This window comes from Balaenoptera borealis, assembly GCF_965194805.1.
Source record: "Balaenoptera borealis genome assembly, chromosome: 7".
In the NCBI taxonomy this organism is placed as follows: Eukaryota; Metazoa; Chordata; class Mammalia; order Artiodactyla; family Balaenopteridae; genus Balaenoptera; species Balaenoptera borealis.
In genome coordinates, this window is record NC_138864.1 from 54,275,503 (window position 1) to 54,419,681 (window position 144,179).

A 144,179-nucleotide genomic window follows, 5' to 3' on the forward strand; every position below is an offset into this window, starting at 1 on the left:
ACAAACTCACCAGTCAGTTTATCCAGCATCCAATGCTCTGGAGCTGCTATGTGCTTCAGGTGCTTCTTGGGACCATGAGCCATGGCTGCGCCAGGCATGAAAAGAGCCACACATACATTTAAAAAAAAATAAATGTATTTATTTATTTTATATTTTATTTTTGGCTGTGTTGGGTCTTCGTTGCTGGGTGCGGGCTTTCTCTAGTTGCGGCGAGCGGGGGCTACTCCTCATTGCGGTGCTCGGGCTACTCACTGCGGTGGCCTCTCTTGTTGCGGAGCACAGGCTCTAGGCACGCGGGCTTCACTAGTTGTGGCACGCAGGCTCAGTAGGTGTGGTGCATGGGCTTAGCTGCTCTGTGGCGTGTGGGATCTTCCCCAACCAGGGCTTGAACCCGTGTCCCCCGCATTGGCAGGGGGATTTTTACCCACTGCGCCACCTGGGAAGTCCCCACACATACCTTCTTAATCCTCATAACAATGACATGAGATAGGGTTGAATATCCCCATTTTATACACAAGAGAACTAAGGGGGAGGTTATGGGACTTGTCCAATTTTACACAGCTGAGAGTTAAGCTTTGAATCCTGTCCACTGATTCAGAGCAAGCCTGCTGCATGTCTGTGGTGTGCTGCTGTCACTGAGCTCATGACCTCACCTGCTACAGATGAAGAACAAGGGTGTGCAAAGGGAGTGGGAAGAGAGGTGTCTTCTAAAGGCTGAAACTGATCACCATGGGGGAGGATTTCAAAATTCATTTGTAAGAAGACAAATCTCAAGTTAGAGTTTTAGAGAAACATTATTGTATTGTCAAGGCTATCTGGGGTCAAATCCAAGCTTTACCATTTTCTAGCTGCCTAGCCTGGGACAGATTATTTCTGCTGTCACTGTCTCCGGGTCTTCATGTGTAAATAGAGATAATAATAGTCCCTACTCCATAGAACTACAGGGAAGATTAAATGAGTTAATGGACATAAAGCACTTACAACAGTGGCTGAAATTTTATGTCATTGAGAGGATGTTGAAATAATGGGGGAAATAATGTGAGTCAGATGAGCTTGGGTTTAAATCCTGACTCAGCTACTTAGCAACCATGTGACCTGGACCAAAATGTTAGACTCTGTGTACCTAATGTATGACTTGTGTTAATAAACAGGTTTTAAGAATATGACCTGTTTTAGCACTACAGCATTACCCCTTCCCCTACAATCATTTCTTCCTATTTTGATAGGTCTGATTGATAACAAGTGACTTATTAAAATCAGGTTGATGCTGCTTTGAGTATAGCAGCTCAGATTCCTCTACCTTAAAGATAAGTAGGCCTCAGTATATTATCTCAAATTAATGTCTGGCCAAAGGATTTTCACAAGTGAAACATTTAGTACTGAACGGAGGGGAAAATGTTAGTAAAGGTGATAACAGTTATCCACTAGGTATTTCATCCTCTGAATTTCTCAGCAAAGGAATCTGGATACTGAGTAGGAGGCAAACATATGTGCCTAGTTGCTGTTGCTGCTTGTAATAAATACCTTTAAGCAGAAGTGCTGCTGTTACTGCTACAGTTTTGGGCAGTCCCCCGAGTGTCTCAATACTTTCTTCTTCCAAAATCATTCCTCCTCCCTATCTTAAATAGATTTTTTTAGAGTATATGGTTTCTTTAGAGCCCTGTTTTGGGCCAGATGCTACATAAGAGTGAAATCTGACAAATGAATTCACTCAAGGGTGTTAGTGACCGGTATAACTGCAGTTTACAGTGAGTGACCAGAAAGAACTGCAACTTACAAAATTAGATACATGCATTTCTAACAAGAGTCTGGGTAGGTAGAGATGTTAGAGTGGGAGACTCTTTAAGGCTCCTCCTGTCTCACGTGGTCTGCTTTCCATCAAAAAGCTTCCATTGGCCCCGGTGGACTAGACTTCAGTTTATGCACCAGTTTACACCCCAAGCAAGCTAAGAGCAAGGTAGGACTCCAGTGGGGCTGTAGAGATTCACTTCCTTTGGTTTTATCTCTTCATTTGGGGCAGGGTCTTTTCCCTGGACACAAGCCAAGCACATTCAGTCACACCAAAATATCTTTTAACCTGAATAATATGAACAGTTATAGCTATAATTTTATCTTACAATTATTTATTTTTTTTCTGTTACCTAAGGTTAAGCCTGCCCCGTGGTGAAGTTGTTATTTTGTAAAAATTTTTTATTATGAGAGACCCAAACTCCAAATAACTCAGGCCAGAAGACAAACTGCTGTCCTGAAATTGCTCAAGCTATGGCCCAAATGTCCACCTACCTTTAAACTTTATGGAGATGGGCTAAAAATATTTCCACTTTGGTAAGCGCCAGGGGTTCAGATGAGGACTTACGGGAATCATGATTTGCTGGACTGCCATTCTGCTTTCTGAGATAAAATGGTGATGAATTTTTAAGCCGAAGACTTTTTACAATGCAACTGACAGGCCAAAAGCAATTTTCAGTTTTTCACAAGGATCCAGGGAGTAGAACTCCCTACCACACCAATAAGCATTTCTTGGCAGCCGCTAGCTAGATGTGCCTAGAGCTCTTGGCAGAAGCTATAATAAACTTGTCCTTCTTCCTTCTATCACACCAGCCATTCACAGTTGATTTATAGTGCTTTCTGAGAAAGGCAATTCTCAGTCCTCAGGGACATCAAAGTGAAAAGCACACCAAATGAAGTGTTTAATTTCATCAACCCAAGAATTAAGTAAAAAGTCTTTTTCTCTGTAGGGTTTATAATAACAAAGTAGCCTTCTGTTAGAGAGACTTGATTACATGAGCCCTTATAAAATAAACTTCTGGCATAGATTATGTGTCATTTAAAATTGTAGCGGAGAATAACATTAGAAGGTAAACCTGTTCAATTCATTCCTTATAAGACCACATGCATTTTTTTTTTACCATAACAAATAGATCCTATAATATATCAATATGATAGAAGTTTATTTCTTTTCATTTTTTAAATGAACAGACTCTTTTTTAGAGTAATTTTAAGTTTATAGAAAAATTGATTAGGAAGTACAGAGTTCCTACACACTTCCTCCACTGCCTCCTCCCCGCCCCAGAGTTTCTCCTATTATTAACATCTTGCATTAGTGTAGTTCACTTGTTGCACCTGAGCCTATACTGATCCATTATTATTGACTAAAGTACTTAGTTTACAATAGGGTTCACTCTCTGTGTTGTCCATCCTCTGGGTTTAAACAAATGTATAATGTATGTCGTATCCACCATTCCAGTATCATACAGAATAGTTTCACTGTCCCAAAGATCCCTGTTCATCTGTTTATTCCCTTCCTCCCCCTGACCCCTGGCAACCACTGAACTTTTTCTATCTCCATAGTTTTATCTTTTCCAGAATGTCATATAGTTGGCATTGTACAGTATGTAGCCTCTTCTCACTGGTTTCTTTCACTTAGCAATATGCATTTGTAGGAGAGCAAAATTGGCCCTCCCAAAATGTCTCTTTGGCTTGTGGTTTATTTCGAACGGAAAACAATCAAGGCCCGAAAGACTCAGGAAGAAACTTTGACCTCTCTCTTAGCTGCCTAAAGCATTTAAAGGCCCTGTTCCCGGAACAGAGCTGTCAGCAGGGATATATGGAAAGAACACGGGCCAGGTGTGGTGGGGGAAACTTGGCAGGGCCTGGAGATCAGAGTCCGCTCTGTGTCGCATTGCCTTTGAGTGGCCCAGAAAACATTTGTTTACCAAACATTTGCTTTTCCACCTTCATGTGAATTGCCTTCCTCTGCTTTGAAGTCCCAAACTACTACATGAAACATCCTCTTTTGTCTTTAGCCGAAGAGGGCATTTAAGGTGAGGGTTTCAGCCATTTTGGTGGGTTACTCAGTTTTCCTGGGTCTCTCCCATGTACACATGTTATTAAACTCTTGTATGATTCTCTCCTATTAATCTGTCTCATGTCAATTTAATTCTTAGACCAGCCAGAAGAACCTAGAAGAGTAGAGGAAAATTTCTTCCTCCTTAAGGTTCATCCAAGTCTTTGCGTGACTTAACAGTTTATTTATTCTTATTGCTAAATAATATTTCATTGCATGGATTACAACAATTTGTTTATCCATTCACTTACTAAAGGACATCTTTGTTGCTTCTGGCAGTTATGAATCAATTTGTTATAAAAATTTGTATGCAGATTTTTGTGTGAACATAAGTTTTTAACCCAGTTGGGTAAATAACAAGGAGCATGAGTGCTTGTTCATACATAAAGGTATGTTTAGTTTTATAAGGAACTGCAAAACTGTCCTCCAAAGTGACTGTAACATTTTACATTCCTAGCAACAATGAACGAGAATTCCTGTTGCTTCACACATTTGCTAGCATTTGGTGTTGCCAATGTTTTGGATTTTAGCCTTTCTAATAGGTATAGAATGATATCTCACTGTTGTTTTAATTTGTCCACATGCATTTTGAAATGTCTCAAAACATACTGCTCCCTCCTGATCTGGGGTTCTTAACCTGGAGTTGAGAGATGGGATTTAGGCCCTTTGTGAAATGGTGTGTAAAACTGTGTGTGATTTTTCTGCAACATGGGACTTACTTTTATTTTTAGACTTTATAAGAGATTTCTCAACCACAAAGATGAAGAGCCATCATTTTAGAGTATTTTATCATTTTTTAAAAAATGTAAATCACTGTTACAATATTATCAGATTCCATGCTTTTTAAATATATTTATTTATTTATTTTTGTCTATGTTGGGTCTTTGTTGCTGCACGCGGGCTTTCTCTAGTTGCAGTGAGTGGGGGCTACTCTTCATTGCGGTGCACAGGCTTCTCACTGAGGTGGCTTCTCCTGTTGCATAGCACGGGCTCTAGGCACGCGGGCTTCAGTAGTTGTGGCTCGCGGCTCTAGAGTTCAGACTCAGTAGTTGTGGCGCACTGGCTTAGTTGGCATGTGGGATCTTCCCCGAACAGGGCTGGAACTCGTGTCCCCTGCATTGGCAGGCGGATTCTTAACAACTGTACCACCAGGAAAGTCCTATGCTTTTTAAAAGGTTAGACTACAGGCAATTATGTTCATGATCATCCAACACATTTGTAGAACATCTTTAATGTGACAAGCATAGTATCAGGCACCACAGAGTCAAAGCTCAAAAACACATGATCTCTGGGACTTCCCTGGTGGTCCAGTGGTTAAGACTCTACGCTCCCAATGCAGGGGGCCCGGGTTTGATCCCTGGTCAAGGAACTAGATCCTGCATGCATGCTGCAACTAAAAGATCCCTCATGCTGCAAGGAAGATCCCGCGTGCCACATCTAAGACTGGGCACAGCGAAATAAATAAATATTAAAAAACAAAACAAAACAAAAAACATGATCTCTGTTCTTAAGAAATTCAGGCTGGTGCAACTCATATTATCAGGCAGTAATCATAAAGGAAGACTCAAAGACTGCTGTGTCACATTCACAATTACCTCTGGATGCTCAGTCCAGCTTGTGCCAGTAGATGTCATTGTCGTGTAGGCCAGCTAACTGATCAGCTACCCCAAAGACAAGGAATTCAGAAATGTCTTTTTTTCCCCTTGATGCATGATGCACATATGTGTTAAAAAGACATCATGTAGATTTTTTTTTCTCTTATTGACAAAGACGTAGAGCCACCATAAGTATAAAATTGTGGTTATTTTGAAAGTTAAAGGAGATTTTGAAGCCTAAGTAAAAAATATTTCTGCAAAAAGAATATACATAACCAGTAATATTATAAGTCTATAATATATAATGTAGCTTGCAACTTGAGACTATTAGGCTTTCAACATGATCTTGAGGTTTATTAAAGCTTCCATTTAAACAAGCAACAATTACCATTACTTATATTTAATACCATCTTGCTTTTCTCCTGTAAAACCCAAAGACAAATTGAATACAGTGAATACAGTAGCAGTGAAAGATTTAAGTTTTAGTGTTTATGACATATGTTGTTTCAGAGAGTATTATTCTGTTCGGAAATAAGAATTTTGTACAAGGAAAAGCTGTACAAAGTATAGCTTTTTAAAGTGCTCATTCATTCATTAAATAAAGTATGCTAATGCCCAAGAATTTTCAAGCCTTGTACTAGTATTGCAAATACAAAAATAAATAAATTATATGCCCTGTCCATAAGGAGATTATATTCTAGTGAGAGAGAATTTGGATTTTCTTTTCTTTTTTGTTTTTTTGAAACAAAAATTAGGGTAGCAATTGCATAGATGAAGACTCAGTTGGAATTAACATGTGTTTTTTGGCTAGTCCCAAGCCAGGAAGAGACCAATGAGGTACACTAATATACAACTGTGCCAAGGCTTAGAGTGTTTTCTTTAATACTAAGGGGCTGGGGTTCTGGATTCAGTTACTGAACCAATGAGTATGTCTACCTTACTGCTTGTCATCCATATCCTAAAGAGGCTTTGTTGATGCACACTATTTTTCATATAGGGAGTCATTTTGAAGAGGCTCTTTTGTTCATCAAGTAAGTGGGTGAAAATTGTACTGAGAGTGTTGACATAAGAAACTCATTATGTTTTTAAAAATATTTATTTATTTATTTGGTTGTGCTGGGTCTTAGTTGTGGCATGCAAACTCTTAGTTGCGGCATGCATGTGGGATCTAGTTTCCCGACCAGGGATCGAATCCGGGCCCCCTGCATTGGGAGCATGGAGTCTTAAGCACTGCACCACCAGGGAAGTCCCAGGAAACTCATTTGATGAGGCCAGCATTATCCTGATACTGAAACCAGACAAAACCATTATAAGAAAAGAAAACCTGCATAAACATAGACCCCCAAATTCCCAACAGAGTATTGTCAAATCAAATCCAACAATATATAAAAAGAATAATACATCATGATCAAGGGAGTTCATCCCAGGATGGCAAGCTGGCATAATATTGAAACGAAATCAATGTAATTCACCATATCAATAGACTAAAGAAGAAAAATTATATGATCACTTCAATGGATGCAGAAAAAGCATTAAACAAAATTCAATATCCATTCATGATATAAACTCTAAGCATATTAGAAATAGAAAGAAACTTCCTCAACTTAATAAAGGACATCTATGAAAAGCTTAGAGCTAACATTATACTTAATGGTGAAAGACCAAATGCTTTCCCCTATGATCAGGAACAAGGGAGGATTGTATACTCTTACCATTGCTATTCACCATCTTACTGGAGGTTGTAGCCAGTGCAATAAAGAAAGAAAAAAATGCAAAGAGATTGAAGAGGAAGAAATAAAACTGTTTGTATTTACAGGTGACATGACTGTCTATATAAGAAATCTCAAAGAATAGACAAAATAGCTACTGTAACTAATACATGAATTTAGCAAGTTTGCAGGATACATGCTTAATACACAAAAATAATTTATATATATATATATATATGCAAAAGTTGGAAGGTGAAATAAAAAATATCACTGCACAATAGGACTAAAACCATTAAATACTTACGTATAAACCTAACAAAATATGTGTAAGTTTTGTATGCTGAGAACTATAAAATATATATCTCTAAAGAAAGAAGTATCTGAGTTCATGGATTGGAAGACTCAATATTGTTAAAATTCCTATTATTCCCTAATTGTTATAGATTCAATGTGATCCTAATGAAAATTCCAGCAGATTTTTTTCTTTTCTAGAAACTGGCAAGCATATCCTAGACTTAAATAGGAAAGCAAAAAGTATAGTCAAAACAATTCTGCAGAAGAATGGCTAAATGAATGGTGAAACAATTTTGAAAAAAAGATAAAAGTTGGAAGAATCACACTACTACCTGATTTCAAAACTTGCAAGCCAGAGTAATCAAGACAGGGTGGTATTGGCAAAAGGACAGACACAAAACAATGAAACAGACTAGAGCAAGTGTTGTCAAACTACAACCTAAAAGCCTAATCTGGCCTGCTGTCTGTTTTGTAAATTAAGTTTTGTTGATACAAAAAAATAGCCAGGCTTATTTATTTACATATTGTCTATTACAGCTGCTACTATGCTGTAATGACAGAGTTGATTAGTTACAGCAGAGACTGTAGGGCCTTTGAGCCTAAAATCTTTCTTATCCTTCCCTTTACAGGAAAAGTTGGCCAACTCCTAGAATAGAATCCAGGCATAAAAGAACTCATATATGGTCAATTGATTTTTGGCAAACATGCTGAGGAGAACGTGCAAACATGCAACGGAGAAAGGATAGACTTTCAATATGTGCTGTTGCAACAATAGATGCTGGACGTATATGTTGCAAAATGTGAACCTTGACTTATACCTCACACTGTATTAAAAATTTAACTCAAAATAGATCATAGACCTAAGTGTAAAACCTAAAGTATAACATTTCTAGAAGACAATAGGTGAAAATCTTTGTGAACGTGGGTTAGGCAAAAGTTTTGTAAAGAGCATCCAAAAAATGCAAACCAGAAAAGAAAATGTTGATAAATTGGGCTTGATCAAAATTAAAAACAACCAGTCTTCAAAAACCAGTGTTAAGGACTCGCCTGGTGGCACAGTGGTTAAGAATCCACCTGCCAATGCAGGAGACACGGGTTTGAGTCCTGTTCCGGGAAGATTCCACATGCCACGGAGCAACTAAGCCCATGCGCCACAACTACTGAAGCCCGCGCATCTAGAGCCCGTGCTCTGCAACAAGAGAAGCCGCCGCACTGAGAAGCCCACGCACCGCAACAAAGGGTAGCCCCCGCTCACTGCAGCTAGAGAAAAGTCCACGCAACAATGAAGACCCAATGCAGCCAAAAATAAAAATGAACAAAACAGAAAAAAAACAAAGAAACAATGTTGAGAGAATGAAAGAGAAGCCACAGACTGGAAATAAATATTTACAAAACACTATCTAATAAAAGACTGATTTCATTAATGTGTAAAGAACCCTGACAGCTCAATAATTGACAAACAGACAATCTCATTAAAAAAAAAATGGACAAAACATTTGAAAAGACATTTCATACAACAAGAGATACAGAGGGCTAATAAACACTGAAAAGATCATTAGCCATTAGGGAAATGCAAATTAAAACCACAATGAGATATCATTACAGGTCTCTTAGTGTCAGCGGGGATGCTGCGCCGCTGGAACTCTCATACGTTGCGGGTAAGATGAAAAACGGTGCAGCCACTTTGAAAAAACAGCGTGGCAGTTTTTTATGAAGTTAAACATGTACTTACTACATGACCTAACTCATCTTCTAGGTTTTTACCCAAAAGAATTAAAAATATATGTTTACAAAAGACTTGTACATAAATGTTTATAGAAGCCTTATTCATAACTACCAAAAAAAAATGCAAACAACACAGATGTTCATTACATGAGAAGGGATGAGTAAACTACAGAACATCCACGATGTGTGCACACGTACTGTGATACATTCCATACGGTGGAATTCCATACTATGGAATACTACTCAGCAACACAAGGGACAGATCTCAAATGCGTTATGCTAACCGAAAGAAGCCAAACTTATAAGGCCACATGCTATTTGTTTTAATCTATGTGACACTCTGGAAAAGTTAAAACCGTAGGCACAGCTGTAGGCTGGGGAGTGATCACAAAGGGGCACCAGGGAACTTTTTGGGGTGGTAGAAATGTACCCTATCTTAAATTGTGGTGGTTGTTATGTGACTGGATGTATTTGTCAGAATTCATAAAATCATACATCTAAAAAGGTGAATTTTGGGTATTTCCTGGTGGTCCAGTGGTTAGGACTCTGTTCTTTCAGCCGTGGGGAGTGGCCAAAAAAAAAAAAAAAGTGAATTTTACTCTCCGTAAATCATATTCCAATAAATATGACTTTTCAAAATGGCCATCAAGTAAAAGAACAATTTTGAGTGAAAGTCAAAAAGCTGACTGTCTTGTGCTGGGAGGAAATCCAGGATTCAAGCTAGAAATTTAACACCAATTCTTTTTTATTTATTTATTTATTTATTTATATATTTATTTATTTTTGGCTGTGTTGGGTCTTCGTTGCTGCACAAGGGCTTTCTCTAGTTGCGGCAAGCGGGGGCTACTCTTTGTTGCGGTGCACGGGATTCTCACTGCAGTGGCTTCTCTTGCTGTGGAGCACGGGCTCTAGGCGTGCGGGCTTCAGTAGTTGTGGCACGTGGGCTCAGTAGTTGTGGCTTGCAGGCTCTAGAGTGCAGCAAGCTAGAAATTTAATTTAGAAGAAATCCAGAAACCCATATAAACATTTCCATAGTCAAACTTTTGGATCTGTGAGGTCTCAGGACATATACCTTACAAATATCAAGGGGCTCTGGTATATACTATAAAGTACAAGAACCTGATAAGAATCTATTTTTCACATAAGAGACTTATGAGCATACAAGGGAGGAGGTTGGTAACTCTCCCTCGAGGCTCAGGACAAGCCTAGTAGAGATAATGATGTCACCTCTTAAGTAGCTTCTTGAAGGATGAGCCAAGGATAAAATTGAAGAGAAAACCATTCTAGACAGAAAGAACAATCTAATGAACTAAGACTTGAGGGGGTAAGGTGTATTCTAGGAAAGATAGGTATTATATTTTTGAAAGATTGAAGAACAGTTTTTCATTGTATTGCGCTTTTAAAGTTTTCTCTTGCTTAATTTGTTCCCTTCACTTATTCCACATATTCCTGAGCACCTACTTTGTGCCAGATACTAGGCAACCTTTAAGGAGTTAAAGATAAATAAGCTGAGATTTCTGTTCTCTAGGAGCTCATGGGCACACACACACAACTTACTAGTATAAGATTTTTAAATAGGGATATGTGCATGCATGTGCAAGTTGCTCAGAGAATAGAGGGTCTAACTCAGCATGGTGGCTGTGAGCAACTGGCAGTGAAAGAGTAAACAACCAAAAGAATATGCAAGCTGAGAGTTGAAGTTTGAGCAAGGTTTGTCAAACAGACAGAATGAATATCTTGCAAGGCAGAGGGAATAGCATGTGCAAAAACACAGCAGCTGAAGAGAACATGGTACTTGGAGAAAATGGCAAGTCATTTAGTAAGGCTAGAGAGCAAGGGACAGGGTGCATTTGAATGTCTAGCTGAAGAGCTGATATGGTTAGAAACGTGGACAAGGGTCATTGCCAAGCTAAGGCATTTGAACGTCTTCTGTAGACAGTTGAGAGCTACTGATTTTTTTTTTTAATTTATTTATTATATTTATGGCTGTGTTGGGTCTTCGTTTCTGTGCGAGGGCTTTCTCTAGTTGTGGCAAGCGGGGGCCACTCTTCATCGCGGTGCGCGGGTCTCTCACTATCGCGGCCTCTCTTGTTGAGGAGCACAGGCTCCAGACGCGCAGGCTCAGTAATTGTGGCTCATGGGCCCAGCTGCTCCGCGGCCTGTGGGATCCTCCCAGACCAGGGCTCGAACCCGTGTCCCCTGCATTGGCAGGCAGACTCTCAACCACTGCGCCACCAGGGAAGCCCCTACTGAAATATTTCACCCAGAGTAATGAAATGATCAGATTTGAGTGTTAAAATGCCACTTTGCAGTATTTTGCAATATAATTTGAATAAAGAAGAAACTAGAGATAAAGAAACCAGTTTGACAATTGCTGCAGAAATTAATTGAGGGATGCTGAGGACTTGGCCTAAGGCATCTGAGAGATAAAACTGATGGACTTGGCAATCACTTGAAAGTGTGTGGGAAGAGAAGTGGTGAGGGAGAAAAGGGAATTGAGTATATCTACCAGTGTTCTGGTTTGAGTAGCTGAATGCTGAAGCCATTAACTGGGTTGTTATAGAAGAAGGAGCAAGTTATAAACATAATTGTCTAATGAGAATCATTTTTTCACATAGGAGAGCTATGTGAGTTGAATACACATAATTAAATAAATTAAATTTAAGTACAAATTTAAACTAGAGAAAGATGTCAATAAAAAAAATTCTGGATCCTATTCCCCTATTCCCAGCCAAGGACATTTTTCTTTGCCCCTTCTCATTCAAATACTGAAGCAGAATGGAATTTAAGACCTTACAAATCATGTCCAATTTATTCCTGAACTATTTTACTAGTGATACAATGGTTACCTTAGAAATGAGATAAATAGAAAGTTGTTTCCTTTTGTGCTTTGGATAATTGTCTTCTTGCCTAGGAAAAGTTCTGATCTCTGGCTCTCTGTGAAAGGGTACCACCTTTTGTTTTGTTAGTTCACTTCATTCTGCTTTGAGATTTCCACTGAAATCTCAAAACATGTTCCAAGTTCCTTTGAAATGCCTACGTCTTCAATATCTTGTACAATTATAACAATAGTTACTGAGTGTCTACTATGTATCAGGCACCATGCCAGTTGCATTAGAGATATTATTTCTTTTAATTCTCAATATTCTTATAAGGTACAAATTAATTATTTTAAAGATGAAAAAGAAGCTCCATGAGTTTAACAATCTTTTCACTAACTGGTTAGTGAAAAGAGCCAGTATTTGCACTCTGGTTTACCTGGCTCCAAATCCTTTGAAATTTCCATTATGTCACACTGATTAGGTCTATATATAGAAAAGCAAAACTTTTTAATGGAAAATTTTAAACATAAACAAAAGGATAGGGGATAGTATAATGAACTTCCATTTACTTTTCACCCAGCTTCTCCAATTATTAATTTATAGCCAATCTTGTTTCATCTTTACTCGTCTACTTTTTCTTCACTCCCTCTCTCTACCACTGAATTGTTTTGTAGCAAATCCCAGGAATCATATCATTTCATCTGTAAATATTTTTGTATGTAGCTTTAAAAGAGAAATATTCTGAAACAACAACAATGAAAACTAACCACAATACCATTATTACACCAAAAGAAGTAGGCAATAAATTCCTTAACATCATCAAATATACAGTCAGTGTTCATATTTCGCTGATTGTCTTATATATTGCTTTTTAACAGTTGGTTGTTTGAATTAGGATGATTGGAGCTAAATTTTACTTGAGGCACATTGTTTAAACTAGCCAAAATACCACCTCATTTCGGCCAGTCTATCATCACATCCACATACATAGGAGCTAGGAGGAACTTCATGGCAAATTGTAAGTGAACTACTGAATCGGTGAGTGACCTGTGGGTCGCTCTCTCTCTCTCTTCTTTATATTGAGATATAATTGACATATAGCATTATATTAGTTTCAAGTGTACAATATAATGGTTTTATATTTGTATATATTGCAAAGTGATCGCCACAATAAGTCTAGTTAACACCCATCACTACATATGGTTAAAATTTTTTTTCTTGTGGTGAGAACTTTTGATACCTACTTTCTTAGCAACTTTCAAATATACAATATAGTATTATCAACAATAGTCACCATGCTGTATATTACATTCCCAGGACTTGCTTATTTTATAAGTGGAAGTTTGTACCTTTTGACCCCCTTTACCTGTTTCTGATATCGACCAAGATAGACATGATTGGAAGTCAATCCCATTGGTGATCTGTGTGAAATGAATCATCACTTTGGCACCTTAACCAATGTAAAAAGTTTCACAATGTTTGACTGCCTAGGACAAATCAGAGTATCTTGTATTCCTTTGCTAACTGCCTCAGAAACAAGATGAAGAGTTAAATTAGTATAGAATTTGAATGTATATCTTCTATCAGATTAAAATGTCACACAATAAAAAATTTAAGAGCTGTACAGATTTAGTTTCTACACATCTAGTAATGCCCAGGTATCAGGATTTGCTTCACAGTGTTCAAGTTTTTGGATTAGGTGATGTTTGTCTCCAGTGCCCTCCCTTTCTTTGTCTTTCTTCCCCAACTGCCTTGTGGGTCTATGTTTCCTGTGTCTTCCTAGAGACCCCTAATAAAGCACTTACTTAGGCCTGGTTGGAACCCAATTTCACCTGGTGTCTAAAATTACCCATCTTTTACCTCATCCTCCAATCAAAACCCCTTTCCTCAAGGACAAGCAAATGTAGTAGAAAGACTGTGGGCTTTGGAATCAGGCAGACATGGAGTGGAATCCCATCTCCACCACACGGTGACCTTGGCCAAGTTGGTTAACTTCTCTAAGCATTGGTTTTAAGATTAACCACTGGGTTATTGGCAGGCACAAAACATTTTTGCACCCTATAACTTTCAGGTAGCGTCTTCAACCAAGCTCTCTTTTGTGTGATGAATCAAGAAGATTAGTCCAGGTCCCAGGCCCTGGACAGGGGCTCAGTGTTTACAAAGACTAGTGGTAGAGACTCAGAGGTGGCCAGAGAGAGAACATGCTGTCAACCAGGCTTTCTGTGTTTTGTTTTATTTTGTTTTTAACAGAGACCAAACTCATATGCCAACTGCCCACAACTACTTCCCCAAATCACCAAGACAGAGTGGGCAAAACTGCCCTCCCTAACTTTACACACCCCTTTTAGGCTATATATTGCCTTTTCATGACTGGCAGTCCTTTTCTGGGTCCCTCGGGATGTTCTCTGATTTGGAGGAAGGGGGAGAGCAGGGAGGGGAGCACACGGTATTATTTGCTTCATTCCACCACCCATGAGTAAGGGCCCTGCCTAGAACTATTCATACCAGGAACTAGAGGAGAACAACCTTCTAAATAGCCACAGTTATTGGTGTTTCATAGCATGGCCAAGGGCAAGCAGAGGTTGATCCAGGACTGCCTGGGTGGAGTTGCTTATTGTACAATTCAGCAGATTGTCCTGGGGCCCTTCCTGTCACACTAGAGATGAGTCTTCTTCCAGCAGCCACTAAGTGAGATAGCCAAGTTCTCTAGGGTCTGAGAGGCAGATTTTAGAATGGTGCTCTGGGGACCCCTGGGGTCCTGATGATGATAGAGAAAGGGGTAGGAGGGCAGAAGGGGCTTGAGGCATTCCACTTTTGTTCTGTACATTATGCTTTATTCAGTATTATTTGTTGAGTCTGCAGGAAAAATCATTTGGAAAAAGAACAAAGAACTTTGCTGCTTCTTCTACTACTGATGCTACTATACACACACACACACAAAAGGGCAAACCAATCTCTTGGATATTTTGCTCAAGCAGAAGTTAATGAAGGATAATGGGGAGAGGGAGCAGGCATGCCCCTGAACTTGTCTGTTCTATGAGACTCTATTGCTAGTAGTAGGTGTTCCCAGTGAAATTAAGAAAATATATGTGTTCATGTTCATGTGTGGTTGGTAGAATATTTTGGATGAGTGTTTCTTAACTCTGCTTGCACATTGTCATCACCTGGGGGGATTTTAAAAAAAATAATAGTGCCTGGTTTTACCCCATAGAGTCTGAAGATCCTTGTTTGTTAACCCAGTTCTGGTGTCTAATAATTAAAAACATATATCCTTTATGTAGCTTTAAAGCGCTTATGTACTATAGAAATATGCATATATGTAAAATAAATGTGTGTTATATATAAAAATTTTATAAGGAAACCTGGTATAATTATAGAGTTAAATTATTAAGAATGACTACCAGTAATGACATTTTTGGATATTTTCTCAATTTTATGTTCTTTTCTCCTCATGAAGACGCAAGATAAATGGCCATAGGATTTCCTAGCATTGTGTCACATTGCCAGTCTGGTATTATATACTATATAGACCGTTTTCAGCTAGTGTAATAACTTGACCCAATCAGACTAAAGGCAAAGGTGTATATTCCTTGGTTGGAAGATTTGCTCTCTCCTGTTGTAGATGAAAAATGAATGATTATTTGTTGCTGGCACCCATTTTATCACGAGGAGAGAACCAGCCTCAGTAAACAGCCAGTGGGGTAGATGGCAGAGCAGAGGGAGGGACAGGGCCCAAGCCTTTGATGAAATCATTGAGACACTGAATCACTCAAGCCAGAGACTTGATCTTCCTCTGTACCTCCTGGTATGTGAGGTTATGCAAATTTCCTTACTTAAGCAACTTCAAATCAGAGCTTCTTTTACTTTGGCCATGCTTAACTGTAACACTTAATGTTACATAAATTCCTAAAGCTCAATAAAATGAAAATAACTGCATTTGAAATAAGTAATATTTTTATTTATTGGAGTTTTTCCTCTTCCAAGTAACTGACAACTTTATCTTTCATTAATGAGATAATACATATATAAATACAAATCTATTTCTATGCTTTAAAATCACAGAAAGTGCTCAATAAAAGCATGACCCTATTCTTAATGTTTTCATGATATACTGTGGGCAGAAAAGACAGTTCTCTTTCAAAAGATTTGATGTGATTGGTTAATAGTTGTCAGCGAGAAACAAACTCTGGTACATTACTAACTTAGGAAACGCTTGAGATTCTTAGACAAGATAAATTCCTTCTAAGGAAGCTGATCCACATAATCTTAACAATTGCAGTTTGTTAGAGCCTCCATTCTGTTTATAAGTCGAGGTAGGAGCAGAAGTGAAGCAAGTTACTTCACCTCCTTCATGTTTTATGTTGTTATTGTAAGTAATGGCAACTATTGTAAGGATATTAAAAATAAAAAACAAAACTCTCAACAAATTAGCTCCTCCTTCTGGCATCACAGAATTGGAATATAATATATATATGTATGTATGTATATATGTATTTATTTTACCCAGTTCATTTCTTCCTTGTAGAAACATGCCATTCATTATGACTCTAAGCAAACAGAATTTTTTGTCTGTGATTCTGATATATTTCCATGTAAGACTTCTGTGTGAAAGGTCATTTTATTGTGGCTTAATCATTTGGTTCTCCTTCAGAAAATGTATGTTACCTGATGACAGAGGCCATCTAAGTCTTTAAGTCATTTTGAAGGGGGGGACAGTAACAAGTTTTGAGTTTTTCTGTTTCCTCTAAACCAGAGATCATGGTGAATAGTAATAATAGCATTTGTTGCTATTTATTCTGTGTCAGGCATTGTGCATGGTTTACAGGGACTAACTCATTTTATTCAATCATGAATTCATTCAACAGACATTTGCAGAACACTTAACATTTGCCAGTCTGGTATTATATACTATATAGACCGTTTTCAGCTAGAATATTCATCAGGGTGGAAGAGAGCAGCAGTTTGACTTTGAATCCTAGTGCGAGAGCCCTATTGCCCTGGAAGTAAGAAAGAGATAGAGAAGATACAAATCAGGTTTTTCTGTTTTAATTCCCTGAGTTTCTCCTCCCAGTATGATAGACTATGTTTTTCAAAGTTTGTTCCTTGATATTTCCACGAGAGAATGAAAATAGATGTTATTCTAAAAGTTCCACAACTAAGAATTTTGCGGGGAAACGTGGGGACTCAACCATTAAACACAATGCTTTACTACAGGAGTTCTCAGTACCTTTAGTAGGCTTTGGGGCTCTCCAAGGAGGTGCCACATTTTGTATTATTTCCCAAACGTATTTGATCATAATCTCCCCCCAACTTGCACCCCGCACAGGAGGTACAGTGTTAGGGCTCCATGCACACACTTCAGGAGAGACTTATCCAAGCTATTTTTGCTTTTACAAGTTTTTTCATTTCCTCCTTTTACTTCAAATCTCTCTAGTGCTCTAAAAGCTCTGGGTTTTATTCTCCACAACTGCAAACTCCCCACCTCCCTGACAATCTTACGTGTCTTCAGCATGTCTAGTTTTCACACCTCACAGAGACTTCTAGTCAAGTTGGGTATGTCTATAAAAGACACTTAGCCTCTCATATCCCTTCATCCCTGGATGATATAGTGTCCTCGATCCACAACGACTGGGGAAGGAGGGAAGAAGAGGACATAGGGAGAAAGGTTATAACCAGAAAGGGTAAAAAATGTAAATTTCAGTACACAGATGAAACTTGGTGCAGCCCTGCTGAAAAACTGCCAACTCCTGACTGAAACGAAAATGTATAAAAATTAAAGTCATGGATTATGTTTATCCTGGATGCAAAGTGAAAGGGAAAACTTGGAAACCGCCTGCTTAATCTCATCATGTTTCAAAGTCAAGTCCAATAATTCTTGTTGGAGGAGGTGTGGAGAGGGAGGAAATGGTCTTTGGAGCTTGGATCATGTAATTCGGCATTTGTGTTAGCCAAATAACTTAACCATTTCCCAACCTGGATTTCTTTCACGTGAAGTGTGTACCTGCACGTTGTTGTGAGTTGCTGCACTGATGAAGTCCACTTGAAAAACAATAGTGTTTGTAAAAACCTATAATGGAAAAGAATCTGAAAAAGAATATATATATGTACGTATAACTGAATCACTTCGCTGTACACCTGAAACTAACACAGTATTGTAAACCAACCACCGTTCAATAAAAAAAGGAAAACAATAGTGTAAGTAATAAAAAGAAGGAGACCTCTTAACTCTGTGTTCCTTTCCCTCCTCCAAGTAAATATTCCCATCAGACCTCATCATTCTCTGGAAAAGGGAAAAAGAGTAATAGCTAGCATCAAGTGGGGAGAGGGGGGACTCAGGAAGTTCTGTAATTCATAGTTTTCTCTTTGAAGAGAAAATGTTTGTATTAACCAGGGTCCTGGTAGGAAACTGAATTCTCCACTCAAAATAGTTCAGTGGAAGAGGTTTTACTAAAGGGACTATTTACAGAGATGAGGGCAAGGTCCAGGGAGCCAGCAAAGATGTTAAGGTACCCAGGGACTGTCGACAGTGGGAAGCTATTACCGCTAGTAGGTCTGAGGGGGCAAAGAGAGTAAAGGTGTTACCAGCTGGAGGAAGGGCCATCCCATAGAAGCTGGACTTGTGGACGCAGCACATCAAAGCAGGAAGGAAGCAGGAAAGAAATCTCTTTCTCTCATTCAGTTCTCCCTTCTCCTACAGGTATCTCCTACTAGCCAAACTCAGATAGAAGCAGAGAGCAAAAGAGCCCAGGAGATGCAATGTGAGTAAGTGAGAGCCTCTCTGGAACCAGAGCACACAAGGCTCTGGGGAGAAAATGGAGAATAATTAGGCCTCTCTTTCCACAATCTACCTTCTGGGTAAAAACTTTGAGCAAAACTCCAGTATGTCAAATAAAAGAACATTTTAGTTTCAGCTCAGAGTCCAATCCACTCACCTTACAGATGAGAAAACTGAGATCCACAGAGCTTGGTTAAAGTCACACAAGGTCGCTGTGAGGTGTCAGCCCAATGCTGCCTTCTAGTTCCACAATGCGTCTTTTCCACGCGGCTAATCTTCATCTTTTAGACCCTCTGGGTCTATTCATTATCTTACTTCTCCCTCAAAATTCAGTTTCTCAGTTCTCCTGTGTCTTCTAGAGAAGGAAAAGAGAGATGAAGATTTCATCTCTGGGCAGACATATGCCACCAACAGTAGACTGTTCATCTGAATAAGGTGCGAGTTGCGTAGAAATGAAAATGTGATTATATGAAAGCTCAACTACAGCCCTTTGGGCAAGCTGGGTGGACCAGAAAGACCTGGCTCACCAGGAGAGGTCAACTTGTCCTTCCAAATGCACCACAGCTGTGTTCTGGGGCGATGTGAATGGGTAATTAAGGTGGCCAAAATGCTGGGTCTGTTATTAGGTTCACTGCAGGGAATTCAGGTCACTTAGGTTTCAATACTTCAGGGTCAGCCTTAGGGAAAATTGGGAAATGGTTGACCTTTGCCTTCAGTTGCCTTATGCTCACTCCTTCCCAGGTTTCTTCCTCCCCTTCACTCCCGGTCACCAAGAGCTAGTTCCCGCCTTAGGCAGGAGCTGGTCTTCCTATCCCCTTGAACGTGCCCAGAGTTTCAGACTGTCTTGGCCCTCTCCTCAGTCAAGGCCTACTGTCCTTTAGGGTTTCCTTTTCAGTGAGACTTCAGCAGATCTGCTAAACAAAGGTGTGTCTAACTGTTCGAGGTTGTTAAGTAGCCTGTTAATGTGTTACCCTTGCCAAATACTCTCCCCACATTCCTCTCCACTGTCTGTACATTGACAGCACCTCAGTCTGATAAATAGACCCTATGGAGGAATATTCATACACTCCAGTCAACCTGTGACAGGCAGCAGGGGGGAAGGTCATCTAGCACTACCTCTTGATTGAGGTGCAGAGGAAGATAATTTGCAGCCTCTTTTTCTGGAACAGAAAAGAGCTTCTCATCAGGCCCTATGGCCAGCTCTGGAAAAAACTGCCGGGTGGGATTTGAGGCCAAGTAAACTTTTCTTTGGCCTTCAGAGAACCTCATGTTCCCAGAGGTTTACCCACATTTTTAGAGAAGCTGTGCTATGAGTCATTCAAAGAAAGATGTTTCTAGGAGATGTTTATTTCACAATACCGTCAAACACCTGTCGCAGTTCACTTTTCCCTTGCTTACGAGGATTAGTATTATCTGTATCAGTATTAATAATCATCCTATTTTATGGCCGACAGGTTAAATTACTTCCTTGTGGAAACTGTCACCAACTATTTTCAAGCTGTAAAGTTTGGAAACGCAGCTGGTTTTCACTCTTTATACTCAACTCCTTTCCTCTTTCCCTGCCCCTGCTGGCATATTCTTCTCCCAGTAGTGTTCTGCCTGCAATGTCAGTGAAAATATACTGGAGCTAAACCAGCAGGTCTGACCAGAAATCACCTAGTCCAGAAAAATCTCTCACCACCATCTTCAGGCCATGTAATTGGAGGCAACTAACACATGTAGTCTCAGATTCACAGTAGGGACTTAATGAATGATTGTTGATCTTGCAACTAGTAGACAAATAGGTCCTGGAGGTCCTGGAGATGCACAGTATGGTGAATATAGACAATAATATTGTATTATAATCATCCAACTTGCTAAGTCTAGATCTTAATTTTTCCAACCACAAAAAAGAAATGATAATTACGTGACATGATAGAAGTGCTAACTATAGCTATGATGGTAATCATATTATAGTATAAAAATGTATCAGATCAACATGTTATACACCTTAAATTTACGTTATATGTCAAATATATTTCAATTAAAAAAAGGCTGTTGATTCTGAATCAAAATGTGACTTAGCAGTGATTTGCAATGAAACAGACATGCAGAGATCCTTTAAAATTGCTGAACATGGAAAGGTCTGCATTAGTCATCTGGAAAATGCAAATTAAAACCACAATGAGATACCATCACCTATCCACTAGAATAGCTAGAATTTAAAGGGCTGGTAATACAAATATTGACAAGGATGTGGAGCAACTGGAACTCTCATATTCCACTGATAGCTACGTAAATGATACAATTACTTAGGAAAATGATTTGACAGTATCATGTAAAGGAGAGCATAAGCTGACCCTATAACCAGAAATTCCCCTCCTGGATATACACCACAAAAGTACACACACATGTACACTGAGAGCAATGTAGTACAAGAATGCTTACAGCAGCATTATTTGTAATAGTCTTTCTCTGACAACTACCCAAATGTCCATCAGCTGTAGTATTGTCAGATACATTGTAACACATTCATATAGTAGAATACCATATAGCAACGAGAATGAATAAACTATAAGTACAAGAAACATGGATGGAATCCACAAACAATATGTAGAGAAAAAAACGACTTGAGTATATATTCTGTATGATTCCACTTACATCAAATTTCATAAGTATAGCTACATTAAAGCAATAGGAGTCAAAACAGAGGTTATCTTTGGGAAGGAAGGAGCAAGTGGTGATTGGCAGCAGGCCCAAGGGAGCTTCTGAATTGTTGTCAATTTTTATTTTTCTTGACATGGATCAGTGGTTGCAGTGTTCACCTGTGACAATCCACTGAGGTCATCGCATTTTTGTCTTCTCTATTTTTCTATATGTATGTTATACCTCTGTTAAAACAAAATTACAATTGCAGAGCTGGCAGGACTGGTCCAAGTCAAAATAGCCTGCCCCTCCTTGACCCCTTCAGCATATCTTATTTCCTTCAAGTGTCCCCCTGATTCTTCTCAACTCCCCATAGCATCTTACTGCCCATGGTCTCCAGAGGGAAAGAGCTCCCTAGTTACTGTCCCAGGCTCAAATGTCTACATTTCTTGCATCCGTCCTCCCCATTGTCTTTCCTAAAGCCCTGCTCTGTCTTAGAGATATGATCAATTAATCTCTGCTGATTTTTTTTTTTTTTTTGGCCGAGCTCTGAGGCTTTCGGGATCTTAGTTCCCTGACCAGGGATGGAACCCAACCATTGACAGTGAGCGTGCAGAGTCCTAACCACTGGACGGCCAGGGAATTCCTGATCTCTGCTAATTTTTTGATGACCAATGTGACTTCTTTTCTTCCTGGTGTATTTCAAATTTGAAAAAAATCTTCGAGAATGACTTTAAAGATTAGTACCATGGTTCAGCCCATAGAGGTAGTGGTTTTTTGGGGAATGACACCATTTAAAGGACACAGGGGAGCTGAGTCTGGACATGTGTCCCATGCCTGTGCTGGGGACTTGCCTCAGGTAAACAGAGAAGTCTACAGAAGGTGTTCCTTGGTTCTGCTGACATAATGGGTATCAAGAAAGACCAGCTTAATGGAGGACTGAGTCATTTCAACATGGCGGTGGAGGAAATGGGTGACGGGCTTGTCCTTACTGAACATTGGTGACGATGTTGAATTTGCTCACTGGAACTTTTTTTTTTTTTTTTGCATAAATATCAGGGTGTGGTGATGGTGACTAAGTAGATGAGAACAAAATTGAAAAATAGTATTATTCATACATTGGACTCTCTTAACCCAAGAGTAACAAACCAAAGTGAATGGGTTGGCAAAACTCTTTGCGGGTGTGCCTCTTCCTGCCTCTCTCTCTCTCTCTCTCTTTTTTAAAGATTACTGCTTTTTAAAAAAAAAGTACTTATTTTTTAAATTTATTTTATTTTTGGCTGTGTTGGGTCTTCGTTGCTGCGCAGGCTTTCTCTAGTTGCGGCGAACGGGGGCTACTCTTCATTGCGGTGCGCGGGCTTCTCATTGCGGTGGCTTCTCTTGTTATGGCACACGGCCTTAGTTCCTCTGCTGCATGTGGTATCTCCCTGGAACAGGGCTTGAACCTGTGTGCCCTGCATTGGCAGGCAGATTCTTAACCACTGCGCCACCAGGGAAGTCCCACATATGCAGTTTTGTACCCATTTTTCATCTTTTTCCTATGTCATAAAATATTTTTCAAAAACATGATTTATAAAACCTGCAGAACAAGACTCTCCCAACAATAATTCTTCTAGAAAACACTGGTTAATAAAATGCCTTAGAAGATATATGTGGATATCTTTCATTTCTAATGACTTGAGGGTAGCTGGTAGTCATTAGGCTTTCCACCCCTATCTATATGGCTTTTTATAAATATGAACAAGATTGGCTCTGCTGTTAAAAGTTAAGAGAAAAAAAGATTTTTTCCCTTAAAATATTTGTTATAAAGATATTGAACTTTTAATTTTAACTTATGAATTTTTTTTTTAAGATGTAGAGAATGTTGTCTTCTTTCTAGGATGTTATTCCTAGAAAAACCTGGAACCAACCTTGAAGGATAAAATTCACTTTGCAAAATGCAATTGATGCAGCTTCTTTCACTTGGTGCATGATTCTGGGAGTCTACTTATTGTTTTATATAGGCATGAAAGGTACAACAATTTACTTAGAATATCTTAGGTGATGCAGATGGGAATCTTATAGGACTCTGGAAACAATTGCAGTTGGATCTCACAGATGTTGAACACAAACACTGGAAACTGGTGTGATTCAGTGCAGCTGTAGGAAATGGATTATTTCATTGTCCCCTCAACAGCAGGATTTCATTGATCCCCATCTTTATTACGGTGACTCATTCTACTCTGTCTCTACTTCTACTGCTCCTTTGTGACCAATTACTTCATCCTCTACTTTTTATCTCTGTTCACTGCCTAATGGCTTCAGTTTCCTCATAACTTGCCCCTCTTGGGGCTTCTCAGGGCTTCCTTCTAGTGCCTGACTTTTTAGCTTCTGCACCCACCGCGTGAGTGATTTTCTCTTCCCATTTCCTGTTCACATTCTTGAAAGAGAATGGGTTTAGGTAATTACCACCATCCCTGTTTGGATGGAGTGTTCACATCATTAGGCCTGGCTTCCCTTGGCCTATATGGTTCTAGGAAGGGGGTTGTACGGCACAGATCATGGTTGTTGCCTCTGCTGGCGCCACTGGCTGGAGTGGCTCTCTTAGAAGGGGAATCTGGCACAGCAAGACAGAATGACCTCTTAGGCACACTCTTTTTGTTTTAATTTTTTTAAAAAAAATATGTTTTAACATACTTGCCACTAAAGTAACATATTCTTCATGTTGTTTTCAAGATAAAATTCTCCAGACTCTGTCATTTAAAATAGTCATGGTACATAGAAACAAAGAATAGATTGGTGGTTGCCAAGGGTTGCAGGTGGGGGGAAATGGGGAGATGTTGGTACAAATTTCCGGTTATAAAATGAATAAGTTCTGGGGATGTAATGTACGGCGTGCTGACTGCAGTTAACAATACTGTATTGTATACTTGAAAGTTGCTAAGAGAGTAGATCCTAGACATTCTCACAACAATAGCCAAATAAAAAAGAAAGAAAGAAAGAAAAAAGGAAAAAAGTTAACCATGTGAAGTGATGGATGTATTAACTAATCTTACTGTGGTAATTATTTCACAGTCTGTATATCAAATGGTCAAATTGTACACCTTAAACTTACACAATGCTATATGTCAATTTTATCTCAATAAACCTGGAAGAAAATAGTCATGTTACCTAGCTGTTTTACGGTTAATTTAATAGAAATATATTTGAGTTAAATTTTTCTTAGGTTTCTGAAATTTAATATCATAGGGAAAATGTTCACGCTTTAAAATGTTCAATTTATTTGCAAGAAGGTAAATGCATTTTAATAGTTAATGTAGAATTATGCGTACAGATATTGGAGACTGGCAAAGTTGGGTAGTTAAGGTCTGGAGTATGCTGACTTTCATAAAGTAGGTTAAAAGCATTTCCCTTTTGAAACAGTGTTCTCAGGCATTTTCCTGGTGCTTTGCTGCTCAGATACAAATGGTTATGTGTAACTGTTAACTGCAGGCTGTTATTGTTGGAAATTATTTTTATATGCACAAATTGTGATCGAAAGGAGAGTGGACCGCGAACATAAATTTGTGTTTTGGTTTTACTCTGACTTAGAGGGAAGATGACTCAAATTGCCTTCTATATCATCTCACCACTTCAAAACAGGAAGTGGTCAGGCAATAAATTGCTTTCTGTCTTCTTGCAGAAAGGAAACAAATATACGAATATAAATAGGCAGCCTTCAGTCTCTCGCCACTCAATCCATCCTATGTACAGTCTTGATTTAGCATTAGTAAAATGTTATGATGTCATTCCCCTGGTCTCAACCCTGAGTGTATGTTAGATTCACTTGGGAAGCTTGTGAAATAAACCCTATATCCATCCCCCAATTTTCTGATTTATTTGACGTGGGTATGCTTTCGGCATTTATATTTTTGAAAGTCATCCCAAGTAACTCTAAGGAACAGACAGGAAGCTACTTGGCAAGCAGACAGAACCTGAACATTTGAGTTTGCTTTTACGGCACTCTATTATCCATCTCCAACCTAGCTTGCCAGGGTCTGGCCAGCTCAAACGGCTCCCCATGTCCTCTGTACATTGCTTATACTTCCCCTCTTCTGTTTCTTTTCCAGGCATACCAAGAGTTTCCTTCTCACATGTTTTTTTTCGGATTCAAATTTCTGCCCATTTTTCAAGACTTGGCCCAGTTTTTACCTCTCCCATGATGCCTTCCCTGACCATCCTTGACTGGAGGGCTTGCTCCCTCTTCTGAACTCACACAGCAGTTATTGCCTAGAAAATCATCTGAACGATGAATCAATCATGTACTGCTTTGTGTTATCTCTTCTACTGTTGTGATAAATGATTAAACTTTGCTTTACTTTTCACCTGTTACCCAGGGACCCATACTGTGAGCTTCTGGCATGCCTTTGTATCCTTGACAAGCTGAGTGCCTTGTGTAGCGCAGGAAGTCAATAAGTATTTGCCCCTTTCTCCCATTTACAAAGGTGTGGTTTGGCCCTTCATGTCTGCTGGGGTCTTGCCCTGGTCCTAGTGGACCTTCTTGCCAACAGACTCTCTGGCTCTTTAAATCAGGCCAACACATCAGCGGCCCACATGGCTAATTGTCAGTAAAACTGATTGTGTGTGTACTCCTCTGCTCACCCTTGCTCTCTCCCTATTTTCTGATCAGCTGGCCTTTTGGCTTTCTTTCCCTCTCTGACCCCTCACTCTCCTACTCCCTATTCTGTCAGGACTTGATGGCAGAATTCAGTTTCTTGGGTTTTGACTGCTTGCATTCTTTGAGATGTTAGAGTACAACACACTCTCTGGATCTTCCTATTTCTATTCCTTCAGGTAAACACTTCCCCTGGCCAGGCTCTGGCCCAGCTGACCTCAGTTATCCTGCAATCCTCCACCAGTACCCTGGTCTGATCTGTCAAGATTCTCATCAAACAGAACAGGCACTCTCTACACTGTCTTTAAGATTGTCCACGTGATTAAAAGCTTCTATGGGTCCTTCATTGCCTGTAGAATAAAGTCTAAACCTGAGCTGTCCAATATGGGAGTTATTAAAATTCAAATAAAAAATTGAGTTCCTCCACTATGCCATATTTCAAGCGCTGGATAGCCACTTGTGGCTAGTGGCTATCATATTGGACAACGCAAATATAGAACATTTTCATCCTTGAAGAAAGCGGTGTTGGACAGTGCTCATCTACATACCTTAGTGCAGTTCATATGGCCTTTATAATCTCATCTCAGTGTTTTGCTCTAGCTTAATTTTTGGCTGCTACATACCTTTCAGCCCCACCCACTTTCTCAGTGTTCTGCAGCCAATCAGTGCCCTTTCACACTTCACGCCTTTGAACTTGCTGTTCCCGCTTCCTGAAATGCCGTTTGACTTCCTTCTCTGGCAAACTCCTATCTACCTTTTAAGATCCAACTCAAATATCACCTTCCTTGTGAAGTTCCCTGACTCTCCTAAACACAATAATTTCTTCTTCTGTGTTCCTCTGGCTCATTGAACCTAGCTCTGTTGCCCTTATCACCATATTTTGTTATTATTTACTTATAAATCTGTCTATACTCTTGGATGGGGGATCCTGATTGTTCTATAGATCTACCCTAATGATTAGCTGAAGTTGTTTGCTTGATGCCCTTTCAATATCAAGTAATATATTTTCTTACTTTTTGCTTGTTATTTATGTGTGTGCCATGTTTGAAAAGATCTTGGTGCTTTAGGAGAAGTCCTTCCCCTTTCTTATAAAACTAAAGTGGCTTCCTGTCTTCCAGGTTGAAGGTTCATTTTTCTTCTAATCAATTCTGATTGGACTTGCGAGGGACGTGGTAGGAGGAATCGACAAGGTCGAAACAGAGGAACTATATGTAGGAAATAGTTCAGATGTGCTCAGGTTCCAGTCGTTACATAAAATATTTAGTGTGTATTTGGGAGAAGAGTAGGGAGGGAAGATGAAGAAAAACAAAACAAAACAAAACAGCTCATGGAACGGATATTGTGGAATTGTTTGACTTTTTCCAGACTAAGGCCAAAAGCAATGATATAAGGTGAGAAGAGTTTTTATTACCATTTTGCAAAACGTACATTTTTTTCTCCCCTCCGAGGATTTGATAAAATTTTGAGAAATTCTGGTGACTCGAATTACTGGGAAGTAAATCCTCCTGACCAAGAAATTAAGATATCAATTAGTTTCTCTTCTGTGATTACGGTTAACAGCATTTCGAAAGGCTTATTTTCTTCTGGGAGGGCTGTAAATCCTAATGCCTGAGTCCAAGAGACCTTCTCTGATCACTATCGCCTAGTTGTTGCCGCAATCTTAACAATCAATCATCTCCCCTTGGGTGCCCCGACCACGCCTATTGCTCAGACCACGCCCACCAAGTCGCTCTCCCTCCCACCTCATGGCTCCGCCCCAGGCCTAGCAGAGGAAGATTCTCATTGGTGGAGAAGTTGCTCTGGTCCCGCCCCGGCGAGCGGCGATAGGCCGAGCTGGCGTGGGGCGGTGGCGGTTGGCTGCCTGGGGACGGGTCCCTGGTCTTGCCCGTCAGGGTAGCTGGCGGCAGTGGCGGCTCTCGGGACTGGGTTGTCAGTCCGTGAGCGGAGGGGGAAGATGGCTCGCGGGGACCCGTTCTGCTAGGAAGAAGGGGGGCAGGTGGTGCTGCTTACTCGGGAGAAAGCAGAGCAGCCGCCGTCGCTGTCGCTGCGAGCCAGACAAGTCGAGGTTCTGGAGGTGGAGCCTGGAGAGCCGTTCTGGTGAGTCCGGCCGAGCGAACCGCGCCGGGCCCCCAGGGCGGCCGGCGACCGATAACTTTTTTGTCAGGGAGGAGCCGGGGCGAGGCGGCGGCGGGGAGGGCACCGGGACTTTGTCCCCGGGGCGGCGGCTTCGTTGGAGGTAACGGCTCCCGCGCGAGGCGCCGTGGTTGGGCGTGAGACGGTGCTGGGCGCCTGGGGCGTCCGGAGGTCTGGGGAGCGGGACCGGATGGTGGGCTGCGGCCGGCGGCTTCTCGCCCAGAAGTTGGGCGCAGCCCGCCTGCTGCCTGGGCGGCGGTGGCAGCTTTGTGCGCGCGGACTCGGGTCTTTCTCCTTCCCCGGCCAGGAGCCCTCCGACCTCCGGGCGTGACCGGAGTGCAGCCGCCTCGGCCCGACCCGCCGCCCCTCGGCGGGGTTGGCCTAGGGTGGCACCCCGCCACCCCCGCCGCGGCTGATGCTCCGGCCTGACCTCTCCTACCCCTCCCACCCCTCCTACTCCTGCTTGCCACTTCAGCGAGGCTGCCGCTATCCGTTCAGTCTAATGGCCAAAACGGTCACTGTCGTCCCCCTCGTCTTTGAAAGCTGCATTCGCCTCGGTTCCCCACCCGCCCCAAGTCGGACAGATTCACAAAGCAGGCACGATTCCTTCCTTGGTTATTTACACCGGAGATCTCTTCTGCAGCCCTTGCCCTCTTCTTACTAAGAGTTAGTCCTCTCCTTAGGATGATTCTAACATACTCGAGAATCGTCAGGGTTTTGTCTGAAAATTGTTGCATTGAAAGACCCGCCGAAGTTTGCACGCTTTGGCAAAACTGCGTATCCGCCCTTCGGTGTGCACATGTGTGCGTTGTACCCTCAGAGTTTAGACAGTCCTGATAATTTTTAATTTTGCCCTGGTGTTTTCGTACTCTGCAGAATCGGTTCTCTGATAAATACACTATCACACGCCTGGCAGCCGCTCGGCTCTTCAGGTAGGGGGAGTTTATTCCGCTGGCAGCTTCTACTTATCTCAGAGACCGTACTACCGGCAGGAGGGCCAGGCTGTCCTTTGGCAAATTGTTTGTCCTTTGGGTCACCCGGTAGTTTTGGGGGCAGGTATGACACCTCTTTGGTTCGTGTATCATTTTACAGTTTGAAATTTTCAGCTTTTAAAATCTTATCTGCATAAAGTCATAAATATTGGTCTAACCTTGAGTCAATGTGATAGTCCTGGGAGGCTTGTTTTCCATAAGAACATTCTCCTAACATCCATAGGTCACCGCCCCGCCCCCGGCCCCCAATTTCTAAGCATTTTTTTCTTTAGGTTAATACATTTTAAGTCCAAAGCACCATATTTTTGAAGTGCAGGCAAGAAAGAAAGAAAAAAAATATCTGTAGGATATGCTTGATTGGCCAATAGTAGCTTCAAAGTCAGTTATTCTAATAATTCATTTCAACAAAGTGGCAAGGGAGAAAATCATCACCTATTTTAGAAAATAAACTCTGGATTTGGTGTATTTAGCCTTTTTTGATTTACTATACTTGTAACCATAGAGGGATTATAAACCCTCTTAGTTATCAGCATTAACAGGATATGGATAGCCAGATGAGGCATTGGCTAGGTCAGTGTGTTATCCCTGCTATGCTTCCTTTCTTTGTTGTATTCCTATTTTATGAAATCTGCTCTTGGTTGCATTTTTAGAGTGGTGTTGTTTTGACAGTCAGAGTTTAAATATATCTCGTAGTCAACTATTTTACTCAGGAGCCTGTTGCCTGATATTTATTTTATAATGAATATTAAGAAATCTTTAAAAAATGTTAGTATCAAGACCATTTTGGGGGGTATCAAGTTTACATTTTGTAAATAATGGAAATTATGTCAAACGTAAAATTTGCACTATCCCAGGCTGAATAGGTGCTAGGGATACAGAAATGAATGTCATAACTCTTGTCATCAAGGAATTTACTGTGTAATATGCAAGACAGATAAGTAAAGTAACAATTATAATACCCTCTGATAAGTGTGAGTAGAGATATGCCTAGTATAGTAAGGGAGCAGAGTAGGAGATGGCTAACTCAGCTTGGATGTATATAAAGTCGGGGGCACACAGTAGAGTTTTAAACTATGACATAATTTTGCCAAGTGCAGGACGTAAGTGAATAACTTTCCAAGAAGAGAATATAAATATAGTCAGTGAGAAAGCAAGGAGGCATGAGAAACCCTGGTAGTTTAGAGAAGTCATTTGTCAGTGACAAGTCCGAAGTCAGTAACGTTGACGTGACTTGAATGCAGGGGTCAGACGGGGAAAATGGTGGAAGATGAGAACAGCGAGGGTGGTAGAGGGCCAGACCAGGGCCTTGTATCCTTGGCTAAGGGGGTTGCGTTGAAAGTGATGGGTGAGAAACTGCTTAATGGATCTGTGTTTTGGATTCTCACTCTGGCAGAGTGAGGTAGAATCTGATAGATGCTGTCACCTCGGGAAAGAAAGGAGGAGGAATCAAGACTGAGGATTTGATTTGGTTCCATTGATTGGAAATGAGGAACACATAGATGGAGGGAAGATGATACATTCTATTTTGGATACTTTTGGATTTGAGGAAGCTGTGGAATGTTCAGGTGAAGCTGTAGATAGATGTTTGGATCTAGGATGTGAAACTTGTAAGGGAAATCAGGAATAGAGGGAAGAGCGGAGGTTGAATTGAAGAAGCTGCGTTGACTTGGGTATGTTGGAATGACTCAGATTGGGAGTCTTTAGCATAATGAAAGCAGCAGTCAGAGAACAGACAAATAAAAAGCAGATAGGTGGAAGAATAGTGTGAAAGAGAGAAGAGTAGTAGTTAGAAAGGTGGGAAGAACTTCAAGAGGGATGCCAAGGGAGGAGAAATTTTCAAATAGAGGGGGAATGGGTCAACAATTTCAAATTCTTTGAAGAGGTGTCAAATAAGGAGAGACTTCAGGGACCAGTGAATTTGTCAGGAGTCCGTAGGTGACTTTGACAAGTACAGATTTAGCTGAGTGGTGGTTCAGAAACTCGTCTTCAGAAGACTGAGAAAGAATGGATGATGATAAAGTAGACATGCTTGCCTGAGGCATTTTAAGAAAACTGAGGAAGGGAGAGAATGACAGCTATAGAGCAGTGGTTCTCAATCTTACCTACACATTTACAATCTTCTGGGGGAGCTTTTAAGAATCCCGATTTCAAGGGGGAACTCTTGTACCAATTTGGGGAGTGGGACAGGACCCAGACATCAGTATTTATTTCAATAGCTTTATTGAAGTATAATTGGCAAATAATAAACTATACATAGTTAAAGTGTGCAGTTCAATGTTTAACATGTGTTTATACTCATTAAACCGTCACCACAATCAAAATCACCTCCAAAAGTTTCCTAGTGCCCCTTTGTAATCTCTCTCTCTCATCCCCTGAAACCACTGATATACTTTTTGTTACTATAGATTAGTTGCATAGATATTTTAAAGCTCCCTAGGTAATTCTGTAGGCATAGTTGAAACTGCTGCAGAGGGATATGGGTTGAAGAGATATTGTGCTTGTTTTTTTTATATGCATAAGGAAAGTGAGAAGTAAGAGATTAGGAAAGTTATCTATTGGAACTAAGTCCCTGAGGACATAGAAGTAGATGGAATTTAGAGCTTTGACTGGTAAGAAAGGAAGACAATTCTGGAAGCAACATCTCTAACAAAGAATATGATATTAAAGATAGTATTTTTTGTTGTTGTTGTTATCAGCATCAAAGTTGTCATCATGTAATATCAAGATTAGTTCTCTGAAATACTCAAAAACAATTAACATCTTAATATTATGAAAATGAATGCCGCTCAGAAAAACCCCTTAAATGCAGCCTGAGACCCCTGGCCACCACCATGTAATGCTTTGTCATTTTTTTGGAGGGGAGCAGATGGAATTAACAGTTTGACTATTGCTTATTGTTAAGAGCCAAGTACTGCTAGAATCTTTTTGGCCCTCTCAGAGTTAGGCTGTATATCTGCACTGTGGAAAGAGAACATTTAACATTTACAAATCTCCTGTTTAAAGTATTTTTGTTCAGAAGAAATCCTGCTTGCTTGCCCTTTGGATATATGCCTTTTAAATACATTGGAGAAGAAAATCCTTCTTCTGCGTCCCAAATGAGACAGAGAAGAGTTGTGATTAGAAGTTGTCAAAGGCCCACACTTTGGGACTTCCCTGGTGGCACAGTGGATAAGACTCCACACTCGCAATGCAGGGGGCCCGGGTTTGATCCCTGGTCAGAGAACTGGATCCCACATACATGCCGCAACTCAGAGTTCTCATGCCACAACTAAGGAGCCCACGTGCTGCAACTAAGGAGCTGGTGAGCCTCAGCTAAGGAGCCCACCTGCCACAACTAAGACCCGGTGCAACCAAATAAATAAATATTTAAAAAAAAAAAAAAGGCTCACACTTTGTATCCTGAGAAAGGTAATTCTACCCCCCCATCCTACCCCACTCCCCCATTTCACTTTTTCTTTTTCTTTTTTTTTAAATTTCCGGCTCAGGTTTTGGATGTAGGTGAAAGCTGAGCCCCACTGGTTCTGAGGTCCAGGGTTTGTTCTTCACTCTTGTTTCTTACCTTTGGCAGGGGGCTGAAAGCAAATGGTTAACATCTAAATATTATTTGACATTGCACTTGAGCATAAATAAAGGTGGGGTGAAAAATTTTGTCTGATTGTTTCCTAGAGTTCTGAAAATTTCTTTCATTGTGATGAAAGTATAAAAGTATGATCAGACCTAGAGAGGGTAGGCATCCCTAGTTTTGGTGCAGCCTAAAAGAGTGGGACTATCAATGTTAACATGATTTTGAATACTATTGTTACTATAGTCAAAGCAATATTGTAAACATTCTGTATTTTCTTAATTACTATTGTAATACATAATAATTGTAGGAAATTTGGAAAATTCAGGAAAGCATAAATGATAAATAACATAATACCTTCACCCATTGATAATCATTATTAATACTTTGGTGAATATCCTTATACGTCTTTTTAAATGGGATTTACTCTTTTTTTTTTTTTAACAAAAAACCCCCCCATATTGTAACTACCCTTTTTCTGTTGTTGTTCATGCTGTTCTGTTGCTAGCTTACTTTTACATAATTGAATGAATACTTACCCGAGTCAATAAAACATTATTTTTTTACAACAGAACATCATTTTAAATGTGTGGCTAATATTCCAGCATATGGATTTACCATTATTTATTTAACCAGCATTTCAATTGTTAAAAATTTAAGCTCTTTCCAATAATTTTGAACGAATCATGCAGCAGTTAGCTTCTTGATGGATTAATCATTGCCCATATCTTTATTTACTTAAGACAAATTCTGAAATCAAAAGGTATCATATTTTAATTATTTTTGATAGATATTAATAGAATGCCTTCCAGAAAGTTTTAATTAATATTCATTTTTGTTAATTGTGCTTGAGAATGTCAGCAACCTCTCCATATTAAAAATCTGCCATTTTGATATGAAGAGTTATATCTTCTTTTTTTTTTAAAGAAATTCACGTTCTTTTATTTATTTGTTTATGACTGTGTTGAGTCTTCGTTTCTGTGTGAGGGCTTTCTCTAGTTGCGGCAAGTGGGGACCACTCTTCATCGCGGTGCGCGGGCCTCTCACCATCGCGGCCTCTCTTGTTGCGGAGCACAGGCTCCAGACGCGCAGGCTCAGTAATTGTGGCTCACGGGCCCAGTTGCTCCGTGGCATGTGGGATCTTCCCAGACCAGGGCTCGAACCCGTGTCCCCTGCATTGGCAGGCAGACTCTCAACCACTGCGCCACCAGGGAAGCCCCAGAGTTGTATCTTCTATAAATTTTTTTGTTTCATTGGTTATTAGTTACTTTAAATATTTGTATTTTTTTGTGAATTATCTACTACTGTACTTTGTTTATTATGATATAAAGATATGATATGGAGACTTTTAAAAACTGAGTTATGAGAGCTCTTTGTATATAAAACTATTAGACATTGGTCAAATTACAATGCAAATAATTTCTCCAGTTTGTCATTTGCATCCTAATTTTGTTTTTGGTGTGAATTTTTTCTTTTTAAACAGATTTTTAACATTTAGTGTAGTTAAATCTATCAAATTTTTCTTTTATGGTATCTGCCTGCTTAGGAAAGCCTTGTTACATTCCCAAATTATGTAAGTAATTACCTCTATTTTCTTATATTACTTTCAGAGTTTTAAAAAACATTTACATCTTTAATCTATTTGGAATGTATTTTGAGGTAGAGTGGCAAGTCAATTATTTTAATACTATTTACTGACTAATTATCTTTCCCCAGAGGTTTTAAATGCTTTCTTTTTTATATACCAATTCATGATTTTTTTTCCAGGTTTTCTATTCTGCTTCATTGGGCTATATTTTTTGCTCCAGTAACTCCAAACAGTTCTAATTATTATAACTTTTTAATGTATCTTACTATAAGGTTGTGTGAATTCCTATTATCTTTTTCAAAACATTTTCAGTGTTTCTCATATATTTTTTTCAGATTGCCTCTAATTCAGTTTATTTAGACCCTGAAAGAACCCAATTGGAATTTCTAAACTAATGTTTTAGAGATAGCTGTGATATCTTTACAATATTTTAATCATTCCTTCAAGTCATCTTTTATGACTCAGTGTTTTGTAGTTTTCTTCATGTGGTTCTGCCTATTTTTAAAGTTGATTTTTGGTATTTTAAAACTTGTTGCTATTGTGAGTGGAATATTTTTTCATTGTATTTTAAAGAGGATTGCATCTTCCTGGTGGAACATAGAAAAGTTGGTGACTTGTGTATACTGTTTTCTAACTGGTTATTTTACAAAATTCTTAATTCTAATAGTTTTTATTGGATTTTGTAATAAGGCAGTTACAGCCTTTGTAAATGATGATAATTTTGTTTTCTTGCCAATATTTAACCCTTTCTTGTTTAAAAAATTACACTGATCGGAATGTCTAGAAGATTGTTAAATTATAGTAGTGAATAGTGAGCATCTTTGGCTCATTTCTCATTTGAATGAATGCCCTTAGGGTTTCATAGTTGTGTATTCTTTTTCACAATTTTTTTTAGTATGTTAAGGAAATAGTCTTCTATTCCCCTTTTTTGGAGTTGAGGTTAAATTGGAAAAATATATTAAATTTGATCACATACTGAGATAATTATATGGTTTTTCTTCTTTTACCTATTGGTTGATGAATTATATTAGAAGATTTCCTAGTGGATTTCACCAATTTTGTCTCTTTGGAATAAAGGCAACTTGATAATAGCATACCTCTTTAAAGCTACATTTGGTTGCTCTGTAAGATCTCTAGTGTTCTTTTTGTATTACCTTTTTGAGGTTTTGGTTTCTGAATATGCTAGCTTTGTAAAATAGAGAGAGAGAGAGAGAGAGAGAGAAGTGTTCCATCTTTTTTATAAGCTCTGGCAATCTCTTCTTTGATGTTCTGAAATAGTTTAGCTATAAAAATGTCTAGGTCTTTTTGGATTAAATACAACTTGTTGAGATTTTAATATCTGCTACTTTCTTAAGTACTTTGCATAATTAATTTCATTTATCTGTGCACAACTTTGCAAGATAAGTATTATCCTTATTCTACAGATAAACTGAGACTCAGAGAGATTAAGATACTTGTTCAAGAGCAACAGCTAGTTAGTGGTAGAGAGAGTTTAAACTCAATTCCTATCTGATGCCATGATTCATGATTTTTAATCAGTACCCTAATTTTTTCCTTATCAGGACTCTTTCCTTATTCTCTATTACTGAGAAGTAAACTTAATTATTTTATTTGAGTGTCTTATTAAGTGTTTTCATCTTTGCCCAATTAATTTCAGTTTTTGGTAACCCTATCTTAATTATTACTGGTTTGTTCTGTTTTGATATCGTATCTTCTGCTGTTTTAACAAATACAGCCCAGTATGGTTATGACAGAAGATACTGGAATGGGAATGGGATGATATTCATTTAATGCACTTTATATAATTCATGTTTTAATTTGTCAGGTGTTCAAGATCAACTTGCATTCCTGAATCCTGTTTTTACCTTGTAAGGAATGTTAAGCGCAACACATCAAGGAGCTTTGGAAATAGTACTTTTCCATTCTAGTTTAAATATTTGTCATTGTTGAAGCTTGCATCAGGGTAGGCTTTTAGTAGTAAATGTTAAATGATATTTGTTTGGTGTGTGCTTTCTGGAACAAAGAGTCTTTTGATTAGCGGATGAACATTAGTTGCTTTCTCATATAAATGCATAAGCATTCATTCAGTTGTTTGCACTAGACCTAATGAAAACATTATATGTGAGTTCTTAAACTGTGCAATGAACATTATTTGAGGTTTCAGGTATTGGAAGATATACATTCCTCTTCTGTAGAGGAACTTACAGGCTTGGAAATTAAAGAGAATAATGTAAGCCTTAAAAGTGCTTAAGTTGGGCAAGCAATTGTAAACTCTGTTTCTATCTTTTTGAGCTCCTCTGGTTTTTTTTCCCCCTTTAGAGGTAAGTAACATTTAATTAATTCAATTAGGATATTGGTTCTAATCAACATACACAGACTGTACTCCCCACCGCCACTAATGGGGGGCAGAAGAAGCTGCCAGTCTGACCTGGCACATAACATGCTCTTTGGATCTAAATGTCAAAGTTCCTGTTGATTTGTTAATCCATAGATATTATTGTGGTGGACGGAGTGACCACATGGTCCTCAAAGCAGTGCACACTTTAGTAGTTGAGAAGAGGGAGAGACTGTTTTGGGAAATTATGAAACTTTGAGCGGGTCTGGATAAAGGAATGTAGAGGAAGGTGGAAGTATTTTAGAAATGGGTGGGGGGAGATGCATCAACTAAGTATGAAAGGTAGAAATGTGCAAATCCAACAGACTGTTAGAGAAGTATGGAAAATCAGAAGAATGGGTTACGTGGGTGATAGAAGCAGACTATTGAAGTCAGTGAAGTCTTCTCGGTAGAGTTTCAGAAAGGAAGATGCTTGTGGCAAGGTTAAAGAGAAGGAATGAGTATCGAGAGAACCAATAGAACTGTCATTTTTGAGGTCATGGAGAGTATATGATGAGAACCAAATATATACTGTAAAGGGGGTTAAGGAATAAATTGGTGGTGAAATAATTGGAGGCAGTGGCAGTAAATAAGGCTACTAAATCAGAAAGCTAATCAGTGAAGAATAAATAAGGATGAAAGTAACTGGAGGGCATTAGAAGCTAATGAAGCTTCTCTCCCAGTTCTATCCCTCCCCCACCCCCTCCCCACAGATCCTGAAAAGCATTTTGCCCAACTGAATGAAGTGCAAATTGTCCAATTGAAAATATTTTGTTAGTGATAATTTGAACTATCATTGAGCATCTGTGGTGTGCCAGTGATTTAGTTGTATTATTTTTAATCCCTAAAACATTCCTGTAATACAGATGTTATCACCTACTTTTCACAGTGGACGAAACTAAGAAAGTTTAAGTAACTTGCTGGAAAGTGGGCATGGTGTTTTTGGACTCTTCATTATGCCATACTTCTTCTGTTTATTGAGCTGTGTTAAAACACTTGGGGACATTGTAAAGCAACCATACTGCTATAAAATTAATTAAAAAAAACACTTGGGGAAGGGGTGGTTGTAAAAGGAATATAAGGTATGATTCCTCTCCTTATAGAAAGGAGTGGAAGAGAAGTTTTAGTTATGTTTGCTGTAATTTGTGTTGACTGTATTTTCTATTTAAAATGTTTTATAAAAGGATTCCTTTCAGTAAGCTCCTCTACCATATGTATAATACTTAAATTTTAAACATTTTATCTAGAGATGAAATGTTCTTTTTATCCATGATAATGATTGGTTGAGGGGAAAGAAAGTACAGTCCAAGAAAGATGATGTCAAGAAAAGTCAGGATATGAGAATTCTCTGGTATTCCAGAGGTTAGGACTCCACTCTGTCACTGCCGAGGGTGCAGGTTCAGTCTCTGGTTGGGGAATGAAGATCCCACAAGTTGCGTGGCGCAGCCAAAGGGAGAAAGAAAAAAAAAAAAAGGTAGTGTACGAATAGTTCTTTTCACTGTGAGAGCTACAAGTATGTTATACAATTTTCGGTAGCACCTCAGAAAGTCTAGCTTCTTCATGGAAATCATACTGAGCTTGTCACAAGATGGTAATCAGGGCAGATATTTTTCATGACACCAGATTATAAAGCTTCAGAGTTTATTGTAGTATAATGTGATTTATTGAATTTGGATTCCATCAGTCAGGAATTGGTTATTGGTGACAGAGTCTAAACAGATGTTTAATTTCTGTTGTAAACCCTTTCTTTGGAAAGAATGCATAATTGAAAAGAAATACTTAAACTACTTTAGGGATTAAACATTCTTACAGGACTTTCAAGTACTTTGAGAGGAACCAACATAGAAATTTTTGCTGTACTAATATTAGTTTCACATTCAGCTGCAAAGCAACATCTAAGTTACATTTTGCTGTACTAGTATAAGACTTAATATTATTAAAAACTTTATTTAGAGGATTTCCCTGGTGGCACAGTGATTAAGAATCCACCTGCCAATGCAGGGGACACAGGTTCGATCCCTGGTCCGGGAAGATCCCACATGCTGTGGAGCAACTAAGCCCATGCACCACAACTACTGAGCCTGAGCTTTAGAGCCTGTAAGCCACAACTACTGAAGCCTGCGCACCTAGAGCTTGTGCTCCACAGCAAGAGAAGCCACTACAGTGAGAAGCCCGAGCACCGCAACGAAGAGTAACCCCCGCTTGCCACAACTAGAGAAAGCCTGCGCGCAGCAACGAAGACCCAACGCAGCCAACAAAACAAAACAAAACTTTATTTAAAAAATAATTTTATAATTCAGCCTCTGCTAAAACAAATTGACTGTGACCCCAGTTAGTATGAATCAACATGATCATACTGGGACTTCCCTGGTGGTGCAGTGGTTAAGAATCCGCCTGCCAATGCAGGGGTCATGGGTTCGATTCCTGGTCCAGGAAGATCCCACATGCCGCGGGGCAAATAAGCCCATGCGCCACAGCTACTGAACCTACTCTCTACAGCCCGTGAGCCGCAACTACTGAGCCCACGTGCTGCAACTACTGAAGCCTGCACGCCTAGAGTCCTTGCTCCACAACAAGAGAAGCCACCACAATGAGAAACCCGCGTACCACAACAGAGTAGCTCCTGCTCTCCGGCAACTAGAGAAAGCCCACGTGTAGCAACAAAGACCCAATGCAGCCAAAAATAAATAAATAAAATAAATAAATTTTAAAAAACCCAAAAAACCATGATCATACAGAACTATTTATTTCATCTTTGGTTACTATAATTTTTTAAACCAAGAAAAACAACTATGTTAATAAGATCCACTGAGTTTCTGATTGAGACAAATCAAATAGAATTTTGTAGTGTAGTTAAGATTTGTTGCTTTTGTTATTATGGCTCTATTTTATTATTATGTTGCTTTTATTATTATGGCTGGATTATTTTGGCTCTATTACATTACCACCATTAACTGTTTACTTGCATTTTTTCATTGTACCCTCCCTTTGTCTGCACATTTTCTAATTGAACATCTGAACTTCTGTTGGCAGATGTCATTAATGGTTGAGCATCTCATTCCAATTTTTGAAAGGGCAGTGACTCACCTTAAGACATCAACCCAACCCATGAGTCACTTGGAATTTGGTTCTCCTAACATTTCTCTCTTCTTTTGTCTCCAACATTAGAGAAGGGAAAACTGCCGCTTAAGAATGCAAAAAACTTTAAAGGAATTAAAATAGAGCTGTGCTTTAAAAAGTGTATTTCTATATGCTATCATTTTGGGGAAAGAGAGAGGAAAGAGAGGTGAATGATAGCAAAATGATTGCAAGATAATATTTACATTGGACTTTCTTCAACATTCCTCCTCATTTTCCTCATAGCATTTGTTTTTATTTGCTTATACCCTGATTTGCCTTGATTTGTTTCAAAAGGGATTAAAGGACACTCATTTCTGCTGTGTTTTAGGTTTACTTGTTTCCCCTAATAGACTGTGAATCCCTCAAGTCAGCGACTGTGTCATACTCATTTTTGTAAATCTAGCATCTAGGACATAGAAGACATTTAATAGTTCATAACTAAATGGATGATATTTAAGCGCCTCTGTACAAGAGAAGAGAGGTTAATTGCTGCAATCCTAGTTAATTGCATGCAGTTTTGATGGCGTTAATGGACTGAATTGTGTCTGTCCCCCAACCCCATTCCTAATCCCCAGTACCTCAGAATGTAACCATATTTGGAGATAAGGTCTTTGTAGAGGTACAAATTAACTTAAAATGAGGTCATTAGGGTAGCTTCTAATCCAGTGTGACTGGTGTCCTTATAAGAAGAGGAAATCTGGATATGACTTTACAGATGGAAGATAATGTGAAGGCACAGGGAGAAGATGGCTGCAAACCAAGGAGAAAGGCCTGGAACAGAACCTTTCCTTAATGGCTCTCAGCAGGAATCAACCCTGCTGACACCTTGATTATTAGACTTCTAACCTCTGGAACTGTGAGAAAATAATGTCTATTGTTTAAGCCACCCATTCTGTGGTACTTTGTTACAGCAACCCTAATGAACTAATACAGCTGGCTTGTATGCTTGGCTATAGCAAAATCTGATACCCTTAATTTGCCTATTTCCAAGGAACAATTTGCTACACTTAATGTCAAAACCTTAGAACTTTTTACTCTTCCCCCAGGCAAGACATGGGAAAGAGAAATTTGTATGGCTTAAGGGAGAAAGTAATAACTATACATCTCAAATAAATAAATAAATAAATTAAAAAAAAAATAAACAATAACTATTTGTCTCCTTCCACTTTCCTACCAATACAGTCAATGGCAAGCAGCTAGCTAATTCTCTAGTTCAACTGAATTTGTTTGGTTTGGCATGGAGGAAGTGTTTATGAGTTATTTGTGTTTAAGTGTTCAAGAACTGCCGCTAAACCTGGTTGCTTTTTCAAAGTATGGAGATGGAAGAGGAAGACTGAATAAAATAGTTATTGTGATGTTAATTTGAACTAATTGCTTGCGCATAATCTCAGCAACATTACTTTGCCTGTGTTATAATCAACAGGGCAGAACAATGTGTCTTTTATAGTGTTTTGAGACACTTAGCTGAAAGAGAAAATTTTGGACGTGTGCAAAACAAGAACACTTGCTCTATCATCATTTGGAAGTAGTTTACCAGAGTACTGAGAATAGGGTAAACTAAATTAACTAGCAAACTGAATAAACCTCTCAGTCCTAGAGTTAAAAAAAAAATTGTTTGCCATAAAGCAAAACAAAACAAACAACAAAACCCTCCAATTTATGGGCAGTACGAATTTTAACCTAATTTTGGCATTTAAGCTTCAGTCACATCCACACAGTCTGGAGCACCCTTGTTAACAGCCTGTAGTACCCTTGTTAACAGCCTGTAGTTACTGTGGTAAATACCAGTGTTACACTTTTTCATCCCCTTTCTTTTCCTTCATTCCAGTTGTTGAGAAAAATACTGAAACCAAGAATTTTCTCAAAGTCACTTGCTAACAAGTGGCAGAGCTGGGTCTCATTGTAAATTGAAGACTTTTGCTGTGTTACCCTACCATGTTTTTCTATGACCCTGTAGTTCTCAACTTGGCTGCCAAACAGAATCACCCATGTAATTTATTTTCCCCTACCAATTTATTTTGCGATGAAAATATTCTAGTTTTCTGTTTAGAATGAAAATATTAAGAAGGAAAGAATAAAAGAGTAAATTATTCATGAAACAGTATACTATAAACTTTGAACTGTTGTGTGCTGAGGGTAGGGATTGTTGATAGCATGAAGAGTGATTGAGAATGGGGACTCTAGAGTTGGTCTGCTTGGGTTCTAAATCTGACTCAACTACTTACTGGTGTGTGACCTTGGACAAGTTATTTCTTTAAGCTTCAGCTTCCTTTTTTTTGTGAAATGGAGATTATATTAATTTACCACTTAGGAAGTCTGTGAGGATTAAATGAAAATTCCCATAAAGCACTTAACAAAGTGCCAGACACATAAGTGCTTGAGAAATGTTAATCGTTATCACAGTATCATCACTGGACATCTGTTGTTGACACATTTGACTCACACTGTTTTCTAGACTGTATTCCCAATGATGCCAGTTGTGTCTGGACCATAAAGGATCTAATGGGCAAATACACTTGGGAAAATATTTCATTCTAAATAGCTTTCCTGGAGATTCATTAACACAGATATAGCATATTAAAAGGCTCTGACAAGTCCTTTGATTTAAAAGAAAGAAAACTCTAACTTTCTTGAGTAGTTAAATTTTAATAGGGAAAGCCTTTTCTTCTTTGGTACAACTGTTAATATCTTTTAGAACGGTTTGTTTTTGTTTGTTTGGTTTTATTTTTGGCTGTGTTGGGTCTTCGTTGCTGCGCGTGGGCTTTCTCTAGTTGCAGCGAGCGGGGTCTACTCATCATTGAGGTGCGCAGGCTTCTCATTGTGTTGCCTTTTGTTGCAGAGCATGGGCTCTAGGTGCACGGGCTTCAGTAGTTGTGGTGCACGGGCTTAGTGGCTCCACTGCATGTGGGATCTTCCCGGACCAGGGATCGAACCTGTGTCCCCTGCATTGGCAGGCGGCTTCTTAACCACTGCGCCACCAGGGGAGTCCTAGAACAGTTCTAACAATAGTTTAGGAAGCACTGCCTAAACTATTTATACTGTGTTTACCTGGTTTAGTGAATTAATAAGGATAGTGATCTTTTTATTTTCCCCAATTATTTGTACTCTACAATAACAATATGATGTATAGTTGGAAGGAGCCAGGAGTTTGGGATTCTAGTAGAATTTCTGTAACTACGTAGGAGAGTGATCTTGTATTTAGCCTGTATATGTGCCTTTTAAAAGTAACAAAATAAATGAGGAAAATGACTGTAAACGGCTGGTTATATGAAAGATTTGTCATTGAAATAACTTGCCTATTAGATTTGACTTTTTTTCAGCCTTAGTACCAACTGTCATACAACCAGCCTTGCAAATAAGTTATAGGAATAAGAGCTATGTTTGTGATCAAGTCCCTGATATCAAATTCATTATAGAAATAGTCACTAACAAAACTACAGAAGCTTTGAGAAATCTGGTTAAAAATAATTCCTTGATAAGTTCAAATTCTGTATATGGTTAAGAAGTTGAGGTTTGGGGTTTTTTTTTTTTAACATACTTAATTTAGTTTGTCACATTCTGATGTTTGTAGCCTAACTTAAATAAAAAATAATAAAATCTATCCTCAAATAGAGATCATTTTTAACATACAGAAATCTGTTGCATTTCTTTGCACTAACAATGAAATATCAGAAAGGGAAAGTTAAAAAAAAATCATTTTAAAATTGCACTAAAAAAAAAAAACAAAAAAGCTTAGGAATAAACCTGACCAAGGAGGTGAAAGATTTATATGATGAGAACTATAAAACATTGATAAGGGAAACTGAAGATGATTCAAAGAAATGAAAAGATATCCCATGCTCTTGGATTGGAAGAATTAATATTGTTAAAATGGCCGTACTATACAAAGAAATCTACAGATTTAATATGATCCCTATCGAATTAACCATGACATTTTTCACAGAACTAGAACAAATAATCCTAAAATTGATATAGAACCATAAAATGCCAAAGCAATCCTGAGGAAAGAGAACAAAGCTGAAGGCATAACCCTTCCAGATTTCAGACAATACTACAAATCTATAGTAATCAAAACAGCGTGGTATTGGCACAGAAACAGCCATATGGATTAATGGAATAGAATGAAGAGCCTGGAAATAAACCCACACACCTGTGGTCAATTCATCTTCAACAAAGTAGGCAAGAATAAACAATGGAGAAAAGACAGTCTCTTCAGCAAGTGATTTTGGGAAAGCTGGACAGCCGCATGTCAATCAATAAAGTTAGAACACACAGTCACACCATACACAAAAATAAACTCAAAATGGCTTAAAGACTTAAATATAAGACACGACACCATAAAACTCCTAGAAGAGAACATAGGCAAAATATTCTCCGACATAAATTGTAGCAGTGTTTTCTTAGGTCAGTCTCCCAAGGCAATAGAAATAAAAGCAAAAACAAACAAATGGGACCTAATCAAACTTATAAGCTTTTGCACAGCAAAGGAAACCATAAACAAAACGAAAAGACAACCTACGGACTGGGAGAAAATACTTGCAAACGATGTGAATGACAAGGGCTTAATTTCCAAAATATACAGACAGTTCGTACAACTCAACAACAAAAAAACAAGTCCAATCAAAAAATGGGCAGAAGACCTAAACAGACATTTCTCCAAAGAAGACATACAGATGGCCAATAAGCACATGAAAAGATGTTCAGCTTTGTTAATTATTAGAGAAATGCAAATCAAAACTACAATGAGGTATCACATCACGCCAGTCAGAATGGCCATCATTAAAAAGTCTGCAGGGCTTCTCTGGCGGCGCAGTGGTTGGGAATCCGCCTGCCAATGCAGGGAACACGGGTTCGTGCCCCGGTCCGGGAGGATCCCACGTGCCGTGGAGCGGCTGGGCCCGTGAGCCACAACTGCTGAGCCTGCGCGTCTGGAGCCTGTGCTCCGCAACGGGAGAGGCCGCGACAGTGAGAGGCCCATGCACTGCGATGAAGAGTGGCCCCCGCTTGCCATGACTGGAGAAAGCCCTCGCACAGAAACGAAGACCCAACACAGCCAAAAATAAATAAATAAATAAATTTATAAAAAAAAAAAAAAAAAAGTTTGCAAATAATAAATGCTGGAGAGGGTGTGGGGAAAAGGAAACCCTCCTACACTGTTGGTGGGAATGTAAATGGGTGTAGTCACTATGGAAAATAGTATGGAGGTTCCTCAAAAAAGTAAGAATTGCCATGTGATCCAGCAATCCCACTCCTGGGCATGTATTTGGAGAAAACTCTAGTTCAAAAAGATACATGCACCCCAATGTTCATAGCGGCACTATTTACAATAGCCAAGACATGGAAGCAACCTAAATGTCCATCGACAGAGGAATAGATAAAGAAGATGTGGTACATACATACAATGGAATACTACTCAGCTATAAAAAAGAATGAAATAATGCCATTTGCAGAAACATGGATGGACCTAGAGATTATCATACTAAGTGAAGTAAGTCAGAAAGAGAAAGACAGATACCATTATGATATCAGTTATATGTGGAACCAAATGATACAAATGAACTTATTTATGAAACAGAAACAGACTCACAGACATAGGAAACAAACTTATGGTTACCAAATAGGAAAGGGGGTGGGGGAGGGATGAATTAGGAGTTTGGGATTAGCAGATACAAACTACTATATATAAAATAAATAAACAACAAGGTCAAGATTGTACTGTATAGCACATGGAACTATAGTCAATATCCTGTGATAAACCATAATGGAAAAGAATATGAAAAAGTGTGTGTGTGTATATATATATATATATATATATATATATATATATATATATAACTGAATATATATATAAAACTGAATATATGTATAAAACTGAATATATATATATATAACTGAATCACTTTGCTGTACACCAGAAACTAACACAACCTTGTAAATTAAGTGTACTTCAATTAAAAAAAAAAACCACACCCCTCTAAAAAAAAATAGAGATCATTTGTCAAATAGCATTTCCCTAAACCAGTACTAGTAATGATACCTTATATTCATTTATCATTCTGTAATTTAGAGTGTTTTCACATGCTTTATTTTCTTTATTTTTCTGTTATGTGTGGTAGGTAGGGCAACTATTATTTTTTTTCATTTCAGTGTCACTTAACAGTCACATAAACTTTCTGAGCCTTGGTTTCCATGTTTGCCTGGTCACCTTGGAGTAGTTGGTGGAAATAGAACTCTGGCCCCAGCTGCTGTTCTAATTTTTCCCTGTGCTGTTCTTCAGCATCCTTAGAATATTGTCTTCTGTTGTGCCACTCATTCAAATTCCTTGTCCTAAATATTTCCTATTAATGTAGCCTGGTGTTTTAAAAATCCTCTTACTGTTTTTTTAAGCACCTAAATTTCTGTACATAGTCATGTTTCCCCCATCCTTGTTTGTCCAGTTCATTTTTTAGACTCAACTATATGGTCTTCATTTAATTTCCATTCAGCTTTACCTTTTGAGATTAAATGCGTGATACCAAGCTGTCACAAGACTGTCCTTCGTATGGGTGTTAGCATGACTAAAATGTTTGTGCCTGTTTGTGAGTGTGTGAGGGCTGAGAAGGAATTGGTGTAGGTTGTCTGTGGTAGTGATAGTTTTCATTTAATTATGAACTAAACAAGCAAATGGTTTTATTAGCTATAAAGGTTAATATTTTTCTGATTGGATTATTTATTTTTGAAACATTCAGGAATCTTTTCATAAAATAACATTTTATGAAACTTTTTTCATCTTACCTGCATTGCCAACATCTCTTCATATCATATCCATAGCAGCAAACTTTAATACTTGTACGTTTAAAATGTTTGAAATGTAAAATATGATTTGCCTACTGAATGGCAAAATTCATATAGGTAAAATTAAATTGGAGATTAACATTGAGGTAGAATAAAAAATTTAACTGTCATGTGGGACAGTTATTTATAATTAATATTATTGTCTAGAGTATTTCAGATAATAGACTGAAGAATTATTGGAACTTTGGATATATATTTCAGTAGGATTATTAGAAATAAAATAAACCGAATGCATAGAAAAACAATGGCTTTCCTAGATACTTGAAATAAGCAGTTACAATTAAAAAGAAAAAATGTAAGGTGTAATAAAAAGAGCTCATTTATGATAGCAGTATAAATTAAACCCTATTAGATAACAAAATGCACAAGTAACCTTAGACCCAGCAATGCTCTTTCTTGAGTCTATCCTGTAGAAGTACTTGCAGAAATACAAGAAAATTTGTCACAGCATTGTTCAAATAGAAAAATTGGAAAAAACCATTTTAAAGGGCTGGAAAAAATTTCGAAAAAGGGAAATACCTGTAACTTAATCGATTTAGCTAAAATTGTAATAGTCAGGTTTTTTATTCCCCACAAAAACCTAATTTCTCTGAATGTGTCCTATGGTGTTTTAGTTATCTGTAACTGTGTAACAAATTACCCCAAAACCAAGTGGCTTAAAAATAACAAAGATGTATTTTTCTCATGATTTTATGGGTTGACTGGGTTCAGCTGGCAGTTTTGCCTTTGCATGGCTAAAAGCAGTCTAGCTGAAACCACTGTGCAGCTGCATTCATGTGGGAGCTTGGCTGTGTCTGAAATCCCCAAGATGGCCTCTCATCCTCCAAGGCCTTTCTTCACATGGCTTCTCATTCACATGTCTATCCCTGAGCTTTTACAGTATGGTGGCTACCTTCTAAAAGGGTATTTCAAGAGGACATGCCTGAGGTGCAAACTTCTATTAAGCCTCTGCTGGCATCATGTTTGGTAAAGGCCACTGGTCAAAGCGGGTCACATTGCCAAGCCCAGCATCAGTGTGGGAGAGGACTACACAAAGGTGTAAAATGGTAGGAAGGGTTGTTTGTTGAAGGCCATAAATATAATAGTAATAGTCTACCTCACATGAAGAAAAATGTCCAGGATATATTAGATGGAAAAAGATCAAGTCTCTGTGGAGAGTGATTCCATTTTAGGGGGGAGAGGGGAAATCAAAACACAAATTGACCATCATATCATATCAGTTGGAATGCAGAAGCAGTTATAAAGATCCAATTATGTTCTATTAAGCCAAGACATTAAAGAAATTTGCAAAAATGTGAAACAGAACCACTCTTCTCAATAATTTTTTTGTTTCGAGATTATTAAAAATAAAAATATGTCAATATATAATAGGTTTATTATTGTAATAAAATTTAAAATTTTATCATTAAAAATTTCAAATATGATAAATGTCAGTAAATATATCCACCATAAACAAAAGCTCTTTGGGGTTCTCAATAATTTTTAAGAGTAAGGAGTTTTGAGAACTGTTGATTATATATTGATGGTATATGCATAGAAAAAAGTTTGAAATAATACAAAATAGTACAACAGTGCTTTCCTTTGAAGAGTGGGATAGCAACAGTGAGATGGATGAACATTTCTTTTAATTATGTGGAAAAGATTTAAGTGTAGCAATGAAAGAAAAATCCAATAAAGAAAAATATTAGTGGAGATGGGCGATTAATGTTCTGTGAAAGTGTTTATAATTTTTTGGTTTGTTTTCTTTCTTAATGGAAATTTTGTAATTTTTTTGTAGTTTCATAATAAGCAGAACCCTGTTTTACACTCTACATTGTTGATTTGGTGTATTTCACATAATTTTATCATGATTCTAGTACTTGTAATTATTCCTGTAGAAAATATAGGGTGCTGTCTTGATTCATTTTCTCCCTCAGCTATGCTTCTCCCTTCCTTTGCCATCTGGATTACAGCCTCCTGTGGACACAGATCATATTTTACTGTTCTTTTGCTAACAGTACAAAGTAATAGAAACACTTTGTATTATACTCAGTAGGCACTCAAGGGCTTGTTGAATTATTAACGTTGCAATTTGAATATAGAGTAATATTGATTTTTTGCATGTATAAAAATATTGAGTGAGTTATACACATGATCGATTCTCATCCTATGTCTGTTTTTGCCTAGTCTTGTTCTCTTTTTTTGTTCCCACTCTGACCCTGCCTGCCCTACAGTCTGGGTAAATTGTATGAGCTAGACAGGGGATGTATAACTAATTTGTATCAACTTGAGGTCCTGGTCTAGTGAATATGTAAAAAGCAGTACTGATCACTATACTACTTACTTATTACTTATACAATAATCATGTCAATGAATGGTATTGAGGTAATTTTTGTAGTTTGAAACTTTTATAATCTGTCAACATAAACTTTACAATTTGTGTCTTAGTTATCATGGTTTCATGGACTTTCATTTACTGAAGTAATACTTGAATTATTCAGTATATACTGTAATTATATTTTATAAAAGACCCTACATACATTTTGGAAAATCTTATTTCAGCCAATAATTGCTCTTGTAGATTTATACCCAATATTAAATTTGAAATAACTCAATTTCTGATACTTCTGTTTTTAAAGAAATGCATAACTTACATTAGTCAACTCTTTAGAATTCTTGTAAAATTCTAGTAATATTTTCTAAGTCAAGGTCAATCCATCAATCTTTAAACCAATCAATCAGGTGATGCTGTTGTGGCTCATAGATGCAGTGCCATAGTTCTCTACTGACAGTTTTCCTTGCCACCCATATACTTCATCAGCCTAGGCTCTGAGTTTTTCCTGGGTAGGTTGTAAAAAACAGGAGTAAAAGGAAGATATAGTAGAGAAGAAAAGCATACAGACTTGGAGGTTGGAGTGGCATGATGCATTTTGGAGAGTAGCAGTAAGTAAAATTTAGATAGGTAAATTATGGCTGTATTATAAGGGGAGCTTGAGGTAGAAGATCTGATAGGTATGATGTGGAAAAGTGTCATAGTATGTTTCAGGAGAAAAGCAGTGTTTCAGGAAGATTAGTTTGGGCAGTAATGCATATGGTGTCCTGGAGAAGAAACAGAAGCAGGAAGGCTGTGTGAACTGAGCCTGCAGAGGCAATAAAGACCCAGACTGAGGGTGTAGCTATAGAGATGGAGAGCAGTTGGCAAATTTGACAGGCATTATGAAGAATGAAATTTATTCCTTTACTCAACAAATATTTATTAAATACTTGACTGTATATATTTATGCTTCTAATATCTGGACTGAACTTTGCCTATAATTACAATACAATTTTAAACTTTAAAATTATGTACACTGGTGGTGAAGTTCTTACTATTCTCTTTTCTGGTGATTTGTAATTTTAAAAATAGTTAATCTTCTAGACCTTTCTAAAATGAAGAGCAAACACTTCTTAATCTTCCAAAATAATTTGAACTTTATTTGATTAACAAATTGAAACCAGCTACTTAATTATACATATAAGAAATCCTCTGGCAAGCAAATGGAAGTTCTTAAACAGAGGGCTTTATTTTTTAAGAAAGCTTGCATTTATATTTGTGAACGATTAAGAATGTTATAGCGGGCTTCCCTGGTGGCGCAGTGGTTGAGAGTCTGCCTGCTAATGCAGGGGACACGGGTTCGAGCCCTGGTCTGGGAAGATCCCACATGCCGCGGAGCGACTGAGCCCGTGAGCCACAACTACTGAGCCTGCGCGTCTGGAGCCTGTGCCCCGCAACGGGAGGGGCCGCGATAGTGAAAGGCCGGCGCACCGCGATGAAGAGCGGCCCCCGCACCGCGATGAACAGTGGCCCCCGCTTGCTGCAACTAGAGAAAGCCCTCGCACGAAACGAAGACCCAACACAGCCAAAGATAAATAAATCAATAAATAAAGTAGCTATTAATAAAAAAAAAAAAAAAGAAAAGAAAAAAAAAAGAATGTTATAGCGCATGGAATTCCCTGGTGGTTCTGTGGTTAGGACTCCGAGCTCTCACTGTTGAGGGCCCGGGTTCAAGGGGTTCAGTTCCTGGTCGGGGAACTAAGATCCCACAAGCCAAGCAGTGCGGCACCCCCGCCCCCCCCAAAAAAGAATGTTCTAGTGCATAAAAAAGTCTTTTCATTACAGTCTTATAATGCCAACTATCACTTTGTGCCATACTTTTAGCATCTTGTTAGTATGATTTCTACATCAAGCAATGCTTAAAATAGGTTGTTGGTTTAAAACAAACTGAAAAGTACTTTAATTTCAAGGTCATTTTCTCTGGTTAAAGCCAATAACAAAAGTAGGTATGAATCCACTCAAAGAGCCACATTAATCATTCTTACAAGATAAAGATTTTCCTTAAGTAATGTTGATAACACATAACAATTTGCATGTTGGAATATAAGTATGAGGGCAGAGTGAGGCAATGGAGGTAAATCTTCATGTTATAAATAATTTATACCTTAGTGTGTTGATGAGAAAGACTGGAAAATTTCAATTTTAATGGTATTGTCTTCATTGACAACAAGCAAAAGTAATTTTTTCTTCTTATTGTCATAACTGTAAATATACTGCCTATAGCATTGCTTTTTTTTTTTCCCCTATTAGATCCCAATGAAAGCCCTGGCTTTTAATGCTTTCATTCTGTTGGAACTAATATTTTGTTTTCTGTGTTGTCTTCCTGGACAGTCATAAGATTCATTGTTGTAATTCTTGTATACTTTTATTAATTTTTTCCTTGATATTTCTCCTGTTATCTATTTCAGAGATTTCTATTTCATTGGCTGATCTGGAACCTTCCTCAGCATAGGCCCCTATTCTTTCTTCATTCTAAACATTGAAAATGCCCAGCAATACCACTACTGGGCATATACCCTGAGAAAACCATAATTCAGAAAGAGACATGTACCACAATGTTCATTGCAGCACTGTTTACAATAGCCAGGACATGGAAGCAACCTAAGTATCCATCGACAGATGAATGGATAAAGAAGATGTGGCACATATATACAATTAAATATTACTCAGCCATAAAAAGAAACAAAATTGAGTTATTTGTAGTGAGGTGGATGGACCTAGAGTCTGTCATACAGAGTGAAGTAAGTCAGAAAGAGAAAAACAAATACCATATGCTAACACATATATATGGAATCTAAAAAAAAATGGTTCTGAAGAACCTAGGGGCAGGACAGGAATAAAGACGCAGACGTAGAGAATGGACTTGAGGACATGGGGGCGGGGAAGGGTAAGCTGGGACGAAGTGAGAGAGTAGCATTGACATACATACACTACCATGTGTAAAATAGCTAGCTAGTGGGAAGCAGCTGCATGGCACAGGGAGATCAGCTTGGTGCTTTGTGACCACCTAGAGGGGTGGGATAGGGAGGGTGGGAGGGAGGCGCAAGAGGGAGGGGATATGGGGATATATGTATACATATAGCTGATTCACTTTGTTATACAGCAGAAACTAACACAACATTGTAAAGCAATTATACTCCAATAAAGATGTTAAAAAAATAAACATTGAAAATGGATTTTTATCATGGATACTTACTTAGTTTGGGGCCTCCTGTACTTAACCTGTGTCCACTTTGGGAAAAGTCATTTATTGTCATTGCACTAATAATTGCTTATACATGGATAGCTTATGACACATCTCTAGCTTTGTTTCCTTACTTTTTCTCTAGTACAAAATTCCTTGCTTTCAGGATCACTTTTATTGCATGCTATGATGTCAGCTACCATGGAGGGCTAATTAACAAGGTAAATGTTATATTAAAAACACAGAATGGAATTCAGGGCCCAAGCTAGCAAAGGTTCAAAGGTTTGCTCACTTTTTCATTCACTGAGCAAATGTTTATGTATCTATTATGTGTGAGTCAGTTTAAAAAGGCTAAATTGTAACTTAGATTTTTAAGAATTGATTAGGTAAGTATAAGATAGGAGTGACCTAGTTTGGAAGCAGTTTGTATGAAAAAAGTCTTGGGGTTTAGCTTACTGCAAGCATAATATCATCTCTTTCTGTGAGACTTGATTACAAAGGAAAGTAAAAAAAAAAATTTAGGTTTCCCTGATTGAAATGTTGTGTCCTTGTATTCAGCTTGTTAGATTTCTCCTAGGATATTATATCTATAGTAGATACTAGATACGTTTACCATTCCTGCTCACGCAAAGCCCCTTCGAAATAAATCTGCATCTATATTCGTCTGTATCTTTGATTTCAACTGTAGGACCAAGGGGAGATATCTGTCCAAGGATGGGCAGTCTTCAGGCTGGCCAATTTCCAGAGTGGCTAGTTGAGTTGTGGTCATGATCAAAGAACTGGTACAATCAGATTTATTTGAAGAATTTAGATTTGGGAAATTGAGAAATGCAGATTTGATGCAGAGGAGAGTGTGTGTCTGGAGCAGAAAGGTCGTGATAATTAGGACTAGAATAGCCATAATGGGACATAAGCAGGATGAGTAAGTTAGAAAGCCATTCAGCAAATGAAGAATGGAACATCAACACTATGAAAGCAACATATATTCATCCTATGCTTTGAGATGTGGGAACTGGACCTACGGCTTTTGTGGTCTTCTGCATATATCCCTTTCTGTAACATTAAGATGGTACATTGTTGTAACAGTTCACTAAACTTTCTTTTGAATAATTAATTTTTATATATGGATATAGGATGAGCAGGGATTTTAAGAGTTTTCTAGATTATCTCTCAATTTTCATGAGATTTTACTTATAAAATCCTGGACAGATGAAAAATCTATCATAATCTTAAAGAATTTTGGAAATTGTATGTTTTCTCTCAGTAGCCTATTTTATATTGAGGTTTCCAATAATAAGGGTTATTAATTATTTTATCAAACCTGAATCCCTTATTGTATCATTTAAATTAAAATTTTTTATTAGTTTCAAAATTGCAAAGATCTATACTATAAAGAAGAATATCAAGGTGAAACTTCATTTTTTTAAACTGAAAATTTAAATGAAATCATTTGACATCTCAGGAAAATTCTGAGGTGCTGGCCTCAGGATATGTACAAACTAAGATTGTTTATACCTAATGAATAAAAACAACTTTTTTTTTAAAACATCTTTATTGGAGTATAATTGTTTACATTGTTGTGTTAGTTGCTGCTATATAACAAAGTGAATCGGCTATATGTATACATACATCTCCATATCCCCTCCCTCTTGCGTCTCCCACCCTCTCTATCCCACCCCTCTAGGTGGTCACAAAGCACGAGCTGATCTCCCTGTGCTATTAAAAGCAACTTTTATATAATATAGTGAGAACTGTGAAGGTTACTGTGATAAGTTGGCTCCGTTGATTAAACATAGCATTTAAGATAGGATGATTATTAGTCAGTTTTGTTTTGCTTTGTGGCTATGGACTTCTCCAAACTTTGAATTCTAGCCAACCGTATCACAATGTCTGCCGTTATTAACAGTAGGATCAGGCAAAAACTATATATACATCAGCAGAATGTAAACACATTTATTAGACATTCATAGATTATATCCTATTTATAATAGGTTTAACTACAAGTTTTCAGAGAAAAATCTAATTCCTTGATGGCAGGGATCATGTCTTGAAAAATCTAATATTCTCTGATAGGAGTTAGCACAGTGCCTTGCACTAAAAAGTTATGTCCTACATGTTTGATTAAGATAGGTGTTCTGGTTATCTATTGATGCCTTACAAACCATTCCCAAACTTAGTGGCTTCAAACAGCAAATATTTTTGATCTCTCACAGATCTGAGGCTGACTAGATTTAGAATGGCAGATCTGCTTCATGTTGTCAGCTGAAGCTACAGTCATCTGGAGGCTTGGCTTGGTTGGAATATCCAAAATGGCTCAGTCTCGTGGCTGGTACTTGGTACTGACTCTCAGTTGGTAGCTCAGCCGGGGCCTCAGTTCTTTTCCATGCAACCTTTCATGATGGTGTGGGCTTCTTACAGTATGGTGTTTGGATTCTAAACACATGAAAGTGGAAGCTGCAGATTTCCTAAGGCCTGGCCTCAGAAGTTTCACAGCATTGTGTTCACTGCATTCTTTTGGTGAAAGCAGCACATGGGGCTAGTCCAGATATCAAAGTGTTTTGTTTCCTCACTTCTTTTATTTAAATTCAAATCAGATATCTGTTCCCTGGACAAAAGGTTCTTCTGAAGTCCTGGAGGATTTGAAAAGAATAGAAAGATAGAAATGAGAAATGAGAAGAGGGATTGCTACCTTTCTTCGAATTGTCCTCCCTTTTCCAAAAGAAACACACTGGCCTGGTTGCCGTAATACATTGGTATCCCAACATGATTTTATTTGTCCTTGGGGTAGGCAAAAGATGTTGAATGCAAAAAACATTTCATGTAGTAAAAATCTCTGCTCTATTTTTAATAACCAGATACTTGTCTGTGATTTATGGGGAAAATAGGCCTAAGTTATGGGTCTTTGGATAGACTTCTCACACCTCTTCTACTGGCCTATAAATTATATTCCTTCTCCCTGTGCCCTGAGAGGAAACTTTATTCACTTGAGGAGTCGAGTAGGCAATGAGGCAATCAGCAGCACTTCTTTTCAAGCACCAGCATAGGTACCCTCCTGTTTCATAGGGTTCTCCAGTTGACTGGTCATTTTCTAAGCAGTAAAATCACTATTTTAAATTAATTTTATTCTGTAACATAATCTGAACATTTCCTTCTGCTCTGTTTTCCTGAAATTCAGCTAGGAATCTTGATAATCTTCTGGTGGCACTTAATTTACTGCAATGGCCCCATTTTGTAGGACAGAAGTTTAAAACTTTGTGATGTGTCACAATCCATTTATAGAAATTTGTTTGTTCTTTAGACTTATAGAAACTTGATTTTCATGACATATAAAGCAAATGGTTTTAAAATATTCAGTAGTAATTTATACTACTATACTATACTACTAGTAATTAATACTTCGTGATGCAAGGGATGATGTGAGATAATAGTAAAAATATTTTTAGAGTTTTACAGTGAAAGTTATAAGTACATTTTTTTTCTTTTTATGTTCTTCCTATTGGATAAGAGTAAAACATTTATAATAAGTTATATGTCTTTTGTGACAACATTTTTATGATATACTTTCTGGAAAGCTCCTTGAGGAATTCAGTAATCATTATTAGGGTTAAAATTAAAATATAATGTGGGGGATTGAAGAAAAAGACATTAGATTTAGAAAGGTTTTATTGCATACTGAAAATATAAAAAATTAATTTCACACATTACTAACTCTGCTTGTGAAATACTGCATAGAATCCTAGCGAGCTTTCTAATATAATTTTAAGTACTCTGTTCCAAGATATATTTGAGAAAAATAGGAAGTTAGATACACAGCAGGAAATACCTATTTTAATTTTGTTCCTTTTGCCTTTGAGAAGAATAAAGATTTTTTTAATGTGAGAGTATATGTTGAATATTGCTTGAGAGATCTAATTAAGTTTATAAAGCTTTAAAGTTATATAATCAAGACTTTGCCATAAATGTTAAAAGATTACATATTAGATGTGAAATGTGGGGGTGGGATAGCAACTGTAGAGAGCCTCTTGCTGCGTGCTGGTGGAGAGAGAAAGGTTTTAAATTGCTGTTTCAATTTTGTGGTCATTTTGCTTCTTGTCCTCCCTAGTCTTTAGTGGTACCTATAGTCATAACTTACCATGGAAGCCAGGTCTAATGGAAAGAAAATTTTTTTACAGTGTCACAATGTGTGGTAAGGACGAAGAAAAACTTCTGTAAACTGACACACACTATTGGTTTTTCATCTTCTATTTCTCTAGCTACTTGTACTACATTTTATAAAATTTCATTAACCTCTTTCTCATATAATGCATTAATATTTCAGGTCCCATTTTTAATCTTTATACATTTTCTATTTCTCTTAAGATACTTTTCCTTTTTTGAAATTTATAAAAACTTGTCATCTGAGAGAATTTTTAAGTTTTACCATATTTAGATTTGTTTTGAACTGGCTTGACTTGGTAATTTAAAATTACATGAATGCCAGTTGAAATTTTCACTTTATAATTTTATGGTATAGTTTAATATTTCTGTGAAATTATACATTTAATTAAAAATATTTCTACATTGTACTGAAGATTTTTGACTCCATGTAAAGACAACTAAAATGCTTGAGTATATTACTGTTCCTAAAGAAAACACAACTAATGATAAGTCAACTAATGATTTGAATTTTCATTCATGTTTATAATTCAGTACTGTAATTATTTTCCTTTTTTAACTTACAACAACAACTAGATAAGAAATCTCTTTAGAAATTAGTCTCTTTGTCACCTCAGTTTAGTGCAGAGAATAAGTTATAATGGAAAAGAATTTGCCCCTTAGGGTTAAGAAGCCCTTGTGTAATCAAGTATTATGAAAGTTACTGAAATCGAAGCTTTAATGAAGAATGGTATAGAATGTTATCAGAAGACATGAATATCTTTGAAGTGATCTTAATCCCGCTGTTGGAAGGTGCTTTCAGATTACACTTGTGGCAGATAATATACTACATTACTTTATATATGGTAAAATAAATTTACCTTTAAAAATTAGAAATGTTTGTACTAATTTCATTTCAGATCTGCTCTCCACAGTGGCTGGTGTCTTTCTACATTACTGCTTATTCATGGATAGTTTTACAACGTATCTCTAGCTCTGATTCCTTACTTTTTCTCTAGTACAAAATTCCTTGTTTTCAGGATCAGTTTTATTGCATGCTATGATGTCAGCTACCATGGAGGGCTAATTAATAAGGCGAATGTTATATTAAAAACACAGAATGGAATTCAGGGCCCAAACTAGCAAAGATTCCAAGGTTTGTTCACTTACTCATTCACTGGGCAAATGTTTGTGTATCTATTATGTATGAGTCAATTTTAAAGGGCTAAATTGTAACTTAGATTTTTAAAGAATAAATTAGATCATAAGTACAAGATAGGAGTAACCTGGTTTGGAAGCAGTTTGTAGGAGAAAAGTTTTTGGATTTAGCTGACTCCAAGCATAATATGAGCTCTTTCTGTGAGACTTGATACACTGATACAAGAAGCTCAACTAACCCTAAGCAGGATAAATTCAAAGAAAAACACACCTAGATTTATCATAGGCTGCTGAAAACCAAAAATGAAGAGAAAACTTCATATAAGAAGATTTAGGCTTCATATAAGCTTATTTCAGATATCTCATGGCACGCATACCTTAGATGATTCACTAGAAGAACTCACAGGATTCAGGCAGTTATACTCACAATGCTTTATTACAGTGAAAGCATATAAAGCTGAATCAGTAAAGGAAAAAGATGCATCACGTAGAGTCAGGAGGAAACCAGACACAAGCTTTCAAAGTCCTCCCTCATAGTGATCACATGGGACACACTTTTTCTCCTGCAGTGAACTGCAGCAACACACGCAAAGTATTACTGACCAACTCACTGAAGCTGACATGAAAAGAAATAGAAGAATTTTAATAGCTCTACATATGTTAGAGAAATTGAATTCTTTGGGTAGGCAATAATTTCTTAAATGGGGCACAGAAAATACTAATCATGAAAGAAAAAATGATAAATTGAACTTCATCAAAATTAAAACCTTCTGTTATTTAAAAAATACCATTAAGGAACCAAGATGGCAGAGTAGAAGGATGTGCTCTCACTCCCTCTTGCGAGAACACCAGAATCACAACTAGCTGTTGGACAATCATCGACAGGAGGACACTGGAACTCACCAAAAAAGATACCCTCCCATCCAAAGACAAAGGAGAAGCCACAATGAGACGGTAGGAGGGGCGCAATCACAGTAAAATCAAATCCCATAACCGCTGGGTGGATGACTCACAGACTGGAGAACACTTATACCACAGAAGTACACCCACTGGAGTGAAGGTTCTGAGCCCCACGTCAGGCTTCCCAACCTGGGGGTCCAGCAACAGGAGGAGGAATTCCTAGAGAATCAGACTTTGAAGGCTAGCGGGATTTGATTGCAGGACTTCGACAGGACTGGGGGAAACAGAGACTCCACTCTTGGAGGGCACACACAAAGTAGTGTGTGCATCAGGACCTAGGGGAAGGAGCAGTGACCCCATAGGAGACTGAACCAGACCTACCTGCTAGTGTTAGAGGGTCTCCTGCAGAGGTGGGGGATGGCTGTGGCTCACCGTGAGGACAAAGACACTGGCAGCAGAAGTTCCGGGAAGTACTCCTTGCTGTGTGAGCCCTCCCAGAGTCCGCCATTAGCCCCACCAAAGAGCCCAGGTAGGCTCCAGTGTTGGGTTGCCTCGGGCCAAACAACAGGGAGGGAACGCAGCCCCACCCATGAGCAGTCAAGCGGATTAAAGTTTCACTGAGCTCTGCCCAACAGAGCAACAGTCAGCTCTACCCACCACCAGTCCCTCCCATCAGGAAACTTGCACAAGCCTCTTAGATAGCCACATCCACCATAGGGCAGACAGCAGAAGCAAGAAGAACTACAGTCCTGCAGCCTGTGGAACAAAAACCACATTCACAGAAAGATAGACAAGATGAAAAGGCAGAGAGCTATGTACTGGATGAAGGAACAAGATAAAACCCCAGAAAAACAACTAAATGAAGTGGAGATAGGCAACCTTCCAGAAAAAGAATTCAGAATAATGATAGTGAAGATGATCCAGGACCTTGGAAAAAGAATGAAGGCAAAGATTGAGAAGATGCAAGAAATGTTTAACAAATACCTAGGAGAATTAAAGAACAAACAAACAGATGAACAATACAATAACTGAAATGAAATACACAATAGAAGGAATCAAGAGCAGAATAACTGAGGCAGAAGAACGGATAAGTGACCTGGAAGACAGAATGGTGGAATTCACTGCTGTGGAACAGAATAAAGAAAAAAGAATGAAAAGAAATGTAGACAGCCTAAGAGACCTCTGGGACAACATTAAACGCAACAACATTCGCATTATAGGGGTCCCAGAAGGAGAAGAGAGAGAGAAAGGACCAGAGAAAATATTTGAAGAGATTATAGTTGAAAACTTCCCTAACATGGGAAAGGAAATAGCCACCCAAGTCCAGGAAACGCAGAGAGTCCCAGGCAGGATAAACCCAAGGAGATACATGCCGAGACACATAGTAATCAAATTGGCAAAAATTAAAAAGACAAAGAAGAACTATTGAAAGCAGCAAGGGAAAAACGACAAATAACATACAAGGGAACTCCCATAAGGTTAACAGCTGATTTCTCAGCAGAAACTCTACAAGCCAGAAGGGAGTGGCATGATATACTTAAAGTGATGAAAGGGGAGAACCTACAACCAAGATTACTCTACCTGGCAAGGATCTCATTCAGATTCGATGGAGAAATCAAAAGCTTTACAGACAAGCAAAAGCTAAGAGAATTCAGCACCACCAAACCAGCTCTACAACAAATGCTAAAGGAACTTCTCTAAGTGGGAAGCACAAGAGAAGAAAAGCACCTACAAAAACAAACCCATAACAATTAAGAAAATGGTAATAGGAACATACATATCGATAATTACCTTAAACGTGAATGGATTAAATGTTCCAAACAAAAGACACAGGCTTGCTGTATGGATACAAAAACAAGACCCATATATATGCTGTCTACAAGAGACCCACTTCAGACCTAGGGACACATACAGACTGAAAGTGAGGGGATGGAAAAATATATTCCATGCAAATAGAAATCAAAAGAAAGCTGGAGTAGCAATACTCAAATCAGATAAAATAGACTTTAAAATAAAGAATGTTACAGGAGACAAGGAAGGACACTACATAATGATCAAGGGATCAATCCAAGAAGAAGATATAACGATTATAAATATATATGCACCCAACATAGGAGCACCTCAATACCTAGGGCAACTGCTAACAGCTATGAAAGAGGAAATTGACAGTAACACAATAATAGTGGGGGACTTTAACACCTCACTTACACCAATGGACAGATCATCCAAAATGAAAATAAATAAGGAAACAGAAGCTTTAAATGACACAATAGACCAGATAGATTTAATTGATATGTATAGGACATTCCATCCAAAAAAGCAGATTACACTTTCTTCTAAAGTGCGCAGGGAACATTCTCCAGGATAGATCACATCTTGGGTCACAAATCAAGCCTCAGTTAATTTAAGAAAACTGAAATCATATCAAGCATCTTTTCTGACCACAATGCTATGAGATTAGAAATGAATTACAGGGAAAAAAACGTAAAAAACACAAACACATGGAGGGTAAACAATACGTTACTAAATAACCAAGAGATCACTGAAGAAATCAAAAAGGAAATCAAAAAATACCTAGAGACAAATGACAATGAAAACATGATGATCCAAAACCTATGGGATACAGCAAAAGCAGTTCTAAGAGGGAAGTTTATAGCTATACAAGCCTACTTCAAGAAACAAGAAAAATCTCAAATAAACAATCTAACCTTACACCTGAAGGAACTAGAGAAAGAAGAACAAACAAAACCCAAAGTTAGCAGAAGGAAAGAAATCATAAAGATCAGAGCAGAAATAAATGAAATAGAAACAAAGAAAGCAATAGCAAAGATCAATAAAACTAAAAGCTGGTTCTTTGAGAAGATAAACAAAATTGATAAACCATTAACCAGACTCATCAAGAAAAAGAGGGAGAGGACTCAAAATCAATAAAATTAGAAATGAAAAAGAAGTTACAACAGACAACAGAGAAATACAAAGCATCCTAAGAGACTACTACAATCAACTCTGTGCAAATAAAATGGACAACCTGGAAGAAATGGACAAATTCTTAGGTATAATCTTCCAAGACTGAACCAGAAAGAAATAGACAATATGAACAGACCAATCACAAGTAATGAAATTGAAACTGTGATTAAAAATCTTCCAACAAACAAAAGTCTAGGACCCGATGGCTTCACAGGTGAATTCTATCAAACATTTAGAGAAGAGCTAACATCCATCCTTCTCAAACTCTTCCAAAAAATTGCGGAGGGAGGAACACTCCCAAACTCATTCTATGAGGCCACCATCACCCTGATATCAAAACCAGACAAAGATACTACAAAAAAAGAAATTACAGACCAATATCACTGATGAATATGATGCAGAAATCTTCAACAAAATTCTAGCAAACAGAATCCAACAGCACATTAAAAGGATCATACACCATGATCAAGTGGGATTTATCCCAGGGATACAAGGATTCTTCAATATATGCAAATCAATCAATGTGATACACCATATTAACAAATTTAAGAAGAAAAACCATATGGTCATCTCAATAGATGCAGAAAAAGCTTTTGACAAAATTCAACACCCATTTCTGATAAAAACTCTCCAGAAAGTGGGCATAGAGGGAACCTGCCTCAACATAATAAAGGTCATATATGACAAACCCACAGCAAACATCATTCTCAATGGTGAAAAACTGAGAGCATTTTCTGTAAGATCAGGAACAAGACAACATGTCCACTCTCGCCACTATTATTCAACATAGTTTTGGAAGTCCTAGCCACGGCAATCAGAGAAGAAAAAGAAATAAAAGGAATACAAATTGGAAAAGAAGAAGTAAAACTGTCACTGTTTGCAGATGACATGATCCTATACATAGAGAATCCTAAAGATGCCACCAGAAAACTACTAGAGCTAGTCAATGAATTTGGTAAAGTTGCAGGATACAAAATTAATGCATAGAAATCTCTTGCATTCCTATACACTAATGATGAAATATCTGAAAGAGAAATTAAGGAAACACTTCCATTTACCATTGCAACAAAAAGAATAAAATACCTAGGAATAAACCTACCTAGGGAGACAAAAGACCTGTATGCAGAAAACTATAAGAGACTGCTGAAAGAAATTAAAGATGATACGAACAGATGGAGAGATATACCATGTTCTCGTATTGGAAGAATCAATATTGTGAAAATGACTATACTACCCAAAGCAATCTACAGATTCAGTGCAATCCCTATCAAATTACCAATGGCTTTCTTTACAGAACTAGAACAAAAAATCTTAAAATTTGTATGGAGACACAAAAGACCCCGAATAGCCAAAGCACTCTTGAGGGAAAAAAACGGAGCTGGAGGAAGCAGACTCCCTGACTTCAGACTATACTACAAAGCTACAGTAATCAAGACAATATGGTACTGGCACAAAAACAGAAACATAGATCCATGGAACAAGATAGAAAGCCCAGAGATAAACCCACACACCTATGGTCAACTAATCTATGACAAAGGAGGCAAGGATATACAATGGAGAAAAGACAGTCTCTTCAGTAAGTGGTGCTGGGAGAATTGGACAGCTACATGTAAAAGAATGAAATTAGAACACTCCCTAACACCACACACAAAAATAAACTCAAAATGGATTAGAGACCTAAATGTAAGACCGGACACTATAAAACTCTTAGAGGAAAAGAAAACATAGGAGGAACACTCTTTGACATAAATCACAGCAAGATCTTTTTTGATCCACCTCCTAGAGTAATGGAAATAAAAACAAAAATAAACAAATGGGACCTAATGAAACTTCAAAGCTTTTGCACAGCAAAGGAAACCATAAACAAGACGAAACGAGAACCCTCAGAATGGGAGAAAATATTTGCTAACGAATCAACGGACAAAGGATTAATCTCCAAAATGTATAAACAGCTCATGCAGCTCAATATTAAAGAAACAAACAACCCAATCCAAAAATGGGCAGAAGACCTAAGTAGACATTTCTCCAAAGAAGACATACAGATGGCCACAAAGCACATGAAAAGCTGCTCAGCATCACTAATTATTAGAGAAATGCAAATCAAAACTACAATGAAGTATCACCTCACACCAGTTAGAATGGGCGTCATCAGAAAATCTACAAACAAATGCTGGAGAAGGTGTGGAGAAAACGGAACCCTCTTGCACTGTTGGTGGGAATGTAAAGTGATACAACCACTATGGAGAACATTATGGAGGTTCCTTAAAAAACTAAAAGTAAAATTACCATATGATCCAGCAATCCCACTACTGGGCATATGCCCAGAGAAAACCATAATTCAAAAAGACACATGCACCCTAAGCTTCATTGCAGCACTCTTTACAATAGCCAGGTCATGGAAGCAACCTAAATGCCCATTGACAGACGAATGGATAAAGAAGAGGTGGTACATATATACAATGGAATATTACTCAGCCATAAAAAGGAACGAAATTGGGTCATTTGTTGAGATGTGGTTGGATCTAGAGACTGTCATACAGAGTGAAGTGAGTCAGAAAGAGAAAAACAAATATCGTATATTAATGCATTTATGTGGAACCTAGAAAAATGGTACAGATGAACCGGTTTTCAGGACAGAAATAGAGACACAGATGTAGAGAACAAATGTATGGACACCAAGCGGGGAAAGCGGCGGGTGGGGGTGTTGGTGGTGGTGTGGTGAATTGGAGATTGCGATTGACATATATACACTGATGTGTATAAAATTGATGGCTAATAAGAACCCATTGTATAAAAAAAAAATGAAATTCAAAAATTAAAAAAAAAATACCATTAAGAAAATAAAGGGGCACGTCACAAACCAGGAGAAAATATTTGCAAAACAAATATAAATCCAGAATATATTAAAAACACTTAAAACTCAGTAAGACGTATAACCTGATTATAAATGGGCAAACAACTTGTAGAAACACTTCACAAAAGAAGATATATGAATGACCAATAGGTTCATGGAAAGATATTCAACATTAGTTATCATAGAAATGTAAATTGAAATGATGAAATGCCAGTATATACCCACTAGAATGGCTAAAATTTTAATTAATTAATTAATATATTTTTTGGCTGCGCTGGGTCCTCATTGCTGCACGTGGGCTTTCTCTAGTTGCGGTGAACGGGGGCTACTCTTCGTTGTGGTGCGCGGGCTTCTCATTGCGGTGGCTTCTCTTGTTGCGGAGCTCGTGCTCTCGTGTGCAGGCTTCAGTAGTTGTGGCTCGCGGGCTCTAGAGCACAGGCTCAGTAGCTGTGGCGCACGGGCTTAGTTGCTCCACAGCATGTGGGATCTTCCCGGACCAGGGCTCACACCTATGTCCCCTTCATTGGCAGGTGGATTCTTAACCACTGCGCCACCAGAGAAGTCCCTAGAATGACTAAAAGTTTTAAAGGTGTTAATATCAAACAGATGTTGATGAGGGTTAGAGGAACTGAAAATCTTATAAATTGTTGCTGGAAATGTAAAATAGTGTAGCCATTTTGGAAACAGTTTGGCTGCTGTTGTTGTGTGTGTGCATGTGTGTGTGTGTATAAAGTTAAAATATGTAGTTATTATATGACTTAGTAACTCTACTCCTAGGTGTTTTACCAAGGTAAATAAAAAGGTTTGTATACAAATCGTTCCAGTTACTGTTGCTGCATAACCATCCCAAATTTAATAGTGTAAATTAAAGTCATTTTATTATGCTCTTGGATTCTGTAGGTCAGGATTTCAGAAAAGGCACATGAAGATGACTTTTCTCTCTTTCACAATGTCTGTGGCCTCAGCTGAGAAGGTTCAAAGGCTAGGGGTAATCTGACAGCTGGGGGCTAGAATTATCTGAAGACTCCCTCACTCCCAAGTCTGATGGTTGATACTGACTGTTAACTGGGACTCAGTAGGATTGTCACTGGAGAACACCTACATGTGGTCTTCCCATATTACTCTTTGGGCATTTTCGTAATACAGTGGATAGGTTCCAAGAATGATGGTCCCACAGAAAATCAGGTAGAAGCTATATCACCTTATATGATCTAGCCATAGTAACAAGCTTGCCTAGATTCAGGGAGAGGTTACATTGATTCTACTTCTTGAAGAAAGGTGTGTCCAAGTCATCTTGTAAGAAGACTATGTTGTGGTCATCCTCAGACAATATAGTCTGCCACATGAATATTTATAGCAGCTTGGTTCATGATAGCTCCAAACTGGAAGTAATCCATGTGCCCATCAACAGGTGAATAGGTAAACATATTGTGGTATATTCATACAATAAAAAAAGAATAAACTATTGCTATACTCAACAGCATGAATAAATCTCAAAAACATTATGCTGAGAAAATGAAGCCAGACGCAAGTATACATAATGTATGATTCCATTTATATGAAGTTCTTGAACAGACTGAAGTAATCTATAGTGGTAGAAATCAAATCAGTAGTTGGCTGGGATAGGGGGTTGAAGGATTGACAGGAAAGGATGTATGCATAGAACTGTACACTTAAAATGTGTACATTTTATTGTGTATAAATTATACCTCAAAGTTGATTTCTAAAAACTAAAAAAAAAATGTTGTGAGGGGAGGTAGGAATTAAAAACAAGCATACAACTCTTTTGAGAAGTTTGAGTATAAAACAGAAGCAGAGAAATGTGAAAATAGCTGAAGAGGAAATAAGGTTGAGAGTTTTTTAGGGGGAGTGAGCTAGTAGAGAGGGAGAAATTTAATTAGGGAGAGAAGGAGACTCATTGGAGCAATTTCTTTAGGTAGACAAGAAAGGATGGTTGTGGTGTGTAATTCAAAGGATTGGCCGCAGATAGGATCATGGACAGTTCATTTATAGTTAACAGAAGGGGAGATGGAGTATAAAGATACAGATGCTTTAAGATTGGTAGGCATTTGGAGGTTTGTGGAAGTTCTCTTCTGATTGGTCAGTGAAGTAGGAATTAAAATCATCAGCTGAGAGTAGGAATGGGGAGATGGTTTTGGGGTTTTGAGGATCAGGTAGAATGCACGAAACAATTAAATGGGACAGTAGCAAAGTGAATGGGCTGTGGGGAGGAGGACACTGCATGATTGCCAGGCAGCAGTAAGAGCTCGAGTCAGGTTCTTGGTCATAAGCTTCAGGTGTTGTTTTAGTTGTTTTCTCCACCTTGTTCAGCTGCATGGGTGCTCACATGGACTAGGTGGAGAGTTGGATTTTACCAAAATTATATTTTTGCTAAAGGAGTAAAACTAGTAAGAGCAAAGGAGTTGAGGGAGCATATTCAAAATGGTGATTATAATTGACTAAAGAATTTGTAATGGGTAAGGAGAGAAAGGAGAAGGTTGGAAGGTGACATTAGATTCAGGTATGGTCAAAACGTTTTGGGGTCTGAGTACATAAAAGTGTGTGCCGAAAAGATAAGAGGAGCGATCAGAGTGGGTAATGACAAGGACTAGGGTAATGGTTCTCCAAGTATCATCTTGAGACCTCTCGGGGTCCTGAAGACCCTTTCATGGTGTCTGCAAGCTCAAAACTATTTTCATAATAATACTTGGACTTTTGTCTTTTTCACTCCCATTTATGAGTAGACAGTGGCTACATGATAAGTGATGACTAATGAAATATGTGCTCATGTGTTCTTGTGCTTTTAAATTTTGTTTTGTTTTTGAATACAGTAAATGTCAATTGGATTGGATCCTAGAACAGAAATACATCAGAGCCTCAATAATGTTTTAAACAATTTTAGATTTATAGAAAAGTTTCAAAGATAGTACAGAGAATTCCTGTATACCCCAAACCCAGTTTCAGTTTCTCCTAATGTCATCTTATATTGCCATTGTACATTTGTCATTACTATTACTTTGCTATTAACTAAATTTCAGACTTTTTTTTTTTTTTATTACTCTCTCTTTTCTTTTCTAGGATCCAATCCAGGAGACCATATTGCATGTAGTTGTTATGTCACCTTAGTCTCTCTGGTCTGTGAGTCTCAGCATTTTTTATTTTTCATGACTTTTTAGTTTTGAGGAATATAGGTCAGATATTTTGTAAAACATCCCTCAAATTGAGTTTCTTCTAATGTTTGTATCATGATTATACTGGGTTTATGGCTTTTTAGAGGTAAGGTGCCCTTCTCATCATATCAAGGGTACATGATATTCACATGACATCATGGGTGATGTTAACCTTGATCAAGGCAGTTTTTATCAGATTTCTCCACTATAAAGTTACTGTTTTCCTCTTTCCATACTCTCTTCTTTGGAAGGAAATCACTATGTCCAGCCCATTCTCACTGGGGAGGCAGAGACTAAACTCCTCCTAGAGGGGGAAATACCTATATATATTATTTGGAATTCTTCTGAAAAAAAGATTTGTCTCTTATTCTCTAATATTTATTTATTTATTTAGTCATTTATTTATATCAATATGGACTCATGTATATTTATTTTATACGTTGGGTAATAATTCACTACTACGTTATTTGTTCTGTTGCTCAAATTGTTCCAACTTTGACCACTGGGTGTTCTTTCAGGTTGGCTCAATATTTAAAAGTATAAATGTTTGGTCTAGTTTATGATCATAGGATTGAGTTCCTGAGGCAGGGAAGAAGACAGTATTGTTGTAGGAGATTTTTAGGAATTAAGAGTTCAGGGAGTGAGAAGGCAGAGTAGTTTCAAAGCATGACAGTGAGCCAGAGCTAAAATCATCTAGAAACGAAAGGGAGGGATTGAATGATAGATGACAGCTTTGAGTTTCGGAACAGCGTTGGGTGGATGGTTCGAGGGGAGAGAGGGAGAATGATCTGAAATGGTAATATTACCTCTAGGGCCAGTGGTTTCTTCCAGGGCTATGAGAGGAAAAGCAGTCCTCTTTGAGAAGATTGCAGGGAAAGCAGTGTCTTCAGAGGAGAGCCAGGCTTCTTGTTAGAACAAGAAGAAAGTGACAGTGAGAGAACTGGTGAAGATATAGAGGATTTTGCTGGTAACAGATTGTCAATTCCGGAAGGCACAGTGAAAGAGAACCTCCTTCCAGAATTAGGGTGGAATAGGAGATGAAGGTAAAATAGAGGGCCCACAAAGAGTTACGAAGATCAGTGTGCAAGGGCTGAGTGTAACCTGGGAGCTGTAGTTTCTTGTGGTTCCTGACATCAACAGGGGGGAAGGGAAAATGACTTTAGTCCTGGTGGAGGCAGGTAGTGGTGGCGAGGCTGTGAAAGTTTCTGGGGGGAGCTGTTTTGAGGTCTCCCTTTTGAGCTCTGCAGAGGAAGGCAAAGAAGTATGGAGAGGGACAATTTTACTGAGTATTCATGTGAACTCAGTTATGCAATTGAGGGCTCCCATTTGATCTCTATCAAGTGAACGATAAGAGGCCTGGAGCTGTCTGGTGTTACTAATGTATAATATATATACAGAAAACTGCACAAAACATAAGTGTTCAGCTTGATGAATTTTCACTAAATGAACACACCTGTGTAACCAGCACTTAGATCAAGAAACAGAATATTACCAGAACCCAAGAATTAACTGCCTCAAGAGCAACCACTCTTCTGATTTTTAACAAAATTGATTAATTTTGCCTGTTCTGGAAGTTTATATAAATGCAATTGCATAGCAGTGCTCTTGTTTGCCTTCCTTTTCCCAATATTGTGACATTGATGTAGTTATAGTTTGCTTATTGTCGTCGTGTAGAACTCCATGTATGATATACTATAATTTATCCATCCTACTCTTGATGGACACTTGGTCTCTTTCTAGTTTTTGACTGTTTACAAAAACTGCTGCTGTGAATGTTCCTGAACATATCTTTCAGAGACATATATTTACATTTCTGTAAGATATATATATATATATATATATATATATATTTAAAATGAATTAATTTATTTTCTGCTGTGTTGGGTCTTCGTTGCTGTGCGTGGGTTTTCTCTAGTTGCAGCAAGTCGGGGCTACTTTTCGTTGCAGTGGCTTCTCTTTGTTGCGGAGCACGGGCTCTAGGCTCACGGGCTTCAGTAGTTGTAGCACGTGGGCTCTGTAGTTGTGGCACACGGGCTTATTGCTCCTTGGCATGTGGGATCTTCCTGGACCAGGGCTCGAACCTGTGTCCCCTACATTGGCAGACGGGTTCTTAACCACCGGGCCACCAGGGAAGTCCTTGTAAGGTATATTTTTATGTGTGGAGTTGTTATAGAGTATGCGTGCGTTCAACTAGAGGATATTGCCAAAGTGTTTTCCGAGATACTGTACTAATTTACATCCATGCTAGCTGTGTATAAATATTCTGGTTGCTTCATATCTTTTTCAGCACTTGGTACTATCTCTTTCATTCTATCCATACTTGTAAGTGCGTGTGTGTGTGTGTGTGTGTGTGTGTGTGTGTGTGTGTGTGTGTTTGTGTGTGATATTTCCCTGATGACTAACAAATTTAAGCACCTTTTATATTAAGTTTCCATTTGGATAAGTGACATGCTTGCTTTTCCTATTGAATTTTCTGCCTTTTTCGTAATAATTTATGAGTTCTTTATATGTTCTGGATATGGGACTTTAGTCAGGTATGTCAATTGTAAGTATCTTCTCCCAATCTCTGGTTTTGCCTTTTCATTCTCACAGTAGTATCTTTTGATGAATAGAAGTTCTTCTCTTCCCCCCCACCCCCAGCTTTATTGAGGTATCATTGGCAAATAAAAATTATATACATTTAAGGTGTACGTGGTGTTTTGATATACGGCAATCAAGCTAATTAACAAGTCTATCACCTCACATAGTTACCATTTTTTTGTGTGTGCGTGTGGTGAGAACACTTAAGATCTGCTCTGTTAGCAAATTTCAAGGATACATTATTACTAACTATGGTTACCATGCTGCACATTAGGTTACCAGAACTTATTCATCTTATAACTGAAAGTTTGTACCCTTTGGCCAACATCTCCCCATTTCCACCACCCCCCTGGAAACCACCATTTTACTCTCTGTTACCACGAGTTTGACTTTTTTAGATTCCACGTACAAGTGAGATCTTGCAGTGTTTGTGTTTTTTGTCTGGCTTATTTAACTGAGCGTAAGGTCCCCCAGGTTCATCTATCTTGTTGCAAATGGCAGGATTTTCTTCTTTTTAAGGCTGAATAATATTCCATTGTGTCTGTGTTTGTGTGTATGTGTATCACATTTTCTTATCCATTCATTTGTTGGCAGACAGAAGTTCTTACTTTTAATGAATCCAATTTATAAAAACCCCTTTATGATTAGTGCTTTTGTGCCTCTTATTTAAAAATTGTTTGCCTACCTCAAGGTTATGAAAGTATTCTCTTATGTTTTCTCCTAAAATTTTTGTTTTACTTTTTAAAATTAGATCTGTGATCCAGCTGCAACTGACTTTTCCATATGGCATGAGCTATAGGTTATGGTTCTCTCCCCACCCCGTACCCCATGTAGCTGTCCAGTTGACCTAGTTCCATTTTTTTATAAAGACTACCCTTTCCCTACTGAATTACAGTGTCACTTCGGTAATAAATCAGGTGATCATGTATGTGTAGGTCTGTTTCTGGTCACTCTAAACTGTTCCATTTTCTTTTTTGGTAATAATATGATGATAATATGATAATACTTTATAGTAATACCACACTGGCTTAATTACTATGGTTTTGGTAAGTTTTATAGTAAGCCTTGATATTTAGAAATCCAAGTCCTCCAACTCTGTTGTTCTTCAAGATTGCTTTGACTATTCTTGATCCATTTGCATATGCCTCTTGATTCCTTTTAACCTTTTAAAAATTAATTTTAACTAGAGAATTATTTTGAATTTTTGTAAAAATTTTACCTCCCCAATTCTGTGTAACTTGATGTAGTGTCGTTCTATTTGTGATTGCTTTCTGTCCTAATTTACTAGATAAACAGTGGATAAATACAAAAGAAAACTCATGTGCATTTATATTTACCTTGCTTCATTTTGCTTCAAACAAACAAACATGTATAACAGGATAAAAATAGGTAGAAAGAAAATAAAGGTAAGTGTATAATATAAAATGATAAATAAAATTAATCTTGGCCTGCTTACAGAGTTAGGGCAGAAACTTTGACTCCCATTTTATTAAAATCAAAGCAAAGAGAATCTGTAATGAGATTCACAGTATCCATAATATAAAAGCAAATCAGGACTTCCCTGGTGGCACAGTGGTTAAGAATCCACCTGCCAATGCAGGGGACACGGGTTTGAGCCCTGGTCCAGGAAGATCCCACATGCCGCGGAGCAACTGAGCCCGTGCGCCACAGCTACTGAGCCTGTGCTCTAGAGCCCGCGAGCCACAACTACAGAGCCCACGTGCCACAACTACTGAAACCTGTGCGCCTAGAGACCGTGCTCCGCAACAAGAGAAGCCACCGCCATGACAAGCCCGCACACTGCAACGAGAGCAGCCCCTGCTCACCGCAACTAGAGAAAGCCCGTGCACAGCAACGAAGACCCAACGCAGCCAAAAATAAAAATAAAAATAAATAAATTAACAAAAATCAGCTACTACAATTTAAAAAAAAAAAAGAAAAAGTAAACCACTTACTCTAAAGGAGAGTTTTTCCTGGTATTGAAAAATGAAGATGTGATTTTTCTCCTTTGGATTTTAAAGGGAAGAACGTGATCTAACAGGGTTTTCAGTAACATTTTGGGCATAATTCCAAAGCCCAGTTTATTTGAATGGACAGTTCTATAAAATCAATAATATGGTACAAATATGTGGTTTTCTAATTGTCTGGCTTGATCCAAGGATAAAATTTAGAATAAAAAAGGGCTATTTTTTATCCTGAAAAAATAAAATGCATATCTCTCAAGTAATTCTTCATGTATGAATAAATGAACTAATGAATATATATATTTTTCTTAACCATTTTTTTAATGGAAATTAGACAACAGAAACATTAGAATGTATTCTTTGTAAGAACCTGTGTTGTTCATTAAGAAGTATCTGTATACTTGGATAGACAGCCGAGCAGAGGCTATACAAGTTGATATTCTTCGATAATAATATTGCACAGTAATAACACTTTTATTGCAAGGTACTGTAATAAGTGATTTTATTTACATTTTTCCATTTAATCCTCACAATAATCCATTGAAAGTAGGTACTGTGGTTATCCCTATTTCGTGAATGAAAAAAGTAAGGCAAATAACCTGCCCAAGGTTATACTATAAATAAGAATAGAATCAGGATTCAGTTTCTGTCAATTCTGTCCTGGTTTCTACTACATGATAATGCTGATTAAAATTAAGAAGGATAATGCAGGGTTTGTGCCTGACTTAGGAGGTTAGGAAATTCAGCTAGAGCTAATAAAGTTTCCCCTCAAGAAACAGTTTTTAAGTTCATTCTCCTATAGGTGGATGGGTGAAGAAAACTACATTGTACTTTGACAAAAGTTTTGCTTGAGATAAATTTGTTTTGCATTTCCTTTAGCTTCCTTTTTTCTTATTTATACTTAAGTAAATTCCAATCTTATGAATATCTATTGTTAAGACTAAGGTCATTATCTTGGATATTACCACTTTTACTTTGTTTTATGAATATTAAGCTTTCAGGGAACCAAGTGGCTTAACCTAGATAGATTGTTACTGTAGTAAAGAACTGAAATATAAACAAATTAAATTAATGCTTTCTATAAAGTTAGTTTTGGATGCATGTCTTTTTATATTTTCACAGTTTTAAAATGTTTTCTGCAGTTTTTTTTTTTTTTAATTTATGTATTAATTTATTTATTTTTGGCTGTGTTGGGTCTTCGCTGCTGTGTGCAGGCTTTCTCTGGTTGCGGCGAGTGGGGGCTACTCTTCATTGCGGTGTGCAGGCTTCTCATTGCGGTGGCTTCTCTCATTGCGGAGCAGGAGCTCTAGCCGTGGGGGCTTCAGTAGTTGGAGCACGCGGTAGTTGTGGCACACGGGCTTAGTCGCTCCGCGGCATGTGGGATCTTCCTGGACCAGGGATGGAACCCGTGTCCCCTGCATTGGCAAGCAGATTCTTAACCACTGCGCCACGAGGGAAGTCCCTCTGCAGTTTTCTTAAGATGCATTATCTATTTGGAATTATTTAATTGAAACTAGGGAAAAAAGTCCAGTATGTTTTGCAGCTGGTATTACTAAAAGCTAAATGAAAAATTGCAGAGCCAATTTCATCATGTTATGATATTTATACTTTTGTCAAAATTCTTGCATTTTAATGCTTGTTTGTGCACATTGGTTTTGAAATGAACCCAGTAATTTATGTTTGAAACTGCTTTAGTTTCACAAGTAACAAAGTAGCTAAATTTTATAGGATTACTTCTATTCTTGGTAATCTGACTATAAAGAAAATATATTCAAAATTTTAACATTTTTCTATGTTAATTTTCAGGTTGAAGGTTTAGAACAGATGTGGAAAGATGTTCACTTCAGAGAAAGGGGTTGTGGAGGAATGGTTGTCAGAGTTTAAGGTAATATTTACTGTTTTAATATAATAGTTATATTCCAAAGAAGTTGTGTCTGGGGTTTAAATTCCAGTGACTTTTTTTTTTTTAATGACTAAAAAGCTAAATATCTGTGGAAGCAAAAGAATTTTCCAAAAACTCTTATTAGGGAATTATTTACACATAGTAATCTTTCCTAGGAAATTGACTCCTGTTTTCAACAAGTAGTTTAGTTTGTTTTCTCCCTTTTATGGCAGCACCACAAAGAATAGTTAAAGTCTCAAAGTTGATGTCACTCTCTCCAACCACCATGAAAGATTCACTGTTGAAATGTTTCTCCCAATTTGGGGGGCACTGGGAGTGGGCAGATAAACGATAAGGAGAAGATGGGAAGATATTTGCCCAACTTTCTATCAGTACATCTTTCTCTGGTTGGCTAACCCAGTGCCTGTATAAGTGGTTTATAAATTTTGGTTAGTTGATGAAGAAAAATGTAACTCTGTTTTCTTGTCTCATGAACTCTTCTTTATGATAGTTAAAATAGTGTTCCTTTAACCAGTTAACTAACTTCTTTTTGTCCTCTGGGTCTTGCTGTTACACATAATTATGTGAGCTTCCTGATCATGAACCACAGGAAGGAAGGGTTTGGGCTGAAATTGTCATTTTTTGTCCAGCCAAGTTAGCCCAAGGCCTCGGACAGAAGTCAGACTTATTGGCTTGTTTCAGTGAGGGACACTATACAATAGGTACCCTGTAGGCATCTCACCAAACAAAGGAAAAAATAAAATTGTTACAGGATTTTCAGGAAAGGTGGAGTTGAGGTGAAATTTAAATTAAACAGTATTTTGATAGACTCAAAACAAAGCAGAGCTATGTGTAATGGGGTTAATATCTGGCCTGGACTGTGAAGTGGACCCAGGGTCACGTTGTCTTGGGAACTACAAAGTTAACATCTTTGTGGAATGTTGGGTTCAGAAACCCCTTATCTGAAGCCTGCTTCTCTGTGTCTAGGTGACTTAGATCCTCCCGCCAAGAGTGGGATGTTTCATTCTTACCTATATATGTTTAAATGACAAAGTTCTTGATATCTGTGATTTTAGATTACAAGGCTTCTCACTGAGTAAGAATACAGTAGTCATTCAAAAATGGAGGTTGTTATGACACTTTTTAGCTGCAGTATGTCCTTGAGAGAAGCAATGTTTCCTGTTAATTTTGTAGCTGGCCTTACCCGTCATTATCTCATCCTGATGAATGACAAAGGTTTTCATTTTCTCAGCTTTTATAGTCATGAATTGAATATCTTTCTGTGGATCCCCTAACTCATCATAAAGTGATGTAGTTATACATGCACTTATAAAAGGGCACTGTATATAGCATACATATTTTAATAGTTTGATTAAATCTGGTGTGTGCCTTTTTTTCCTACATATGTTGTCTTTGTGTTTTTAAGCTTTTTTCCTGCTTCAAGAGTGCTTAATATGGTTCATTACCATGATTTTTTTTTTTTTTTTGGCAAGTTGATTAAAATTGTCAAGTTTAACAGTTGAATACCACTTCTAGGGCATTCTTATATTAATGATGAAGTAAAATTTGCAAAAGCAAATAGAGCCAGTTAGCCATTCTTTACTATGGGAGTTGTGTCAAGAGGGCTCGATAAAGGATGTGGGGCTTAGGGGAGGATCAACTATTAAGGCAAATAACTGAAAATCATGACTAATTCTCTTCCCTTCCCATCTTTTTGTTTATTTCCTTCCCTTCCTGGGAAGGAAACTTTTCCTTGAGAGGAGGGGAGTAAAATCCTGGGCCCCATGAAATAAAAAGTTATTTAACTTTACCCTAACCCACCAAAATTAAATTTACCCAATTTTCAATCAATTTGACATAACAAATGATTTAAATTATTGTCAAGTATAAGGGAAGATATTTCCTATTCCTTGGTTAATTTGGTAGGCATTTCTAAAAACTATTTTGAATTGTGTTAATGTGTGTTGAATTCAGCTCTGTTTTATGTTTGATGAAGAGATTAAGGTTACCAGACAAAATCAGCAGCATAGTAAAAGTGACAGAAGATAGGAAAGTGCATGAGAACAAATCTCCCAAATATACTTTTAAAATTGAATATCTTGTTTTTTGAAATGATTTGTGATGTTAATTGTATATTTTGGTGAAAATATTTAAGAAATAAAGTTTAGGGATCATCTCTCTATCTATCTATCTATCTATCTATCTATCTATCTATCTATCTATCTATCTATGCCTCTGCTTGGTTGTTTAATCTAATAACTGTGGTGCTAATAAGGCCAAGGTCATCATGATTAATAAAGTAAGTGGTACAGAGTACATGGGGCTGAGAAGTCAGACACCCTTTGGTCTAATCATAATTGTTCCTCTAGGTGGTTTTATGATGTTGGACAAATCACATAACTTCTTTGGGTCTCAGTATCCTCACCAGAAAAACTGAAATAGGTGGTCTGTGAAGATGTTTTTAGCTCTGCACTGTTCCATGGGTACAGTCTGAACTCCCAACCTCATAACCTCACTCTACATTCTCTCAAATGCACAAAGACAATGCAGTTTGCTTTGTGCAATTTTTTTTTCTTTTTTCTTTTTTGCCTTTTGAAAAACTAGTATTTACTCTAGCTATGGGCCCTCATTAATATTCTCTTAGTATACCAACAAAGAGAATTAGACTCAGACTTCATTATTTTAAGGTTTCATGAATAGTTAGTTCAATCTCTGTCTTTTCAAATATTTATTTGTAAAATATTATCTTTCAGATTGTATTGTGTTTTTCTTAATGTTATACGTAGATTTATCTGCCAGATTTTTGATTTTCTGGTAGTCACTGAATCACAATATGTGACTCAAAATCTAGTCTTATGTGTAATGTTGTTGGTCTGAGTTGTTTTATTTATTGGTTCTCCACCCATCTGTCCATCTTCATTAATTCTCTTCCACCCAACCCATATCACTTCCTTACATTTTATAAAAGCCATCTGCCAAATGATACTTTAGTATGAAGCATCTGTCTTCTTCAAATTTTGCCAAGACTAACTTCCTACCATAATTTCCCATTATAACTTCTTTTGTCTCCAGTTCTGCCTTCTGAAAAGTGAGAAAGCTTAGCTGGTATTTAAGAAGGCCAGTACCTTTGAACTAGTACAGTGTAAGAAAATTTAAAGGTTTGCTGTCATGGTATTTAAATCCATAGGCTCTTTTAGATCTTAAGGTTTTCAAAGCACTGTTCATAAACACAGCAATTGTATTTTCTCTCCTTCTATAGGCAAAAGTAACTTTTCCCACATTCACAAAATGAAATAATGACAGAATTGTGATAAAATACAATAGTCCACTACACTAATTTTTAGGAGATCCTTCCTCTCATTTAGCAGTAGTAGCCTAGGCCCAGGATATTTTCTAGAACTTGTCTTTTCAGAAAAGAGCTGTCCTTTTGCTTTTGGCGGTTTCACAAAAAATATTTTACCTCATGAGGGTTAATTGATACATAAACTGAAAATTGTAGTTCACATTTTTTTTGTTTTTAATTTTTTAATTTTTTATTTTTTGGGCACATGACGCAGCATGTGGGATCCTAGGTCCCTGACCAGGGATCGAACCCAGGCCTCCTGCATTGGAAGCGTGGAGTCTTAGCCACTGGACCACCAGGGAAGTCCCAGTAGTTCACATTTTTAATGACTCTTCCAGTTTTAGCCTAGATAGTGTATGTAATAATCTTTCTATTCACTAATCATTTTTTGAGATTTATTTTTCAATTCAGTTGGTTTAAAATTTTATGTTTAGACACGCATGTGCACGTGTGCACATACACACACATATATTAATGTGTTTTACATGTATACTTAGGTTCGTTATCATTCAGGTGATTGGAAATCTGTTGTTTATTTGACTATTATTCCCTTTTATATAAGTTCCACCAATATTAGGTTACTCTTGATCAAATAACGGAAATGGAATGTTGCCTGGAAATTTTTTGCTACATGCTTTTGAAATACTGAAGAAAGCCCTAATCTCCTCTTTGTGTAAGCAGCTGCAGTGAAACTCCCCGCTTCCCCCACCCCCCGCCCCGCCCTGGAAGAATTGTGGAAGGTTCCCAGATAGTTCACATTTACTTACCATTCTGGTAAACAAAACTATCTTAATAAATTAAAAAAAGAAGCTATTCACTTATATATCCTAAGGTGAAATGTGACCTATTTTTAAAGAATCTACTGAAGAGTAAACAGTGACAGTATTTATTTCTTATTTTGTTCATCTATATAAATGTCTTCAAAGATTTGAGTACGAGGCTTTGTGCTGAATGCTGTGGATGGAAAGATAAGATAATTCTTGCCCTCAAGGAGTTCACAGTAGGGTAAAAATGAACCAAATGTCCTTATTATAAAAATTAATGCTGTTTAATTTTCTATGTCTATTTATGCACACACACACCTATATACACTAACCATAACCCATTTTAAATCACGAAATACTAGGATGTGGGACATGTGAGAAATAGTGTATATCTTGGAATGACTGTTAGCAATATCTTGAGATATTATATCTACTGCAGGATTAACATTGTTGATTAATTGGTTGATTGATAGAAATAGTTTTCATAGGAAAAAATAATGACTTGGGAGACAGAAGTTGTTAAGGAAGGTGTATACTCTAGAAGGATAGGTTTTTATCGTTTGTTATAATGAAGTGGGTTTTTGTTTTTTGTTTTTCTTCAGATTTCCCTACTACTTTTATCCTAAACCGTCTGACTTACTACTGGAGTTTTATCTCTTCCCATTCCTCTCTGGTCATAGTGTCCTTTCTGAAAGGGTGGCTCTGTGATTAGTTGCTGATATTTTAAATGGCATTAAGAACACTAGTTTGTTGGTAGTGTGGCTGTCTTTTTCTCCAGTTCTGAGAGTAAAAAATTTCCCCCCAATTCTGTAAAGTAGAACAGTCTTACTTAACAGTCACAACATGTAACTCAGGAGTTACTTTGATAGATGATCTGTGGCTTTAAGGTTTGAAACATTAGATCCTTATATAACATGTTTATTAAGAAACAGGATAAAATACTGCTAATAAGATTGGTAACCTGTATAATGACACAAAAAAATGTATCTCTGGCTTTACAAATGATTTGTATTCTTATTTCTAACCCCAAACTGTGATCAAAGATGAAGTGTTGATGTTAATTTATGTCCCTGTTGATGTTGAGGTTTAAATATATCTTTTATTTTATTTTTACAATTTTTTTGTTGAGATATAATTCACATAATGAAAAATTCACTATTTTAAGGTGAAAATACAGTGGTTTTTAGTGGTTTCACAATGTTGTGCCACTAACACAAGCATCTAATCCTAGGACATTTCCATCACCTCCAAAAGAGACTCCATACCTCGTTAGTCACTCCCAATTCTTCCTTCTCCCAATTCCCCGTCCCCCAATCTCTGGCAACAACTAATCTGCTTTCTGTATTTGGATTTGTCTATTCTGGACATTTCATAAAAATAAAATGTATTTTTTAAAATTTGTTTAGACACTACCAGAAACATCTTTACCAAATTATGCTACAAATTTGAAAGACAAGAGTTCTTTAGTTTCATCTCTCTATAAAGTTATCCAGGAGCCACAAAGTGAGGTAAGTACTCGAACAGTTTATTGTGCTAGTAGTATTCATTTGATTGATTTTTTAATTTGTTACTGTGAAAAATAACACATATATTAAAAAGGGTAAGAAAAGTATAGTTTAAAGAATTGTAATATATATTCTGGAGTGTTTAGCTGATTACTTTTGAGAAGTGGATAGAGGGATAAGAGGAGAATACTTTATGTGCAGAAAAATGGCAGAATAAAAAAAATTATAATAAAATGAGCTCCAGTGTACCATCACCCAGGCCAAGAAATAGAATTGTTACCATATTCCAAAGCCACCTCTGAACATGTTCCTGCTCATCTACCTATGTATTACGTATGTAGGTATCTGTCTGTCTACCTATCTATATATCTATCTGTCTTGCTGGAGATAGCCTTGGAAAGTCTGGGTCACTGCATTCATTCATTCATTCAGCAAATATTTGTGTGCCCATTATGAGCCAGCTACAGTTCTAGGCAACAGAAAATCAAAGATGAATAATAGCACATGGTCTTTATCCCGTAAGAGGAAAGGGAGGAAATATGTAAATACATGCTTTCAAGGTAATGCCTAACTGAGTCTAGATGGATTTGCACATGTTTTCCAGGTGTGGAAAGTAAAAGGACATTCCAAGCTGTAGGGATAGTATATGGAGGCCTGAGAAAATGTGAGGAATTTGAGGAGTAGCAAGTAGTTTGGTCCTGCTGGTGTTTTTCCCAGTCCTTTCTTCTTTTCTCTGCCCGCCCCTCCACCCCACCCCGCATTTCCTTTTCTTTTTTAGATAGCAAATTTAGTTTGAAGGTGACAAAATGATCTATGCTCCAGATTCTGGTGCTTATAAATCCCACCATTCATAGTAGAAATATAATAGGTAAGGATTGGAAATAGTGAGGAAAATCAAAAGGCATGGCATTCAGATAAAAGCAAATAGGCTAATGCAGTAGTTAACAAGAGATGAAAGACTGTTGGGAACTGAAGCTGGAAAGATAGGTTTAGGTTGTAACCATGGCGGGCCTAGAGTTCCATCATAAGCAGTTTAGACTCCCCCCCCCCCCCCCCCCCCCCGCTGATGACTTGACCAGATTATTGTTTTAGGAAGGTGGCTATGTGGAGGACAGATTGGAGAATGGAAAAAATGAAAGCAAGAAGACTAGGAGGCTATGACAACAGTGTAGGAGGGCTGTTGAGAACCTGAACTAGGGCAGTGTCAGTGGGAATGGAAAGAGGTGGAGTAGAGAGGAGGAGTATGAGGTATACATTCTTTTTATACTTGAGTTTGGTAGGTGAAACAATAGGCTCTAAGACCACTAATCCTATTATCTAGGGGTAAAACAACTTACAGCCTGGCGTCTAGTCCTATGTGGACCTATATGCCTTTGGGATGAAACTATCAAAACTAGAGTCTTTTGTTATTTGAGTAGGTAACCTCTTTTGGAGGGGGTCTAGAATAACCCAGCTTCTACTGATTATTCCATAAAGAAGATTATAAAGATTATGAATTTTAGGTGCTGAAAAAAAGATTAGGGATTATATTGACAAGACAAAAACTTTAACTGGAATAACTAAATAGAACAATCATATTTTGCTTGTCCCTTCCTCCTTCCCAAAGCTTCTTAATTTGTATAGTAGTTTGTTTTCTTGAAGGGTTTTAGTTTTTGAAGTATTTGGGTAGAAGCTGTTTTACAGTTTTCCATGTTTATTTGAGAATTATTTTACCAAATGGAGCAAGTATAGCTGTGTGCTTTAGTATTTTTTTTAAACAAATTAAGTCTTGTTTATCATTTACTGCTCAGTATTTTGAAAGACTTGAAAATTATGTCTCTAATGCAGTGTGTTTTAACCAGGCTGCTTTGGATAGAGGTAAATTTCTGATAGGCTACTTTGGTTCATAGCATTTCTTTCATTCAGATGACAGTGAGCTCTAATGGCTCAGAGCAGTATATCTCAAACTATTTGTGGTGAAGTACCAGTTTAAAATTTTTTTCCAATCTCTCACAGACCAATATGTGTACCTAATGTGCATGACAAGGATGCAACTCACACCACATGCGAGGTACCACATAAATTTGATAACCCCTAACTGATCCATACTCTGTTCAATAAGTCTGCTGATCACCCTCTTGGTTATTGCAGCCATATCAAGTTGCTATAAAAGTTTTAAAATATTTCCTCTCAATTTCTGTATTTATATAGTTGAGGACTGGTAATAGTTTGTAGATGAGATGGTCTTCAGTCCATGGACCACACTTTCAGAAGCACTGGTTTAGGAGGTTTTGCATGTAAGTTTGTTCTATGTTTTTAGCCTGATGAATGTGGTAAAGACAGTGTGTATTCTGTATTCTTGAAAAGACAACTCAGTCTTTAAAAATGTACTTAGAAGTGCTTCTAAAATATAGCAGTGTCTACTTTAACATCATAACCTTCCTTTTGCTCTTTAGAACATTTTGTGTCTTAAAGTGGAGATATTCCCGAAAAGTTGACGTCATTGTCTTTTGGCATTTTTGAAATTTGGAACGTTGATTCTGCTGTTATTTGAAGTCTGGGAAATTTGGTATTCGGATTTTACAAGTAGTACTTTTTCATTGTTTAGTTAAATTCATTTAATAAATATTTATTGAACACATATAGTGTGCCAGAAATCACTTAGAAATGTAGCAGTGAACAAAATAGAACAAATTCTTTATCTTATAGATTAGAACTTGTATTCTGGTAGGTGAAAGAAACATTAAACAAATACCTAAATGTATAATAAAATGTCAGTGATAAAACTGTGACGATAAATAAAGCAGAGTAGGGGAAGTATGTGTTGGGACTGTGGAGGTGATGGTTGAATTAAGGTCTGAATGAATTAGAGGAAGAAAATAAAACTGGGGCAAGAGCTTTCCAGAGAGGGAATAGTAAGTGCAAACGCCCTGAGGCAGGTGTGGTGTGTGTGGCAGGCTCAAGAAACTGTAAAGAGGAAGTTTATGGATACAATGAAATTTCCTTAATCAGTGCTTTTAATTGACTAAGATAGGCATAGGATTAGAGGCTAACAATGCTCAAGTCTGTTATGAAACCAGCTGTTTTTTTTTGAAGAAGCCACATAAAATCTTTTTGGTGTTCTAGGCATAGCAAGCCCAGAGTGAGAGGAGGTCAGTTCATTGGCTACTGGCACCTGAAGAGTAGTGCCCTCCAACTTTTCTGTATCTGTTTCCTACCTGTATTCTCAGTAATTGTTCAATGCAAAAAAGGTTTGGAAGATTCTCTTGTGAATTTACCCAAACTTAGCTCTTTTCCATCTTTTATCCCTGCTTTAGTCATTTAAAGGCATTTTTATGATACATTTTTTACCATTAAAATTCTCTCTTAAGATACAGCTTCTTACTTATGAATAGATTGTTGTAAAAGTTCATTTGTAACTCAGTTGTTTTAGAATTCAGATTGTATTTTAGAATGGAAAGAAGGTACATTATGATTAGACCATAAAAAGGCCATTTAACACATCAAAATGTACTTGAGGTGCAGTTCTCTCTTAATAGTATTATGAAACCTACCCACCAAGTATAACAATGTTTTCATGAGAAAATATTTCAAAAATTCAAGCAAGACACTAGGAATACAGCATGTTCTAATGCTCCATTGCTTGCCTCAAATATATTCAGGTTAGATAAGTCAAACATTGATTGTGTTTCCCACATTGTGTATTGTTTTATTCTTTTCCGACATTTTTCAGGTATGTTTATAAAGGAGTTAGAAAGCCTTGGCTTCAGTCTGACTTTCGTGAGCTGTGTGATTTTTTTGGTTTTAGTTGATAGCTTCTTTGTCTCAATATCCTCGTGTAGAAAGTATACATGAGGGTAATGACATTGTACCATATAATATTGTGGGAATTAAATGGGTTCATATATGTGAACGTACTTTGCAAGCTGTAAAATCCTGCACAGATACTGGTATTTACCTCTAGTGGTTTGATATGCATAATTTCATCTAATCTCATTGCAATATATAACTTCTACATCCCTTTTGAATCTGTCTTCATTTGGTTCTGCTTTCATAAACCAAAACTCCATTTAATTTTAGACTTTAAACCAGTTTAAAAGGCCTTTTGGAGTGTTTTGATTAAAATTGATTATGTGTTCATGCAGCCTATTGAATAAATTTTCAGCATAAAGTTTCACAACTTTGCAAATATTTTTTAGACTATATTAATTGATTTAATCAAAGCTTTCCCTGGTATTTAGAGATGAGCGATATTACACCACAATACAAGATTATCGACCCTGGTCCACAAAGAAATTTTTAAAACTCCACCCTGAAAGCTAAACATTCCCCTACCAGCCTTTCTTCCACCATCCCCCTCTCCATTCTTCCAAATTCCTACCCTAAAAACTTTTCTTGCTATCTGTGAATGGGGTTACTTTGCCTCTGACCCTCCAGTTTCCTGTTGCCTTTGCCATGCCACAGTGGACACCTGTTGCACTCTGATGACCATTCTGAGAGTGGAAAAATGTTCCTTAACTGTCAGAAGATAGTTTTTCAATAGGAAAGACCAGTTTGATTTAGTCAATATTTATTAAAGTATAACTTTTTCTGTAATACTGACTTTAATTATACCCGGTTTGCTTTACATATTGAACTTTTTTGAAATCAAAACATCCACTTTAGTTCCTGTTCATTCCAATTATTGGTAGTAGAAAATCTGTTTCGTAAATTGACGTCAATCTATTGCCTAAGTTAGTGAAGTGAATGAACTCCTGTTCGCTGAAAATATAATAGTAGCCTGCTTGTTTGAAAAGTAGCCCTGACACATTCGTTAATGACTTGTGTGTGATGATTATATATGCTTTAAGATAATACTTACCTATAAGAGTCTCTTATCTTGACTTTCTGATTTTTTAAAAAAAGGTCTGTTATAAAGATACAGTCAGCTCTGTTAACTGGGTAACTGGGGGAGTGTGGTGGGGGGAAAAAAAGGCTATCAGTAAGTCCAAATCACGTTTAAAATAAAATGATAGCAACGTTTAGATCATCCAGGGGCAATTAACCATGGTTACAGTAAGAAACTAGACCTAGGGGCTTTATATTATTCCGCTTCTTCCTCCACATAGTGGTCATTGCTGTCCGATGCTGCCTAGTTATAACTCAGGAAGGCAATGAGACAGTAACTCCCTAGGACTCTCCTTTCAATTTCTCCAACCCTGTAGCCAATCATTTATACTGACATGTTTTATCTGGAAGCAAGGATATTCAGGAAGAAACTTCTCACAACCTATCTATTTTAGGAATTTTAGAAGATATGGTTTTAATAACAGTACTACCTTCGAGCTACAGAATGTTTTAGAGTTTATAAAGTGCTTCCGTATACACTTAGTTTGCAGTTTGGCCTTCCGCTGGAGTTTATTACTAAATAGCTTAGCTGTGAATAGTTTTGTGCTTCCAAAAAATGGAAACATTTGTATATTTCAGTAATTACCGATCAGGGAAAACCTTTTATATTTCATGTATCAGTGTCATTCAAATACAGTCCAGTCCTTGAATGAATATTTTGTCTTTCTTCCAGTTGCTAGAACCTGTCTGTCACCAGCTCTTTGAATTCTATCGTAGCGGAGAGGAACAGTTGCTTCGATTTACACTGCAGTTTCTTCCAGAACTGATTTGGTGCTACCTTGCCGTCTCAGCCAGCAGAAACGTGCATAGCAGTGGATGCATTGAAGCTCTTCTCCTAGGGGTTTACAATTTGGTTTGTATTTAATGTAGTTAACAAAATGTTTTCTGACAAAAGCCAAGCATGTAACCCTTTCAACAAAAATGAATACATAATGGCAACTATTTTTCATTTTAGTAAAGCTAATATTTGTTTTTAATACATCAAATGACTCATAGCTCATTCTCCCAAAAATAACTTTCTGGAGGTTGAAGGCTATATGGGCATACATACAATTATGTAAATATACATTTTTTGATTGGAGACTAAAAATCAGTCCATTTAAATAATTTTATGGAGGTATCTGAAAATATCAGTGTTGAGTTTTAAATTTTTTAAACTTAAAATCCACTGTCTATAAATTGTCTGTTGTGACCTTCACAGAAAGTTTGGGAGAAAAGATCTAGTCTAATATCTACCACTAATAATTCTGTAAAATCTGGACTGTCTCCAGACTTCACACCATTGATTTAAAATATATAGTTTGCATTACTAATAGTGTTTGTATATTAAATAGTACAGTATTCTAGATACATACTTAAGGTTTTTAAAGTGGAAAAAAAAATTAAGGGTCATTTCGTAATGTATTTCATAACTATGTTAATTGATTTAGAAAGTAGAACTTTTTACATGAGAAAAAATCAATGATTATTACCACATTACATCTGTATTTCATCCTTAAAACTGTGTTACTTATATTTTAAGGAGAAGGTTAACTCCTAGTATTTGTGAATAATCGATTATCATAGTTTAAGATTTTAGTTGAATTTAAAATTCCTTTCTTCTCATCTCTTTTTTTTTTTTAGACTAACAGTTTAAATTCAGCTTTTAAATTTATGTGTAAAAAATAAATATTGTAAGATATTTTCTTTCACCTTTGTAGGAAATAGTTGACAAACAGGGACATAGCAAAGTATTGAGTTTTACGATTCCATCTTTATCCAAACCATCTGTATATCATGAGGTAAGTGACATTTTTATCAAAGTAAGTTTACTGGTCCTAAGATTTGAAGTTGCTATAAATTAGGGTCTGGTTATTGAGACAAAAAATTTGATCAGTTTATTAGTGCCTTAAAAAGTATAAAACACCACACAAAGTATTGGCTATTCCCAAAGTAAAAATGGGCAATCAAAATCATAAAACTAAAACCTGACTGTAAAAGATCTATTAAAAGTATTCATTTTGAAATATTCTCCCCTTCTCCTGACAGATAAGATTAGATTTTTTATGTGTGGCAATTATGTTTTTCTGGGGTAGAATTTTTAGAATTAAACTATTTTGTATTTCTATTTGTGGTTTGTTTTTAATTATTATTATTATTATTTTTTTAATTATTTATTTATTTATTTATTTTTGGCTGTGTTGGGTCTTCGTTTCTGTGTGAGGGCTTTCTCTAGTTGCGGCAAGTGGGGGCCACTCTTCATCGCCGTGCGTGGGCCTCTCACTATCGCGGCCTCTCTTGTTGCAGAGCATGGGCTCCAGACACGCAGGCTCAGTAGTTGTGGCTCACGGGCCTAGTTGCTCTGCGGCATGTGGGATCTTCCCAGACCAGGGCTCGAACCCGTGTCCCCTGCATTGGCAGGCAGATTCTCAACCACTGCGCCACCAGGGAAGCCCTGTTTTTAATTATTTGTTAATCTTTGAGCAGAATACTTAGTAGGCAATCTGAATATTTCTAAGATGTATGATGTTCATGGCAGTCATTCTTACTGGTGTATATATTCTAAATACCACATCTTCAACAGAACAGTTTTTTCTTTATTCACATGTCTTTTCTTTAGCCTTCCAGCATTGGGTCCATGGCTCTGACCGAGAGCGCCCTGTCCCAGCACGGCTTGTCAAAAGTTGTGTACAGCGGACCTCACCCCCAAAGGGAGATGCTGACAGCACAGAATAGGTATACTGTGGAGACATAACCTGCTATTGTACCATGCTGATTTTTAAAGAAATTATTTCAGTAGATTTATAAATAATGTTTAATGAGTTGTATGTAACAATTTTTAAAATGTTGAGTCATTTTATACAAGAGAAAAACACATCTTCCCGATTTGTCACTTACACTTTGCTTCAGATGTCATCTGGAACATTGAATTTTTAAGATAATTTTCATATGACTGTTACTTTTTCCTTTCAGTTTTGTATTCTTATTGGTGTGATTATATTGTACAGGTCTGTTCTGTAACATAATATCCCTCCCCAATGCTTGCTTAATTACAGTTGACTTCTTAGAATTCTCAAGATTTGTAAATACTCTTTTGGTTTATCTTTAGGTTTGAAGTGTTGACATTCCTTTTGTTGTGTTACAATGCTGCCCTAACTTATATGCCCAGTGTTTCTCTTCAATCACTGTGTCAAATTTGTTCAAGGTAAATTAAAATTCAAATGTTTTTAGTATTGAAATATATGAATCTAGGATTGCTAGTTTGTTACATATCTAAGTTATTTTTGTTTTGTTTAATCATTTGCTTGAGACACTAAATAGGTTAATATAAAGCTCCACCTAGTCGACATACAGAAAGCTCCCTAAAAACACAATGAAGTCACAAAAAACACAGTGAAGCGGGTAAAGCTGAATAACATTTCAATAGAATACTTAATTAGAAAAGGATCATACTATATAGTTAAAAGAATGGAACTATTATGACCTTTCAGTTTTTGGCATGTGGTTGGTTTCTGTTTTGTTTGCTTTTTTATCTGTCTATCTATCTATCTATCTAGGTAGTTATTTTTATTGTGCTCTAATTTGGTACCAAGAAGTAAGTAAGAGATACTGGTTTTTAAGCGTTTCGTGTTAAAAAAAATTTAGCCAAGAGCTTGGTTAAGTAAATTATGGTAATCCTTGGGTATACTATGCAAATATTTAAGAATTCTGATTTAAAAGAGTACTTAATGATATAGTATATATGGTGTGATTCCAGCGTTGACTGAATATGACCAGAATATTAACAATAGTTATGTCTACTTGGTGGAATTATAGTTTATTTTAATTTTTTTCCTGTGTGATTTTCTGTCATTCTCTACATTTTCTATGTTGAAGATGTTACCTTTTTTTTTTTTTTCTGGCCACACTGCATGGCTTGCAGGATCTTAGTTCCCCAACCAGGGACTGAACCCGCACCCTCAGCAGTGAAAGCGAGGAGTCCTAACCACTGCACCACCAGGGAAGTCCCTGTTACCTTTTTTTAAAAAAACAAAAACAAAAAAAAACAAGGCAGAGAAAATGCCTTTGGTAATTCAAGTAAATAAGGGAAAATATAGAACTAAGGAACTTATAAAATAATTTAGATTTGGGAAACTTATTTAGAAAATGTAGCTTTGGAAAGTTAGTAAGAGGGAGGGTGCATAGAGCAATACTTAGAAATCAAGTCAAAACAAAACAAACAAAAAACCTAAATTGATTCTATTGAATAAGATAGAAAACCACGCAGGACCAGAGGGAGAGGGAGGTAACAAGGCAAGGGGCTTATTCGAGAAGATAGAGAAGTGGAGAGTCATTCAGATATTTCCTGAATTGGAGCGTAAGTACATTTGCTGCACCTTAGAAGATGGTACCAGTGTGCCATCTCTCTCACTTACTCTTTCTAATATGTTTCTTGTTTTAAATATTTTAAAGGCAGAGGTGCCCAGAGTTTTTGAATTTCACAGATCTGTAAAATTTCAAAGAAGCTGAAGTGGGTATTCACATGGCGTTGCCAACTTTGTCTTTTGTCAAGTCATTGTATTATAAATATCTACCGTCAACATTATTTAATGAAAGGGGAGACTATTTTAACACCCAAAAGGGGTACAATGGAAGGGAAGGACAACAGTTTATAAGTCAAAAGTGAGATGTTTAGCATTCCTTGTTTCTCATTTCAGTATGGTCCAGTGAACATGTTGTTATGCACTAAAATGAGTGTAAGAACCAACACTTCAGAAACATTGGCTTAAGGAGTAGTTCGATGCAGGAACTTTTCACCTGTAGAACTTAAAACACACTACTTTAAAGCAGTATTTTAGATGGTAGGACCCAGGAATATTCTAATATGCTTGAAGCTCTAACGTTCTAATACATACAGATGTTCTAATACAACCTCCTAAATAAGAACCACTGTTGATGTTTTCCTGAAATGACTGATGGCAAAGTTAGGAAAGAACATGTGTCGCTGGTTTCTGTCCTGTGTAACTCCAGTGCACTATCTTCAATATAATTACTTTTATGTTCTGGGTAGAAAATTGCTAACATATCAATTTTACCTAACCAGGGAATTGGATAATCCTTTAAGAACGCAAGTAAGAGCTGGTTTTGAAAACAAATAGAAACACCGATTACTTAAAAACTAGCTGTAGGATTTTGGCCGAGGAAGATTTTAGTAGAAACACATTACATTAATTCTATGCCACAAGAAAAACTCATGTATACCCACTAGCTATAAGAAAATGAGGGAGGAAAGAGATCTGTGTAATTCAAAAAACTTAAACTATTTAATGCTAACTCTTAAGCCGCAAAACATGATGTAATAGGAACTCCATCAAATTTATCGTTCCCATCTTTTTTAGTTTGCTTTTGTTTTTGTTTTAGATTCCCTATTACTGTATTCTCAATGGTTTAAAATCTAGTTATTTATTTCTCTTAACTCTGGATTCCCTTAATCATTTATCAAATATTCTAATTAAGGTGTACACTTTAAAGATGTATAGCAAAGAACTAGAAAGCACGAGTATCTAATCAAGCAAAGCCTAGTCCAGAGCTATGGAAGGAAAATTAGTTATAGAACTATGGTGATAAGTAAGTTATAAATGATTATGATAAAGTACAAGAGATGCCTGATGATCTTAGTCCTGGTGCAGGTTTTCCTGAAGAATAAAATAAAGTGATCACACAGTGTTATGGCTAATCAAGTTGTTTTGGCCATGTGGCAGTTGTTTCAGATTGCTGATTAGTTTGGTTGTTGATGATAATTATGCCAAAATGATTGACTGGGTTATCTAGGAGGAAGGACACATAAATACAACCAGAAAAATTTCGTGGAATACCTGAGCTAGGTTCAGTGACAAATGTGTTCTGTTCTTTTTTTAACCTTCTGATTGTAATGAATCGTGGAATTAAAACAAACCTGGACACTTCCCACCCTCCACGCATACATACAAATCTATTCTACTGGGCAAAAATCTGTTCAGTTAACTATAAGCTTTGCTTCAGTTAACTGTAAGCAGACTGATGGCCAGCTTGATAGCCTGTATTTTCCTCCTACATCTGTGCATGGACCACTTGAAGAGAGATCTGAAAGGAGGCAAGAGCTAGACTGAGTTTTAGTTAACAAGTTTTTATTTTCTGCTAGTACTAAATATTACGTATGGCCCTTCTAAAAGCAACATACCCACCAATACTACAAATAAGTTTTATTAGTATATTCCTAAGTCCTCTAAATTTGGGAAAATATTTTTTCTTTTTTTTACTGTTGAGCATCTCTTTTAATACAATTGTGTTTAAGAAATGGCTTATCTTGCCTTTTGATGTAGAATATAAATATTAAAGATGAAACTGTACTAAGCTGTAAATTAAAATTTCCCCCATTGTCTAAGGGACTGTCCTGATTTTGTTCACTTGGTGAGTCACCTCGCTGACTGACTTGAATATGTACTGCTAGGGATTCTTGATCAGTGTATTTGTCCCTGTGAATCTGTAATGAAACCCTGACCCACTCCTGATTCCTAAATCAGCCTTCCTGACCACTGAACAGATTTCTTCTTGTTTTCTGTCTATTAGGGACAGCTTTGTGCAAATAAACCATCTTGTGGATTAATTTTCCTGACTGATGATAGAGAGAGAGAGAGAGAGAGAGAGAGAGAGAGAGAGAGAGAACAAGCTCTTAGCACAGTGTATGCCACTTTGTTATCATTTAATAAATGACAGCTAGTACCCCAATGATGAACACACATGTTCACTATAGATACACAGCCGCTCTTTCTTTTTTACCACCTGTTTGCAGTTGCCAGCCGTTCTAGAGCATATCTTATACTAGGGAATTCCTTGTTGAAAGAACCTACAGTTGACTTTTCATTGCTTATTATTTACTTTGTACACCTTTCCACCGTTGTAAATCTTCTCCATCCTTCCTTTACAACCCATCTGAAATAATCTCTTCTCCAGCAACTCGAGCACTGTATTTGTATATGGTATTCTCTTGAGGAAAGTGATAGAAGATGCAGCCTTTATTAGGCTCCTAATTTCAAAGAGCAGAAGCATGAGAACAGAAAAGTGCTCATTACTGTATAGGAATTTCTTCCATTTTCTCTTTTCTCCCTTATTCCCCCACTTTTTCTGCTCTCCTGGCCTTCTCACCTCCCCTCTCCTCACTATTCAAAAAGCAGAGCAGAAAAGGAAGAGGTTTTGAAATTGGTTAGTTTTATTTCATAGTCTATGTATTTTATCCAGATGGATAGGAAATAGAACTGGACCAAATTTTAGATATTTCTCAAGTTAAAAGATAGAAAAATCATTGTTTCCCTTTTTTTCTAGCTAGTTTCTACTCACTGGTCTGATGATCTAATGATAGTAGTTAATCTATTTTCTTTTCTACTTTAAGTTCTAAATAAATACTCTCTTCAGTCAGCCCCACTGGAATTGGGCTTTCTAATCATTTTGTGGTTTGTAATTCAGTATATTGAGAACAATCTCACAGGTTTTCTCTCAGTCTAAGAAAGAGTATCTCTCAACAGAGAATGAGAATCATGGCAGTAGTTTCCCTCACTTACAAATTGATGCTTAGAACTTCTTCCAGAAATGTACTGACAAATATGCCTTCTAAAAGGAATTTTATTTTATCATGGTTTGTGAATTTGAGAGATATCTATACGTGACCGCAGAGTAAGTTTAATACAGCAGAGGAGGTTAGGCCACTCAGCTGCTCTTTTGTAAGGTCGAGTCCTTATGTTTTGGATTTATAAAGGGAAGTCAGGCAACTTCAGGATACCCTCTGATGAACAGAGGAGTCAGGCATTCATGTGACATGTAGCTTTGTTGATTGTTTTTGCTTTGTTCTGCATTTTATGTAAATTCAGTGAAGGATCTATGCGAAAAGAATATCTTTGAAGAGAGCATTCAGAGTACTGATGAGTAAATCAGAATTCTTAATTATTAAAAGCAAGGACTGGAGAGGGCTTCCCTGGTGGCACAGTGGTTAAGAATCTGCCTGCCGATGCAGGGGACACAGGTTCGATCCCTGGACCGGGAAGATCCCACATGCCACGGAGCAACTAAGCCTGTGTGCCACAACTACTGAGCCTGTGCTCTAGAGCCCGCGAGCCATAACTACTGAGCCCATGTGCCGCAACTACTGAAGCCCGTGCGCCTAGAGCCCGTGCTCCACAACAAGAGAAGCCACGGCAGTGAGAAGCCCGTGCACCGCAACGAAGAGTAGCCCCCGCTCACCGCAACTAGAGAAAGCCGCGCACAGCAACAAAGAACCAAAGCAGCCAAAAATTAATTAATTAAAAAAAACAAAAAGGACTGGAGAAAAGAGGGTAAAGAGTTGCCATTATGAGTTATGCTGCAGCTGGCTAGCACTAGATTATTTTGGGTCTCAGCTCAATGTTACCTCCTTGGAGGGATCTTCCATTATCATCTTTTCTATAGTAGCACCTTCTCACCCCAGTTTATTTCCTTTTAGCACTTATAACACTGTTATTACCTTGTTTGTTCACTTGGTATAGCCTGTCAACTGCTGGAATATCATGAGGTCAGGAACTTTGGTGTTTTTTTCAGTTCTGTCTCCTTAGAGTTCAAGAGAAATGCCTGGCATACAGTAAAAACTTAATAACTATTTGTTCAATGAATGAATGATAGATGATCTCTTCCACTTCAGATTTGTGATCCATTAAGTACAATTATGATTAAAGGAAATAATTAAGTTTTTATTTTTTAAAAATCTTTCATTGATAAATGCAGAATTCCTGAAGTCACTTGCTACAGTTTGGGTAAAGTTTTAGTAGTTATTAAAAACTAACTGCCAAAAAACAAACAAACAAAACCCCCCTAACTGCTATGATCTGAATGTTCGTGTTCCCCCCATCCCCAGATTCTTATGTTGAAATCTTAATGCCCAATGTGATGGTATTAGGAGGTGGGGCCTTTGAGAATGGGATTAGTGTTCTTAGCCAAGAGACACCACAGATCTCCCTCTCCCCTTCTGCCATGTGAAGATATAACAAGAACTCTCCAACCTTGAAGAGGGCCCTCGCCCGACCATGCTGATACCCTGATCTTGTGATTCCAGCGTCTAGAACTATGAGAAATAAATTTCTGTTGTTTATAAACTACTCAGTCTGTTGTATTTTGTTATAACAGCCCAGACGGACTAAGACACTAACCCTTTGCACTTCTGAATAAAGAAGTAAATACAGCCTCTAACAGATAACTCCTTATTTCCTTATAGGTAGCTAGTAGAGAAAACAAGAGAACCTGGAATCCTGTTTCTTTTGTGAATTGAGAGAACTATCTCTCTAGTTCTCACCTAAAGTAAATTTAAAAGTTGATTGACCATCCTAGAGCTATGGCAATGTTGTTTTTTAAAAATTGTGTAATAACAGCAATAACTTATTTTTCTGACCATATTCTCTTTCTTAAACCCTATACTTCTTTCCTGATTTCTAAACCTGTGTATCCAATTCAGTAAACATCTTCATCAAGATGTCCCATAGATACCTTGTAAGAGTTAGAACTCTTTCTGTTGCAACTGACTGATACCTATGTAAAACTACCTAATATCAAAGGGAAAGTTTTTGGCTGTTAGTACTTGGGAAGAGCAGGGATGGAACTGGCCTCAGGGTCAACTAGATGCAGAGGCTCAACTGTTATCAGGCTATTCTCTCCTCTCTCTCTCTTACCTCATTTTCATCTGTTGGCATTGTACTTTTTTTTTTTTTACTGAAGATAGGCTTTTTCTGTGTGGTAAGAGCAGTGACCACAGGCAGCTAAAAGCTTACATTGTCTACTTTTAGTGAACGCAGGAAAAAGAACATCTCTCCCAGGTTCACTATAAAAACAATCCAGCAAAAGTTTCGATTGTGCCGTCCGAAGCTTATACAAACCCCTATAGGGCCAAGTTGCGTAGTAGTATTATTGGAAGAGTACTATATCAGGTTAAATATTGGTTTGGCTGTTTTAACAGAAATAACGGTAACTTAAATAAAGTGGCTATTTATTTTTCTTTCACATAAAAGTCCAAGCTGATAGATGGTCTGAGGGCAGATTGGCTCTGTTTCTAAAGTATTCAGGCTCCTTCTTTCTTGGGATTCTACCATTCCCTATGGTGTTACTCTTGTCTGTATGGTGATGGATCACTACTATTACATCTGCCTTCTGTCTTGAAAGCAGGGAGAAAGAGAGAGTGGAAGGCAAGCAGCTGCCTTTTAAGGGTACAGCCTAGAAGTCGTACGACTTCAGTTAACAGACCACTGTCCAGAACTAGTCACATGGTCACACTTAGATGCAAAGAAGCCTAGGAAATATGGTCTCTAGCAGGTGGCCATAGTTCTAGTTAAAATTGGTTGGGGAGTGTGGAGGGGAGTGTGCCTTTATATATGTTATTAAAAGGAAGAAGGGAAAAATAGATCTTAGAATAGCGATCTCTTGTCACAGGCAGTTTTATTGTCAGCCTCACCATAATCACATGGTTATACTTAATTTTATAGGGGGAGACTAGTTCCTAAAGGTAAGAGGGATAGAGGTACTATTAATGGAAGACATTGGGGGTGGGAGAGAGGACATGATAGACAAAACTGACACCTATATTGTATACCTAAAAATAAACATATCTGAAACTTAGCACCTTCCAAAACAGTATGTGTTACTTGTCCTAATTGATTTAGTGGCACTAACAGCCAGCCAGCTATCCAAACCCCCCAATAAATGTGGGGATAATTATACATTCCTCTTATTCTTTCCTTTTCACTCCCTGATGATAGTATGATACTTTTTTTTTTTTTTTTTTTTTTTGGCTGCATTGGGTCTTCATTGCTGCACGCGGGCTTTCTCTAGTTGCGGCTAGCGGGGGGCTACTCTTTGTTGTGGTGCGTGGGCTTCTCATTGCAGAGCACGGGCTCCAGGTGCGCGGGCTTCAGTAGTTGTGGCACGTGGGCTCAGTAGTTGTGGCTCACGTGCTCTAGAGCGCAGGCTCAGTAGTTGTGGCGCATGGGCTTAGTTGCTCCTTGGCACGTGGGATCTTCCTGGACCAGGGATCGAACCCATGTCCCCTGCACTGGCAGCCGGATTCTTAACCACTGCGCCACCAGGGAAGTCCCCTCTTATGATATTTTAACATTAAAATTTTCAGTGTATCTGAAATTTATTAAGATATACTGTATGAAGTTTGAGTCTAATTCTAGAATACTTTTTTGGAACCTGCAGTTTGTGTCAAGAACTTTATCGGGAATGGAGGATCATACCACTGATCTATTCATGATGAATAGTGCTGAGTTTCATGTTTTATGGTTTTATGATAACCAAAAATCATTAATAATTTGGTCAATAATAATGACTGATCAAAATTAGTGAACCAACTCTGAGAATCTGGTTCACTTACTATATATTAACATACCCCCAGCTTTCTACATTTTTTCCCAGTCTAACTTACTCAGTAAAATGTTACAGACAAATGTTCTGTTTTGAAAGATTCTTTGTTTCATTGCTGTTTGGTTTGTTATGAGAGCATACCTTGTACATTGTTGGCTTATAAATGTTAAAAAATAAATTACCTTAATTTTTGCTAGTTTTACAAATATATTTATTTTGGTCTTTCTAGAATCTGTGTTTGTGGATATCCTCGACAACATGTAAGAAAATACAAAGGTATAAGTAGCAGGGTACCGGTTTCTTCAGGATTCATGGTGCAAATGTTAACAGGAATTTATTTTGCCTTGTAAGTTTATTTCATATACAAAGTTAACCTTTGATCTCTTTGGAAAATTATAGTCTGTTATTTTATTGTTACTATATTATAATCTCAATAAACAATCAGCATATTTTTGTGAAAAAAATATGAATCAATATCTTGATAACAGTTTTATTATTTAAAACATATCTTTTAATATTCCAAAGAATTTTTAACCAACTAAAACACTTCATCATCTTTCTTTAATTCAGGGACAGAATGAAAATTAGTGACACCTAAATACACTTACAGTTTCTTTCTTCATTACTCCATTTTTTTTTTTTTTTTGCTGTAATTTCCAAGTAGCATTTTTCCCTTAATGAATATCTTTTCCAGTTCCAGAAATTTTAATTCTTGAGAAACATCTTAGAGCCTCTTTCATCAAAGTTTATTATGAATTTGCTATTCATTTCTAATATTGATGCTCAGTCTTACTTGATACTTGAGATATTAGTATTTTTCTTTGCACCCTATCTTTTACTACTTTGTACTTCTCTTACTACACGTATCTTACTATACTTTATATTATATTCACTTGATACCTTAATTTTCCCCAGTAGATTATAAGCTTCTTAACTGAAGGCAGAATTTATGATCTTTGGGCCAAATCTGGCATGCTCCCTGGTTTTTAAAAAGTTTTATTGAAAAGCAGTGTTATCTGTTTGTTTATGTATTGTCTGTGGCTGCTTTTGTGCTACAGTGACAGAGTTGACTAGTTGCAGTGGAGACTGTATGGCCCACGAGCCAAAATATTTATTATCTGGCTCTTTAAGAAAAAGTTTCTTGACCCCTGTGTTAGACCATTAGTATTGTTCCACAGCTCTTAGATGCTCTGATCTATTTTATTTTCTCTCCTTTTTGCTTTGTGTCTCTGATTAAGTTCTGTTGATCTATCTTCATGTTCATTGATTCTTTCCTTGACTATGCTGAGTCTACTAATGAGCCCACTGAGGGGGTTCTTCACCTCTGTTACTGTGTTTATTTTTAGCCTTTTCATTTGGCTTTTCTTATAGTTCCTGTCTCTCTGCTAAACTACCCATCTGTTCATACATGTTGTCCCTCTTTTCCACTAGAGCATTTAATATATTAATCTCAGTTATTTTAATTTCCTGGAGAGGTACAACATCTGAGTCATCTCTGAATTTGGTTCGGTTGTTTTTTGTCTCTTGATAGTGGGTTGTTTTCTTCTTGCTTTTTGTGTGCTTTGTAATATTTGATTGATCATTATTTTGTTCATGGGTAGGACAGTAAAGATTGAGATAAATATTATTTATGCCTGGAAATGGATATGCCTCTTTTCTAGGATGCCAGTAGTGTTAGTGTAGGCAGGAGTGAGCTGGGACTGGATTCGTTGTTGCTGTGATTACCTATACTGCACCACGTACTTCAAATTCCTTTTATGTTACCTGGTACTTATTGCTGGAGGGTTTTTCCTCAATACTCTTGCTCCATCCTCAGCTTTTAGCTTTCCCGGTGTGTCTATACCTCAGAGAGGGTCTCTCTCCGTGTTCTTGCCCCTCCTCCAGCAGTAGAGTGCTTCTGCATGTGTCTAGATGTGTACTAGCCTGGCTGGGGGTGGGAGGGAGGAGAAGTGTTGTTTTCTGTTGTCCTGGTCTGGCCTCAGTTCTGAGCAGGCCCTATGTCCCTGCTTATCTGGGTGGGAGTTCCTCTGTGGTCCTGCCCCTCCTCCAGTGGTAAGAGACCTCTGGCCTTCCTTCTTCTCAGCATAGGATGATTTCCTGATCCTCCCCTACATGTAGAGGCTTTTTTTCTTTTTCTCTCCCTCACAGCGAGAGTGAGTTGGTCTTCACCTCTGTCCTTGGGGTGAAAGGGTTTGCTGCTCTTTCCCCAAAGGCTTTAAACTTTTGTTCCACTGAAAGTGTCTGGCTGGATCTTGGTGCCTTTCCTGCTCTGGTGGCCACTCTCCTCCTTCAGGCCTGCACTACCAAGCGCAGCTTTCTCTGGTCCCCCGCCTTGCGCTTAGTTTTTCTTATGAGTGCCTAAAGGTGGTTTGTGGAGAAGAGCTTATGAGTGGGTGTGACGTCCCCTTGTATCTGCTTCCGGAGTTTTTGTACTCTTGTACTGGCCCACACCTGGCTTTTAGAAATTTGTTGAAAAGTTTAGCTGAATTCTTTTTACCCACCTGCACTGTGGTCTCACTCTCTTCAGGGGCACCTGGCTGCCATTGGGTTTCAGGCTACTTGGTTGCCCTGTGACCTTAGCTCCTTGTTGGATTCATGAGAAGTTATGATTTTGTAGATTACCTGGCTTGATCTTGGATATTTTTAGGGTGAGAGCAATGCTGCTTCCATTTTTTAGGCCTCACTTGCACGCTTGATGTAATTCACACTTCTTTATTTTGTTGTCAGATGAGCAAGCCATTATTTCTCTGTCCATTCCATCATTTAGCCAATTTTTAGGAAGAGTTTGGCCATATCTTTGAAAATTAATATACACATGTACTTTTTTCCCACTATCTCTGTGATATTTGCAGCATATATCACGTACACTTCTAAATGACTATGTGAATGCAAAGAAGTAACTACTTAGGATGCTGCAAGCCACAGTAGTTGTAGATTTTCATTAAAAACCATGGGAGTTACAGAGTAGTTTGACCATAAAGTGTTCTGAACATTATTCTAAGGTATATAATTTATTATGCTCTGACTTGTTTTGAAAGCGTAAAGTGCTTTGAGATTGCCTAGCTTTTTGGCTTCTGTTCTATAAATAGAAATGTTCTTTAGAGAAGAAATGTACATCTGTACAATTTTCTTTGCTATTAATAGGCTTTCAGATACAGTTGAAAGGAATTCAAAGATTTAGAAATATATATTTAATGAGGGTGGAATGCTAAGCAATGTGCTAATATGACCTATTATTTTCCTTATTAAAGATAAACAATTTCTCATTATATCTTGTTCAGTTATATAGAATTAATTTAAAATAATTGTACTTCATTTAATTTTATAGTTATAATGGAGAATGGGATCTAGCTCAGAAAGCATTGGATGATATTATATACAGAGCCCAGCTAGAATTATATCCAGAGCCATTGCTGGTAGGTGTCTCACTTATTTATGTAAATTTTGTAATTTAAAATTTCTCAATTTAGAACTATAAATTGAGAAGTAGCCATTTGTAGTGCATTAATACATTATTAATACTCAGTGATTCATGTTCCTGTTATAGTAGAAAAATTGTTACTCGAAAAAAGCATATATAATTTGAAAATTTCATTAGGCTAACATCTTAGCCTGATATGAATAGTCATTTTCACTTCTAAGAATATTCTCATTAACATGCTCAAGCTGCATTTATTAATTAGCATTAGGCATTTGGAAATATAATTTAGTATTTTAGAATTTTAAATTTCATCACATATATTTTTAACCATGTTTCCTTCTGCATTCTTACTCCTCATTTTAGAGGATCTTATGAAAGATCTTGAAGAAATTATTCTTTTTAAAAATCTGTTAAAATTTAGCATCTTGGGATAAACAACAAGGAATGTCTTGCACAGGGAACTATACTCAATATCCTGGGATAAACCATAATGGAAGAGACTATAAATAAAGAATGTGTCTGTCTGTGGATAACTGAGCGAGTTTGCTGCACAGCAGAGGTTGGCACAACATTGTCAATCAGCTCTACTTCAATAAACAAAATTGAAAAAATAATTTAGCATCTTGTTTTATCTAAGGGTATAATAATACATCTGTTTAATGCCAATCTTGAACTGTATTTTTCCTTCTTAGGTTGCCAATGCAATACAGGCTTCGTTACCTCATGGTGCCATGAAATCTAGTAAGGAGGGTACAAGGTGTATTCAAGTTGAAATCACACCAACTTCTTCCAGAATATCGAGAAATGCAGTAACCAGCATGTCAATTAGAGGTCATAGGTGGAAAAGACACGGTAAGAAATAAAACACTCCTCAAATTAGAGGATTGTTATTGCTGTCCCCTTCTTCTCTGTACTTAAGGTGCTATAACTTCTAAATTTAGTAAATAATATCATTGTGGCATGGAATAAAGAGCTGTTGGATCACCTTTAACATTTCATTTGTTATCCATGAATGGCAGGCAATAAGAATACAGAGCCCCTTGTGTTACATATATGGATGAAAATTTATTTAAACATTGTATTGGCTTTTAAATTTTATTTCAACACAGTAGGAGAGTAGGAAATGCATTTTTCAATTATTAATACATTTTGGGTTTCTATTCACAACTATTTGCAAATATTCCTTAATGTTTCTGATTTTTCAACTCTTTAGCAGGTAAACTTGCATATTGAAATGGAACAACCAGTAGGGACTTTAACATTTTCTTCTGGACGTCTTGGTAAAGAATCCCATGGTATTGATACAACTCTAGGCATTTCTATTTTCTAGAAGTTAATTTTCTTGTAAGATTGTTTGTTTTAGTATCCCTTCTTGACTGCTTCATTTTATTATTTAAAAATTCTACTGGAAGTGAATTTTATTTACCATGACCTTCTTAATGCTTTCCATCTCTCTCCGTTCTCTTATAACTTATTATTTTTTATTTAATTTCTTATTCTTTTTATAACTCGCCTCCTACCTAGAAGTTGTTGTAGTGGGCAAGAATCAGTGTAAGGAGATTACTATCACCTTCCTAGAAGTTAACCATAGAATGGGAAGCAAAAAGCCATTTCTTTGCTCCAAGCAAACATATATATTGGAGTAAAACAAAATCGATTGTCTGTTTTCTCCTCCCTACAAACTGCAATGAAAGTGGTAGCTCCTTTTGGTATATTTGATAGTTCCAGTTGTCTCTATGATATCTATAGAGAAAATGCAAAAGAGAAGAGTGAGATTATTCACTACGAAATAGAAAGTTGATGATGAGAACAGTTGCCATTGTTTCTACTCAGGGAATCTAGGAGACAGTATGTCAAAAAAAAAATGATGATGAAATTTTCCAGCTTAACCAATGATCATTTTCAATCTTTTCCTTTTTTAAAGTAATGTGACCAATTCTCAAAAGTCCTTTAGGAAGGCACAAAAGAGGTGGTAAATATTTGCCATTATCGAGGCAAATTATGCTACTGTTTAAAACATATAGTCAGAGTCTAAACATACATCAGTTTCTTCAGTGAAAATTATGCTACAGTTTGGGACTAGATTACAGGTAGAAAGTCATTTAATTAGATATCACCATGTTACCCTAGAGATCCGTTTTCTGTTTAAGCATTAGCAAGTGAAAATATACACAGAGGCAATGAACCAGATCGTATGAGTCCACTGTGGCCATAATTGCTCCAAAATTACCACTACAGGAAACGTAAGAATGAATTTTAATTCCTTTTTCACTTTCCCTTCTTTCTATTTAGGTGGACATATTGGGAACTAGGGGAAAAATATAGGTCCTGCAGTTAAAAATGTGAAATATTGTAGTTTAATTGTATTTGCACGTATGTATGTGTGAAAGAGATTTGTGTATGTGTCCATAAGTGCATTTAATGGAATAAGATGTGTACCGTGCAATAAAATAGAAATCATTTTCCAGAAATATTGTATAGCAGTAAATTACCAAAATGAGAAAAGACTACTTGAATATATTATATATACTAGATTCTTACATATCTTCCAGATTTTATATTGGCTACCACTTGAAGGGTTGGCACAGTGTCTTAAGGCTACAGCCTTAACCTTACTTGTCACCTGTCTCCCTACACTTATTCAATCTTAACAACTCTAACACTTGGGCAACTCCTGTTTATGATAACAAAAATGTCAAGGATGAGGATTTAAAGAGAGTGAACTATGAAAAGCAAGTCAGGTGCATGTAGAATGTAGCTTAGTCTTGTTTACCACTCTTCTGCAGTGTGAATTCTCTTTATCCAGTGGACTCTAAAATATTCCTAGTCCAAGGTCCTTAGTTATGTCTACAGGTAGGTTGCATTCTCCCTTTTTAGAGTAGTCTTGGCTTTCCTTCCTAGAGCAGTATTTTTCATTGTTACCCTGTTTTGCTGAATTGAAAGCTTTTCTGTTTTCCATCTGCATGGTCCTGATTCCTATTTGAACACCTTATCATTGTTCTGGGCTCTAGCTGACACTGGCTTCTTGTGGGGAAGATAGGTATCTTTACTATAGTTCTTAAATATATAGATCATTCTCAAGTTGTAAATGGATTTTTAAATTAAATTTGTTTATATAAATTATGTTTATTATATTACATTCATATATGAATTATATATATATAAATTATAACAATTTTATTTTTACATTAATTTTTGCAGAAACAATGTTAAAGGGCATGTGGATTCCAGGGTGGTCCACCAAAAGCCTTATCATCTTATAATGTTTCTGAAGCACAGCACTGTAGAATATAAGCTTAGTTTATGACTGTGTGAAAACACATTTAGAGTTTCTTTGTTTGATGGAATGCTAAATGTGTTTTGTGTTCCACCTCTATCCCTACCGTTCCCTTCGCACACCAACCCTCCCAGGAGGAGAGATTTCTTTCAGACCCTGAACTGTATCATACGGTAGGAATATGGAATATGCAACTTTAAGGCAGTGATGATGAGGGTTGGGGAAGGAGAAGGGACAAGAAACATGAACTTTAAGGAATACTCTTTTTTTTTACTCCGTGTCTTTTTCCTTGTTATTGCTAGTGCTGGGAAAGAAGAAAGCAATTGGCCCTTTTTTTTTCTTTTCTTGAATCTCTTCCCTTTCTCTTCTCTTTTTTCTTTTATTTGTGTCTTTTTAAAAAATTGATATATAATTGACATATAACATTAGTTTCAGGTGTACAACATAATGCTTCAATATATGGATATATTGTGAAATGTGATCACAATAAGTCTAGTTAACATGCATTTCCACACATAGTTACCCTTTTTTCCCCTCATGATGAAAACTTGTAAGATCTTCTCTCTAAGCAACTTTCAAATACACCATACAGTATTATTATTAACTACAGTCACCATGCTGTACATTACATTCGCAAGACTTATGTTTTTATAACTGGAAGTTTGTACCTGTTAATCACTTTCACCCATTTCACCCACTCCCACTTCCCACCTCTGATCTCTGTATTTAGGAGTTTTTTAGATTCCACATATAAGGAATCTCATATGGTATTTGTCTTTCTCTGTCTGACTTATTTCTTAGCATAATGCCCTCAAGGTCCATCCATGTTGTTACAAGTGACAGGAGTTCCTTCTTTTATGGATAAATAATATTCCATTGTATATATACCACATTTTCCTTGTTCATTCATTTCTCAATGGACATTTAGGTTGCTTCCATATTTATGTCTTTATTTATTGCCTCTCTCCTTTTTTCTCCGTTTTCCATCCTAGCTGGGGAGAAGAGGGGCAGGAGTAAATGAGGTTGTCCCACAGAAGCAGCCAAGCAGAACTTTCTTTTTTTCTTTCCATCTCCCTTTTTCATTAAGGAATATAGATAATTGAGCCATTAGTGTGTTTGCACATCTGAGTCACCAAAAATTGCACACGCAAATAAATACATTAAATTGGAGCAGTTAATCACATGTATTCTTTTTCTTATTTGTAACTGAAAAAATCTCTTTGTCTTTACAGCCAAAACCAATTCATGTTTTAGTCCTTCAAAAATTAATTTGGAACAATTTTAATCATTTGCATTCAAAAATTTTTTTCTGAGCTCTTTTAGAATGTATCAATATTTCAGGATTCTCTGAAGCTTCACAGATCTGCCATTCTTAAAGTTAACAATTTATCTATAGTTTATATTTTAATGGAAAACGTTCTTTTGGAAGGTAAAAAATTACTTTAGCTTTAGCATTTCCACACATTTCAGAACATATATCCCTTGCCATCATCTTATTATTGTGAAATAACAACCCAAATTTCTAGAATTATATTTTGGACGGTTCAATTTTAAAATTATTATTATTAATAAACGTTATTTTTAAGAGCAGTTTTAGGCTCACAACAAAATTGAGTGGAAAGTACAGAGTTCCCATACACCCTCTGACCACTGCCCTCTATCAACATGCTTTATCCACCCTGACTATCAACATCCCAAGCCAGGGGGATGTCGCAAGGCCCTGTAATTTTAATTTTGATCAGACAGTGACTAAATAGGGTGATTTTTAAAGAAAGGTTGGTTTCAGCTGAAGTATTATTTTGGAGAGACATGTTTGAGAACTAGTGTGTTTGCCTGATTTTCCCCACTTTTCAATTAATTATTTTAATATTATAGTGGCGTGGCTTAACTTAATGTTGTGTTTTCAGACTTTTTAAACTTTGTGTAAATTTTTGAGAAAGTTTTAATGAATTCATAATTCCATGTCAATACATATGTTTGGAAAGTAAAATTACAATGTAGAGTTGCTGCTTTTGACTTTCAAGGGTCATAGTTTCAGAATTAATAGCTTTATATATATTTATATAGATTTGTTTATATACATTTGTTAATTATTTTAAGCATATTGTATTTCACTTAGTGTGTATTTTTTAAACCTAGATTTTTGAGGCACCTACAAATTGAGGGCCATTTAGAAGGCATAATTTGAAAGTAAAATGCAATTAGAGAAAGATAATAATTGAATAAAGATTTTAAAAAGCATTAAGTAAGTTAAGAGAAGAATGTGAGTAGATGATGACCGTCACAAGAATCAAAATGAAAATTCCAATAAGAAAAATAAAACAGTGAAATAATCAATTTTTAAAATTAATAATAAAAATGCAGTTTTTTTTCTTAAATATTTATTACGTTTAAAAAATAAACAGAGCTAAAAGGAAAACAGAAGGTATTTCTTTATAATTATGCTTCTCTGTTCTATAGTTATTCTTAAATGTTGCTTCTAAAGCCATTTTCATTATCTACCATTTCAGCTATATATAAGAGCCCTTTTTCTTGAATCCCTGAATGATTCTCTACAAGATTCTGTTATACAATCTATACTTATTTATTTCCTTGTACTTTTCCATTCCTTCTCCTCTCCCAGAGCAAATTTAATTGCTATTTTTTTTCTTTGTCTGTTTCCTCACCACCACCACCATTATGACTCACTCTTCTTCCACTTTTTAAAAAATTATCTATACTTGGAGCAATGTAACAACTTTCCTCCTTTCTTTTAAAATGGTTGTTGAAATACCCATTCCATAAAAGTCCCCTAATTAAGTTATGGTTGCAAATAATGAGTGCTTATAATTTTTGCCAACTAGTTATCTGATAAAAGTCTTATCTAGTGAAATCCTAATTCTTTATTACTGCCCACCATTTTTCCACTTGTGTATTTGTGAGATAATGAGACAAGTCAGTGAAAAGCATTTCGGTATGCTTTAAAGCACTATGTAAAGGCTGACTTTTATTAATTTAAAACTATTTACTTTGTTTTATTAACTGCTCAATAATTGTATTCTTGATAAGCTTTTATTAGCCAGCTTGCTATTCAAATCGTCCTGTGATTGATTAACCCTTTCATTGGCTTTCCTCAATTTGAGACAAACATGTTTAGTTTGAGTGTAATATCACACAAAAAAGTATACATATGTGATATAATAGTAATGATCAGTTTAATGATTTTTTTGTAATTTCTAAAGCCCTGAGGTATAGTACTCTATTATCTGACATGTATAACACCATTACAGTCAGGATTTTTTAGAATGTTGTTTTAATACTTGTTGTCTCAATCCCAAATTAACATGTAAATAGAATAGATTGAACTTGTATTCTCATTTATGTACGGTTACAACTGTTTGCAACAGGTAGGTGTAACAATAGAAGCAATATTTGTAATCTAGATTCTTTGAATTTTGCCCTGCTTTTGGTCCTGGCATATGTTAAATGGTTTATTTTTATAATTTTGCATTTCATTATTTTGACTTAGGAGATCCAAGAGTACAGAGTTTTAAGTAGTGAAAAAGAATGGAAAATAAGTACTATATATATTTTTAAGTCTTCTAACTTAGTAATGCCAAATCAGTACCCTGAGAATTTTAGAGTATTTAATTAATTATATGGAATGTTTAAGTGAAAAATGAAACAAAATATAGTTTACATGGAGTGAATCTAAAGAAAGTGAAGTTTCATGTTGTTACAGCTGTTTATTGCATTTTCAGCATTAAGTTCCTATTTAAAGGATGCCAAGGTAGTTAAATAAATTTAAATGATTGTAATAAAATTCAAAGTTACCTGTGATTATGTTTTTAAAAAATGACAAAAAATGTGATTTGTTTCAGTTTGCCCAGTGATTTAGGACTAGCTTATTAGATGAGATAAGAAATGGAACAATAAAAAGATGCAATTCATGTTGGAAAATAGTTTATTTAAAACTGATTATTTAAAAAAACAGATGTTGATTTAGAAAATGTTAATAAATTTCTATCATATAATAACATATTGATAAAATAGGACATTAATAACTTTGTAACTGTTGAACAAATCGGAATAATTATAAGAGGTATATTTTAGTTAAATATTAAAAAAATTATTTGTAAATATTTCAAAACGTTTAAGCTAGTCTTTCTAGATACTGCAGAAGGTAAATGCTGTAAATCTTGACACGGAACATTTATTTTGTGAATCAGATTTTATGACTTTGTAAGTAAAGCATTTGAGGAAAAACAAAATTGCTGATAGTTATAAAAGCATTTTGAAAAATGAAGAAATGGTAATTTTAAACGCAAAAGTAACAAACTTTAAAGAATTGGCTATTGGAATTCTACATGTGCAATTAGAAATTTATAATGCTTATGTTTTTATTTTAAAAGTTGTTTATGCTTTTTAAAGAAATTTAGAAAAAATCATTTTGAGAAGCTCCATTATTTTTAGATTCTAAAATGCTGTTTGAGGAACAAATTTTCTTTTCCCTATATAGATGATAAAACATTGGAACCAAAAATAAGCATTTCCTTCTGACCAAACTTAGCATTGCATGAATTTTAACTGACATTTTTTATATTGATCTTTTACTCATGGAAGACAAAATAATATATTAGAAAATATTGGGTGACACAAAGAAAAAGGACATATTGACCAGAGAGCTAAAATACAATTGACACATGTGAACATTAGGCTTAAAGAGGAAGACAGTAGTCTTAAGAGTCCTGGCCAACTTTAGAAGCAAACAAAAAATCTTAGTTTATTTCTAGGTAAAATAAAGTAAAGTAATTTTCTCTACAGAGAAGCAAGATAGTTAAAATTATTGGTTTTATGAGGCAAAAACAGTTGTTTGTAAATGACTGTGTTCTACATTTTTTTTTTTTTTTTTTACTAAGGATGCCTTATATAATTCTGGCTGTAGTTAAGGAACTTATTATTTATTGTTATTTATTATTGAGCTTTACCCTTCCCCCAACCTTTTAAGGAGCATTTGTTGCACAATGCGCACGGAGGAAGAAATAAGCTTTTATAGATAGTTTTTTAGTAGATATTGCTTACCTGTTTTTGGTCTCTCTGGTCATGAGGATCTTTAATCATGGAGGATTCACCTGATCCAGCAACAGTGTTGGCAGTTCTCAAAGAGATTTTTTTTATACTTGAGACTTAATAAAGATGACAGAAGTTATCGCAAGTAATTGAATTTACCTCGATAAGGAGAATTGTGTCATTTACTATATACACAAGTTAAAGACTTGACTGTTCTTACTTAAGGAATCTGGTAATATTTCCTAACCAGTGTGTCCGTAAATAAATTGTTCTTGTCCAGACTGTGTTTTTTCTTTGTGACCCAGGCTGCTCTTTTCTTACCTGGAAATTCTGCTTCTGGCTTCAGGATTAATATTACTAAATCTTAGTAATTCATGTTCGTGCTCAGAGTGCAGCCCCTTAACTGCCAGGACCTTATTCTGTGTTTCTATGGCAGCTTTACTTTACTCTAATCTGCCTTGCAAATTACTGACCCAGGCTGTGGACTGTTACAGTGCTGTTCTTTCTAACCCAGGACACACTTTGTGCTCAATATTTTGTGTTATACACATGTGACTTCTATCGATAAAGAATGCTAATAAAGTACCCAAATAATTTATCTGTGTACTTGTCAGTGGCTGCCCATTGCAATCAGAACAAAGTCTAAGCTCTGTACTATGGCATAGGTGGCCCTGGTGATGTCTTACCTACCACTTTGACGTCATCTGAAGACCACTCTTACCTTTCCTTCTAACCCTTCAACGTTCTAAGCCATTTCTGCCTTAGGGACTTTGTACTAGGAATTGGGGATATTTGAGCTGAGATTTGAATTATTAATAAGTGCCAGCTTGAACTGTCTTCCTCCACACTGTTGTGTAGCCAGTGCTTTTTCATCATTCAGATCTCAGTTCAAATATCCTTTCTTCAAAGAGGTCTTCCCAGACCACCCATCTAAAGTAGACTTTCTCCCCACTACCCTGCTTACTCTTTCCCATTATTCTTTTCTTCATTGCATTTTCCACTATCTAAAATTCTCTTGTTTACTTAATTACCATACTACAATGTAAGTTCTGTGAGGGCAGTGTCTTTGTCTGTCTGGTTGGCCATTGTATCCCCAGAGTCTAAAACAATGTCTAGCATGTAATAGGTGCTCAAGAAATAGTTGAATGCATGAATAAGTGAATAAATGATAAATTTATAATATAGACTGAGCAATTTGCTTCTTTTTTCCTTATTTTATTGAAAAACAGTGCAACAACATGATAGTAAACTGGGTAGAGGAATATTCACTTATAATCCCGGTACTTAAAGAGTTACCATTTTACAGTTTTTTTTTTCCATATGTATATGTATTTTTCATAGTTATGCTCTAATTAATTGTTTTTTACATACTGTGCTTTTGTTGAGTTAACACTGTCAAACATTTTCCCAAGTTCTCCTAGTAAGTCCCATTATTTTAACGGCTATATAATACCACATTGAGTTTATATTCCAGCATTTACTTAACCATTTCCTTAATATGCTAAATAATTTGTTTCTAACTTTTTGCTGTTATGGATAACACTGCAATGAATAGCTTAATGAATATAAACATTTGTCTTCCATTGAATAGAATGAATTGTAAACATTAAACTGGGTAATATGAAATTGTTCAGGTATTTTATGACATTTAAAATATATCTTATAAATTGTAAAGGAATATGTATGACTTTCTTCTGGGGTCTACTCTAAAATACTTTTCATAATTAATGTCAAAATTGTATAATACAGATTAATTTTTTTTAATGTCAGCTTATTTTATTGATTTTGCAAATGAATTTGCAAGTGCCTTAGGTCATAACCAGGTTCCTTTCTTTTTTTTTTTTTTTTGATTCACCTTGATTGTTTTTTTTTTTTTTCCAGATTCCTTTAGACTTATGAAGCAGTCTGAGTACAGAGTTGTATAAATTCTGTGAATAATAAATTGTTCCTTTATTTAAATTGTCGCTTTTAGTAAGTAGGGCAGCTGTGAAAAAATAGAAGCTAAAGCTAGGATAAAGAGTTTCATGAGTGACATAATGGAATAGATATTTGGGATTATAAAATTACATATGAGAGAAATCACAACTTTTCATGATCAGTTTTAATGATATTTGCAATTTGTTTCACCTTTTTTTTTTTTTCCTCAAAGCCAGAAGAAATTTTGTAGGGAGAAATGATTTGAGTGCCTTTGAGAACCAATTTGGAAATGTCTATTAAAAGTATTCTTTAACTCTCCTCATATCTATACATGGAGAGAATGTTACCTATTTATAGAGGTTATACAAATAAAATATTCTCTGAGAAGTTTCTCTTTGCATCTTTTTTGAACTTTTCATATTATTTGAAGTCAAATGTAAGTACTGTTTTTTTATAGGTATAGAACAATCATAACACATTTTGCATAAAATTTTAAGCTCTGGGCTTTTAAGCAGATTCTATTTTCTTATGCATTTATATTCCCTTAAAACATCTCCTTTATGGTCTTTTTAAAGAAAGAATAACTTTCTCTTCTTATCCTCTAGATAACATAATAAAAGAACTATAGATTTAAAAATAAAGTCTTTCTGATGTTAATAAGCATTTTACTAAACCTACATTTAGAGGCAGCTACTACACTTTTCTAAAACAAAAAGTCTTTGCTTTTCTTCGCCATCTAAAAATTCTTATTTTTTTTTGGCCACGCAACGCAGCATGTGGGATCTTAGTTTCCCTACCAGGGGTTGAACCCGCACCCCCTGCATTGGAAGTGCAGAGTTTTAACCACTCAACCACCAGGGAAGTCCCTAAAAATTCTTTTATGCTATACATTATTTTTTCATTTTATCAAGTCAGGTAACACATTCCCAGCTTACCTTTCTCATTCCTTCTTTATGTTTTTTCAACTTCATTTATTTTAAAAATTTCACCTCATAACTGGAGATTCATTCAATTTATCAAACAAATGTTTATTAGGCACGTACTTAATGCAATCATCTTTCCTAGGAACTAGGTATACAGCAGTGACCAGATAAAAATCCCTGGCCTCATGGAACTTACATCTGGTAGACAAGATAAATAATTGTAGGTTAGAAAGTAATGAAGTGCTAAGAAGAAAAAGAAACAAAGTAGGGAAGAGGGCATATGAAATATGGGGAATATTGAAACTTGATGGGATGATCAGGGAAGACTTCACTGAGAAGGTTTTGAGAAAAGACCTGAAGGAAGTAAGGAGGTGAGCCATGTAGCTATGTGGGGAAGAGCATTCCAGGCCTAGAGAATAGCAAGACCAATAAGAAGTTGTGTGTAGGGGGATTGGGTCACAGAATTATATAGGGGAAGAAGTTGGAGAAATAATAGAGAGCAAGATAACATAACAGATGTTTGTTATGTAATTATCTTTCTTTATCCTGTAATTTTCCTGAGAGTTATATTTCTTTTCTTTCTAGCTCTGTGCAGAATTACATGTTTTTCTTTCTATGAATTTACTTTAATAAGCAGTTTAAAAGTTTTGTGGTTTTTACCATTTTTGAGTGATAACATACATAAATGAATTAAAGATTTTTGCTTGTGGAAAAGCATATCTTGTTTTTCCACATGCCAGGTAATTTCATGATTTAAAAAAATTAATGTTATTGTTTCTTGGGCTGCAGATCTTTACCATTATCCCAGTGAATGTGATTAGCAATCCAATTGCCTATTGCTATTTTATATAATATTCTTGTCATTTTCTAGTTTTCCTGCAAAATTCTAAATTTTCACATTGCAGCACCATTTTAATTTTCATTGACATCTTTTAAAAAATAAACCCAATTAAAAAAATAAATTGAAGTAAGTCAGAAAGAGAAAAACAAATACAGTATGCTAACACATATATATGGAATCTAAGGAAAAAAAAAAAAAAAGTCATGAAGAACCTAGTGGCAAGACGGGAATAAAGACACAGACCTACTAGAGAATGGACTTGAAGATATGGGGAGGGGGAAAGGTAAGATGTGACAAAGGGTAAGATGTGACAAAGTGTGATATAGCACTGACATATATACACTACCAAACGTAAAATAGATAGCTGGTGGGAAGCAACCGCATAGCACAGGGAGATCAGCTCTGTGCTTTGTGACCACCTAGAGGTGTGGGATAGGGAGGGCGGGAGGGAGGGAGATGAAAGAGGGAAGAGATATGGGAACATATGTGTATGTGTAGCTGATTTACTTTGTTATAAAGCAGAAACCGGCACACCATTGTAAAGCAATTATACTCCAATAAAGATGTTAAAAAAATTAATTAATTAATTAACCTTGAGAGTTATGACTTACTTAGGTTTTCTTAGAGATTTATTTGCTCTTGCTCTGTGTTCAGCCAAAGTAATTCATTTGCTTTCTATGAAATGACCAGGAATCTAAGCAAGTAAGTTAAATGTAATTGAAAAATGTCTATCAGAGAATATTTAACTCAAATGGACTTTAATGAATTGAAGAGTTAGAATTTATAGTATGTTATACTGTTTAGATCCCCTATACAATAGTTGTTTTAGCTCTTTCTGAACTTCAGTTTCCTTGTCTGTAAATGGGAGTCAAATTGCCTGCTTTAGAGGTGCACCAGCACATTATTCTGAGAATATAATTGAATAATATATGTGAACACTCTCAAGAAGACTATTTAGTGCCAATCAATGTAGTAGATTGTTTTCTATTCTGTTAGGCTACTTATGCTTATCTTTTAAAATTTTGTTAAATTTTAGTAATCATTGGCTTTGTTATGTCTGGATAATTTCAACAGTTTATAATTATTTTGGACTAATAGACCCCATTAATAGATCTTTTGTGAAGCTGCTTCTACAGTGTAAATGGACAATTCTTGGTTGTCACCAACAATTGTGCCATGCTGATTTTACTCTCAGTTGCAGTGGCCTCTGGCATTTACCTCAGTTAGATTTTACTTGCACTCACTTTGTTTTTGTTTTTTGTTTTTTTAAAATTAATTTTTATTGGAGTATAGTTGCTTTACAATGTTGTGTTACTTGCCCTCACATTGAAGACAACTATTAGCAATGGGGAATGGGCTTGTTTGGAACTTCTTAGTCTCATTAAACCTCTATTAGGGAAGCAGAAGCAGCAATGTGATACTACCTCATCAACATGCTTTGGTCTCTCTAGGAAATAAAAATTTCATTTAGAGTATATTCAGTCAAAAGACGTGGATGGACCTAGAGTCTGTCGTACAGAGTGAAGTAAGTCAGAGAAAAACAAATATCGTATATTAATGCATATATGTGGAATCTAGAAAAATGGTACAGATGAACCTATTTGCAGGGCAGGAATAGAGATACAGATGTAGAGAACGGACGTGTGGACCTGCGGTGTGGGAGGTGGTGTGGGATGAATTGGGGGATTGGGATTGACATACACACACTACCGTGTGTAAAACAGATAGCTAGTGGGAACCTGCTATATAGTGCAGGGAGCTCAGCTCCGTGCTCTGTTTTGACCTAGGTGGGTGGGATGGGGGGGGGGTGTGGTGGGAGGGAGGTCCAAGAGGGAGGGGATATATGTATACATATAGCTGATTCACTTTGTTGTATAGCAGAAACTAACACAACATTGTAAAGCAACTATACCCCAATTTAAAAAAAAAAAAAGTTTATGAAGCACTAGGTAATTGGGAAATTAATATACCAGCACATTGGCCTACCAGCGCAGGGCAATATGAAGCTCTGAGGACCTTTGGAGGTGCATATTGCTGCTGGGTATGGAGTACCCAGGGCATCCATAATACCTTTCATTTTAAGTTTTCAAAATTTGAAAGAATCAGAATAGAGCAGTGGTTCGTAAACTTTGCTGCACATTGGTCATGTGGGAACTTTTAAAAATCCCAGTGCCCAGGTCATAGCTCATACTATTTAAATCAGAATGTATACGGTGAGAGCCAGGCATTCGTAGTACTTAAAGATGCACAGCAAAGTGGGCACCCACAGGAATATATGGTTCTGGCCGCCAATCTTTTACCTGTTACTGTTTCACATGCTGTAGCGCCATTCAGGAGACCTTGAAATGAAAAATATTTGAAAGTAGTGGATTAGTAATGTCCCTCACACAGATTTGTGTTCTACATTTTAAAAGAGTATATACTGTTTTACATAGTCTTATGGTGTTTTGAACTTTAACTTTCATTACTGGTCCATGGTAGACATATTCATGTTATTTTTTTCCCATCTGTTACGGATATTTCCTTGACAACTTTAAATAAACCATGGCTTTGTGATTTGAGACGCAATAAAATGTCTACAAGTATTAACTCGTTAGGAGTTTCATTCGTTTGTTTCGATTCCAAATGACCATTTTCAGAATAAAGGACAAACAGCCAATTTGTTTTTCCAAATCCATTTTTATTTTTCTCCAGTTTAGTAATGAATGGTTACAAATTAGCCTAAATTTATGCAATTAGTATGAGTCTGAAGGAATAGACTGTTTAATTATGTCACAGCTGCATTAATATTTACTAATATACAAGATGATTGGTGTGTGAAACAAAAACTATACCTGTAGCATTACTAACCATGATATAAGTGCATAAGCATTTTTCCAATATCATGGTTTATTAAGGCAGTCTCAGTGTAATCTAATAAAAAAATTGTGCAAGGGGAATTCCTAAGTGGCTTGGTTCCTCATGTTAAGAAGAGCTAGAGTTTTGGCTGTAAATCCTTGAAAATTTGCCTAAAGCTTGACATAAGTTCAAGTGGTCACAATATTATCTTAAAAATAATAGAAATTCTATTTTAAACTATAAAAAAATTTCTGTTTCATAGTCCATGTCAAATATGTGTGTGAAAAAATACAGAACATTAACTGATGCTCTGAGTTTTGTCATTGTCATTTGAAATTAATTGTCTCCAGTGCGTCAGAGTATGGTAAATTATGGGAATTTCTACAGTGCAAATATTTGGCTTAACACCTAACATTCACTCGTCCAATTTTTGTTTTGGATCTTTTTGCTTTTCTTGTTTTGCATTTTTATTTTGTTTTGTTTTCAGCCATCATTTTGTCTTATCATCTTCAATTCTAGAGCAACCTGACAACAATAATGATACTACTGAATTGGGCATCCTTGTCATTCCTGAGATTAGTGTCACAAATGTGGCCGGAGAGAGGACCGGGAATGGGGAAAAAGGCAGAACACTAGGAGAGATTGATGCTCAGCATATACAGGGTGTACAGGAAACAACCACAGATCCTAGAACTGAGAGCAAAGGCTTGCCAGAGATCAGGAGGCAAAAATCTGTAAGAAAAATGATGGAGGATGGAATAAACTCACCTGGCAGAGTGCAGTTTTAGCAGAGCACTTTATAGCTGCACTCCAAGGTATCTCATGGCAAAGGGTCACTGCTGCATGTTTTAAGCAACAGTTGCACAGTCACAAAAATTTTGCATGTCACCTAATCAAAATGCATGAATTATGTACCACAGTTTCTCAATGACTCTTAATGCTCTTTGGAATGGTCATAGCTCTGCTGTCTCTGAGTAAATAGTTATGAAAATGAGGCAGAAAACTGCTTCCAAAATAATTTTCTGCTTATGTTTTGAGATCTAAAATTACTTTTTTATCTTTGTATTTTTGCCATCTTTGATACGAAGGAGAATGTATAAAGAATTTTAACAAGTTTGAGCTTGTGATACTTATGGTCTGTATATTTTTCTCTTAGTAAAATAATCTAGAATGTGGAGTGCAACCTTTAAAAAAATCTTTGAAATATTTTAATACCATTTTTTAAAAAGTTCCTTGGTATGATCTTTGATTTTACACTGCTTTGCTACTGGGGGAGAGTTTACCTCTAGTTTTACTGTGTGGTATTTTTCCTAATTGTTTCTGATCTTTTGCATGAATGGTAAGAGAACTTTTTCTAAAAACACAGTGGGGTGTGGTTTATGGCATGCTTTTTGTTTAATACACTCTAAATTACTCTTATTTAATTATAATGAACTATTGTTGACATTTTATAGAATGTTTTGATTATCCTTTGATTTTGGTCTATAATCTGTTGCCTTACATATTATGCTAAAATTTAATGTTTTTAAAGTATACTTGATTTGGTATGAATCATGAAAAAACAATTACTTAAAATGCTTAATGTTAATTAATTTTTGTTATTTCTTTGTTTAGGAAATACAGAATTAACAGGTCAAGAAGAACTGATGGAGATATCTGAAGTTGACGAGGGATTTTATTCCAGGGCTGCGTCTAGTATCAGCCAGTCGGGTTTATCAAACAGTAGTCAAAATTGTAGTAACAAGGCAAGTGTAGGAAAGACTCAGAGACGGTCAGGAGGAAACAAAACTGGAGGAAAAGAAAAAGAAACTGCAGGGGAGTCTTGCAAAGATCACTTGGCTCGAAAACAAACTCAGAGAGCCCAAAGTGAGAATCTCGAGCTTCTCTCCTTGAAGAGACTTACATTAACAACCAGCCAATCTCTGCCTAAACCTAGTAGTCATGGTTTGGCTAAGACCGCTGCGACCGTATTCAGTAAATCCTTTGAACAAGTTAGTGGTGTCACAGTCCCATATAACCCATCATCTGCTGTTGGCTGTGGGACTGGGTCAGATAGCAATAGGTTTTCTGCTTGCAGTCTGCAAGAAGAAACGCTTATTTACGTTTCTGAAAGGACTGAACTTCCAATGAAGCATCAAACAGGTCAGCAGAGACCTCCTAGTATTAGCATTACTTTGTCCACAGATTAATTTGTAAGGGTTTTCTCACGTAACCAGTGAATCAGAAAATACGACTTTGCTTCTTCATGAAAGTTCCCAGGGTCGTCTTTCATCCCTGTTCCTGACAGGAGCCCTGATGTCTTAAATTCTGAAGGCTACCTTGACTTTATGAAGGGAATAATGTCTAGGTTGCAGTAAGTTGAAATATGGTTTTGTTATTTCTTGGTTGGTTGTTTTCCCCTTGGCTTGAGTCTTTTTTTTTCTTACTTTCTTATTTGTTTCTGTTGCCCTGAGATTGTCAGTGTGACAATACATTTTGGCAGGCTGTCTGATCAGATTGGTTACAGCTCATGAGAGGTTATGGGTCTTTTTCTTTAATAACTCCTATTTTGGTAGCTGTATGTTTGGCCTTCAGTGTAAGAGGGAATCTCCTTGCATGAGAACAGTTTTTTCAAGGATGAGGCTGTGGTACAACTCCAGGAATTCTACAGCTGGCTGTTCAGCAAGCCAGTCTGAAAAACAGGCATGGGAAAAAACAAAACTGATAATGTAAGAAAAGTGCCTGCTAAAAATGTTTGTAACCAGATCATCTTTAAGATTAGTAGAACAGTTTATATAAAGCACTGGAAAATGCCTGGTAACTCTGTAACCTAAAATATTATATGATTCCAGGGGATGGGAAGAGGGGTTTCCATTGTTATCTTTGGAACATGTTTATATCAGAAATCAGACTGCTAGTAGATGTGTTGTTTTGAAGTGTTTGATCTGGATTTAGCAGGTGAAAATCCCTTTCGGTTCCTAAGATGTAATAGGCCATAAAACTGACTTACCCTGCTGCTGGACTTCGGAAATCCTACTTAGTTTGGATTCCCACAATTCAGAGCACACATCGTTGAAGACTTCCTGGAAATCACTGAATTTTGCAACCCATCTCTCAAGATACCAGTGTTTACCATATTGAATTGTTTGTCTACAAATGAAGGAAATTAGGTAAATTTTTCATCTATAAAATATCATTGAAAGAAAATAAAAATAGTGAAATATGGACAAAGGACATTTATATATTGACTAATTTAGGGTTATATATGTTTGTGTTCTTAAATTTAAAATTTTAAGTATGAAAAATATTAAGTGTGTTTCTTGTTTTGTGAACAGGCCTATTTGAAATGTTCTTGTTATGATAGAAAGAATAATCAATGTAGTTGCTCCCAACCAAAAAATAAAAATAAAAAGGCAATATGGCAGAAGCTAAACAAACTTGTATGTAGCTATAGAGAATCAGGTGACCTCCAGATGGATGTAAAAATTTGATGTTTGCTAGTGGTGGTCATTTCAGCTATGGTTGAGGTTCCTTATAAATCAAGTATACTTAAGTAATAATCTAGGGTAAGAGAGAGAAAGCAGGGTTGAGGATGAGAGAGTAAGTTGACTGAAGAGGAAGATGTAGGGAGCTGTCCCCTTGTTAGTGGTTAGTACACAGTGGTTTCCTTATTCACAGTCTTTAGCTGTGGTCACACAGAGAAAATGCTAGTTTTCCTCTTGTACCTGCTTATGCAGAGCTCAAATATGTGAAAAATTTGTTATGTCTTGAAGACTGCTAAAGCATTTTCACTATGAATGCAGTTTTGACCATAACTGCTTTGGCTATCGTTTTAAATCCAATTCTTCAAAAAGCAAGAACTAGTTTTTATTCAGTAACTCTGAATAAAATATGGTTTTTAACATAAGTGAATTTGATTTTTTTAGTGCCAGTGATAGAAATGGAATAAGATCTATTGGCATACATTGTAGGAAAAAAAAAAAAAAGCAAAGCAACCAGACAGTGAAAGTTGATAAAGTATTAATTTAATAGAAATCCTGTGTACAATTTAAATCCTGTGTACAATTACTGTGAATTTCCTATTGTCTTTTTGTAATTCTTTAACAAAGAATTTCCCCTAGGCATAGCTACTAACAATATTAATAATAGTCTTAAGAACTAATTTAAAAGATTGGCATTGGAGGCAAGTTAAGGTGCTTAGGAAACATTGTAGAATAAGTCTGAGGAAACATTAGCTGGCACAAATCAGAGATCAGATTTTAATATTCAGCTGTTGTAATGGAACCTCATTTCGTTACTATTCTAGATCATTGCTATTATAAATCATTGTGGTCTGAGGACCAGTAAGGAACATTGGCATTACCTGCCATCTTGTTAAAAACGCAGAATTTCAGAGCCACCTTAGATCTACTGAATCATAATCTGCCTTTTAATAAGATCTCAGGTGATTATTATGTACGTTAAAGTTTGAGAAGACAGTATCAAAGTGCAAATAAATCACTTATCTAATATTTAGAATTCTCAGTGGTCTCACAACCCTAGATCAAATATGTTGGATACTGGATCATTATAATCTTCATTGTTTTTAAAGCTAATTAATTTTTTAAGAGTGTCAACTGACTTAAGTCCCCTAATTCTAAATTTTTAATGAATCTCATTTATTTTTACAATAAAAATGTTAACATTTTATATTCTTCTATTATTTGAAAGTGGAATCAGAGCTGTAGATGCCTACAATTTTAAGTATGAAAGGGGTACCACCCTTTTACACAATGCACAACAAATCTGCATGTGTTTTTTCTTTTAAAAACCCTGAAGGCTTACTCAAAGGAGTGGTTCTGAATTTTTGCTCCAAGTAATTTGTCCCAGTTGATTTTCTGGAATGTGGAGTTACGTTAACAGTAAAATTCTTTCGTAGTACCTTTGATACTATTTCAAATAAAGATTATACATTTGAAAATTTTTATAGCAGTTATTAATACTGGGTAATGCTAACTGTGGTAACAATGGTAGTTATCCCTTCTCTTCTTGTCCCACTCACTTTCCCAAATTTGAAAGTTGGAGTGGCTTTTGTAGGTCATTTTCTTATGAAGATGCTGATGTGACCATTTGGTCACAGAACTTCTGTATATCCAGAGTAATACCTTTTACCACAAGAAGGATTCTGCACAAAACTGGGGCCTTGCACCCCATAGCTCAGAGGATCTGCGCAGACATTGTAGTCCCATTCCACATTTTAAACCTCTAAAAGATTCTTGAAATTACCCAACTTCTCACTCTTCAGATACCCGACTACCTGGGATATTCTAGTGAAGCTGAGTGCCAGCTTTTCCGTTTTAGAATCCAAGTGGAGAGAGAAACAAAGACTTCAGGGGAGTGTCCCAGGGCAGGTGAGCACCCTGGAATCCCTTATTATACCACCATGGAACTTTTAAAGGCAGCTCTGTAGATTTGAAGAGTAGAAATTCTCAGTCCTTAAATGATTTCAGTGTGTTTTGAAAAAGCAATGTTTCATTGCTCTTTTCAATTATGAAGTAACTGCTTAGCAAACATTATTCAATAATAATTATAAAAATTATTATTAACTTTTAAAGACAAAAAGTTAAAATAAAGGGAAATAAAATTTTTAAACCAAAATAGATGAAAAATGATCCCATTTTTAAGGGATTTTGTCTATTTTGGAAGAATAAAATTAAAGTGTTGAAACCTTTAAATTTAAATTGTAAAGAAAAATACACCCTGAGACCTAATTTTCAGCAGATATTTAAAGTAAGGCTATTTAACGTTTGAGTCTATAGGCACAGTAAGTCTACACTTTGTTAAAGGGAAGCACATCAAGGAAATATATATGTTAAATAATGTAACTGAAAAAATATTTTTTAAAAAGCCATTTAAAAAAAATAATTTGATGGGTACTTAAATTAATCATTGTAGATAGAAGTTAACGTATAATAGTGTCTTCCCAATCTTTGGATAAAAAATAAACTCTCTAGTCCTTTAATTAGCATGAATTTATACTTTTAGATTAATTGCTTAGTAAAATTATACCCAATACTTTGAGTTATTCACATTTATATTTAATATTGTTAAATTCTTAATCAGAGAACAGAAATATGTTGTCTTCTATATTTTGTAACTTGTGCATACCTGAAGAGATTAGCAGTGAACGTTTTAGAAGATGCTTTTGTGTTTTTTAATAGAGTTCTAGAGTACTTATGTCTTGATATGAAGTTTCTACTAGTAAACTCAAGGTCCTATTTCACATACTGTTATTTTCTCTTATGTGGAGTTTATTGTGTACCTCTTATCTTTATTTCTAATCACGTAGTGATACTAATCTTTTCATAGTAAATTGACTTGTTTCTGATTGTGTTCCTAGAGTTTACATTCCTAAAGAATAAATTACAACTTCGGATATTTTTATGTGCTCTCTACCTTTTTAAGGCTATGGAAATAAACTGGAGTTTAGTTTTTTGAAGATTTGTGTATTTGTGTAAATGTTCTCCATATGCAATACTTTATACAGCAGTGTTGCCTCTTGTTTTAATGAAATAAAAACTGAAAAAATATTTTTTCCAGATCACTTTACTAATTTAAAAATCGTCATAAAATTTTGCAAAAGTCATGATGTGGAGGAAGAAATTAAAGGAGGAAGACTTAGGTGAGTTGAGCCATTGAGAGCTTTTGGGAGTAAGCCATAGGACAGTGACATCTCATTCCTGGCTTTACGTTTTACATGGCTAAGGATGAGAAGTGTGACAAGTTCATTAGTATCCATCCAGAAGAAGATGAGCTCCATGGGTCATGCACCAGTGACTGATTATTTGTCATACCAGAAGTACAGGCAAATTTAGATAACAGTGCTTTGCCCTTTTATCTTTCATATGGGTCTTTATCTCTTGAGTGCAGAGACTATATGCCCCTAGTTCCTAGCATAGGACTTTGTGCATGGTAGGTATTGAGACATTCAATGAATGTGTGAGTTAGGTTGACGTTAGTTTTGGGAAAGAATCAAGGATAAGGTCTCCAACGTATTGTATTACGGTAAAATTTTAAAATTTCATTTACTGACTCTAGGAAATCTCCATGACATTACTTGAATAGGATTACTGTGTGTGCTTAGAAACAAAACCCTCTTAGAAGCTTGAAAAAAAATCCTGTTGTATAGTTGATTATATATTTGGATAATTCCATTTCATCCAAGGAAGTAAGTAATTTAGGAAATATTTTCTGACTGCTATTAGAGGAGCATTCATAGAAAACAAGAGAAATGATTTTGTAGGCAGTATGTTAGCCCTATGGAATACAAAGTCTTCTAGTGACTTTAGCAATCCCAATAAATAGTTGACTCACTTCATAGAATCTGTAATACCAGCATATAATTATTTTATAATTATTAAGAAAGGCTTTTACAAATAATTCTAGTCACTTGGTAATTTCCCTTGCATTGTTATTGTGGTGGTAGATAGCTAATACTTGTAGTTAAAATTATGATCTCATTTAATCTTCAGAACAGTCCTATAAAATGATTAGAATTCCCATTTTACAAAAAAGGAAACTGAAGCTCTCAAAAGAGCAGGTGACTTGCCCAAGGTCACTTAGCTGCTGGGTGGAAAGCTAGAGCTTAAACATAGGTCTTGTGACTCTCACTTTTCTATCACTTGGTAAAAGAAGATACTAAGTGAATACTACATAACAGACACGTGTTTGATATTCACTCATTCCATCTGTCTTATAGGTGGCAGAGTTAAGTTTTAAGGTCAAAATAAAAGTTTTCCAAAAATAAATTATGATACATTTTGTAGAGCTTTAGGTAATTGTGTTTCAGTGGTAAACTGAATGCCAGTTATTCTGATATGAAAAGCATAGTAAAATATAAATTAAGATTTTGTTTATTTTTTTACCTGTCAGATAGATAAGGATTAAAAAGATTGATACTAGTATTAGTACAGGTGTGGGGAAATCATTAGTTTAAGAGGCCACTGGCAGGACTTAAATGGGTACAACTAAACTGATGAGCAGTTCAGCAGGATCTGTCAAACTTTAAAGTGCATATACCTTCTGACCTAGCAGTCCTGCTCTTCCATGTTTATTCCACTCTCTATATTGTACAGAAATTTTAGCATAATGTATAAAGGCATTCATTGCAGCATTGCTTGTAATAGCAAAAAAAAAAAAAAAAGCAACAATCTAAATGACCATTAATAGAGGACTGGATAAATTATGGTGCACACATATAGTGGAATATGATGTAGCTGTGAAAAACAACGCAGATGTGTATGTGGTGATTCAGAGAGATTATTTAATAGAATGTTCCCTGAAAAAAACATGTCATAGAGCAATCCCATTTTTACAAGACTTGGGTAGAACATTTAATATGGGTGTATATGTGTTTATATATGTTTATATATTCATCTATGTACATATGTACAGCACATGTATGTTTGCTGGTATGCGGGGAGGAGAGCATTATTTCTCTAAGTATGATCTAAAGACAGCCTGCATTAGGGAAAAAATGGTGCTTTTTAAAATAAAGATTCCTAGGCCTTGTGCTGATCCCTCTAAATCAGAATCACTGAGTGAAGCATGGAAACCTTTATTTCTAACAAGTTTCTCAGTTGATTCTTACACAAACTTAACATTTGGTTTAGTAGCTGACAGCAATGAATTGGTTTTCTCTATGTCTCTGGTAGTGGTTTGTAGTTAGGAAAGACAAATGTGTTTTAAAATTAATTGTTAAACTGAGGTATAGTTGACACATAATGTTATATTAGTTTCAGGTGTACAACATAATGGTTCAATATTTGCATATATTGCAAAATGATGACCACAGTAAGTCTAGTTAATATCCATCACCATACAGAGTTATAAAATGATGTAACTTTTAAGATTTACTCTCTTAGCCATTTTCAGATAAGCAATACAGTATTATTAACTGTAGTGATCATGCTGTATATTACATCCTCATGACTTATGTATTTTATAACTGGAAGTTTGTACCTTTTGACTCCCTTCACCTATTTTGCTCACCTTTCCACCCCTGCCTCTGACTTATTTCACTTAGCATCATGCCCCCAACGTCCATCCATGTTATCACAAATGGCAAGATTTTCTTCTTTTTTATGGCTGTATAATATTCCTGTGTGTGTGTGTACCACATTTTCTTTATCCATTCATGTATTGATGGACACTTAACGTTGTTTCAGAAAGGACAAATTTCTGGACCAGATCTTGTGTTCTAAATGGGGCTCCCCCTAAGATAAAGCCAATTAACATTGATTAACATCATCAACATAGACCTGTTAGTGAAAGGTAAATTGACCTGACACACAAAAATGATTCTACTGTATAGTACATGCCAATTAAATGAGCAATCCTTAAAAAAAAAAAACCTTTGCTGTTGTTTAACTGTCAAATATCATCTGGTGACCTGCTAATAAAACAAAATTAAGTACTAAAAGTTAACTGCAGTAAGACAGTGCACCACCTTGATATGCTTACCTGTCTCTCAGAACTAGAAAATTAGCTGTTTGTTGAGTTTTGAGACCTGTGCCCAAATGGTTTAAGGCATGTCTGTCAAGACAGGGAACTGATTGGATTTGGCAAAGTTAAGAAATGGTTTAGGATTGGTGGACACAGCAAATAAGGACCTTGAAGAATCTTGATAAGTAAACTGTTGTTTGATAAGCCAGGTGTTTGCCTAGGTCAGCAGGTCATTGTCTCTATCCTATAGGAACTTGCTTATGAAAACAAAAAATTAGAGATTGTTCCTGTTTGTGTTTTGTTTTGTTTACCATCTTATCTTTCCTGGGCAAAGGTTTACTGGAATGAACAACTATCTCATATTGACGTAGAGGGCCTACAGTCTTATCTAAACCATATTGACACTGATAGTTTCAAGTCTGTTTAATCTCTCCCCATTCAAAGATTATAAGTCAATACTATAAATACAGCATATTGATACATCGTTAATGACTTCTTAGGGTTCTACAGAAGATCTCAGAGATTTCTTCTGAAGCTTCTTGACCCTTATCACACTTGATTTGATTTATACTTGTAAAGTGCTGTAATATAATAATCCTCATCACATTGTTCTGTGATTATCTTTTCACATGTCTGTCTCCCGCACTAGACCGTTGCCCTATGGGAGTTTAGTATAATACCTAATACATGATAGTGAATAAAGATTTGTTTTACTAGATAGAATGTAAATCCAATCCAGGAAATAAGTGGCAACATAAGGACACTGTGTCGCTTCCTCTTCCATTCAAGAGAAGTCTGTGAAACTCATTTGATTCTCTAATGTACATCTGTACAGAGATGAAGGTGAAAGTTGTAAAACTTTACCACTTTGGTTCTTTAACGAGTATCTACATAAAAGTTTTTTGAGAACTAAATTATGATACATCATGTTTCTTTTTACTTAAACTAATGAATAGCATGAAGATTTTTCTGGGCTTATGTTTGACTCTTTTTTTCTATCATATTCTCTTCAATATTTCTGTGGCGCACATAAGTGATATCTAGACTCTTTAGAAAATGAAGTAGGAAAGACTTAACTTCAACACTACAAATTCTCACTTCTTGCTCCACTTGCTTCCTTTTATAGAAGCTACAAGTATGTTTAACTTTTGTATCCCAGGTCCGTTACTACCTAATGAAGGCCTATAGTGCATTTATCTTAAAACTTGTGTTCTCTTCACTTAGCCAAGATGCTTCTACTTCTGTCTTGCCCCCTGTGCTATATAATTTTTACTAATTTTTACTAATTTGTACCCTCTGGAACAACATGTCACCACTTCCTCTTCTATTCTAATTCTACTCTAGTGTGGAATCTCGTTTCAATTCATTTACATCCACCAAGTTGAATTTAATGAGGCAAGGTATGTTTGAAAGGAGAAAACAAGCAAGCAAGCAAACCCATGAACTATACTTATAATAGGAGAGAATATTACAGTTTGCCAAGCAGGAAAAAATTGAGCTGGGTTATACATGCACTGCCGCACAGTATGCTGGTAGTAGTTAGAGGTAAAAACTGTGGCACTACAACCCCACTCAGCAATGGTGGTGGAGGACACTTAGGAGAGGAACTCTTTACAGTGAGAATAAATCTGAGTAGTATTTCTTGTCTGCTCTGCACAGAAGGTAAAGATATCCCAAGGTACAGATCTACCCCATTTTATAACTCATAGTTGGCCAGGTGGTAGAGGACATGGAAGTAACAAGGTTGGAGGATGAGCGATAAAATTCAGACACTAAATGTATGGTTGGACTTCTCAAAATTGGCTCAGATTGTAAGAATAATTGTTTTCTACATAAATACTAAACAAAGACCCCATTTGAAGGAGATGCTAAGTACTCAGATGGTCAAGATGATTCTGAGGATGTCAGTAGCTCTTTCTTTCATATCCCAGTCCTTGTTCAATCAACTAATGAACAAAGTGGCAATACTGGAAGCAGAAGGGCTATACATGGACTTCAACAATATGGCCCTCCTGGGACTTCCCTGGTGGCGCAGTGGTTAAGAATCCTCCTGCCAGCCACATAGCGCAGGGAGATCAGCTCGGTGTTTTGTGGCCACCTAGAGGGGTGGGATAGGGAGGGTGGGCGGGAGACGCAAGAGGGAGGAGATATGGGGATATATGTACATGTATAGCTGATTCACTTTGTTATAAAGCAGAAACTAACACACCATTGTAAAGCAATTACACTCCAATAAAGATGTTAAAAAAAAAAAAAAAAGAATCCGCCTGCCAATGCAGGGGACACGAGTTCAATCCCTGGTCTGGTAAGATCCCACATGCTGCGGAGCAACTAAGCCTGTGCGCCGCAAATACTGAGCCTGCGCTCTGGAGCCCGCGAGCCACAACTACTGAGCCCACGTCCCACAACTACTGAAGCCCGCATGCCTAGAGCCTGTGCTCCGCAACAAGAGAAGCCACCGCTATGAGAAGCCCGCGCACCACAACGAAGAGTAGCCCCCCACTCGCCGCAACTAGAGAAAGCCCGCGTGCAGCAGTGAAGACCGAATGCAGCCAAAAATAAATAAATATATTTTTTAAAAACTTATAAAATAACAAACAAACAATATGGCCCTCCTTTCGTCAAGGCTTCCCTTATTACTGCCACTGCTAAGAGCCCAGTCTGCCGGCAGGAGTGACAAACCCTAAGATTTCATGCCCTAGGGCAACCAAATAGTTGCCTAGTGGCAGACCAATTATATCAAATCTCTTTTCTCATGGAGCAGCAGCTATTTGTTCATAGAGTAGACACTGTTAATCTGGATTTAGATTTGCCTTCCCTGTCTGTCATGCTTCTGTGTGCAACACTAAGTGCCCTATTGACCATCATGATTTTCCTCAAAATATTGCATCTAAGGAACTTGCTTTATAGTGTAAGAAGCAAGGTAGAGGGGGAATTCCACTTCCATTAATGGCAGACTGGGTAATAACATCAAGATTTCCATGGACATCTAGATAATCTGAACGAATTCTTTTTAAAACACGAAAATCTAGAGAGACAAACCCAGCATTGCGGCCACTTCTTACCTGGAGGTATTGGCTGATTCTAGAAGAAGCGCTTAAGGGGATGAGCCGTGCTTTTACTACCCCCAGAAGGCTAGGAGGACAAAAATTGGATACTAGTGCATGCCAACTCATGGGAAGGGGCTTAGAAAACTCCCATGCTTTGGTTTGGGGTCCCAAAAAACTCCACCAGTGAAGGAAAAGTGAATTGAAGGTACACTCCCCCACCCCTCCAAATTCACGGGGAATTTAGCACAGCATCAAATCATCTCAATTCCTGAAACTGAACTGAAGTAATCGCTTAGGTGCCTGGTAACAAACACTCTGTGGAGGAAAGAAAAAACATCTCAAGTGTCAAGTTCCATAATTTTTCAAATTAAATGTTCAGCAGCGAAGAAGAAATAACCAGACACTACTACAGCAGAGCAGCCCTCACTGAGGACAACTAGTGACATTGGATAAAATAATTTAAAACCTCTGTTTGAAACCATTGAAGAACTTTTAGGCAAACAGGACTCCAAGAGCCAAAATCCCAGAAAGAAGGTGTGCAGGGAAGAGTTTACAGAGCAGGCCTGACATACTATCCTTAGAAAGCCCTGCTTGCAATGTTGGCCTTTGGCTGGCACCTGGGAATTTGGATTATAGGAATGTTCCCACCATTTCCTAACTGATAAGGTAGTTTACTATGTATAAACTGATTATACAAACAACATGGTTTATGCTGAACATCTACTTTCCTCTGGGCATCTGTAATTATGATACATGGTAGGCAGAAGGTGCCTACATGAACAGCTTCTAATACAAACCCTGGGCAGTAGATCTCTAAAGAGTGTCCCTGGCAGATAACATATCACATAAGTTGTCACAATTCAATACTGGTGGAATTAAGCACATCTTGTGTGATTCCACAGGGGAAAATTCTTGGAAGCTTGTGCCTGGTTTCCTATGGATTTCACCCCATGCACTTTTTCCCTTGGCTGATATTGCTTTGCGTTGTTTTGCTGTAATACATCATAGCCATGAGTATGACTGTATGCTGAGTCCTGTGAGCCGTTCTACTAAATCACTGAATTTGAGGGTTTTCTTGTGGACTCTCAACACAGAAGGTAACCCGAGAACTTGTGAGCAAACCTTGTGCAGCTACTTTTTCCTTTATAGAATTTGCCAGTTTGGGACACAAATCTGGGTAGAAGGCCCAGGAAGAGAATTTCTGCTAAGAATCAGAGAAGCAAACAAATTACAGCAACTCCAAAGAACTAGAGAGACAAAAAGCTTAGGGTCATCAAGCCAACCAACACTTGAAAGACCTAAGGTCCCAATAAGGCAGAAAGTTTCAGAGAAGTGAGCCTGATACTCTGCTGGTTTTCCCCTTGAGTATTTGCTGAATTCTGGGACTGATAAGAGCAGAAAGATTAAAAAAAAAAAAAAAAGCAGAAACCTGAAAGCCAAAGCAAAGATATCTATTTGTCTATCTTTTCTTTCTTTCTTTCTTTCTATCTATCTATCTATCTGTCTGTCTATCTATCTATCTATCTATCTATCTATCTATCTATCTATCTATCTACCTATCTCATCATTGTATTTAAGAAACAAAAATTGGAACAGGAGAGAGAGTAAAGCTTATAAAAATTACAACCTTATAAAAATTACAACCCCAATGTTCATTGCAGCACTATTTACAATAGCCAGGTCATGGAAGCAACCTAAATGCCCATTGACAGACGAATGGCTAAAGAAGTTGTGGTACATATATACAATGGAATATTACTCAGCCATAAAAAGGAATGAAATTGAGTCATTTGTTGAGACGTGGATGGATCTAGAGACTGTCATACAGAGTGAAGTAAGTCAGAAAGAGAAAAACAAATATCGTATATTAACGCATGTATGTGGAACCTAGAAAAATGGTACAGATGAACTGGTTTGCAGGGCAGAAGTTGAGACACAGATGTAGAGAACAAACATCAAGGGGGGAAAACCGCGGTGGGGTGGGGATGGTGGTGTGCTGAATTGGGCGATTGGGATTGACATATATACACTGATGTGTATAAAATTGATGACTGATTTAAAAAAAAAAAGTAAAGCAGGATTCTCCAATGATAAAAAAAAAAAAATTACAACCTAGTTTCACATCCACTGAATTATGGATTGGATTAATGTGATCTGCTTGCCACCACTCTTATCTTCCCACCGGGGAATAGGGTGATCCCTCCCTGTATGAAAATAACATCCAGAGATAGCCCAGTGTATCATATACAATATCTAGCATTAAGTCAAAAATTATGAAGAATACCAAAGAGTAGAACCATGAGGAAAAAGACACTAAAAGCAGATCCACAGGTGACCCAGTTATTAGTGTTATCTGATATGGATTTAAAAATAGCTCTGATTAATGAGTTGAGATTGAGAATTTAATAAGAACTAGAATCCTTTTTATTCAAAATTCTAGAACTGAAAAATGCAAAACCTAAAATTAAGAACTCAGTATATATATTTAAGCAGATTAGAGAATGGATTAAACAATCAAAAAGAGATTGTTAGACTGAATTTGTTAAAAAGATCAGACATGCTTTAGATTCAGACACACATACATCGAAAATAAAAGGATCCAAAGATGTACCATGCAAAGAGCAACCATAAGACAGCCAGAATGGTTATACTAATATCAAACCATTAGACTTTAAAACAAACAAAAAATGTAACTAGAGATAAAGAGAGGCATTTTATAATGATAGAAGGGTCAATCCATCATGAAGATATAACAATTATAAACACACACTAACAGAGCCCCAAAATATATGAAGCAAAAATTGTCAGAATCAAAGGGAGAAATGGAAAGTTCAATAATAGTTGGAGTCTTCAATACCCCATTTTCGATAATGGATATAGCCATGAGGCAGATCAACAAGAATTTATCCTAGCAATTCAAGATTGATGTATTAATTTCATAGAGCTGCTGTAACAAATTACCACAAATTACATGGTTTACAACAATAGAAATTTATTGTCTTACAGTTCTGGAGTTCAAAATGAAGGTGTCAGCAGGACTGTGTTCCCTCTGACGGCAATCTAGGCTTTTTTTTTCTTTTTTTAAAAATAATTTTTAAAATTGAAGTATAGTTGATTTACAATGTTTCAGGTGTACAACAAAGTGATTCAGTCTTATATATATGTATATATATATATATACACACATATATATATTCTTTTTCAGATTCTTTTCTATTATAGGTTATTACAAGATATTGAATATAGTTCCCTGTGCTATACAGTAGGTCCTTGTTGTTTATCTGTTTTATATATAGTAGTGTGTATCTGTTAATCCCAAATTACTAATTTATCCCTCCCTCCGCTTTCCCCTTTGGTAACTATAAATTTGTTTTCTATTTCTGTGAGTCTATTTCTGTTTTGTAAATAAGTTCATTTGTATCATTTTTTAGATTCCACATATAAGTGATATCATATGATATTTGTCTTTGTCTGACTTACTTCACGTATGATAATCTCTAGGTCCATCCGTGTTGCCGCAGATGGCATTATTTCACTCTTTTTTATGGCTGAGTAATTTCCAGTGTATATGTATACCACATCTTCTTTATCCATTCTTCTATTGATGGACACTTAGGTCACTTCCCTGTCATGGCTATTGTAAATAGTGCTGCTATGAACATTGGGATGCATGTATCTTTTCGAATTAGAGTTTTCGACTTTTATGGGTATATGCCCAGGAGTGGGATTGCTGGGTCATGTGGTAATTCTATTTTTGGTTTTTTAAGGAACCACCATACTGTTCTCCATAGTGGCTGCCCCAATTTACATCCCCACCAACAGTGTAGGAGGGTTCCCTTTTCTTTACACCCTCTCCAGCATTTATTATTTATAGACTTTTTGATGATGGCTATTCTGACTGGTGTGAAGTGATACTTCATTGTAGTTTTGATATGCATTTCTCTAATAATTAGCAGTGTTGAGCATCTTTTCATGTTCCTGTTGGCCACCTGTATGTCTTCTTTGTAGAAATGTCTATTTAGGTCTTCTGCCTATTTTTTGATTGGGTAATCTAGGCTTTTTTTTTTTTTTTTTTTTTTTTTAATCATGTACCTCAAGACTGTTCCAGCCTCTACCTATTACTTAATTCCAAAGCCATTTCCACAATTTTAGATATTTGTTGTGACAGCACCCCACTTTCTGGTACCAAAATCTGTTTTAGTTCCTCAGGGCTACTCTAACAAATTATCACAAATTGCGTGGCTTAAAACAACAGAAGGTTATTCTTTCACAGTTCTGGAGGATGAAGTTCTGAAATTAAGGTGTTGGGAGGGCCATGCTTTCTTTGAATGCTCTAGAGGAGACTCATTCCTTGCTTCCACCAAACTTCTGGTGGCTCTAAGCAGTCCTTGGCATTTCTTGTCTTCTAGCTGCATTACTTCAATCTCTGGCTCTGTCATCATATAGTCTTATTCCCTGTGTATCTTCATATGACCTTCTTATAAGGACATTAGATTTAGGGCCCACCCTGATCCAATATGACCTCATCTTAACTAACTACATCTGCAAAGACCCTGTTTCTAAATAAGGTCACATTCTGAATTTCAGTATTTCATTATTATGATGCTAGTTGTGGGATTTTAATACATACTCTTTATCAGACTGAGAATATTCGTAGGTTGTTGAGTGTTTTTTATCATGAAAAGGTACTGGGTTTTGTTGAATGCTTTTTCTGTCTTTTTTGAGGGAGACATGGACATTCTTTCTTATTTATTTACTGAGGTATGATTAACATACAAAAAACCTGTACATATTTAATGTATACATCTTGATGATTTTGAAGGTAAGTGTATACTCATGAAACTGACACCATATACAATGCCAAAAATGTAACCATCACCTCTAAAAGTTTCCTTCCTCCCTCTTTTTTTAAAATATAAGAACGTTTCACATAAGATCAACCCTATTAATGAATTTTTAAGTATACAATACAATACTGTCAATTGTATGCACAATGCTGTACAGTACAGCTTGAGGACTTGTTTATCCTGCTTAAGTGAAATTGTGTGTTTCGACCAACACCTCCTCCATTCCCCTTCCCCCCGTCAAATGCTTTTTCTACATTTAATGAGATGATTGTGTAGTTTTTTTCCTTTATTCTATTAATATGGTGTATTACATTAATTTATTTTTGAATGTTAAAACAACATTGCATTCCTGGGGTAAAGCCCACTTGTTAAAGCTATAGTATTCTTTCTATAGGATTTGTTATGTTATTAACAAATATGTTATGCTTGTTTTATGCACTAACATAAGATCTATCCTTGAGATTATTCCATGTGCACTTGAGAAGAAAGCATTTTCTACTGTTGTTGGGTGGAGTGTTTTACAGATATGTGTTAAGTCAAATTTAAGTGTAGTATTGTGTAAGTCTTCTATTTTCTTGTTGATCTGCTGCCAGCTGTTCCATCCATTATTGAAAGTGGGGTGTTGAAGTCTTCAACTATTATTGTTTAACTGTATATTTCTTCTTTCAATTCTGTTAGTTTTTGCTTCACCTATTTTGGGAGTTCTGTTATCATGTGCATATATATTTATAATTGTTATAGCTTCCTGATGGGTTGATCCTCTTCTTATTATAAAGTATCCCTGTTTATCTCTAGTATTTTTTGTTTGTTTGTTTTAAAGTCTGTTTTATCTGATATTAATGTAGCCACTTCAGCTTTCTTATGGTTGCTATCTACAAGATACACATTTTCTCATACTTTTACCTTTAACCTACTCATGTCTTTGAATCTAAAGTGTGTATCCTGTAAGCGATATATAGTTGGATCTTGTACTTTATCCAGTCTGACAATCTCTGCCTTTTGTCTGGATTGTTTAATCATTCACATTTAATGTTATTATTGATATAGTTGAATTTGCCTGCCATTTTATTTTTTGTTTCCCATGTCTCAATGACTTTTTTATTTCTCTATTCCTCCTTTGCTGCTTTCTTTTCCATTAAGTGAACATTTCCAGCATAATATTTTAACTTACTTATTTTTTTCACTATAGGCTTTGAGTTTTTCTGAGTGGTTGCTCCAGAACTCACTATATACATATTAACATATCAAAATCAGTTTCAGATTTATACTAACTTAATTCCACTGAGATATAGAAATGTGACTTCATTCCTCCTTCCCCCTTCTTTTGTACTATTATTGTTATACATACTAAATCTTTATATGCTACAAACCCAAGAATACATTGTTATAATTATTATTATTTATAATTGTATGTCTATTAAAGAAGCTGAGAAAAGGAAGGAAAGTATCTATGTATAGCATTTGTTATTTTTAACTTTTTATTTGCCATTTTGGTATTCTTCATTAGTTCCTGTTGGTTTGATTTACCATCTGGTGTCATTTCTTTACTCCAATACTATGATCCAGCCCACCTCCTTTGTACTGTTATTGCAAAATATATTACATTTCTATATGTGATAAGCCAAACACAATTACATACATACATACTGTTTTATATAATTGCTTTGCAAATCGGAGAAAAAGGAGGAAGAAACATGCATTTGTACTGCAATATACTCTTTGTTTTTCTCATGTGCATGCAAGTTTTCATCTGGGTTTATTTGCTTTTATCCTGAAGAATTTTGGACATTGTACTATGAATACCGATTCTCTTCCCCTTCCTCTGGGGCTTATTTTCGTTGTTATTTGGGTGTGTGTGTGAAACTTGGCTAAATTATTTTAGTTAAGTCTGTTTTCTCCCACTGTGTGGTATCAATTCTTGGAAGGCACTGCCTCAACGTGCACACAGTCACGTTGGGATGACAGTGGTTTTAACAGGGCTTTCTTTGACTGTCTTTTCCCTGGTCTCTGTTAAGCTGTCAGCCTTACTTGATATCACATCCAACTGTTAGGCTCCATGAGTTACTGGATAATTCCTCTATTGTTTTCAACAATGCCCTGGGCATAAATCGTTCTTCAGTCTGATCCACTTAAATTCAGGCAGGAGCAGTTTTTGTAGCCAGATTTTTTTTTTTTTTTCCTGACCCCAGGGGTACCCTTCTTAGCTGTCATTTTCCTTGATTCTCTCTGATGAACTAGCTGGCCAGTGGTTTAACTATTGCTCTTATTAAGAGAGCTGTTGTTTCCTAGAGCACCTAGGCTTGAACTTTCCCGCACTCTTTTTTCAAATAAAGTCAGTTACTTTGGGGAGAACTTTGGAGCTCTCTTTCCATATGAATTACTTCTCCCCCTAGAAGAAAATCTCTGAAGCACTACTCTGAGTGCTGAGTGGGGCAGTAACCTGTGATCTTGACTTGCCTGTCCTGGCATGGAATCACTGCCTTTTGAGTGAGCTGGAACAAGGGTAACTGAGGTCCCAGTGTTCTTGGCCTGCCACATCTGGGGTAGAGTCTCTTTGCTATAGATGTGTGCTGAGTGGTGGAATGGAGGCCCCAGCCTCTTGGCTGCACTCTCCAGGAATTTTTCCTCTTGAACTTGGAGTTGGAGGAGATGAGAAATGCTAGAGGCCTGTTCTCCTGGTAAGATATGTTAACCTTTGATTGGGAACTTAGGAAAGAGGAGCCCCATATTCTTGGCCATATCCACTTAGAATGGAGCTTCCGTTAAGCTAATCTGGGAGGTGTAAGGGAGGGAGAGTGTCCTAACTCAAATTCCACGTACTTTCTCTGTTTTTTCTGAGTTTTAGTAGATTTTCTTAAACAAATATTTCTTCACTTGCTGTATGCACTTAGGGCAATTTCCAGAGACTTTAACTGGTTGTTTGTTTAAATACTTTTCACCAGCTATGCTTGTATACTGGGGAGTAGGTCCTCAGAACTCCTCATGCTACCATCCCAGAAGTAGAACCTTCACTTAAGTTTAGATGGCAAAATGCCAACAACATTGCCATCAACTTATAAGTGTTCTGTACTCTCCTATGAAGCCAGTCACTATACTTTTATGATAAAATCACCAGCCAGTCTTTAAATACATTTGCCTTTTCTTATGTCACTGTTTTTTTCTTTTGAAAAAAGGATGGATATCTTGCTTTGCTAAGTTGGGGCTGTTTAGTTAGAATACACTTCAAAGATATAATACTAGGACTAAAAACATTTCAAAAATGTTGAACTTCAATGTAGATATGAAAACAATAAATAATTTCTCTCTAGGGCCTATTTTAGGGGTAAATTATCTTGCTGCCAAAGACATTGCTAAAGTGTTCTTTTCAAACATCAAGACTGATTATCAAAGATTATCTGGTATAAAAACAAAACCAGTCAGAACTCTAGTACCAGGGCAATTGGTTGTGATTAAAAATTAACAAATGAGCCAAGGAGGAAAACAAAAACAAAAACAAAACAAACCAATCTACATACTGCTGCTCTCATTTACAAGGACCCTGTTTACCTGATACCTTCTGGGGTTAAGAGTCTCTAAGCAGCCACCAAACTGATGGCAACCACTAGGATCTAATTCCAGTAATGGTCCCCTGATGCTATCATAAAAAGCCAAAAGCTTACGAAATTCTTCCTCTCTGTTTCTGAAGCCCAAACCCATGTAAATGAGCACTTTGCATGGTTACTGCTTTAGCCTTTCTATGAAATTTTATCAGGTGTAGGCTTTGGTAAAACTAAAACCCAAGTACTCAAAATGTAGACATCTAAACAGGTAAGCGCTGAGTAGCTACTTTAACATAATAAAACATAAACACTAACGTGAAATAATGAGAGCAACATAATTTCTGTGGATTTTTGCAGATTTTTTCTGAGTGAACATACTTCAGAGAGAATAAGCATATTCCTGAAATATTTTGTTATAGTAACTCACTAGAAGTTAGCTAAAATTAGTTGACCAGGAAAGCAACAGGAAAATGTAATGATATACTTTATTTCCCAAAGTAATTTGATTGCTAAAACAAATCTGCTTATGAATTTAAAATATGAAAATTTATCCATTTTTGTAACATTTTACACTTCATATTTTAGAGCTCCTAATTCTGCAATTATATATGTGCTTCTTTGTTAAATAATTTTTATCATAGCAGTCCTACCCTCATTTTGCATACTAAAAGAAAACTAGCCTTTTCAGGGCAACGAAGATAATAGTAAATTTTTTAAAATTAATTAATTAATTAATTTTTGGCTGCGTTGGGTCTTCATTGCTATGTGAAGGCTTTCTCTAGTTGCAGAGAGCAGGGGCTACTCTTCGTTGAAGTGCACGGGCTTCTCATTGTGGTGGCTTCTCTTGTTGCAGAGCACAGGCTCTAGGCACGCAGGCTTCAGTAGTTGTAGCTCGTGAGCTCTAGAGTGCAGGCTCAGTAGTTGTGGCCCACGGGCTTAGTTGCTCCACAGCATGTGGGATCTTCCTGGACCAGGGCTCGAACCTGTGTCCCCTGCATTGGCCAGCGGATTCTTAACCACTACGCTACCAGGGAAGTCCCTCAATAGTAAATGTTAAATAGACTTTATTTGACATTTCTCACTTATGCTTATTAATGGCCTTACATATTTTTCACTGAATTGTACTTCATTTGTGCATATTTTCTAGTCTTTTTTTCCCCCTGTTTCAAATATTCATTTCCATATGTAGCTCATTCAGTCCATACACATATACTAAAGACCTGCTATGTACCAGGCACTCTGCTGTGTACTGGTAATGCAAAGATGAGAAAGACATGGTTATTTGTGCTTGGTGTCCTGGTAGATCTATGGGAGCACAATGAGCGTGGGGTGGGGGATGACTAATTTTGTGGGAAAGAGTGATGTGGTGAGGACTCAACAAAAGAGATGCCGTTTAATTATCCTAAATATAAGAACAGGATTTTGCCAGATAAGTAGGGAAGACGAGGGTAATGGGGAAGGGAATATTAGATAGGGGGAAGTGTTGGAGGAAAGGCTGGGAAGAATTAGAGACCTCAGTGTGTTCAGAGCGGTACAGGCACACAAAGTTAAGGAGTTCCCAGACCACTCACAGGTTCAGTGATTCATTAGAGAGACTTACAGAACTCACTAGAAGCTGTTCAACTCATGGTTATAGTTTATTACAGCAAAAGGATACGGATTAACTTCAGACAGTAGAAGAATTGCATGGGGCAGAGTCCAGGAGAATTCCACGTGTGGAATTTTCAGTTGTCCTCTCCCAGTGGAGTCCTGGATAGCACTGAATTCTCCCAGTGATGATGTGGGACAACACACGTGGAGTATTGCCAACCAGGGAAGCTCACTTTGGCCTTGGTATATGGTGATTTTACTAGGGCTCAGTCCTGTAGATATGTTTGACCACTTGCATGGCTGACTTCTAGTCTCTAGTCCCTCTGGAAGTCAACCTGATAATGCATTGCCTGAAGCTCCCACCAAAAATCACATTGTTAGACTATACAGTGTGGTCCAAGGCCCCCTGGTAAACAAAGACACTCTTATCAGGCAGGGCATTCCAACAGCTTAGAGATCACCTCCCAGGAGCTTAGGGCAAAAACCAGACCTCTCTTTAGGTAAGGTCAATTCTTTACTACCCAAGGCATGAAGATTCCATTCTGGCTGGAGTACAAAGTGATTTAGAGGCTGGAAAGGTGGCTAGTGGCAGAATAGAGAATCACTGATAGGGTGACAGATGAAGAAGGAATAAAAATCATTAACAGAAGACATAGATCAAAGACGTGCATGGAATTAACCAACATATTTAGGGAATGTGGTTTTTATCATTACTTCCCTCTACATACTGCCAGGAGGACCACAGTAGGCTGTGATAAAACCAAAATCATAAGAAAAAGAAGAGCCAAGTTTTGTCTGTGTGCTGGAGCATTGGAGTACGTATTTCACAACAGTACCTCACCAGAATATCTAATCAAGAAAAGCTACTTAAATTGAGCACACAATGGAAGTCACAGCAATAAGGAAACTGTGGTTGTCACGGCTCTTGTTATCTAATAAAGTAAAGAAAACCAAATCCTCCAAAAGAAATTTGTCAAATGGACCTTTCTGCTACCCCATTGTACACTAATAATACCTTATTCATTTCCCCATTTTTCATCATTTAGGCTATTTTAAATTATTAAAGTTTAAAATTTTTTAAGTTTTAAATTATTAAAAACAAAATTACAGACTCAGAAAATTTGGGAGTAAGAAAGATCTTAAAACTCCATTAAGTCCACTTTTTATCTTAATGGTAGCCCTCAAACTGCCTGCATGAGAATTTTCTGGGCAGATTTATCAGCCTCATCAACAGAGATTTTGGTTCAGTAGGTGAGGCATGTGGAGCACAGAAATCTGCATTTTAACAAGCATGTCCATCTGGATCTACCTCATGTCTTTCAGAATGTTTTACACACTCACAATTATTTCCTTATGATGATCTGTTTAGAGTAGCTCCAGGAAAACATTTGTTTCAGTGAAGTGTCTGACACCTAGAAAGCCCTCAATAAATGTTTTTCAAATAGTTTTGGACTTTCCTGTTCCAACGGATCTCCTAGATTCAAGGGTTGAGATGGAAGGGCTGAGGGATTCTGTACTGAAGATACCTGGAGGGACAAAGGTAATGTGCCAATCTCAGCCAGTCACTGACTAGATGTCACTAGGTGATGATACTTTTTTGTCATTTTTAACATGTGTTTCATAATAAAAGTTTATTTTTTAAAATCCAACTGTGTAGAACAAGGAACCCTACTTAATGCACTATGGTGACCTAAATGGGAAGGAAATCCAAAAAAGAGGGGACATATGTATATGCATAGCTGATTCATTTTGCTGTACAGAAGAAACTAACACAACATTGTAAAGCAACTATACTCTAATAAAAATTTGATTTGATTTTGATTATGCTATTGCTACGACTACTATTAATCATCATCATCATCAAAATCAAATAATAACAAAGGCACTGTATGATAGTCTTGTTCACTAACCTTTCCAAATATTGCTATTTATCAAGAGAGTGGGCTGGAGACTGTTAACTAGTATTTAATTTCATCTAATTTAGTGACCATGTTAATATTTTACTTAAGTCTTCTCAGGCAGAAACAAGGTATATGTCTTCATAAATGTATATTTCCGCCCTCTATTAGAGTTTAATTTCCCCATAAATAAATTTCTTCTATTAGGCAGTGAAATTATTAGTCATGTTAAAGAAATTCTCCATAACTAATTTTTATTAAATAACATGTAGAAATGAAACATATTTGATATCCTATGTGAAAAACCAGAATATTTAATGCCATGTAAAATATATATCTACATCTGGGAAAAGGTTAGAAAGAATTATATAAAATAAAGACATGAGATTATATTACATTTTTCCTTTTTGGCAAATTTTCTTTAAAGGTATTATTTAATTCTTTTGAGAAGAAATTAAAGATGGTGACTTATACAAAAGATTTTCTTTTAAGATGTGGATTATTCCCTTTTCCTGTTGAAAGCATGATGAATATGCCCTAGTTTACTCTGTAGTCCAGCAATAAGCGCTATGGGATCCCAAAGACAAATTCTTTTAAAGTTTCAATTACTAAGTTTTCTCTAGGATTTTATAGTTTTTACATTTGTATCTTATTGGTCTTACTATATTATCAATATTTATTTTCTTGCTTTTGTTTTATCAGTTTTAATATTATATTTTTAGTATTTTTATAGCTGTCTCCTTCTAGGTCATAATAAAATTTGTTAGAATAGAAGAAAATTATATTCCCCTAGTTTTTCTTCCAAGATTTTAAAATAAAAAATTTCAAATATAACAGAAATGTTGATTTGCAGAATTAACAATTGTTAATATTTTGCCATGTTCACTTTATGTATATTATACGTCTAAATTATAGTTCTCCTATTTTGAACTCTCTTTTATATTTGTTTTCTCTGTTCTTTTTTCATTAATTTGTTCTTCAACAAATATCTATTATGCATCAGTTAATTCTAGTAATATGTATTTTCTTTTCCCCATTCCATTATTTGTGCGAATAGCTTTTTCATTTAAAAATTTTGTTTTGCAGAATCAACTATTGGTGTTATGAATTTTATTTTTTCTTCTCCTTAGCATATGTTTACTCTTAATTTTGTTATTTCCCTTTCCTTACTTTCTCTTGGCTTGCTAGTTAGTTTTTTCTCAAACTAAAATGGGAACCCAGTTGATGTTGCTTTTTATTTCTTAGTGCTAGAAACCTCTGGAACAATAAAATTTTCTGCCTTTTTTTTTTTTTTGGCTCTTCTATGTATTTTGGTGTTTAAGATGCTCCTTGAAAGCATCAGATTTGTTGGATTTTTTTTTTCAATCCAGATATTTATCTTTTTTAAAAGGAGGTTTAGCCAAATCATATTTCTTATTTTTTTTTTCTTTTAATACTAATGCCCTGGCCCCCAGGGACTCTGATTTGGCTGTTTTAGAGTTTGGCCTGAAGATCATGATTTTTTTTTTTTTTTAATAAATTTATTTATTTATTTATTTATTTATTTTTGGCTGTGTTGGGTCTTTGTTTCTGGGCGAGGGCTTTCTCTAGTTGCGGCGAGCGGGGGCCACTCTTCATCGCGGCGCCCAGGCCTCTCACTATCGCGGTCTCTCTTGTTGCGGAGCACAGGCTCCAGACGCGCAGGCTCAGTAGTTGTGGCTCACGGGCCTAGTTGCTCCACGGCATGTGGGATCCTCCCAGACCAGGGCTCGAACCCGTGTCCCCTGCATTGGCAGGCAGATTCTCAACCACTGCGCCACCAGGGAAGCCCCCATATTTCTTATTTTAATCAATTCCTCTGCATTCACATTATTCCATCCGTATATAAGCTTAAATATTGTTGCTATGTTGTCATACTTTTTCTTTTCCTTGAAAGAAAACTAAACAAATTTTCTTGTGCCTCTTTAGAACCTGTTCTTCCCTCCAGTTGCATTCTTAGGCAATCACTGATCTGCTTTCTGTCGCTAAATATTAGTTTTTCCGTTTTCTAGTATTATATAAATGGGATTATAAAGTAATACTTTTTTTTTTTGCCTGGCATCTTTCATTCAGCATAATTATTTTGAGGTTTATCCATGTTATGGTGTGAATCAATAGTTTGTCCTTTTTGTAGTTAAGATAGCTAAATAGTATTCCAGTGCATGGATATACCACAATGTGTTTATCCATTCACCTGTTGATAAACATTTGGGTTGTTTCCAGTTTTGGGATATTATAAATAAAGCTGATATGAACATCTGTGTACAAATTTTTATGTGGACATATGTTTTCATTTCTCTTGAGTATACGCCTAGGAGTGTGTCAGTCTGTTTGCATTGCTATAACAAAATACTACAGATTGGGCATTTATAAAAAACAGAAATTTATTTCCTTCCATACTGGAGGCTGGAAGTCTGAGGTCAGTGCACTTGCATGGTCAGGTGAGGACCCTCTTCAGGGTCTCCGACTTCCCTTTGTGTCCTCACATGATGGAAGGGGCTGGGGAGCTCTGTGGGCTCTCTTTTATAAGAACATTAATCTCATTCACGAGGGCTCCACCCTCATGACCTAAGAACCTCCCAAAGGCTCCCCCTTCTAACACCATCACAATGGGCATTAAAGTCTCAACATATGAATTGGGGAAGGAGAGGACACAAACATTCAGACCATAGCAGAGTGGTATTGCTGGGTTGTATGGTAACTCTATGTTTAATCTTTTGAGAAATCACCAAACTCTTTTCCATAGTGGCTGCACTATGTGCAGTGGTTTTATACACCCTCCAGTAGTCCATGAGGGTTGCAATTTCTTTACCTCCTTACCAACACTTGTTATTGTCTGTTTTTGTTCTTCCAGCCATTCTAGTATGTGTGAAATGGTATCTTATTATGGTTTTTATTTGCCTTTCCCTAATGACTAATGATATTGAGCATCTTTTTTATGTGCTTATTGACTACTTATATATCTTTGGTCATTGAAGTACAATTTGTCATTTTTTCCTTTTATAATTCACATTTTACTGTTCTTATCTAAGAAATTTTGTTTTACCCCAAGATTACAAAGATTGTCTCCTTTGTGTTCTTATAGAAGCTTTGTAGTTTTAGGTTTTACATTTAGTCTATGATACAGGTTGACTTAATTTTTGTGTATGATTTGAAGAAAGAGCTGGTGTTTAGTTTTCCCCATATAGATATAAATTGTTCCAGCACCATTTGTTGAAAAAAATTTTCTTTTCCCATTGAATTGCCTAGGGACTTAAAAAAAATTAGTTAACCATATATGTATGGATCTCTTTCTAGACTGTATTCTCTTCTATTGGTTTATATTTCTATCTTTTTGCCAATACCATTCTGTCTTGATTACTGTAGCTCAGGGCTTCTCAACCTCAGCACTATTGAAATATTGGCCTCAATAATTCTTTGTTGGATAGGTGAGAGCTATCCTGTGCATTGTAGTATGTTTAGTAGCATTCCTGGCCTTTATCCAGTGGTCTGCATCTACGGTAGACAGTATTTTCTATTAGTTCCCTCTGAATTTTTTTGTTTGTTTATTTTCTTTTGTCTGACTTTAGGTTGCTTAAACATTGCTTCAGAATTCATGTCATTTTTTTTTATTCCATTTTCTTTCAAACTTGTTTATGTCTTTTTGTTTAAAATATGCCTTTTGGGGAATTCCCTGGACGTCCAGTGGTTAGAACTCAGTGCTTTCGCTGCTGAGGGCCCAGGTTCAATCCCTGGCTGGGGAACTAAGATCCCATAAGCCACAAGGCACAGCCAAAAAAATAAATAAAATAAAATAAAATATGCCTTTTGTAGGCAGTATATATTTGGGTCTTGCCTTCTTATCCACTCTGATAATCTTTGCCTTTTAAAAAAAATATTTACTTATTTATTTGGCGGTGTTGGGTCTTGGCTGTGGCATGTGGGATCTTCGTTGTGGCGCACAGGCTCTCTAGTTGTGTCATGCAGGCTCCAGAGCATGGGCTCAGTAGTTGCAGTGTATGGGCTTAGTTGCCCTGCAGCATGTGGGATCTTAGTTCCCCAAACAGGGATTGAACCCGTGTCCCCTGCATTGGAAGGTGGATTCTTAACCACTAGACCACCAGGGAAGTCCCAATCTTTGCCTTTTAAATAATATGTTTAGATCATTAACCTGGTGTAATTATTAATATGGTTAGATGTAGGTCTACCACTTCATTTGTACCTTCTGCTTTTCGTTCTTCTGTTCCCACTTTTTTGCTTTAAAATTTTTTTCTTACTATTTCATTTTAATTTATTTGTTGGTATTTTAGCCACCTCTTTGTGTTATTATTATTTTTAGTGGTTACTCTAGGAATTACAAAATGCATTCCTAATCAGAGTTTGTCTTTTTAATTCAGTATATCAAAAGCTATCCTGGAACCACACCTAGCAGATGTTTATTACCATCTTGTTGGCCAAAACTGGGTCTCATCACTACCTTTATGGCAGTCATTGTCCACAGGTAGTGACTGACTTAGACAAATTGAGATTCATATTCTGGAAATACAGGAGAAATCCATCTATAGTGAAATAGAGGGGCTCTGCTTGCTACCTAAGTAAGTTGGTATTTGTTAGCAGGAAAGAAGGGGTTTGAATATGGGGTAAACAAGAATCAGTGTCTGTCACAGTAATTAATCTTATCTAATATACTTTGCCAAAATTTTAACCTCAGTACATTTTAACATAATTCTTTTTTTTGTTGTTTTGTTTTTTGTCATTCATAATTTATTTTACTAAGGAAAACTATCCCCTTCAAACAATTACATGACTCTAGCTTTTAGTGTTTGTTGCCCTATACCTCTTATTTCCATTTTATTATTTAGTTGGGCTAGGAGTGCCCTTTATAATAAATATTGCAGGTTTGTACAAAATGAGTCTATGGTAGGTAATAATTATATTCTATTAGTAAGTGAATAATTAATGAATGCATAGAAGTTACTATTTTCTGACTAAAAAAATGAAATTTGATAAAAGGAGAGTTCAATTTTATTCTAGCAGAAAAAAATTTCTCCCAATGAGATTATTTTGTCATTAAAGAGGCAATCATAACACAACATTGTAAGTCAACTATACTCCAATACAAATTTTTAAAAAGAGAGACAATCATTAATTAAAGTAAAAAACAAAGCAAAACAGACAAAAAAGCTTAATTTGTGCTATTGGGTTGTTTCCTTTTCCATTTTTAAAAGAAGGTAAGTGTCATAAAAAAATTGTTACTTATAATTTTGTTTTAAAAAGTCAAAGTAGCATTTGAGTATGTCTTAAATATGTTTTAGTAGAATATGGATATTCTTGGGAAATACGCTTAATTAGGGGAAAAATATTGGCATTTGCAAACTTTAATTACATTTAAAATGTTTGGCTTGTGAAAACCAGACCTGTGATTTTGAAAGCACATTTCCTACTTTTTTCTCTAATGGGAGCTAGTAGCTCTCCATTATGATGATTGGATTATAAATTCTCCAGGGCAGAGACTGTATTAGCAGCTTGTGTGTGCAGAGAGACAGGTTGTTTAGCCTCATGATGATTTGCAATCTAATAAATGTATACACAGCATTATCTTATTGAATTTTCTTAACTTTACAAGGAGGTAGTCAAAGTTCCCCCAGCTTATGGATAAGAAAGCTGAGGCTCAACAACAATGAGTGAAAGATCTAAATTCACATGACTTGTACTGTTAGAGTTGAGACTGAGAGCTGCCCCCCAACCTGATGCTCTTTCCTCTGCCCCAGCATCCCCAGGTCTCCCCTCCCTGGCTGCACCACCTCCCTGGAGTTGGCCGTATACAACTTGTGTGGAGACTCTCCTGCCACCTAAATATTTCCCAGGGGGCCAGTGTGGGCAGTTTGGGTAGGAAATCATTTAC

The 144,179-nt window shown here is 36.6% G+C and overlaps 1 protein-coding gene and 1 pseudogene across 6 annotated transcripts in view; one reads left to right on the forward strand and one right to left on the reverse strand.

Moving 5' to 3' along the window:
* LOC309631728 (small ribosomal subunit protein eS4 pseudogene) overlaps positions 1-1,236 on the reverse strand; it is a 4,126-nt pseudogene extending 2,890 nt beyond the window's left edge. Inside the window, exon 1 of the transcript in view lies at positions 1-1,236. This exon is cut by the window's left edge and continues 2,890 nt beyond it. The product of the transcript in view is annotated as a small ribosomal subunit protein eS4 pseudogene (transcript).
* A 26,627-nt stretch (positions 1,237-27,863) lies between these two features.
* On the forward strand, positions 27,864-120,439 carry HYCC1 (hyccin PI4KA lipid kinase complex subunit 1). Of its 5 annotated transcripts, none has more exons than XM_082398437.1 (12): positions 27,864-28,122; positions 73,699-73,777; positions 79,288-79,389; positions 84,926-85,105; positions 85,953-86,033; positions 86,852-86,967; positions 87,341-87,436; positions 95,855-95,971; positions 98,954-99,041; positions 99,739-99,898; positions 114,411-114,706; positions 115,506-120,439. In XM_082398437.1, the coding sequence occupies exons 2-11, from the start codon at positions 73,727-73,729 to the stop codon at positions 114,677-114,679; spliced, it is 1,260 nt and encodes a 419-aa protein (XP_082254563.1). In that variant the 5' UTR covers positions 27,864-28,122; positions 73,699-73,726; the 3' UTR covers positions 114,680-114,706; positions 115,506-120,439. The 5 variants fall into 5 exon arrangements, with proteins under 5 accessions (XP_082254563.1, XP_082254560.1, XP_082254561.1 ...); XM_082398434.1 differs by lacking the exon at positions 114,411-114,706 and adding an exon at positions 67,257-67,316 and having other exon boundaries at positions 27,870-28,122; XM_082398435.1 differs by lacking the exon at positions 114,411-114,706 and adding an exon at positions 67,257-67,312 and having other exon boundaries at positions 27,870-28,122.
* Positions 120,440-144,179: the final 23,740 nt, after the last annotated feature.

Bases quoted from the DNA above. Each gene is read 5' to 3' on its own strand.
- HYCC1 (XM_082398434.1), top strand. From the start codon at position 73,727: ATGTTCACTTCAGAGAAAGGGGTTGTGGAGGAATGGTTGTCAGAGTTT. The intron at 73,778-79,287 runs GTAATATTTACT...AAATTTGTTTAG, and splicing joins AATGGTTGTCAGAGTTTAAG to ACACTACCAGAAACATCTTT. The intron at 86,034-86,851 runs GTAAGTGACATT...TCTTTTCTTTAG, and splicing joins AACCATCTGTATATCATGAG to CCTTCCAGCATTGGGTCCAT.